The sequence below is a fragment of the Cucumis melo genome, chromosome 2 (assembly GCF_025177605.1).
Source record: "Cucumis melo cultivar AY chromosome 2, USDA_Cmelo_AY_1.0, whole genome shotgun sequence".
In the NCBI taxonomy this organism is placed as follows: Eukaryota; Viridiplantae; Streptophyta; class Magnoliopsida; order Cucurbitales; family Cucurbitaceae; genus Cucumis; species Cucumis melo.
The window spans coordinates 4,232,626-4,376,804 of NC_066858.1; the positions used below are offsets into that span (position 1 = coordinate 4,232,626).

Below are 144,179 nucleotides of genomic sequence, written 5' to 3' on the forward strand. Positions count from 1 at the left end.
GCTGCGTGGGTTATTTGAGGCTGTTCGTTGATCCATTTCTTGAACAACTAGGAAAAAGCACGGTTTATGGTTGGTTCTGGTTCCATGAGTAATAGTTGGATTCGAATTTGTGCTAAAGATTCATCAAGCTCCATTAAGAATGTCATAACATGCTCCGTCTGAAAGTAGTTGGCCAAATCTTTTGTTCCACCACAGGTACATTTTCGATTGGTGCTGGTTAGGTGGCAAGAGACTAATTCATTCCACAGAGTCTTCATTTTTGCAAAGTAGATTGATACATAATCTTGATTTTATGATAGGTTTGAGAGTTCACGACGAATTTGGAAGATTCTTGAGCGATTTTTGCTAGTATCTTTCCGGAAGGTCTAGCCAAATTCACGTGCAAAGTCAAAGAAATTTGTAATAGCAGAAATTTCTTGGGATAGGGAGTTGAGGATTTAAGCCGTAACAACGCCATTGCAAATGATCCAAAAGATGAGCATTTCTCCGATTGGTCGTGGGAGGTCTCCATTGACGAATTTGATTTTGTTCTTTACAATAAGTGCAAGAATCATAGCTCGATTTCATGTTCTGTAATTTGATTCTATGAATGGGTTAGTGAAGAGTACAAGATTGGTACTGTCAGAAGGGTGAATGAAATAGGGATTGGTATATTGGTCAAGAAATATCGAATTTAGAGGGGAAGGGTTGGTGCCGGAGCTGAAGATGAACTCGACGGGATCATGTTGGGGATGTTAGGGGAGGTTGGTGCCAGAGTTGAAGATGAACTCAACGGGATCACGTTAGAGTTCTTCGGTTGAGAGGGAGAGGAAGTTTCTAGTGGAGTTTCGAGAAGGGAAATTAGGTTTTTCAAAGTGGGTAGGGATTAACTTCTGATACCATTTTACACACTAAGGTAAAGGTAAATATAGTCTCTCTCTTATTTTATTATTATTAATGAAAGAAATTTTATATAGGCAATGGATACATAAGAAAAATACAAGTAAGAGATTAAATAGCAGTTATATGGGAGTTAGGTTGCAACTAAAAACATATTTAGTTTATTTTGTTATAAGAGTGTATACTGTGCACTTTCATTGCTTGGATTTGATTTCATTTTCGTCTTTAATTGATGATGGAATTTGACTTGCTCGAGAAAGACGGTGTCTGAAGTATAGACTATTTATATATGTCCTTGCGTGATGTGAAATTAATTGCACATTAATCCGACAGATTTTTAATTGGCTCAATTAGTCTTAGAACCGCTACTTCAGCATCTCTGTTTTTCTGGTTTTGTAATTATTTGTTAGTTGTATGGAAACGGTTCAAGTGTTATCAAATATTTGGATTCGCGGCATTTTAATCGGTTTTTTCTTGATTGTTTTGCAGGAGGCTGCTATGCTATTAATTGTCTTTCTTTCATAGATCTGTAGAGTTTGTAACTACATTCTCTTATAACTACATTGTTTAGGGAAATAAATTAACTAAGGATAGTTGAGATTTTAAGATAACAAGATCTGTTGTGCTCGTGGCCAGATTCATGCGTGTTTTTTAAATTGTAGTATTCCTTCCTAATTATGATATTTGCCTTGATTTTTGGCAGGTGGCTTCAGTGATTGTTGCAAATCTTTTAACAAGCATACAACTCATAGATTTGTTATGCGTTGTAGTGACGAGGGTGTTTCCTTATTTTCTGCATCTTTAACTACTAATTTTAAATATTTTTGTGCTTACGTGACAGATTTAATGCAAGTTATAAGGATGCTGCTATTAATACCTCTCTTGAATCTGATGCTTCCTGCCTGAGGTAACTTTTTCTTATTTCCTTCTATGTTTGTTTCATTCAATTGTCACTCCACTGCACATCTATTTTTGGGATACTATTTACATTATCTTTGTTTGTGTTTTACTACACCTCACTTTATTTTGTATGTTACTCTACTTTATTGGGCTTATCCTTTCCATCACCATATACATGCCATTTCTTGTCTCATACACAAACTGATTAATTCAAGCTAATAGAGATTAATGCAACCACTCTTTAAAACTCAAGGAAATAGTTTTTGGTGTATATAGATCTTTATACTCTTTCCGAACTTTGTTTCTTTTGGTTCAACAATGCAATTTGTATTCTCTTAAAAGGCTTTTGTCTAATGGATTGTATTTTTGAAATGTATTGCTTGCTCTTTAAAATCTAAAATCCCTCAAATAATTTGTCTTTGAATTGAAGAAATTTTTTATAATTAATGGGATGTGTTTGTTTTGTTGTACGTATGATAATGGGAGCTTCTACATCATCGGTTTGGTATAATTTAAGGGAGGCTTATCCGACGAAGGATGTGCATATTATAGATCATGATATAGCATTATCGTTTCAACCCATGTTCATGCTTGGAATCACTATTGGTGTTTTTCTTTCTTTTTCTTTTCCCAACTCCAGACTTATGCATAGTTATATGGGTTCTTTTTTTGGTTGTTTGATTCATAGGGACTTCCTCCATGTCTTTCTTTGAGGGAATTGAGATGTGGAAAGAAGAAACTATTCTCAAGGTTTTCTAATTGATTTTCCTATGTTCTAATAATGTTTGGTTTTGTTTGAAGGTAATAAAATGTGCTCTTTGTTGGTTTTTTTCCTTTTCCCCATAAAGAATTTGTTAAACAATATGAGATTGTTGTGAATTTTCATGGCGAACGTAAGTAAAATGGTTATTTGAAGTCTTTTAATAACAATTTCGACTTTTTAGCTAAAAGGTATATCACCTTGTTTGACAATTCTTTTGGCTCGATTCGGATAGTTTGAATTTTTAGCTAAATAATCAAAATGAATAGGATAAAAGGAAAAGGGAAGATGAAGCTAGCTAAGAAATTGTTAATGTTTTGTATTTATCTTTTTTTTTTTTTTTTTGTGGTTTTGAAGTATTGGTTGATGTTGAGTATGACCCACTGATTCTCAAAGAACAGAAAACAGAACTGGTGGGGATCAAATTTATTGATTCATTGTTTATGCAAATGGAGAATCTGAATAAACTGAATGTTTTTGTTATCTTGACCTTTTTTCTCCAGGAATTAATGTGCTTCAATCTATACGATGGGAAAGGAATCTCCATTTTGTTTGTTGTTTGGATTTCTTTTCTCATACTTCAAGTTGTGAAGGTCTCTTTGCAGGTTTGTATTATTTAAAACTTTAATCAATACCCCATTTGTCATTTGATTATTAACAGTCTTTTTGGGATCATACTAATGTTAGGAGAATAGTCAAATTGCTAAAAGCACTATAATGACAATCTTCATAAAAGACTATTGTTTTTTTATTTGGCATATTGGTTCTTGAACTCTTGACAGGACAAAAAGTACTTGATGTTTTCAATGGTCAAATGCGAAAGGGAATGATCCTCGAATGGGTAAGTCTCTTTTTTTATAGCATCTGCTATTTTAGAATATATGTGAAACTTTTTCAGTAGGCTACTTAATTTAGTATTTTGATGTAGCTTATTCTGATCACTGACCTACAAATAGTACAAAGGAAGCTTTTGAGAAAGTCATTTTCATCAAAACTCTGAAGAATAATGCTTGAACAGAGGGTAGTTACCTTTTCATATATTGGGTTTTAACTGTTTTTTTTTTGTGAAGATGTGCATCCTTAATCGTGTTAGCTTCTCTTATTTAAGTGGTTTATTTTGATATTGCTTGTAGAATGATTGAAGATATCGGGTTGAAAGCGAAGCGATTGTGTAGATAGCTAGGCTGTTGTTGAAGATTGAAGATTGAGTAGACGTTTAGAATTTCTTATTAAAGTCTTGTATTAGGATCTTGTTCATGTACTGTTGTAGAATGTATATATAAATACAATATTAAGATTTCATTTTTTTGTACAAATGTAAAAGACAAATATTATAGTTTTTAAAGTAATATTAATTTTATTAATTTGTTGGAGTGAGAAAAAATATTTATTTACATGGACTCAATTTCGGTTTATAAAAAATGGACAATGATGAAACAATTTAATAAAAATAAAATTGAAAAAACGGGCCCAAAACAAAGCCTTTAATGTCGGTTTAGAAACGACACCAAAGGCATCTTTAGTCTCGGTTTAAAAACGACATAAAAGACATCTTTAATGTCGGTTCGAAACCCACATTAAAGGTCAACCAACATTAAAGTTCTACAATAACACTATCAAAGATGTCGGTTGAAAACCGACATTTAAAGAGGCCTTTAATGTCGGTTATGAATCGACATTAAAGCCTAACTGACATTAAAGACCTTTAATAACGCTCGCAAAGATGTCGGTTGCGAACCGATACTAAAGACCTTTAATGTCAGTTTTAAGCCGACATTAAAGGCCAAATTTCTTGTAGTGAATTCATTAAATTGAAGAATCTTTTGGTTCTTCAGTGGATGTCCATGTTAATTTTGAATAATTATTCTCATCATTATGAATCCTGAATGACCCATTCGATTATGCCAAATTGTAAATATGTCTAGATTCATGAACTCCAAGTTCATTGTTGCATATATTTCAATTACTTTTATATGAATATAATATAATCCAGAAAATAAAACAGACAACCTTTCTAATATATGTTTTTCATTTGAGACAATAAATATAATATAAAGATATTCAATTCCATTCTTTCTATTAGTCTCAATATAATAACCATTGCAAAGTATATTTTTAAAACTCAATAGATTTCTCTTTGATTAACTAGAGAACAATGCATTATCAATTATGAATTTTGTTCCTCTAGGCAAAACAATATTTGCTTTTCCAAACCCTTCAATCAAGTTTGCAGAACCTGATATTGTATTGACTTTTGCTTTTAGCATTGACAGTTTGAAAATTTATTTTTTATTTGTAAGTGTTGTGTGTGTGGTTACACTGTCTGCCAGACATAGATCTTCTTTGTTCATTTCTGAATCACCAAACGTATGAAAATGATTCATATATCTTCATTTAAAATGAAATAATTACAATAAGTAAAACATACTTGTATATTAATAAAAACAAAATATGAACAAAAATAACAAAATAACAATATTATTCTAGATAGTTTCAAAGTCAAAATAAATATTTGTTTCACCAATTGTACTCGATTTTCTGTTCAGAAGTTTCAAAAAAAATCTGCCACATCCAAATTAGTCATTTTGCATGGATCAAATATATTATTATCTTGATAGGCACAATTAGCTTCTACATTTTTCCTTTTTTCTTTTCTAAGGAAGCTTGATATAGGTCAACTAAGTCCTTCGATGTACGACAAACATGTGACTAGTGCCCAGTGTCAGACCACATCGGTAATATATATCTTCATCACCTTTTGAATTCTTATTTTGTGGAGTTTTCCCTTTATGATCATCGTTCCGTGTGGTTCTTTTAAAATTTGGATGATAAGAATGATTGCCACGAAAATAATAATTGTTTCTTCCTCTTCCACGGTCTCTACCTCGACCACGACCATGACCTCGATCACAATTAAAATTTACAACATTTGCTTTATGGAATGGTGTTGTTCTAGTTGGTCGGGATTCGTGATTTTTCATCAACAACTCATTATTTTGTTTGGCAACAAGAAGACATGAGAGATGAGTTCAAAATATTTTGTAAAACCTTTCTCTCGGTATTGCTGCTGCAGAAGCATATTCGAGATATGTAAAGTAGAAAATGTATTTTCCAACATGTCCATATGAATAATTTTTTCTCCACATAACAATTTTGAACTAATTTTGAATAATTCATAATTGTAATAACTTATTGATTTAAAATCTTGTAACCTCAAAATGTATCAAATCATAACGAGTTTGAGGAAGATGAACTAATTTAAATGATCATACTTTTCTTTCAATTTATTACACGACGTATAAGGATCTTTCACAGTTAAATATTTTGACTTTAAATCCTCATGAATGTGATGACGAAGGAAAATCATGGCTTTCGCTTTCTCTTGAGTGGTCGTTGCATTTTCTTCTTTAATTGTATTATGAGATTCATGATGTTTAGATGCATTTCAGCATCAAGAACCCATGACAAATAATGGCTACCATTAATGCGAAGAGCCATAAATTATAGCTTCGTAAGATTTGTCATGGTAATACTATCATAAAATGTTATAATTATATTAAGAATTTTTAAGATTATATTAAATATGCAAAATAATATTTATCTTATTAATTATAACAAGAAGAAAAAAAAACAACATACCGTTAGGATATACCTTTGACGGAGGAGGTGACCGGAGCTCGTATTGATAATGTGTTGTAAAAACGAGGCACAACCAAAATACGAAAAACGAGAAAATATAATACTAAAATAATAATATAATAAAATATAATATATAATATAAATAAAATAAATAAGAAATTTAAGAAATAGGAAAATTAAAAAATGTCAAATTTCTCCACTTTCTCCAATTTCTTTGGATTTCTCTCTAATGTTGGTGTGTCTTACAACTCCACAAAAAACCACTATTTATAGGCAATTTTGTAAGCATGAGGTGGGTTACATGACCACTAAGATTGAGTATTTGATAGACACATGACATGAATGTTGGATGTCTAATGAGTTGACATATGACTATGACAACTAAGTACACTAATGGATAATGTGCATCTTATATATTGTATTAATACTTATAATATAAGATATAATTCGTTTCTCAAGGCGATTTCATTTTTATTCCTAACTCATTTAACCAAACACCCTTATTGGTTTATCTTGGTTTAATGGTTCCTTTACTTCTTAATGATTTTTTCAAGTCTAGTGATAATTGTTTTTTTTTTTACCGTAAATCATATTCGAAATTAAATTGATAGTTGTTTGTTGTCAACATGACATCAAGAAATAACTACAACTAAGTTTTTATTATAAATATTATTAATATATAGATGCCTGTTAGTATGTTCATGAGTGTTCATAGCCACATGTCATCTCCTTAATTATCCAACACTCTTAACAAACATATGTCTCGAAAGACATAATCTCTTAGTGCCCATGTAACCTAATTCATGTTTGTCAAATTACCTATATTTAATAGCATTTGGTGGATTCACTACTGAAAAAAGGGTATTTCTTGTAGTGATTACAAAAACATGCTCATATTGAAGGATTTTCCAAAAAAATGGGAGATAGTGGTCTTTTATTTTGAGAATTTTCTAATATCTAATTTTCTTATTTATTATTTATATTATATATTATTATTTAATATTATATTTCTCGATATTCGTGTTTTAGTTGTGTCTCATTTTTACATTAGTTTTGTGATTTATTAATAAGTAGTATCAAACACATTTGAAATAACTGCTTAAATTACGATCAAAATTCCTAAATAAGATGGACTATGACATACATCACATACCAACCAGTACCCTAATTCTCCTCCCATGAAACTAACCTAGAAAAACTAAAATTTGTAATAAAAGTTATGCATCAAGTGCAATTGGTCGAAACTGGGGATCTGAATTTTAAATCAAATTACAAAGGAAAGTTTGTTATTGATTGATAAATATGAGATAAATGCTACAAAAACTTAGCTCAACAGACATTTGTATGTGTACGAGGATAAATACATTTTTGAAAAAAACTTACTTTGACCTCTGTTGTTAGAATTTCATTAAACTCTGGCTTTCTATATTTTGATGATTGGATTCTAGATTTATTATATTAATTAAATTGATAAATAATAAAGAAATATTGGCAATTTATTAAATAAATCTTTTATGTAAACTTAGAAATATAATTAACACACTTAATTAATTAAACCCAAATTAAAGACTAATTTTGCTCTTTTTCTCCAAAAGTTAAACCTCTCGTCTCCTCCCACTCTCCCCCCTTTATTTATTTTTGAAATTAAAATAATTTTCAACCAATAAGAAGAACAACCTTGAGTATAATAAAAATAAAATAAAATAAAATAGAACTAACATATTAGTGTTTAATATTCATGACAAGGTAAAATAAACTAGAAAAAAGAATAGGTACAACACTTGTTTAAAATAAACACTACGAAATTCTCACAATGAATCATACAACTCAAAAAAAAATAATAATAAATAATTTAGAAGAAGAGAAAACAAACAACACTATAATGAATCACATTATATCCCAAACTTGAGGCATAAAAAAAACTACATGTGGATGAAATTGCATCAAATATATAAGTTGAGAAAGTGAAGTAAAATGACAATGCCTTAAAATGGTGACGATCAAAATCTACAAAACGGTGACTTTTTGAGTTATTCAATAAAACATCATTTACCATATAGCCTTTAATTAAAAATTAAGACTATAGATTATTAAAAATGATTCTCTTATTTGGCATCCTAATGATCCAAAACATAAAAGTCATTTCACCATTCCATTAGAGAGTTAACCTGTCAGCGTCAGAGACCAAAATATGGACTTTTAAAAAGGACTAAAACAAATACTTTTAAAAGTTTAGGGACCAAATAGAATAAGATACAAAGTTTAGAGACGAATATAAGATTTAAACCTTAAAATCAAAATGTCATTTTAGTCCAATATTATAGCAAAATATAGTCGCACACATTTATCTTTTTTTCCTTTTTATTATTTTAAATTGTATCTTTATATGCTTACTTTCTACCTGTCTATAATGTACATTTATGAAATTGTTAATAGATTTTTATACTTAACTTTTGATTCTATCCTTAAAATTTTTTTGAAAATATGTATTTTGTATAAGATTTTGAAATATTGTTATTTATGTTATTTGTTTTTATTATTTTAATGCTGTTTTAAACAAATTGTATTTCTAATAGCTTGTGTATGTTATACAACTGGAAGACAATAATAAAGTTATAAGGAATAAGTTTTTGTTGTGGTTTTACAACGAGTAAAGACTATTTTTTTTTATGGTAGATGGATTAAATCTTTTCGATATCTTAATTATCGTGTTGTTGAGGTATATGTTTCATTTTCATCTTCATTTCAAGAATTTGTAGAATGTATTCAAGGTAAACTTTTTCATTTTTCCAACCTTTCCGTGTCTCATTTGATTGTTTATTGTAATGGCTACAACCATTCCAACCTCATTCGGGTTGTCGAGGATAAGGATGCTTCTTTGCTTCTATTAGTTTTATTGAAATTTCCCAATAATGATTTACTGGTGGTTGTTGACTCTATATTGGTTGGTGCTGTTGGGAGTACAACATATTTGAATAGTGAAGTACCTAGATCTCAACATTCATATCATGATATCGAAATTATTGACTTTGATGCCTTTGAATCGTTGCATGTTGGAATTCCTATTAAAGTAGAACCAATGTTTAGAGCAGATCAATATTAGAAAAAGCTATTTATTTGCTTGTTGTGAACAATAATTTGAACTTACTACTATTAAGTCCAATCGTACTTCATTAGATATTTGTTTGTAAGGATTTGTCATGTCCTTGCTATTTACGTGCTTCCGTATTTAAAAAAAAGTGATATTTCGACAATTCGTAAATTCACAAATACTCACTAGTGTCCCATTGACATTGTTAAATATGATCATAGACAAGCAACATCTTGGATTGTTTCTAATTGTACGAAGTCATTTTTTAAAATGAATGACAAGGCTCCATATCATCCTTTAGACGTTATTAATTAAATAAAGATGCATCATGGAGTGAATGTAAGGTATGACAAGGGTTGGAGAGGGCATAAGATTGCTTTGAATTCTATTAGGGGTACTCTAGAGGCCTCGTATGTCATGTTGTCAGCATTCTCGAATGCGCTAATATGAAACAACCTAGGTATACGCTATCCCAAATACAACATAATTTAAGTATAGTATAATTGAAGTTTTCAAGTATCTCATTTTTAATTTCACTGTTTGCAGAAACATATACTGCTGAAGAAGCAGACGACGAAGGTAGGTTTAAGTATGATTTCATGGCTCTTGTTGTTTCCATTGATGCATGAAATTATTGTTTACCATTAATTTCAGCTAATGGTGCATCAATGAAGAAAAAATACCTATGTACGCTAATTTTTGTCTACATTATTAATGGTAATTCTCAAATTATGCTTCTAGCTTTTGCTGTTGTTGATTCCTAAAACGACCTATCATGATTATGGTTTTTTTCGTAATCTTAAACTTGAATCGAGTTGGGTCGGGTCTTTTTTTTCTTAGATGGCCACTGATAGAGTCTCATTGTTTTAGTAGTAAGTATTCATTTAAGCATCATTAACACAAAAAGAAAAAAGAATACCAACACGTAGTATGTAGTGTTCATTCAAATATGTTTGGAATTTAGAAAAAAAGAACCATACACTAACTATTTTTGCCTCATTTTCAAAGCACGCTAATTCTTTAAGCATCATTATGCTTTGCACTTTACGTCTTGTCAATCCAAAGTCATAAGCTATCAAGATAACTATATTTGGTTGTGCATAGGAATGCTATCAGGATTTTATGAAAAAAATATATTTTGTATTTAGTCTATAAAATTAAGTTTGACAATATTGTATATTAATAATAAATTGATCAATTAATGAATAAATATCATTCAATATATTGATAAAAGATAATTAAGAATCTACAAGAAATTGTGACTCTTCCGAAGCATCCAAACGTCGGGAAAGGATCTCCTGACACATAGACGTCTGTTGGGCGACGAGCCAGAAGAAATGCGGCGAGAGAGGAGGTCCCGACGCAGTAACGAAGTAATGTCGAGAGTTCCTAGTTCCCGAGGAGTAACGACCTCCCAACGCTCTTAAGTACGGGTTTGGGAGTGCCTCTATCCCGACGCCAATTCAAAAGCGTCAGATTGAGTCAAAACTTCCAACACCTTTGTGCATCGGGAAATAATTTTTTTCAATTATTATCTTCAATTTTTTTGTAATATGTGGTACATTTTTTAGTTCTGATCGATTTAAATTCAATAAAAATTTTCAACAAAACAAACACAAAATTAATAACTAAATTGAAATACCAAAGTTTACATTACTAAATTAGAACATATTTCATAAAAAAAAAGTCTTACTTCTCCATTGATGGAATACATTTTGTTTACTATTATCATGTTATATTATCTAGCTAGATCTTTATAGTGTCAGCTAATTAGGAGTTGTGTATTAGTAATTTAATCTAGTCCTTTTCATAGTATTTTATCTAATTTAAAATGCTTCAAACCTTATTAATGGATTATCTAATTAATAAAGTTTTGATTAATTCAAGTGTCTTTTTTGGATGATCAGTAAGATAGATCATTCTCCATTGTTTTCATTGTTAATATTTCTAGAATGATTCTTGAATTATGGATCGTCTCATATTAAATTAAAAAAATTTATTAATGGTTTTTTCATCATGTTTGCGCCATTTTTCCTTTAATGACATGATGATTATTCTTCTCTTGATTTGGAATTAGGTAGCAATATGTGGAATGAGTGTTACCAACTCTTATGTAAATTTGAGCATAGTTTAGATCACAAGTACTTAAGTTTTATAGAAAAACCAATTTTATGCAATATTTATAAGTTGAATCAGTTACCTAATTTGGAATATTGTACAATTTTTTTGTAGCTACAAGATTAGCATATTATAAGTATGGATAAATCATGGATGTGAAATAGTAGATTATCTAGAGAGTTTGAGTTGGGTGTAGAGAACTTCCTCAGATTTGGATTTTCCAATACAAATTATATTTCTATACGTTGCCCTTGTTTAAAGTGTGGAAATTGTCAAAGACATAAAACCAATGATAATAGAGATCCTTTATATTTTAATGACATTGATGAAAGTTATATGATTTGGTTTTGGCATGGTGAAGAACTTTCTAGTTCATCCTTTCATGGAGAATTCTCTAAGTGTATGTATGAAGAGAATGATGCTGGAAATATAAAGGAAATGGTTGAAATTGCTCATGAGCAACATTCAAAGGTTCCAAGTGGTTTTGAGAAATTGCTTAATGATGTTGAGAAGTCGTTATACGAATGATGCAAAAAGTTCACCCAATTGTCTACATTAGTGAAGTTGTATAACTTAAAAGTTAGACATGGATAGAGTAACATTAGTTTCTTAGAGCTACTAAAAGCATTAAAAGACATCTTACCTCCTACTAATGACCTCCCTACATCAATCAATGTATGAAGTAAAGAAAATGTTAAGTACACTAGGAATGGAATATGAAAAGATGCATGCATGCCCTAATGATTGTTGCTTGTATTGAAAGGTATATGTCAATGCAATTATTTGCCCTGAATGCGGTGAGTCTAGGTGGAAATATGGTAAAGATGCAAATAAAAAAAAAAAGAAAATATCTACTAAAATAATGTTGTACTTTCCAAGATTTCAACGGATCTTTAGAAGTGTTGAATGTGCTAATTGCTAAAAACTTAACTTGACATGCTAATGAAAGAGAAATTGACGATAAATTACAACACCGTGCTGACTCTCCAGCCTGAAAGTTAGTCAACACCATGTGGCCAAATTTAGTTATCAACCAAGGAATCTTCATTTAGGTCAACAGATGGAATAAATCTGCATAGTGATATGAGCTCCAAGTACAATTGTTGGCAAGTTGCGTTATCAATATTGATTTCAGGTTCAAAACAATTAGGGGATATAATTAGAACCATTGATTGATAATTTAAAACTTTTATTGAAAAGTGGAGTGCAATGTTACGATGCCTATAATGAGGAGCTATTCAACCTAAGAACAGTTCTATTATGGACGATTAATAATTTTCCAACATATGAAAACCTTTGTGGATATAGTATGAAATGGTATAAGGCATGTCCAATTTATAGAGTAAGTTCTTCTATCTATATATAATCCATTTATTTAACTGAAATTCATGAAACTGAAAGTAATTACATTTCAACATATTGTTTCACTTCACAAGGAAACATTTGATCACAAAACACCGAAGTAGATCAAAAAACCAGAAATGGATTCAAGATGAATGCAACTGAACCTTCATATCTTGGTTAAGAGAAAAGGTATAACATGAAACCAGAAATGGTATCAGAGCCATAGTTGCTCATTTTACTTCTCCCTCTTCTTTCTCTCTTATGGAGTAAACTCCTCTCTAAATCCGGAGGTGGAAGGATGATGTTCTTAGGAAATCTTTAAGGTAATTGTTTTATTTCTTAATTATTAGAATTTTGTTTGAAACATAATAAGATTGGGTATGTCTCCTCGACTTAGTTTATTCAGTGGTCTGAAACATAAATCTTAAAGGAATAAGTTCGTCAGATCTTGATAAAGGAGTGGTGAACCTTCAAGATCAGAATGAATTCTTTTAATATTTAAGATAAAACCATGCGGATATTCAAGTTTGGAGTTGATTGATCGATCGAAAATCTTATTATGATTCAGGCAAAAACCTGTTATCAAGAAAGAAAGTAATACTTTATGGAACCCTAGCTCATCATCTGGAAACTGATGGATTCTATCCCTCTCCCATGATCTCGAAACTTCTCTCTAAGCTTTCTCCTCACTCCCCCAGCATCGTCGACACGACTTCTTCTTCTTCTTCTCCTTCTTCGAAAACCCTAAGATCAAGAGATGATCTTTCAAAGGCCCTAGCCGATAATAATTCAGTCGAAGCCCATCTGGCTCAGGTTGAAAATCGACTCAAAAATTGGTCTTTTCTAAATATAGATCCAAGCCAGGTATACAAGATTAATACCTTCAATTTCTCTCAGCAAGATGCCATCGTCATCACTGAAGAAAACGTAGCACTGCAGGATGAATTCACTGCAATCGATCTTCTTCATGAAGAAACCCTCTTTAAGGTCAAGAACAAATTCAAATACCTCCACATTGGATGTGTTCAAGTCGCGTTAAAACCACTCTTTAGAGAAGGTCTCGACGTACCAGTATACCTTGCTCTAAGAGACAAAAGGCATCTCAGATTTACTCCCTCTCTTCTAGGGATAGTTCAATCTAATTTGGAACAAGGACCAGTCTATTTTAACTGCAAGCCTGGACTTACAGTCTCTCTTCAAGACAAAAATATCATGGACATCTTAAGCCTTGATGTTCATTCGCAAGGACTTGAACCAAAAGACGGATCACTTCCTTTTGCCGTATCCTACCGCATCTATTTTAAACTGATGCATACAAACATTTTTCCTAAAGCCTTAGGCGTCTCTCCCAAAGGCTACACCATGCTCATGGAAGTCAACATGGAAAAATCCTCTATGACTATTCCAATAACTCTCAAATGGGCAGATCTAACAAAAGATCCCATCTGGAAGCTGCAAGGAGAAACAGCCCCTGTCAGAAGAAATAGTACAGAGGCATCAATCACTGAGTTTCCCGACGGAAACGTTGAAGTTAAATTTAATTATGAAGCTTCATACCCCAGAATTAGTGAGATAATGAGCAGCCACCCAAGCACATCTTCAATTGCTAGGTCGGAAAGCTCGTTTCCAGATACCCTTAGGAGATCTGAGTCAATCCGAGCATCAGTGGACTTCTCACGTTCTATACCCACTGTTCATTACGAAAAAGAAGATGGATCACTTTCTCCTACCCAATCTGACATGGAAAGGAGGACTGAGCCAGTATACAATCAGATCGACGTCATCTCCAGCAACGAGGACAATGATCGATTTCAAGAATATTAGAGCAAATACCTTGACATGTGGCTTGCTGCCTCAGCAGAGACAAGGAAACCTTTTCTTCCCATGCCAGACTTTATTGCAGGCATGAAGCAAAAAGAAAAAGCTAGAAATGAAGCTCTGGTCAAAAGACTCGAAGCAGATGGCCAAGTTGCAATGATCAAAAGATCAACGGTTTGGGTCACTGCCAAAGGTAAAGAAATAGCTTATAACTATCCTCTCGAAGAAGAAGCTTATTTCGCTCATCCTATCATCCCTGCCATCAAAATGGTCTCTTCCCCTTACAAGACCATTGATGAAGATAAGGTTCAAAAGGTTGGAGTTCGCGAAATCAAAAACATCCAACATCAACTCAACTATACCAACAAGGCTCTTTCTACACTATCCAAGGCGGTAGAAAGAATAGAAAAGCCAAGTCTTTCGATCAAGAACCCTGAGATTCCTTAAGTGGATCCTAATCAACCAATTTTTTAGCCCAACAGCTTTAATATCGGCCGACTCAAACACGATGCTTCAGACTATCTGGCTGAAATCAACAAACGACTCGCCGCTATTTCCATCAACAAGGACCCAAAAGTCTCTACAGCGCAGATGGAAAGCAATAAAATCTCGACAAACAGAGTTAAGAATCTAAGAGGAATCAACATGATTCAGCTGCAGGATTCTCTAACTCATTCAATTCTTTAAGACGAAGAGATAATGATCGCAATTCTGGCCAAATCGATAGAAGTATAAAATGTCATTAATGTGAAGGTTTTGGTCACTTTCAAGCAGAACGTGTGCCACTTATCTAAAACACAAGAAAAAGGCTCTTGCCACTACTATCTCAGACAATGAATCCTCATTAGATAGTGATTGTGAAATTTTGGGGAGGGCTTTTGTAAGCAGTCTGGCAGAAAATCCCGCAGAAGAACCCACTGAAATAATTAAAAAAAATACACCGAAGACTACGCATTCTGATATAGAAGAAGTGCTAGTCATGTGGGAAGAAGATCAGAAAGTTCTAAATCGACAACAGAACATATAATATGATTCTTACCAAAGACAACTTACAATTGATGGAACAAATCTCAGGGTAAAAAGATGAACTAAAAAAATGCTAAAAAAGAATATGATACTCTTATTAAGTCTGTTAGAATGTTGTCTTCAGGAACCAGTACTCTTGACGAAATTGTGAGCAAGGAAAAAGTAAAGAATGACAAAAATGGCATGGACTACTTAGAAGGAGAATCCTTAAAAATAAAATCCATTGTGTTTGTTCATGCCTCAGAAAAGAGAAATCATGATAGTATCTCGAAAACTATAAAAATTATAAAAAAATCATTCGAAAGAAACAAACAAGCATTTTAAAAGCTGGATCTGTAATCATTGCGGTAAACCTGGACACATCAAGCCTTACTGCTATAAAGTCAACGGTAGAAAGAGATTGAATTCACCTACTCACACCTATGCTAAGAAAGTATGAAAAGAAAAAAGCGAAGAGACTCATTCTAACTGCAATGTAGCTCTCACGACTATCTATACATCAAATGATGAGGATTAATATTTCGACAATGGATGCTCAAGGAACATGATAGGAAACTCCCTACTTTTTTTCAGAATTGAAAGAAAGCTGAACTGAAAAAGTCACATTTGGAGATGGTGCAACAGACAAAGTAATTGGAAAAGGACAGATTAATCATCCAGAAGCACCTTCTCTCAAAGAAGTTAGACTAGTAGACGGCTTATGCAAATCATTTTTTTGTTGTTGAGGAAATTAAGCAATTTTACTATATCATATTTTTTGTTATTTGCCTTCTATACATTGCCTCATATGGACTAAAAAAATTGAAGGATTCTTCCCTCATACATGGAATAGTTGAGAGATCTAAACCAAGTAATAAGAGCCTTGTATGAACAAACTACTCGATCAGTTGGTTTTAGCACCTTAGTGGATTGTTAGCTCTTAGGAAAATTTGATTATGATACTGTTTACATTGTTGTTGAGGAAATTAAGCAATTTTATTATATCATTAAAAAAAACCACCTGACAACCTAACCAATCGAATCCATATTTTACGGGTTGGGTTGGGTTAGGTTGAAAACTTAATTCAAGTTATTCGGTTTGCCAACCCAAACAACCCAAAAAAATGGGTTGGGTTGAGAATGTTTCCTAACCCAACCCAACTCGATTTTACCCCTAGTTGCTTGTATCGAAAGGAATATGCCAATGCAATTATGTGCCTTAAATGTGATGAGTCTAGGTGGAAATAGGATAAAGATGCAAATAAGAAAAAGAAAATCGATCCCTACTAAATAATGTGGTACTTTTCACCAATTCCACGATTTCGACGGATGTTTAGAAGTGTTGAATGTGCTAAAAACTTAACTTAGCCTGCTAATGAAAGAAAAGTTGACGATAAATTACGACACAATGCTGACTCTCCAGCTTGAAAGTTAGTCGACACCATATGGCCAAATTTTAGTTTTGAACCTAAGAATCTTTGTCTAGCATTGTCAGCAGATGGAATAAATCTGCATAGTGATATGAGCTTCAACTATAATTGTTGGCCAGTTGTGATGGTGATTTATAACCTTAGCCCATGGTTGTGTATGAAATGAAAGTTCATGCTGTTATGAATATTGATTTTGTGGGAAAGTGGTGTGCAATGTTACGATGTCTATAATGAGGAACTATTTAACCTAAGAACAATTCTATTATAGACGATTAATGATTTTCCAGCATATGGAAACCTTGTGTAACTCGTTTGTGTCATTTTTTCAATTCTATATATAACAATGTCATAGATGTTACACAAGTAGAGAAGTTGCTAGAAGACATTGTGATTATAGTATGTTTACTAGAGAAGTATTTTCCTCCTTCATTCTTCACGAGAATGGTCCATCTCATTGTACACGATGTTAGAGAAGTAAAACTTTATGGACTCATTTATTTACGATCGGTATATCCGTTTGAAAGGTTGTTATAAAAAAAATACTGTGAGGAATCGGCATCGTCTAGAGGGTTGTGTTGCTGAAGTTTATATATTAGAAGAAGCTGTTGAATTTTGTTCAGAATTTTTATGTGGAGTAGATTCTATTGGAATTGGTTATCAAAAGTTAAGAGACAATTCTGACAATTCGAACTTGGTAGACCATTTTTAAGTGGAGTTACTAACATACCTAAACGAGAGCTTTTACATCAAGCTCATTGATATGTTTTGGCGAATATCATTGATGTGCAACCATATATAGAGTAAGTTCTTCTGTCTATAATACATTTATTTCATTAAAATTCAAGAAATTGAAAGTATTTACATTTCAACATCTTGTTTTACTTCGTAAGGAAACATTTGATCACAATGTAACAACACCGAAGTAGATCAAAAAACCAGAAATGGATTCAAGATGAATGCAACCGAACCTTCATATCTTGGTTAAGAGAAAAGGTGTAACATGAAATTAGTTATTTAACGTTATCCTTTCTCATTTATATAATTGTCCAAGTCATTGTCACTTAGGTTAGAACGGAACTTGCAACGAGAGATGTTGAAGTTTCAGACAACTTGTGGTGGATTGTTCATGGCCCTCATCTAGCTGTTACTACTTACAATAGTTACGCTATTAATGGATGTCACTACCACACAAAGTCGCATGACAAAAACAAAATTGTACAAAAAAGTAGAGTCGATTTAGTTGCAAAAACAATGCAAGTATATAGCTCTAAAGATAAAAATCTTATAAATGGAGAAATGTCCTTTTAAGGTGTGATATAAGAGATTTGGGAACTTAATTATAATACTTTGAAGCTTGTCATTTTTAAATGTGATTGGGTTAAAAATAGTGTTGGTATCAAAACTAACGAGCTTGGGTTTATGTTAGTTGACTTAAATAGAATAGGGTATAAGAACGATCCTTTCATACTAGCAACTGAAGCAAGACGGGTGTTTTTCGTTGAGAATCCAAGTGATAGTCGGTAGTCTATTGTTCTTACTTCATCATAAAGAAATTTCGAGGATCAATACAATGATGTCGAACTTGGAGATATAGTTCTATATTGTCAAGGAATGCTTAAAACTGAGTTAGATATTGAATATAAACTTGATTTAGACGAAAACACTCCAACACATGTACGAGCTGATTGTGAAGGCACATGGGTTCCTAATGAGTAAATGTTTGAGTTGGTTTTTACTTACTAATTTTTATGAATATTTTGCATGTTATACTTAGCTAACTAAATTTTTTTTTCTCAGATTGATTTTTATACAATTGAGCTAGCCATTGATGAGGACTCAGTACTTAGATTGGACAAGGTCAAAGTAGGTTTGGACAGTGAAAATCAGATGAATTGGAACAAGTTGAAGCATCAAAGATCGAGAAAAGGAAAACAAGAGGATTAACATTGATGCATGATGTTACAAGAATTGAGTGTACAAGTGAGAAAACAATAAACAATGAAAATGGAGTATCGATTGGCGAGAATGGACATAAGCTACAATCTTTCATTGGATCTTGTGTGCATCATCATATCCCAATTACACATGCATCTTGAAAGCTAGTGTGATAAATATATAATATATGATAGAGATATGTAATAATCCTTTCTCATTTGGAAATCATGCAAATATTACACATATTATATATTTTGAGTTGCATTATGTTGTGGCTATCCTACAACTATGGTAGCCGATCATGCATATATTGATACTTAGTGTATAAAGGTTCTCATTTGGAAATCAGGCAAATATTACATAGTCATTTTATATTTTGAGTCGTACTATGTTGTGGTTATTCTACAACTATGGTAGCCAATCATGCATATATTGATTATTAGTACATATATGACATTTTTTCTTACGCATTGTTTGGTTTGTCTAGAGAGGATTCGTAGTTGATGGTCAAAGTAAGAAGGTCATTATGAAAATGACTTAAGTTTCATTTCGTCAATTCATGAGTTGGTTCATGACACAATATATTATCCCTTTTGTGGATGAACCGCAACTCTTGATAAATTCACTTTCATTATATTCTCACATAATTGATATACATGTTTAGCATGAGTTTGTCAGATAAAGACTGTCTCCAGAATTTCAGGTATTAACCTTTTGTCTTATAGTAAAATCGATCATAATATAAACTACATTTGTTATTTTAATCTTTTATATAAAATTTTTATAGAAAGTGAGAAGGGAACAATAGGATCGAAGAGGAAAGGAGCAAATATAGTCATAATATGTCAAGAAGAGGTTATGCAAATCTTGTCAATGATATGGTAATTAAGATTATTATAGTATTTTACAGATATTCTTAAATTTAACTATGACGTGGTTAATGATATGCTGAAAAGTGGTCTTTCTGATGAACGGGATTTTAGACGAGTTAATATGTGAAATAAACTCGGTAAAAAAATGGATACATGAACAAAGATATACAAAAAGTTGTCAATCAAATAGTAAGATTTTAAATATTACATTTTCATCAAATCACGTGAATATACTTTTTTTACATATTACTAATCATATTAACTCGTTTTAGGATTAGACTTTGAATAACAATGCATATCCACTCTCCAAGAAAGATGAATCACCTAATGATGCGTTGACTCAAGCTTTGGGTACTAGAGAATATAGTGGCCAAGTACGTGGTGTTAGTGGTTTCATTACACCTATTATTTATTTTTCACAAAGAAAAACCAAGAAAGTCAAAAAAGATGGATACAACTCAATAAATCATTGATAAAAATGAAGTAGTTCGTGAATGCATTCAAGAATTGGAAGAGAAAATTCAAAATATGCCAACATTCAAGTATGGTAGTTGCTTTAAGAATAAAGACTATGAGAAGGTAAAATGCCACCAAATAAACATAATGATCAAATGTTATTCTTGGTGACATTTTACCTTCTCCTAGACTTTATTCTTAGAGCAACTACCGTATTCTCAAGTATCCAAAGCTTAAGTCAACATATCATTATGTGATTCATCTTTCTTAGAGAGTGAGTCTGCATTGTTATTCAAAACCTCATCATCAAAATGAGTTAAATATGATCAGTAATATGTAAAAAAATATATTCATGTGATTTGATGCAAATGTAACATTTAGAATCTTACTATTTGATTGACAACTTTTTGTACATCTTCGTTCATGTATCCTTCTTTTTTCTTTTCTTTTCTGTCCAAACTTTTTTCCACATATTAGCTCGTCTAAAATTCTGTTGGTCGGAAGGACCATTTTTTGCATATCATTAAGCATGCTATAATTAAATTTAAGAATATTTGTAAAATACTATAACATTCTTAATTACCATATCCTCGACAAAATTCCCATAGCCTCTTCTTGACATATTATGACTATATTTGCTCCTCTTTGTTCGATCATGTTGTTCCCTTCTCACTTTTTATACAAATTTTATGTAAAATATATGATTAAAATAACGTGGTTTATATTTGTTAAATAAGAAATTTTGGAACCAATTACAAATTGTCACGTCATTTACTATAATAATTGTATTTGGGATTAACTAAAATTTGGCATGTGTCCCAAATTAAATGTAAGACAAATTGGACAATTCTAATGGTGTCACATGTCTTTTTCATGACAATTGGATCAAATTAATTATTTTGGTTCAATTAAATATTATTTACCTGGTTTAAAATTCAATTGAGCCTAACAATAAGCTTAATTTATCCCAAAATTAAATATGAACCAAATCTGTGTGATTGAGCTCATGGGTATAATCCATGGACCAGACCAGGCTCAAGTCCATAAATGCCCACCAAGGAACTCCATAATAAAGGAGTTCTCTTCATTTGTGGGGGTTGGAAATTTTGACTCCAGAATGTCTAGAGAGAATTCTCCCAAGAGATAGAAGACCCTTCAACTCCTGAAGTCGACCATCCTCAAAGATTGAAGCTCGATCACCCTCGAAGATTGAAGCTCCTTTGAAGATATAAGCTTTCTTCCAAGACTCCAACTTCAAGAACACCCTCGAAGATTAAAGCTCGTTTGAAGATACAAGCTTTCTTCCAAGACTCCAACTTTAAGAATATCACGTGCTTCGCTTCCTCAAATCAAGCATAAGCATCTAGTTGAGAGAGAATCAGAGGATCAAATTCTAAAGATCGAACCATATCGCATCAAATCAACGTAAATACAACATCAACACAAGTTCGTCGAACCACATCGCATCAAATCAACTTAAATACAACATCAACACAAGTTCAACTCCACAAGTCAAATTTCTCCAAAAATCTTGTGTGAACAAATTGGCACGCCTAGTGGGACATCTCTACCTCTCATCTCTCTCTCGTCATCCAAATCTACAAGAAAATAAATTGTATCAAAGAAGGTTGCATCCAAATCTTTTGTTGCAAGCGACGCTTACACAGGACTCATCACCCGCAATCGTTCTAAAGGAATCATTCAGAAGCAGGATCAAGGTCCTGCCATTGCGCAGAGCATTCTTAAGCAATTAATGGAGTCTCTCACAGCTAGGATTGTCGTCAAAGAAAATTCTTTGTATGATAATTCTGATTCTGTCTCTAGTAATTCAAAGAAGGAAGCACACCCTGACGTGAAGTCTATCATGATGGCTAATATAACGGTCGAGGCTGCCATGGCAAAGATGGAGAGGAAAATTAACCTCCTGATGAAGGTTGTAGAGGAACGAGGCCAAGAAATCACATCTTTGAGAGAGCAGATGCAGACTCATGAAACTGCTGAGTCAAGTCAAACTCTTGTTGTCAAAGTTACTGATAAAGGAAAGAATATGGTGCAAGAAAATCAACCACAACAACAATCAATTTTTGTTGCTTCTCTCTAAGTTCAGAAGCTATAGGATATGATCGTGAATTTCATTAGAGCTCAGTATGGACGACCGCCACAAACTTCTTTCACGTACTCTAAGCTGTACACCAAGAGAATCGACAACTTGAGGATGTCGCTTGGGTACCAACCTCCAAAATTTCAGCAATTCGATGGAAAAGGCAACCTAAAGCAGCATATTGCCCACTTCGTTGAAACATGTGAGAATGTAGGATTAAAAGGAGACCAGCTTGTCAGGCAGTTCATTCGAAGCTTGAAAGGAAATGCTTTCGAGTGGTACACCGATCTGGAGCCGAAAGTCATTGAGAGTTGGGAACAGCTAGAAAAAGAGTTCCTCAAATGTTTCTATAGTACTAGACGTACCATGAGCATGAAGAAGCTTACAAACACAAAACAATGAAAATGAGAGCCAGTCATCAACTACATAAACCAATGGAGAGCTCTAAGTCTTGACTGCAAAGATCGACTCAAAGAACTGTCGACTGTAGAAATGTGCACCCAAGGCATGCATTGGGGACTCCTCTACATTCTACAAGGAATAAAGCCACGCACATTTGAAGAGTTAGCAACTTGCGCTCATCATATGGAATTGAGCATCGTTAGCAGAGGAACTAAGGATTTTCCTATTCCTGAAGTAAGAAAAGATAAGAAGGGGATGAAGAAAAGATAAGAAGGAGATGAAGGATGCTGAAAAGATAGTGAAGAGCACTGTGAAGGAGTCTATGGTCGTAAACACGACTCCACTGAAGTTCTCCAAAAGAAAAGAAGGGAGAGTTGAAAAGAAGGATGATGGAAGCAAGAGATGACGCCTGACTTTAAAAGAAAGACAGGAAAAAGTTTACCCATTTCCTGATTCAGATATTGCTGACATGCTAGAGCAACTACTGGAGAAGCAGTTGATCCAGCTGCTAGAATGTAAGCGACCTGAGTAAGCAGTAAAGGCTAATGGTCCCAACTACTACAAGTATCATCAGGTCATTAGTCACCCAGTAGAGAAATGTTTTGTGTTCAAGGAGCTAATTCTAAGGTTAGCTTGTGAGAAAAAGATTGAGCTAGACCTGGAGGAGGTAGCTCAAACAAACCATGTTGTAGTAATGATAATGTCAGATGCTCTTTTGCCAAGATTTATTTTTTAGCAAAGGGAAAGCTTGGTCCAGTTCGGGACCTTCGAGCCTATAGTAGTCCAATTTCATTAGGAAGTTGCACCCGGGAATTCTCAAGAAAAAGAAAGATTAATCGAAGAAGACGATGAAGGGTGGATCATTGTAACCCGTTAAAAGAAAAGAAAGTCGACTTCAACCCAGAAAAGAGTCTCGCTTCTACAGAAATTATAAAAGAAGGAATAAGGCTCGAAAGAATAAGATGAAGACTCGAAAGCCTATGCTTGTGCATGAGGAAGACAAGGATTTCCCTCGACCTTAGCGCTTAGTAACCTTGGCAGACTTCTTTCCAACAAGATTCCTTTGTGATCATCAGGATGAAAACCTAGAAGTTGTTGCATGTCATGCTATTAACGCAACGGAGGAAGAAAGCATCCCGCCAAGATCACTAGAGAAGGAGGAAGTGTTAAAAGACCTATCAAGGTTCAAGTTCGAGTGCTCCAACTGCAAAATATGAGAGTGCTCCTTATTGCATGTCTATAGACTTCTCAAATGAGGATTTACTATTGGGATCGAAAAATTCACAATAAACACTTGTATGTTTTTGGATAGTTTGAGAACAGAGAGTCAATCAGATCCTCATCAATAATGGATTAGCTGTCAACATAATACCGAAGTCGACTATCAGGCAATTAGACATCTTGATGGATGAACTCTCAAATAGTAAACTGATAATTCAAGGTTTCAACCAAGGCAGCCAAAGAGTAACAAGTATGACATGTTTAGAACACATAATTGGTAACCTAAAGGCTAGTGCATTGTTTCATGTTATAGACTCGAGGAGCACTTATAAGTTATTACTCGGTCGTCCTTGCATTCATGAAAATGGAGTAGTAACGTCGACACTACATCAGTGCTTTAAATTTTATCAAGATGGCATAAAGAAGGGTGAGGCCGACTCTAACCCGTTCTCAGAGGCTGAGTCTCACTTTGTAGATGCAAAATTTTATTTGAAGAATGACAATAGCCCAGAAGCCATGCCTGTAGAAATTCCTCTTGTAAACAGAGAAGATAATTTACACAGCTGAAATCACTTGCAAGTAGGTAACCACATGAAAGTACACGAACCTTTAACTCTGGAAAGGGTGAAGCATCCACGAGCACCACAAAAAGTATGATCTTAATGGATGAAAAGACTTCAAACCCATCGATTTTGTGCTATGTCCCTCTTTCTAGACGCAAGAAAGGTAAGTCACAATTTGTAGAGTCCCCACAAGGCTTGAAAGTTGGTGACATTGAAGTTCTAAAAGAAAGCTTCACTACACCACTTACTAAAATAACTAAGCAAGAAATAAAGATAGACCTGACGGAAGCAAGCTTGTCTCAAAGGTGGACGAAAGACGGATTCGACCCCAAGGCTTACAAATTGATGGCGAAAGCAGGTTATGACTTCACAACTCACACCAAGTTTAAAAGCTTGAAAATTCACGAATAACCTGAGCTCTCCTGAATCCCAAATAAGCTGTTACGGGAAGGAGATGTTATACCCGTGTCAAGAAAATGACTCAGATACAAGTCGCCAGAGCCAATTCGTATAACTAGAAAGGAGAAGGAAAAAGTGATTGACAACTATCATATAACTGTAGAGGAGGTTGAGAGTATGGAAGAAAAAAAGATGACAGTCAGAGAACCTCAGCATTTGACTGAATTAGACCGCATGTTGCACGAGCCCCAGTATTTGAAAGACTAAGCATGACAGAGGCATAAAGAAAAGATTACCAGTCAACAGCTAGGCTTAACCAACGATCGATCTTTCAAAGGCTAACTACGACCTTTAAAAAAAGAGAAAGGCACATGTCAAACCTCCATGACTACAAAACCATTAGCCTTTGAAAGGCTAAGCATGGATAAATAGCAAAACGTACAAACACCTCGTGCTCCAATTTTTAATCGTATTAGGGATGGAGGCCCACGTTTCAAGATTTGTTCTTGCGTGTCAGTTTGACATCGAATTAAGCATACATACATCGAGAATTACCATGGTAAGGAGTTTCCTTGTGAGGTAAAGGGAGAGAGAAATTCGTAGCAATGTTCCCTCCCGAATGAAAAGAAAAACTTTTGTTACTCTCAATACAAGTTAAGGTTCCTTGACGGTGAAAAGACATGATGTTATACTAACTAATCCTGAAAAGGAAGACTCGGAACAAAGAGAAGGTGAAACCTCATGTCATCACATCACCATTCTTGAGGAATTAGAGATCGAAACTCCTGAAGAAGACGTGAAAGATGTCCCACAGTCTAGAGGATGGTGGCCAATCTACCGTAGATAAGCTGAAAGAGGTAAACCTTGGTACAATAGAGGAACCACACCCAACTTTCAATAATACATCTCTCTCTAGTGAAGAGGAGAGTAAGTACATGATTTTGCTCACAGAATATTAGAACATTTTTATTTGGTCGTGCAAGGAGAGGCCAAGACTTGATCCAAAAGTAGCAGTCCACCATCTTGCAATTAAACCAGGGTATCGACCAATTAAGCAAGCACAACGACGTTTTCGACCAGAGCTTATTCCCAGATTAAGGTTGAAGTCAACAAGTTGATTCAAGCAGGATTCATTCGCGAAGTCAAATATCCAACATGGATAGCAAACATTGTCTCGGTCAAAAAAAGAATGGGCAGCTTCGCGTTTGTGTAGACTTTTGTAACCTAAATAATGCATGCTCTAAAGATGATTTTTCTTTGCCCACACAGAAATCATTGGTTGTATTTGACAAAATTCTTGGGGTGCCTCGGAGAATATGCAAAGTTTTCGTTGATACCCAAAAACATTAGCAGGTTCGTGAATTTGAATCTTCGACCCAATATAATCAAGTTCCCATAGCAATAATCGTAGTGTAACTGGTGCTCTCTTTGTATTCAGTGTCAACAACGGTAATGGCGGATCAGCTTGGTACATGCTTTTCATCTATCACAAACATAAAATGTCATCCATATGAAATATATTTAAACTAAATCCATCTGTTAAAAACACATTACCTTCTCGTCTAAAGGAGTGACAAAATGACGAGGCCGTAACAACTATGAACCGACTTCTTGGGAAAGCGCAGTCATATCTTCCTTTGTTGGAACAAGGACGAAGCAATTACGATCGACAACCATGTCCACTGATACCTTCACGTTGTCACCGTTAATGTGGTAGTCGAAAGCATTTCCAGCACCGACGACATTATCCTTTGTCCCAATCGCAAGTCGACAAGAAGTTCCATCCTATAATATTCAGTGAAAGAAAATATGAGCATATTAATATATTGCGTCCGAGAAATTGGAAACTATAGGAATCAAATTCATACTGACCTTCACATTTGTCAAAGTCCCAATTAATGCATAAACATCTTTATTCTCGTCACCAACCTTCGCTGCACATAAGTGTTAATTGATCAAATATTTAATAATTAGAAAATAACGTTTGAGTAAAAAAAATAAAAGTAGATGTCTTTTACCTTATCTTAATTTTTTATTGTCAAGTCCTCTATTTCAACTTCTTCTTCTAGAACCTGTTTATTTTCTTCTTCTGTGTCATGATCATTCGCATCATCTGACGTGTCAATGCTTTTAGAAGCCATTTGACTCTTGATCTTGCTCTCGTCAATAGTTTCTCCCTTTGTGGCCACTTTAAGAACCCTCTTATGGTTCATTAATTCCCCTTTCAATTCTAAGATACGAGCAACCATTCTCGCTCACTCTTCATCATAATCTTCTTCTTTATTGACCTTTCATTTCTCTCTTGTATTGTGGAAGTATTTACTCGGTGTGACATATTGATCCACCCCTCTAATCCTTCCTGGTGGATCATTCCCTCCTATGGCTTGCGATAGTATGTCAGAAGTTACATCTTCTGTTGAATGAGTAGCACATTTTGAAACAAATAGGTTGTCCTGTCATGGAAAGGTTATAGTATTTTTAGTAAGTACAAAAAAAAAAACACCCTTACAAGAGGAAAGTACTTTTGATTTTATTGGCCACCTCCTTTGTGTCTATGTTTGGAATCTCTCCATCTTTAGTTGTTTGTGCATTCTCCCATACTAAAGCACGATCAATTAACCCACCACTAGATGCACTTGCTTTCTGAAAAAGGAAAGAACATTATGATTAGTTTTAACGCATTACATGTTGCATTATTCGAACTCATATATACTAATTCCTTGCGTACCGTCTCTTCGGTAAGGTTTGCATAACCTTTTCGCGACATTAGTGGATTATAAGAGAAGATGAGACTGGTGTATGATGACCCTTCGCTACCAAGGCTGCATAATTTTAAAATAATTACACCTCAGCAGCAAGATGATGAGAGTTCAAGAGTTGTGAGTTGATGAATGAAGAAGGGGGAGTGGAATGGAGAAAAACTAAGCCATCTCTTTTGGGATGAAAATATTGTGTGCATACAAACAATTGGATGGATACATGGATGAATAGGGCGGATACATGAATTTGGCATTATTAAAAAAATGGTTTGTTCTCTACACGCAGTGCATGTAACTTGGCATTCGAGAAACACTAGCCAAGTACAAGTACGGTAAATAGGATGGTGGAGGAAATACCTATGCAGTGCCCAGATTCCGAAAAAAATAAAGATTTTGATGTGGAGAATAGTTCACAACATTATTCCCTCTAATGCAGGTTTGTACAAGAAAAAAAATAGCTGGAATAGGTGGTGTGTGTGATGTGGCTGTGAAGAAGAGACTCGAGAACATAGCTTGTTCAAATGTAAATCGGTGAGAAAACTGTGGAGGCTTAAATTTGACTCATATTGTTGCCGATTGGGGGATGGATTCTTTCAGGGAGGTGCGTTGTAGAGTAGTGGAGATGGGAAAGATAAGATGGAGCTGTTTTGTGTTGGGTGCTGGTAAATGTGTTTAAGACCCTCGTCAAAAATAAAAAGCTTGTTTTGAAGAGTAGGTGTTTCAATAGTTCATGTTGAAGCTAGGCTACACGTTGAAGTACACGTTCAAACTTTGTAACATGAGGAAGTAGGCTTTTTTGTGCTTTAATGTGAGAAGAGCTGGCGATGGAAGAGAATTGAGAAATTTTGGAGGAATTTTCTAATCTTGATTAAATAGTTGACTACGTGTTGGATTTCAACTAAAGCATGGTCTGGAAAGTTAATAGACCTACACGTGTAAGGTATAAAGTTGGAGCTGACAACTATGGAGATTTTAAAGAATGACTAATCCAATTTAGGATTAGTATAAATAGGACTTAAGGTTGGAATAAAGGAATGTTACTTTGAATTTCTAAAGAGCTGTTATGCTTAAAAGTCATTAGGCGATAAGGCAAGAAGACTTGGAGTTAGGCGACTAGAGGAAGGAAGGAAACTTAATATGTTTGTCAGTGATTTTCTAAAAGGAATAACGGGCATCTGAAAGTTTTCTTTCTAAGTCTTGTGTTGTTACGTAGTATAACACTTGTTTAATTCTGTTAATGTTTATGAGAAAGCACGATTATTTGAAATAAAGTTCTAAGTTAAGTTTTATGATTATATAAATTGCATGTATGCGAGTAAACCACCATCAGTTTTTATTTCTATGATAAGCTAGCTATTATGTGCACATGATGAGTCAAAGCAACCATGGGGTAGGGAACACATGGCAGTGAGAAGTTGGCCAATGCGTTGAAAGACGTATTGAGTTATCAGCCTAAGCAACGGAAAATAAACTGAAAAATTCTCCTAGGAATGCTGATAATGATGCAGTCATCACATTAGTCTATGCGTGGGAATGATTCACGTTCTAGGAGAAATTAATAAAAAAAGCTAATGTGTGTTTTATGTTTCGATGAAGCGTAAAGGAACATGTTTATAGAAAATGTATTTACGTAATAGTATGCTCAAAAAGGTTTTCTAAAACCTCACTTACTATTGACTTATGGTTTAAGTTTTTCTTTCCCAGATAACAATAAGGCATTAAGGCCAAGTTAAGGAAGTGTAAGGCAAGCAACAAGGCATTAAAATGTTAAGCTAGGCGTTCTTAATTTAGATTCAGAGAAGGCGTTGGAGACCTAAAGCCTTTGTTTTAACTCTTTATTGATAAAGAAAGCTTCTATTTGTACTCTTTGCATGATTAAGTAATTAAACAAGTTTGTTTTGTATCATACGTTGTGATATTTATCACTTAATAGTTAAATGGTTTAAGTTCAAACTAGCCAATGAAGCTGAAGTTCAAGGTTAAGGCTAAGCATTTTGGTGTTCACTTGGAGGCGTCAGAGCTGCTCAAGTTGCGTTCACGTCTCACAACAGGAGGGTCAAGACATATTGCACGTGACATTACAACGGCACGAAATAATAGAAGATTGGAGAAAATTAATCAAGATGTGTGTCATCTGATGGTAGCAACAGTGAGAATATGCATTGATGAATGCAGGCTCCAGGCACCAGCGAGGGAGATGGTGGTGGAGAATGACGCGCGAGGGTGATGCCTATGGTGGGTGATGAGGAGGTGAGAAGTTGGAGGTTGCCAGAGAACGGGGAGTTCAAAGTTAACATAAATGCTTCAATTCTTATTGAATTCAACTATCCACAAGCCAAAAAGACAAGAATCAAAAATCAAAATCCAGACGAGTAAATTGGTCTTTTAACCATTCACCCAACCAAAGTGACAAACATGGTTAAAAATAGATAATAATTTGATTACATCAAAATCAGGAAAGAAAAAAAGGGTCAGAACTGACTAATGAAAAAGAATCAAAACAAATTCAAACGTACAATAATCTTGGCTGGTAAATTAAACCATTCAATAGGGTTCACAATAACCGTCTTTTAATACAAAGAAACATCAATGATCATAAAATACAATTCGTTCAATCTAGTGCAATTACATTTTCGGTAGGGGAACGAGTCGTGTAAACTAAAATATGAACAAAACCAAAATTTGCAGCCATTAAATACTACTAGTGTATTCTACTACCTACCCATTGATTACAACGACTAATGATATAAACAAGCCTCTCAATGCAACATACATGTGCATTCAAGGAATTGACAAAAGGTAATTGTTGGCTTACAATGTTACTAATCTTTGTTTCGGGACGAACGATCCTTCCGATGACCACCAAGAATACGAGAAATCTGCAAACCTCTGCTGAATGCTTGGTTGAAGAGCATACGGGTTTGGAATTCTGAAACAAATGGAAACCAGGCAAGGAATGCAACAGGAGTGAAGAGAAGCAAACCCATGACGATCTCGTAGCCACGAGCTAGTGTCCTTACAGATCCCCAGAATCCAGCTCGCACAACAAGTGGTCTCAATGCTTGAGCAATCTGGAAACAGAAGAGATGGAGGGTGAGATCTAGGCATTCATGCTTAACACTAAGGGGCATTTGGACCTACAACTTGCCTTGCCTTGAGTGGAGTAGATTATTATAGCTCACTCAATATTTGGATATCCTATTATAATAGTTAAAGTTCTCAATTATTACAACTCACACTTTGCTACAATAAAACTATTTGAACATTCTCATTGTCCATTGTTTTTACCATTTTTAACCATCCTCTCTCATCCTTTGCATACTAAAATAGTCGGTATTCCCAAAACATGCTATTATAACCCACACTAGAATAGTTTGCAAAGATTGATTATTATAACCCACAAATGTAATAACCACAAACTATAATAACCTATTCACCCCTCCAAACAAACTATAATAACCAATTACCCTCTAACAGTAATAGGGGAAAATAAAACTGAAATAGAGAGACCAATTGATAAAACTTAAAACCAGGGCTTCAAAAATGAAATTAGGAGGTAAAGACAAAATCAATGTTCTAATGAACTTACCAAAAGCATGCCCCAACCAGTTGGCATGAAAGCAAGAATGCAAACAATGATATCTTGCACCGTCATGTGAGGAAGAGCAATCAAGGTGACGAGAATCGAGACGAATGTTAGGAAAATTAAACCCTTGATCAAACGGAACACAAGCTGGAAATCTGCACTAAACTTCCGCCTTCCAACCGAAACAGTCTGAAAAAAGTAGGAAAACAATATCGAGTTAATGTTGTGAAAGAAAATTGAGAAAAATAGCAAGTTAGTTTATCTGAATTCCCCTTAGAATAGCAAACATTAATTACCATGTAGAATACATGTATATAAGTATAAAGTTTCCTTTTCTTCCATGGTAAGTACATGATTTCACCCTGATAAGTGTAGACAACTATAGTTTTAAAATATTTTTCTTTCTTCCAAAGGCTAAAATGAATTGTAGTCAGACTTTTAAAGATGACTTGAAAAATCAAGCATGGATCAGATATATCATTTGCTCATGTGCGAAACCTTCAGCAACTCACCTTCATTACAAACAATATTAAAAAGATCACCAGCCATGAAATGCCATACACCTGTAATAAAAAAGGAACAATAATTAATGATGATATTCCTAAACTTTTAAATATAAATAAGGTGGATAGAAAATGAAGCAGTTGATTTACCAGGAAACTTTTAGTATTTGTTCGCTGAGTAATACTAAGATGATAGACGAGACCATACTGATATATAAAGAACCTAGAAGCTAGTAATATTTCAGCTACTAAGCCTCGCTTTCCAGAGTGGCGTAAATGCTCTTGTTCTTCCTCCCACCATGACTCCCAACTTTTTTCAGGTGGAACACCAATTCCACCACGATTACTTATCCATTTATTCCAATCTGTCCAATCGTCGACAATCTTTTGCCACTCAAAACCAGAAGGATTGAATAGAAAGGGAGCAAACAACCATGTGCCAACCATAAACCACATAGATACGGTAATCAACACATAAGCGAGTGCGCTTCTATAAGTGTGGCTAAATATCTGATACACAAGAAGTAGAATCATGAGCTCGAGACCTTTGACAAAGTGGCTACGGGAGTAGAGCCTGTAGTTATCGGCAAACTTGGCATGAAACACCACAAATCCACGACCTGTAGGCCTGTATTTGGCACCTCCGTGAAGTAAAGTCCTGCCATAATAGTGGGTCTTTGTCCCAAGAGAGAAAGTAAAAAAGACAGGAGCTAATTGTAATTGCATCAATACGAATTCACTCAATGCAGTGCGGAATCCCCTTTCCAAACCAATCTCCATCAGCATAGGCAAGGCCATCAAGAATCCAATTTGGACAAAAGATTGAGAAGCAAGGGCCACTTGCAGAGGTTTATTGTCTCGAATTGCTGGTTGAGTGCTCAAACCTTTTTCAAGTCCACTAAGAACAAGATAAAGACGACCATAAAGGAACACATATACTGTGAGGACAGTTATCTGCAAGAAGAGACATCATAAAGACGCAGCGGAAAGTGAAGAAAAAGTAGAAATATAACCACATATCAATATGCATCAAAAAATTAATGTACATTTAAGTAGTGCAAAAGGATAAAGAACACGATTCGTACCAGAGTACTAAAATAGAACCCAATAGTTGTAAAATAACAAGATAACATTCGGAAGAAGTCAAATCGATGTCCAAGACGGTATATATCACGACTTAATGTCTGTTCCCCATTCCCATTTGCTATTTTGGCTTCAAACATTGAAATTTGATTAAGACCCACATCTCTCCCTTTTCCAACTTGTATGTACTCATGATGAGTGACATTCCCTTCACGGAGAGTTGAATTGAAACCTGAAATTTTGTAGATGCATTAAAAGCTTGGTAAACTCAAAATCATTCTAAAGAGTTTAAAGAGAAATCATTTCATACCAGCAAATATGTCTTCACTCAAATTGATAACCTTTGAAGCTTTACTGACGCCCCCTCTAGTTAGGTGGAAGAGCCTATCGAACACGTCTGGATGTCCATAGTGGAAACGAACTCTAGACAAACAAAAATACAAAAACAGTTTAAAAAATGTCACAGAACTTGATTTAAGAATGCAATCAAAATTGTCAATATATGGACGACGCAGAGCAAATTCATAAACATCTTTCTAATAGTCATAATCAATACACAACTGAATGAAGACAACCGTATCAGGAAAATCATGAGTCTATACAGCATGAGCAGATTAAAAGTTTTGGCTTCATCAACTTCCAAGTATTACCCTCAGAGGCGCTGCTGTCACAAGGCTAAATTCTTGACTATACTTCAACCGAGTAATAACCATAGTGAGACATGCATCAGGTAGAAAAAAAACAATAGCAAGACAATCCCTCAAGAGTCTTGACTATTGAGTATCATAATTTCCCCCAGATACTACTTGGTTCTATTTTATAAGAACCTTTATATCCGTGACATAGAGAGATAGGTATTATAAGTTGTAGACCGAAACTGTACATAATTTCTAAATGTCAATAAACATCACTACTAGATTCTTTTCAGCTGGCTAGGAACAAAATATATGAGCGATTCAAAATCTGATTGAGATGCAGAAAACTTAAAGCTTTGCAAACTAAATCATAGACCCTCATTTGAAACAGTTCCACGCTCAAGCAGTATATTATCAAACTAAACATACAAAAAAAGAAGAGGATAACTTACTTCAGAGGGTTGGCTAGAAGTCTCTGACCAATGGTAACAAAACTAGTTTCTTGATTAGACATGAACCAAGCAAGCGATGAAACACTGCGTTCAGAAACAAGAACTACAATGAATACAGCACAAACTGGCCTTGAGGAAAACAAATGAAAGTAATGGATCAGGAGAGAGAGAGAGAGAGAGAGAGAGAGAGAGAGAGAGAGAGATTTTGCCTTCCAGTAAATATATGCTCTCGAAGTCCAAGAATAGAGGGGTATCTAACACCCTCATGCTTTTTAAGAAACTCTTGCAGCAAGTTCCTCATCTTCATTGCTTCTTCCATGTAGTTATCCTACAAACAACAATATTTTGGATAAGAAACAGATATATGCAAGAGAACAAAAAAAAAGTCTATGGGCAAGGGGATGAACGGGCCCTCCCAGAGAAGAACTGGCATATAAGGGCCTCCCAATTGTTGAAAATCATAGAAAGACTATAATTACACAAGTGTTTGGTACTCCACCAAGAAGCTGTGTGTTGAACCATATTCCAAAAAGAATCAAAAGAATCGTATTTATCATAAAGATCTCTATTATTTTTCTCATTCCAAATGCTCCACTGAAGAGATCGAGTAACACATCTCCAGAGGATGTTACTCTTTGGACGAATAGCTTTGCTATTGAACCCATCAAGCATCCAACTATCAATCTTGCTAGGGAGACAGAAATTCAGATTGAAAATTCTGACCAGCCTTTCATTGCAAATTCACAGTGCAAAAATAAGTTGTCCAAAGTCTCCTCATTTTTAAAGCAAAGGCAGCACATAGATGGGCTAAGGGAGGCATAATGAAGCTTTCTTTGGAGCTTCATAAGTATTAAGGCTTCCATAAGCTAGGGACCATAAGAAGAATTTAACCTTTTTCCAGACTTTAGTCTTCCAAATAGTGCACACCAGGGGAAAGGCCATAGTGGGAGATCTTTTGGTTACATTATGAAAGGTAGACTTCGTAGTGAAAATTTCAGAAGCGTTGAGCTTCCAATCAACACATTGTAAGAAGAAAATCCATTATATTTAACTGAACTTACCTGATTCATGTCTATTGTTTGCAAGCCCTCACCACGTGTAAATATTATCGCATGGTTCTGATTTTCTGGCTTTCCCTCACCCAAAATAGCAGGACCAGGGAGCTTTATTTGATAAATAATCTGTATGACAATTTTTAGAGCTCAGTTTGTGAATAATATTGAGGAAAAATAAAATAAAAAAATATTTAAGCATGAAACTAGACCACAAGATCAACATCAACAACTATAACCATGCCAAACTGAACCCAAGGATGCAATCACACTTATTTTAACCAAATACCTCATCCAATTGCACATGTTCAGTATCGTTAATAGATTTGGGTGAAGCAGCCTTCACAAGAGATGAATAATATGTCTTCTGGTTTTTCTTAGATTTATCTTTACTAGGCTCTTCCACCTCATCGATGTATGCCACTCGAAGGGATGGGTACCTGCAACAAATATATTTGGCGTTAACTACAATCCATATCAAGAAGTACCCAGGTTGATATTGCCTAAAGGCTATACTTCAAATTTGTCAGACATAAATACACTTGATGCTTCATTCAAAATAGTTGTTCTAAAATAATTTTCATGTGTTTTTATATGGATAATAACGTAAGTGGAGAAAATGGAGACATCTCAAATTTTCAATTTTTTTTTATGGATAACATATGTACCTGTAAACAATTAACTAAATTACATTTAAAACTTTAAAAGAAATTAAGAGTGAATTGAAACTTTAAAATAAATGGATAATGTGTTAGACATAATAAATTCTTTTGTAATTATCGGCCAAAGCATTTGGAAAGCTCTCCTTTGGGTTTTTTTTTCATTTTTCAGTCTTTTTTCCTTCTATTGACTTAATGTGATTCAAGTTTCTTATACCAATAAATGGAAACAAAGACATGAAGTAAAAAAACAAAAAGTTTTGAAATACAAGTAGACTTTTATTTAATGGTTTCTAAAATACAGTTTTTAAAGAAGTTTTATGGAAATAGTCCCACACATACTTTGTCATTAGTTTCAAAATGTCCTGGGCACGAGCGTCACCAGATTGCTTTTGAATCCCATACTGCTGACATGACACCACATAGGTAAATTTCATGTCTGATATTGCCTGACAATGTGCCCATAAGGACCTATCACCCTTAGAATTTTCTTCCGAGTTCAACTCCACCGCCTTGTAACCCTCCATTAGGTCTTCAAAAAGAATAAAATCAAAGTTAGAAGAAAATAAAAGAGAAGCTTAAAACAAATAAACAGCAAACTTTCGAACTTAGATTCAAAAAAAAAAAAAAAGCATTTGAAATGGGTACCTTGATCCTCAGCAGTATCAAGAAAAGCTTGAAGCTCTAAAGCCTTTCGGTAATACATCATTCCTCTTACTAGGCATCAATTAAACACGGTGTTAGATGCAGAACAACATTTCATAAAGAGAGTTAAAATGCAGTGCATCTGACAAAAGGAAGGAGTGAGAACCTGTTTTTGTTAATGTTTGTCCTCTATAGGATGCCCAGAGTCGAAGTTCTTCCTCAAGCTCATTTACTCCTTTTAATTCCTCTTCACCAGAGCATTTTACTCTTTCAAGGAAGTTTTTCCATTCATCTAAAGATATATATAAAAAAATTCATTCAAGGAAACTGAACAGAAATTGAACATGGGAATAACAGCAGAAGTAGCAGTATAAGAACACAAAAAAAAAAAAAAAAACAAAAACAAAAACAAAAAATAAGACCTGGATATATCTTTTGCAGGTAGAAGAGAATTGAGACCCCATCCTCATTTGGCTCTTCTAGATCATGCAATGAAAAGAGAACCTCCTCCGTGTAGTATGGAGTTAGAACACTAAGTTTAACGTCACGGTATCAGCAAACAAATAAGGAGAAAATGAAACAGGCCCCATGAATAAAAAGGAGCAAACTGTCTAACTTAGTAAAGAAAAACTCCCCACCTATACATCAGTAATTGAAAAAGGAAAAAAGAAATATAAAATACTATAAGGGCGAGGAGTATGTGAAAGTAATATTGAAAGAAAACTACAGAATAAGGGAAGGAATATTTCTATTTTTTCCCAATTGAAATGAAAATTGCACTTCACAGTAGCTATAAATTCTAAGAAAAATTGACCACGGTACAAATGCATCATCCTTCACTTAAAGGACAACAGCCCTATTCTGTGGGAAAGGTCATACACAAAGCAGATTAGGGGTGAAAGTTTGCAACACTCAGTATACTAGAACTAGAACCGACACAATGTTGATCATTACTTGGAGAGCTGTAAAACAAAAACTTCTTTTCTAATCAAAATCCATAAATTCATAGATCAAATCAAAGAATATACAAGCATAGCCAAGACCCCAAGAAAAAAAAGAAAAGGGGTAACAAGAAACCCCCTCAAGCTAGGACCAACCAATCAATTGTTGTCCACAAATTGAATTTAACTGCAATTCAGTATTTTAAAGAACTTTTAATTTACAGATTGAAGCTTTAGCACTGTTAGGGTAATTATTTTCTTAGTAGTTCAACGCAGGCACTCTTTGCCCTCTTATGCATTCATTGCACAAGACTTTACTGTTCGAGCTGCACTATATCCCCATCACAAATTGATATAGCCTAAGTAACCACAAGTAGTAATCTTCCAAGAATCAAGATTGTGAATCTTTTATTAGAATGAATAATGTGCTTCATACAAGAGAGGGAGACTCCCTTTATAGAGTTTATCACAAGTGGGGATAAAAAAGAAATTAATCGAGAATGTTAACTAATTACCCATTAACCACTATTCTTTAGTAAAAAGCAAAAGCATAGTTCGCTTTGTACTCTATGCCTGGCTTCATCAATTAACCCCTATTCTTCTTAGACCACAGATGTTCTTAGTTTCCACGAATAGATATTAGCAACCAGAGGAAAGCAAATTCACCGGAAAGTTTGCCCTTTCTAATCTCCTTTTTGGTTGCTCTTTTCAGAACATATTTGAATTGGAAAGCGTTTATAATTACTTTGTATTTTGTTTCGTAGTTTTTTTTCCCCTTTCATTCCCTTCACAAGTTTATATCTTTTAAGCATTAATCTCTTTTCATTTCTTCAACCAAAAGTTACATCTCTAAATAGATTCATAACATTTCAAAAGAACAAAATCAAAGGAATGCAATCAAATAAAGAATAAAATAACAACCAAGGTAACAAATGAATAAGGCTTACGAGAAAGAAAGCATGTTCCGGACTTTAGGTGCAGCAGGCATGTCCATAAACAATGAATTTGAGAAGAAAGAGATACGCCTTCTTGCTTCTAAGTTGGAAGGTACATCCATAGCAGATTCCTTGGTTGTAAGCAATAGATAGAGTCGTTTAATCTGAACATAGAAGTATACCCATTACACTTCATGGCATAAGCTAGTCCACAGAAAATAAACTGTTAAATTTTCTGGTTAACTATGTATATGTGAACCCCTCCCAGCTGCTTTATATTTTTTGTTTAGTTCAATAACACAATGGGTGGGGTGATTTAAACTTCTACCTCATGGTCAATAGCACAAGTTACCCTATGGAGCCTAGGCGCAAGGCACATTATATATAAAGAATATATGTGTGTGTGTATGTATACATATATATCTACAAAATTGAAAGGAGCAACAATGTATAAAATATAAGTATATTTCCAAGGTGGAAATGAGACTTGACTCTAATGTATAAAATATTATAATATTAGTTTTCTACCTAAAAAGCAAAACACAACAGAAACTAGTCAGCATTCAACAACAATCAAAATAAAAGTTCATTCCTAAAGATCAAACACATCATCACTAAATTGATCCTCGTCTTCATTCACTCCTTCGTTGGACTTATAGCCATCGACATCTTCTTCTTCCAAATCAGAGTCATCCAAATTTACTTATTTGGGTGTGGGTTGTGTGGTAGACGAGGATGAACATGAAACATTAGTCTTTGCTCTCAAGGTGCTAGCTCTAGAATAGTAAGTTGGTTCTTTTGCCCCCGCAGCTCTTGAAACATCACCCCACGTTAAAGTATCATCGTCAAATACCGGCTCATCCTCCTCCTCAGAATCATCATCCAATCTTCCAATCAACCATCCGTTACTATCATCAATATCTTTTAAAGAGATGGGGTCAATGATATCTCGAAGGTTGTATCGACATTTTAATGCTCTATTGTATTTGATCGGCCATTTGAAAAGATTCAAGGCCACTTGGTGTTGCTCTATTGTTTACACTAACATACCCTTCATCTTCTTCCTTGATACTGTAATCTTCTACGTCAATGTCCACAATCAAGTTTCTTTGTTCTTTAATCTCCTTTTTCTTGGACATGTACTCTTTAATTTCTTCCTTCACAAGATCTGGACATTTTTTACAAGCTGTGGCATTTCTTATAGCACATGCTTTAACTTGTCGAACTATGGACATATTGCCATTAACATCAAAACGTTTGACCTGACTTCTTATTCTTCTCCCAGTAATTAACACCTAAACTTTTGGACATACCCACATGGCTTTTCAACGTTGATTTTTACCATTTTCTTGTGATGGAATGTTTTTTATAAGAAAAAATTACATTGATGTATGAAAGAAAAAAAAGGCTAAGGCCCAAAACCAAAGCAGTCACAAAAGATGTCATAGTATATTTTTGTATTTTAGGAAATCCATCATCGTAAAAGTACGATGGCAGAGAGGCATGCTTTAAATGCTTCCTTCACTGGGAAAAAGAAAAAGACGCATGAATATTTCATCAAGCACCGACCTTTTCCTTCCATGCTTCTGTCTGGTCAACAGGAAACTTTATGGCTCCAGTGGATGCAAATAGTTGATATTGCTGGTCCAATGAAGTCATTCCTTCATGCCAAGATCCTCCATGGAGTGTTTCAAGCAAACTATTTAAAAGTTTCACGTAAGATACATGATATATGAAAAAAAAATATTAAGAGACTATTTTTCTGAGACATCACAAAATTTAGACACAACACCTGGATATATGATCCTCATTCATGATATCTCTTGTTACATCTTCAAGCATGTCCTGAAATAAAATCACTACAGCATCCTTGTCCTCTTGCTTGTTATCCAACTGAGGTTTGAAGATATTACACAGTTAGATTGCACAGACCTCAATGAATCAAAATGGATAAATAGGGCTAATAGCAAAACATTACCAAATACTTGGTAAGCTTGACAAAGCGATCATAGAGCTTTGGAAGAGCACTCATCTTGAACTCACTTATTAGGGAATCCTCTTCTATGTGTTTGTCCACCTCAGTAAATATATAATCTATAACCCTGGTAAAATTCACATAGTGGGTTAAACATACAATACCAAGAAGGGGGTAGTTACTAATTAGAAACCAGTTAATATCTGCTTGTATAATCGATATGTTTCTTAATAAAATCTCTTAAAATACCGATTGACCCAAAAACTTAAGTTTGTAGATGAAGGTAAATTTAATTATACCATCTAACACTTCCTCTCTCTTATAGCCTTGAAATATGTGAAAGACCCAACAAGTTGAATTCAATATTAATTGTAGAGTAAATAACATTGCAAGAGTTCGAACACAAAACCTCCCTAGACCATCAAGTCTAATTCATCTTAAATCACCAATTGACTCAAAGTACAAACTCGTGGGAGAAGGTAAATTTAATTATATCTCGAACTAAAGACTTACTCTTTCTCACGAGCACCTTGAACTAAATGTTTAATTATCTTCTTAAATGATGCATAACATTCACGAATAGCACTGGACATGTAGCTGTCAGCAGCAATTCGCTTTTTCAGCTCCCGGTCCTTTCCATTGCTATCTTTAGCCATGTCTAATGCTATTGGAATCTAAACAAAAAACAATAAACACTGCTCAGTCATTAACCCACACACATTTTTCCAACAACTAAGGTCCACAAAAAAGATTGACAGCAGCACACGGACCTTACTAGCAAGAAGAAATGGAGGCCACTGCATCAGGCCTAATTCAGTGTCTGCCCAATAAGGAACAAGCAAAAGGTCCATTTCCCTGTGATATTTAATATCTTAAGCCAATGACATGTTCACATAGAAAATTCAAAGAATTGCATAGAATCGCTAGCAAGAGCAAAGGACTGAAGGAAGATAAGGACAACCCAAACCCATTATGGGTTTAATCTTATAAGTTTACCTATTACTTATAAGATCTTCCTCCCTAAAACTGCTGATTATTTTATTCCACAGTTGAGCGAATCTAGCACCCTCTTTCTCTTTGTTAGACGAAATCTGCAGAATAGCCAAAATTTTTAAAAAAAGAAAAATGAGAAAAAGGAAATGGCATGCCAAACCTCAGGACAAAGAAAAGAATTGAAAAACTAGGAAGTTTAAGGCAGAAAAACTGACTACTGAAAAGTTTCGGGAAAGAGTAGCCTTAAGTCCTTTCTTCTTCGGTTCACTCTGTTCCTCTGGAATCAAACAGGCATTAAAAGCTCCTGGCAAAGACTCAAAACGAGACCTGAGCATTCCCAACGTACGAATCTGAAACAGTAAGAACACTTTCCTTAAAGAGTGGAAGGAAAGAACAAACAAAAAGGCATATAGCATTTTCTACTTTACCATTATTCATCCATTTAAGTTTTCAAATTTAGTGGTGATTTAGATTGTAATCATTGTATCCTCTTGCATTGAATTGTTGAAATTTTGAATTTTTTGGTTTTGTTTTCTGTCATGTATTTCAAGCATTGGTCTCATATCATTATTTCAATGGAAGTGTTAAACCCCCAATTCTGCATACCTATAAAAGAAGGGGCAAGAGAGGAAATATACCTGAGGCTGCTTCAGGACAGATAATTTGAGAGGAGAGGAAAGGCTGCGGGACCCACTTGACTGTTATTATAAATAAGGAATGCTTGGGGTTTGAAGCCCTAGGTCTTATTTTGAGTAAAAGCTGCTAGAGGCTTTTTGGGAGAGGATTCCAGCCTTCTCAAAGGAGCTGGTCACTGTTTTATGTGTTTGTCTTAATTTCCATTTGAATTCTTTTTTGCTAGACTTTGCTATCTTGCGGAACATTGATTTTATTGCAATATTTATTGAGCAAAGTACCGTCTCTATTTTTGCTATTGTTGAAATTTTTCTGAGTTTCAGGCCAAGGAATCTTAACAGGAAGAGAGGAGATTCAACTTTACTGAAACACTGTAAGAGAATTAGATAAAACTGCCCTTTCTCCATTTTCTAAAACTAAAATAAAAAAGATAAAAAAAAGTTTTCTAAAAAAAGGAAAAAGAAGACTACGATAAATTCTGAAGTGAAAAAATAAAACAAAAGTAAAGGTATAGAAACTACAAAAAGAACGTAGCATTCAGGCCCTTGCCCAAGAAGTGCAAAGTTTAGAAAACCCAAAGTGAAAAATAAAACAAGAAACTGAAGGTGCAGGAGCAGGAGCACCAAAAAAATACATAGGCTCCCTTTCACCACCTCAGAGGGCTGGTGATGTAAGAAGAATGGGGCGAGTTGAATAATTGGTTAAAGGTCTAGGTTAATTTCCTTTTATACCACTTGTATTAAAACTCTATATTAAGGGGCCTTTCCCTCATGTAAGGAAACAACTTGAATAATATTTATCCTTCAAAATTCGTAGTCAACAACAGCTAGGGTTTTATAAAAAAGGAATTGTTTTGTCAGTATTCTGCACAAAACGACTTCTACAGGTACTGAAGGATTGGTACTCGAAAGGAAAGCCTAAGATTTTGTAGAACTGTGCAGCTAGGGCACAGTTCTGCTGCATTTGAATGGAAAGGGATCACAAAAGGCATTTTAAGACAAAAAATCGTCCTTCGATGTTTTTTGTAAAAGTGTACAAATAATGACATCACGCTGATGGTGGTGGTGCAACAGACAGAAGATTCTTATGCAATAACAATATCTCAATGATCTCTTAACACTGAGGAACTCTTCTTTGTTAGCTTTGTAGGAGCAAGGAGGCAGATCCTTTCCTGCCTTTAGCTGTTACTTCATTTTTGTTTTGATATATGTGCATTCTTGATTTTTATAAGAAAAAGAGGAGAAAAAATATGCAACGCCCCAAAAATTAAGGTATTATTGAACTTAATTATCTTAATTTTGTTTAATTATGTTAAAACTATTGGGTGTTATTTTGAGATATTTGATTAGAATTTATAGTTTTGTGCAATTAGAATTAATAAATATTTGTTTGTAGAATATTTAATTAATTATTAGATTTGGACTGTTGATGTTGTTGAAATTAAATTTAATTGAATAATTTTTTAGTGTTTATTTAATTAGATTGAAGAGTGGAATTTTGTTAGAAATTTGATAATTATATATGGGGTTATATATATATATATAATTATTATGGAAAATAAAAAGATAATTATATTTGTAGAAGTAAAATTATTGGTGGGAAAGATAAATTTTTATTGGGGAAGAGAATAAAGTTGATTGATTGGGAAATAATTAATGAAGGGAGAGATTAGATTTATTTGTTGGAGAAGGAAAATGAACTATGAAATATTAATAATAATAGGATACTATTATTAATAGAGACATTTGCAGAAATAGCAAAAGAATTTATGATAATAGGATTTATGTCACTATATTTTCAAAAGTAGCAAATTTAAAAGTGGATAACCATATGATAACCCTCTAATAGCTCTCTGATAACCGTTTGATATCATTAATTACTTGTCATATTTGTCATATTCGCAATATGCAAAAAAGAGATGTTATAGGCTATTTTTTTCTAAATTTTTTTGTCATCGGATGCAATTTCCCTTATTAATATTATTACGATTTATTTGTTACATAAAGAATTGGGAAGCATGCCAAATTAGAGAAAAATAGAATTTCATCATCTACTTCGTGGAAGCCCTAGCCACTGCACGGAAGGAACCCCAGCCTCGTCATGCCAATCAAAAGTCGTTAGTCCCTTCATGTTTCCAAACCACTTCCTTTGTTGTGCCTAGCCAAACGCGTCCAATCGTCTCTGTTCGTTTCTTACTTACCCAAATGCTTCCTTTACGCCATTGGTCGTCTCCTACCGTCGATGATTGGGTTTTGATATGTCCATGAAATATTTATTTTTGGTCCTACGTAATTTAAATTTTTGATTTAAAGTGGATTATTTTTCTTTGAAGATTGTTGACTAGTTTTTGGAGCAAATTGTGGTATTCTCCCGATAAGGTTGAATTGGTTTCAACTTTGGGTAAGTTTGAAAGCCTAAGTAAATATTTGGAGGATTGGTTGACAAAATTATTAATTCAATTTTGTTTATGTTTGATTGGTCTATTTGGAAAATTCTTAACTATCAACTTAGGGAGTAAATTTTAAGCTAATCTCTTTCGAAAGAGATTCAACTACTAGACCTCAAATGAAAAAGAAACTAAGAGCTTGCATGTATTTTCTTTTATACATTGATGTAGCTAAGATACATAATGTGTTATAATTGATGACCGATATGTTTATGATGCATGATATATTAATCACATGATTAAGGACTTTATTGATATTCATGTTATGTTTATGATGTTGCTACATGCTATGGACTGTGATGTTCTGTTAACTTTGGCCATTAAGGTTGTGTACCTACATGTATGGCGTCCCTCGAGATCACCACTTTCTCGTAGATTTATAATTGGGTGTGTTCAACAGGACCACCAGGACCACCACTCTGTCATGTCATGTTTATGAGTGGTCCAAGGGACCACTCACAACCCGATATCACAGGTGTTTCTTTAGGTTCACCGACAGATGAGAGTGTTCCTACCAGATCACTAGATTGCGTGTGTTCCATCAGACACATAATAATTTTGGGTACCTCCTAACAAAATCCTAATGGGGAGTTAACAAACACCTAACTGGACTAGTAGTGGGTCCCTTGTTGAGTATATATTTATACTCACTCTTTTTTATATTTAATATTTCAAGCAAAGGTAGAGGAAAGTTGGCGAATGACAAGAAGGATCTGTAACTTGCCATTGGAGAATTACGTTGCTTCCACCTTTCAATATTTTGATTTTTAGTATTTTATTAGAATTTATCGGGATTCGTTAATTATTTTTATGTTATCTTCTTTAAAAGTTAGATATGGCCTAAAGAAGGACTATGTTTACTTAGCACTTATTTCTATTTTTCCAAAATATGATTTATGAACGAGTATTTTGAATTCATTTATTTAAGAATTTAGTTTTCTTCTTTTTCTTTTAAAATTCAAAATTTGTTATTTATTTTAATAGTAATCACCTTAGTTTAGTATAAGGAGTTAGGTCGTTACAAAATAAGCCTTAAAAAGCTATACAAACCTCTCCCAAGCGACGAAATGCACCATAAATACCACCAAATAACGTGGAAAATATGGCATACCAAATCTGTGCATCCATAAAGTAAACCTGAAAAAATTCGAGCTCATTAGGGCAGAACACAAATTTAGACAAAGCAAAAAGTGAAAAAGAAAATGTCATGTTGAGATGGACAAAATTCATACAAGAATGATAGGAGCCCAGAGTGCAATGACAACGCCAATATTGTTTTTTGCTGCAGAGAACCAAACAAATATTAGAGCATCAAAGTTGGAAGGGAACAACTCCTTTGCATATATAATTCTGTCACCCACCCCTAGGAAAGAACTCATGCCATTGGAAGACAGTTATTCGAACACTCATGATTGCTTTTGTTGGACCTACTAGAGGCTTTATCTGTCAAGAGAAGCATCAGAATAAGTTAAAACATGTGAAGTCATTGATGTTTGTGCTACAAGGAAGTAACCCAAAAATAACAGATCCAGGTAAAGTTGCAGCATCAAAGAGGGAGCGGTTAACAAAATTCAGGACGTTTAATATACTAATGAGTAATGATTATTGAGCTGACAGTTCATAAGCAACACAAGCAGTACAGGAGAAACACCTCTATATAATAACTGAATGCCAGTTTCGTTGCAATAAGCAGCACCCAGAACAACGTGTACCTAAAAGTTCAGAAAAAGATTGATTAGAGAGAGAAAAATTGTAAATGCAAGAATCATTATTTTAAAAACAATAAATTCTTACTTGACAAGAGAAAATGTACTTTCATGCATTCCTCTGCCAACATAAAGACGAGGCTGCAAATTCAATGAAAATACAATGTGAAACTGATATTGCAGAACAGGAAAATGGAACATAAGAAAGTAGCTATCATTCCACCTGTGACCACCACATCATGAGCATCACAATTCTGTAGTTGGAACTCTCAAGAAACCGACGGATACAAGGGAATAAAAAGAATACACTAGCTAGCATATTCGGAGACAAATAGATAACAATAGCCAAGATAAACAAGGAGGGTGAATTTGAAGTGTTGCCACCAAACCAGCCTTTAATAGTTTGAGCAAACCCAGATGGATTCTCCCAGCTATAAGCATAAGTCACCGGAAGAATTACCACCCAAGCAGCAGCTGAAACCACCTTCAAGATATACCTCAACTTAACATAAAATGACATACTCCGGTGGGCTTTCCAACTAAGAATCACATCAAGGAGAGCTGTACACAATAAAGACACCAAGAAATAAGTAATCTATTGGATGGAAAAGCTCCATATTAGGAATCAATATATATAATAACTAGGAATACACAAAAGAACCACTCCCATGAATCAAAGATCGAACATCAATCCTAGGAGATTGAGTTGCTCAATTCAGCGGTAGTTAATAACATATAACTAGACTAGCTGCTACTATTTCAGGTGCATTGAGGACAATGATTTATTTTCTGCATGGGAAAAAAACTGAAAAAACAAGAAGAAAGAAAGAAAAAGGGTCTATTTTGCAATCCGAGAACCAGAAAATTTAAGATGGAAGCCCTTAAAATCCAAAATTGAAATTGTTAGCAAAATCTAAAGGTTGTTCAAAAATATTCAAATAAGATATTGGCTCCTGCAGTTTTAGGATGTGTTTAGATTTTAAACAAGGTAAAAAGTTTTTTTTAATGAGAAACACAATTTTCGTTGAGAAAGAATGAAATAATACACCGACATACAAAAGACCAAGCCCACAAAAAGGTGTCCTGCTATAAAAAGGGACTCCAACTATACAAAATCCTGTTGGAAACACGGGACTAGTTGAAGTTAATAGCCTCAAGGGTATTTTTGTAATTTTTTGTACCAAGTATTATTTCCTTGTTTGTTAAGGCTTATTGTAGCCTATATATATTCTTACCCCTTGTAATTTTTGGATTTTTTAGAAAATAATAAGAAAGACTTATAGTAGTGGTTTTTTCTCTCTGTACTAGAGCTTTCCACGTATACCTTATCTTTTGTCTTCTTCCTTTCCATGTATACAATACTAAGTTTACTCCTCATGTTTGGTCATGTGTTTTCGTAGGGGTATCGTCTGCACCAAAGAGGTTATAAGTGTTACCATCCTCCTTCTCGAAAGTATTTCGTGTCCATGGATGTCGCCTTCCTTGAGGATAAACCATTATTTCTTGTGAGCCCTCTTCAAGGGGAGAGTGTGAGTGAAGACGCTAACGGGCCCATTCCCTCCATTCCTTTAGCTCCTACTGAGCCCTCCTAGGTCTTCCCAAAACTCAAAGGAGGCATGATTTCGTACTTGTGGTAGTTGACTATTTCAGAAAGATGTCGTAGGAAAACTTCTGATACCTCGTAGGAAAACTTCCAAAAGTTCTTTAAAGATGTCTCACTTTTTACCTCGTAGGAAAACTTCTGATATCGTTTATGTAGCTAATCTATTCTTTAAAGAAATTTTACATTTACACAGAACACCTAAGTCCATAGTTTCCAATCGAGATGTAAAGTTTCTAAGAACTTTTGGAAGACTTTGGAAAAAACTCAACATGACACTCAAATTTAGTACCAGGAGTCATCCACAAACGGATGGGCAAACTAAAGTTACCAATAGAACTCTAGCTAACCTCATAAGGTGCATTAGGGTGGGGATAAATCTAAGCAATGGGACCTCTAGCTCAAGCCGAGTTCGCCTACAATCAATATGAAGAATCGAACAACAAGGAAGTCACCATTTGAAATTGTTTATACTAAATTACCTAAACTAACCGTTGATCTTACTAATATCCCTTCTAATGTTGATCTTAGTTCGGAAGCGGAGAACATAGTGGAAAGAATAGCAATGCTCCATAAGGATGTGACAAATCGAATTGAAAAAATGAACAAAGAATACAAGAAACAAGCCGATAAACATAGAGGATTCAAAGAATTCAAAGAAGGAAATCCAATCATGATAGATCTGAAAGACAGACTCCCGGCTGGAAAATGCAGTAAATTACAGTCAAAGAAGGTAGAACCTTATCAAATAATAAAGTTCATAGACAATGCATACAAGATTGATTTACTGGATCCCATACATATCAATCCTGTCTTCAACGTAGCCGATATCTTTGAATCTTTTCCATCTGACCAGCTAAAAATCTCTACCTAAAACTTTGACGTAGGCAGTAGACTAATTTTTAAAAAAAAACCATTGATCCAAACAAAGAAAGTCAGAAAGTTTACCAACCTTGACAGAGCTTCAATATGGCTGCTGTAATGAAGACACTTAAAACTTTCATGAACACATCAACATTAAAGATTGAACTTGGTTGCCCAGAGCCATTCCAGGCTACAATTATCATTGCCTGAAAGTAAGAAGTTAAAAGTACAAAATAAATAGATTTTTTTTTTTTTTTTGACAACATCCAAGTGTTTAAGCATAAAAGAAAAACACAATCTAACCTGCAAGCAAAGTATGAAAAAGCTCCACATACGATCAAAGCTTCTGAAGACATGCCAATATGACCTTATTTCAACAAAATTAACTTTCCCCACCCATCGATCTTTTGAAGAAGGCTTGTTCTCCTGGATATCACAGTCAAAATAAATTGAGCTCACGAGCTGTAAAACAGTTTCACTATATCATAAAATATCTAAAGCATATATATACACCCCGGCAGAACTCGATTGAAAGAGTAGAAAAATAAAACCATAAATGAAGAACATGCTTCGATTTTTTATCCATGCTATCTGATTTTTAAAACATTATCAAGTACAAACTTCTTGTCTACAATTGACTTTTCCACTGGTTCTCACAATAACTCATCCAAAGCACATTCCAATATCATAAATATTGACAAGTAGAATCATCATTACTTTACATTTGAATACAAACAAAATTACAGTAGAAAGTCCCAACGGGAATTACACAGCATGCTTCCTACTATATCAGCATGTAGATTAGAATGAAAAGCTCTGTAATGGATAACGTAAAACCATATATGTTAGGGGTGAGCATGATAGACCAAAAAACCGAGTCGACAAAATTGGCAACGGTCGGACAGCATCAGTTTGGAGAAAAAATCCAAATCGATTTTAAAAAAGATTAAAGAATCAACCGACAGTCAGTTTACACTGCTCGATGGTTGAGTCGATTTGAACATTTACTTAACCGGCAACAATCGGCTCAAGGGCAGTTTGGTAAAAGAATCGACTCCAACAGACCTACTACACACCCCTATATGTGATTCCAACTACATGGAAACTACAATAATACAATTTATTTAATTCAGTGAGAGAAAAAGAATCTAGTCGATATAATTTCCATAAAAGCTTGCAGCAACTATTTACCAGAGTGTAGCAGCAAACAAGAAAAACATTTGATACATCAAAGGAAATTTCAGTTTAAAAGGGAAATAACTCACCCCACTTCTGTCTGCATGGATTTGATCATGAGGAAGGCAAAAGAAGTCTGCATCTGCACGCATTGGCCACCCTAGACGGAAACAATCAACTGACCTACAGTTATAGAATAATATCATACAGCCTAATTATAAAAAATGTGTCATCCGATTACTTGAGCCTTGAAACAGATACCACAAGAAACGTTACCAGAAATATTCATTTAAATCATCATAATTCCTCCATTGCGAGTGTTTTGATTTCCCTTGTTTGCTCCTTGCAGCTTCCTAGCAAGTCGAAAAACAACAATATTATCAAATAGGAAAAGCCCTTGCTAATATGTCAATTAGAACAAGCATAAAAATAAATAAACATAAATTAATGGCACAAAACCTTTGCAATCACTTCATAAATGGGAGTCACAACTTTACGCAAGAAAGCTTCATTTTCACCACCGTAGGCTGGTTTGACATTCTCTCCTGTCATAGGGCTGATATTCCCAGCTAGCATGCCATATAATTCAAATGCCATCTTCAAGAAACAACCGGTTAATTTCACAACAAAGAGGCTAGATGAACAAACATTGTTAATCGTTTATGATGGTATATAATCTCCAACACCAAACAACTTTTAGTAAAGAAAAGTAATATACAACTTTTAGTGTGTGATTTGCTAAAAGTTCACAACCAAGCATTTGATATTGAATATCGTCCTAATAACTCAATTTACGTGTATTCCAAATTCCACTTCTTCCAACAGGCTTCTAGAAGAAGCCAAACATCCAATGTGTTGACCATTCCTCTGAATGGTTGGCATCTAAGAGTTCTGTTAAAAACTCATTGATGCTTAACCGGAAAAAATAGTTTGAGTCCTGATCAAGAATATCAATGACTTTTATTCACTATTCAGTAACTTCGAACGAAACAGTAAAGAAAAACTAGCGTTCATAGACCAGCACTAAGCACAAATTCTAAGGATCAGGTATGAACCAAATTTGGACTCAACAGCAAATAGCAACTTTGTACTAAATCATTTCAAAACCGAAAACTAAAAATCTATAGCCTCCATATCCCCATAAATGTAGTACAAAGGATATTGAATGGAATTATAGAATAAATATGAAAATAATATTTGTCATAAAAAATAAAAATAAGAATAATCATCAAAAAGTTCCTCAAATTCAGTTCAAGAATTTGGTGAAAGCTCTTTGAGTTTACCAAGAATAACTTGGGACTGATCCCTAATAATTAAGCTCCAAAAATATAAAAACGTTTAATAAAATGACAATAATTTAGCAACCTATCCAGTTTTCTAGATATGTTAAGAGGCGAATGCATCAAAATATCAATCCCCACAACATCAATAAGAGATCTTCCACTGGAAAAGTAAAAGAATGGAGTACTTAGGCATACATGATGGTATATATAACAGAGACACTCGGGCATGAATCTCAAATTTGCTGCTTCTCCCCAAATTAGAAGATATAAAGCCATGTACAGAAGTTTCCTCTGTTGCACTTCCTGCTGTATGGTGGGTAACCTGAAGTGTCAGAAGCCTAAAGATATGAGATGATGTACCACCAATTTCTTAGTATAGTTTGATGCAGTAGGAATATGATATTATGAGCAAATCCTTAATTTAGGAGTAGGATTAGTTTCTTTTATTTATTAGGATTAGAATTAGTTTCTTTTATTAATAAGAATTAGGATTAGTTTATTTTATTAATTAGGATTAGGATTAGGATTTGATGTATACAAATAGAGTACTTCTCTTCTTGTATTGACAACTTTTAAACATTAATAAAATTCTCTTGTTTGGTATGCATCAAATTGGTATCAAAGCAGCCATCTGGGCCAACATTGATTGTCACCAGTGGAAGATCGGAAACTCTTTGTGATGTTGATCACAAGAGGGAGCTTTGTGAGTTGCAGCAAAGAAAAAAGATCACAGTTGGTATGGGCAAGAAAGTTAAATTTCCTCCCAAAAGCAGTATTGGAATTCTGATTCAAGTGATTTAGAAGAAGAATTCCAACATAATAATTTGAAATTTGATTATAGTAATTCTAGCAATTTCGACGAAGACCCTCATGCAATTTGGAGCAGAATAACAAGGATGTACAGATTAAATACAACAATGGATGATGAACCTTTACCAACAAGGAGAGGAAAACAGAGGAGATGAACGAAGAAGACCTACCCAAATAGCACTGAGTAGAAGTTTTAGAGAAAAAATCAGAGGCAGTTGGAACTCACAGGAGAGGGATTACATAATTTTTCGAACTTCAAGATTTCAAGAACCAACCCAAGAAGTTCAAGATTCGGAATTATTTTCATTCAAAAGAGAAAGCGATAAACAATTTGAGCAGGAAGGGGGTATTTTCATCAATATTATGACCAAGTCCAAGAAGAAAGACAAGTAGATAAAATCCACATACCTTCCTTCAGTGGCAATTCGGACTTAGAAATTTTCCTCCATATGATAAAGAATGTTGAGAACTTTTTCAATTGTATGAACATATTGGAAGACAAAAAAGTAAAATTAATTGTCTTCAAGTTGAAATCAAGGGCGTTGGTTTGGTGGAATCAAATTCAGTTGAATAGCAAGTTGATGAGCAAAAGACCAACAAGAAATGGGCTACGAATGCTACAGATGATGAAAATTAGATTCTTACCACCAGATTATGAACAAATTCTTTAGCAACAAACTCAGAAAAATATGTGAAAGAATCAGACTGTGGTTGACTTTACTGAGAGAATAGAAAAAAGGCTACAAAAATAGAGGAAAACTGCATGGGAAAAACCTTTCAACGATTATCCACAAAGAAATACTGAGGCTAGAAAGCAATCTCAATTTGACTGCGCTTCAAGGACAAAAAATGAAGATGAGTAAATAAGATAAAATGTGCAAGGAAGGGCTCACTTTAGAAGAAGAAATAATTAAAGAAACGGGAAATTAAGCTATTTTCAAAATGGAGAGGGTGCAACCTAATTGGGAGGAAAAATTGAGAAACCCACGCAAAATTACATTTGGGTACTTAGGCGAAATTGTTGACAAGGCAAAGGTGACAGAGAATAAACACCCGACGAAAAAGGAAGAAGAAAATTGCTTGGTGACGAAGGAAATAATTGGAAGACAGCTGACATCCCGTTCACAATTGTTCACAAAACAGAGGAAGATGAAGCAACAATGCGAGATGAACGACTTCGTGAAACTTGTTCCCAAATTTTCCTTTCTGACCTGACCCAAAAGGCACATTCCCAGACCCAGTTCCATAATTATTTTCACAATTCATCTATCCATTTTCCTTCTCTTGACCCAACCCAGTTGACCCAATCTATTCCAAACAAGACTTTTCCGGTCTTCTCAGCCCATGACCCTCACATTTTTACCCAAAATCATCTCCAAACCCAACTCAATTTTGAAGACCATCTAATATTAATTAATACAATCTGTCATCTGGCTCATATCAAAACCTAGTGAAGAAATAAAAATCCAACCACAATTGGACTATCATCACACTTGCAAAGTGGACTTTTATCCATTTTATGAGAAATCCACCTATTCTTTGACAACAGAGTTCTTTTTTACCACATTAGTTTTAGGATTGATTAGCGGGAATCATAGAATTGGGATATTATTGATGTTGGATATTCCAAGAAGCCTCCCATTTGACTAGCTTGCTTTTTTATTTTTACATTCATTTTCGATTTAAAACTTGAGACAACTTTTTTTTGGGAGGGATAGAATGATGTAGTAGGAATAAGATATTGTGATCAAATTCTTAATCTATTAGGATTAGGATTAGTGTTAGTATCTTTTATTTATTAGGATTAGAATTAGTTTCTTTTATTAATAAGGATTGGGATTAGTTTCTTTTATTAATTAGGATTAAAATTAGTTTGCTATAAGTAGAGTATAATGACAAATTTTAAACATTAATAAAATCGCATTTGGTATACATCATAGTTATTAACTTAAGAAAGGTGACAAGAAGTAACAACATTAAGTATCTACAAATCAGAATTTAGAAATACAATTCAAAGATCCAAATAATTTCTTAACACAAAAAGTAAGAACATACCAAAGACTACTTTTACGATCCAAATACTTGCACCATTTTTTGTAGTTCTTGAAAAGCTTCTTCATTACTTCAGTCACAGCACGTTCATCCAGCTATATAAGAATAAAGAAAAACATATAAGAGATGAAAGAATCTAATTTGACATTAACAATTACTTTCTTTACATTCACCTTCCATGACACAAACTTCCTTTTTGAAAGGACACAACGCTTTTCACTAGTAAAAAGAGCAAAAGCTCGTTTTATGATATCACATGAAACAAAAATTAAACTGAATAAATAAATATAATCCCAGATAAGCATATAATTCCTTGACATTAACCACTATGAAACTACACAATCTGCTTTCCATCATGGAGAAGCAATTTGGAAACTAACCTTGTGTTAGTTTACTTGCAGCATAAAGTTCTCATATAAACAAACTCAAGAATACTAAGTTTCCTTTATCTTTTTATTGATTTGAAAAGGAAGTCAAAAGACCTATTTATACAAAGGAGAAGGCTGGGCAGTTATAACAAACCTTAACAGAAAATAAAACTAACTAATAGCAACAAAACTAACTAGTGGTTGGTTGGAATCAAGAACTTCATCAAAAGATTAAACTAACTGCTAACTAATCGATAATCAACAATTAGTTATAACTCCTACATCAAGTTTATTGTGTGGGTATTTCATAACACAACTGGTGTATTCCAAATTGCCTCTCCACCATGGTAAGCAGACTCTAGGGCATCACTACCACAAAGCTTCTATTTGGTCTCTGAAAAAAAAAATATTCTCCTCTTTTGTCTACTTTTGGGAGAGCTCACTTTTTCATAATCCCATTAAAGAATGGCCTATTGAACACAAAGAGGTTTGAGTTTTCTTCCTTTTGTCAGTCACCGAGGAGAGGAATAGCCAAGTTTGGTCTTGTGGGCTTTCTCTGTGCATTTTGCTTTACATGTCTTATTCAATTCTTCTGCCTTCCTTCACTTTACTAAGCTTTAGAAGATTAGCATCCCAAACAACCACAGGTTCTTTCTTTCTCATTTGGTCGCACTTGGGAGACAACATGGTTGAAAGCTGCTGTCATCTTAAGGCAAGTCACCTTTCTAAGCAAGAGACTAAAGGTAGTTCACATCTTCCCTGAAGGAATGCTTTTGCCATTCAGTAGAGCCACGTTTTTTATGATGTCCACTCCAACTATGGAAGAACTGTTCCAGGAGGAAGATTTATTAAGGATGAACCGTTGGTTTCTCTCGAACCATATTTCTGCTAAGATTGCCAGTACTGCATTAGTCCATTTGTCCATAAGTGGCCCAATAAGAAGCTATTGACATTATTTTTACATTCTTTATCGAAGGACCAGCTGAGGTCAAAGATATGAAAAAGCTTGTTCCAGCACTTAGAAGCATACTCACAATCGAATAAAATATGCTGACAGTCTTCTTGAGATTTGAGATAAAAAGAAAAAATATGAGGTGATAGATAATGGGTGGGTAGTTTCCTTTGCAATACTAAGGAGCAGTTTAAGCAGCCAAAAATCATAACCCATATAGTTATATTCACCTACATAGGGCTTTTGGATTTCTAAAGGCACTTAACCAAGAGGGGATCAAATGGGGACGCAGGAGCTAAATGTTTTGAAAGTGACTTTACTGAAAATTCCCCATGATGTCCAAAGACCAGCTTCTTTTATCCTCCATATTGGTTGGTCTTCTTGCATCTAAGGATTCAAGCAGAATTTGAAAATCAGAAATTTTTTTCCTCTGTAAGCAGACGTCTAAAAATAATGGACCAAGAGGAGGAGGAGTCCCAATAATCTGCAACCGATCCTTTAGGAAGTAGGGCTATACTGTAAAGGCGCGGGAATCTGATCCGCAAAGCAATGCTGTCTATCCATGAATCCAACCAGAAAAGGATTCTGTCTCCCTTTCCCACCTTAAAAACTGCCAATGTTTCCACTTTACGCCACTGCCTAGAGATGCTTATCCAAGGGCTTCTTAAACTTGAGGATTCTTTGTCGCTTGTGTGCCAAATGAAGGTGTCACTACCGTGAATGCTTTGAACTACCTTGGACCAAAGGGACTTTGGCTCATCCAAGAATCTCCATCCCCACTCTGCTAGGAGAGCCATGTTCCTAATTTTCAGCTTGTCCACACCAAGTCCTCCATCACCTTGGCTTTTGGTTACTACGTCCCATTTCACTAGATGGTTTAACTTGCTGCTTAATTGCCTTCCCAAAAAAAAAAAATTCCTCATGATTCTTTCAATGGAGTTAATAACTTTATCTGGCATCAGAAAGGTAGACATGAAATAGGCGAGGAGGATGGAAAGAACCGATGAGCAGAGTGCAAGTCTTCCCCCTCTTGATAAATCGAAACATTTCCATTTTATCTAACTTTCTTGTACTCTATCCAGAACAGGCTGCCAAAAGTGAACACTCTTTGGATATCCTCCCAAAGGAAGACCAAGGTACATGAAGGGCAATTTTTCTAATGTACAATTTAACATGGATGCCACAAAGGAAACCTTGCTGTCCATTATATTAATTCCACAAATGGCTGACTTCTCCCTATTTATCTTTTGAACGGAGCACCATTCAAAAAAATCAAGCATCTTTTGTAAGTTTTTAAGCATAATCATCAAACTTACAAAAGATTAAGGTAATTTGCAAGGGAACGTGAACTTTATCCTTTCCAACTTTGAACCCTTCATATAAACCTTTCATGTGGGGACTTGTGATAAGACTACTAAGCACTTCACTAATCAGCAAGAAAAGGAAAGGACAAAACGGATGTAATGCCTTGAGTTTAGGAGGGGCATAAATGAACCGATATCACATCTGAATGAGAGGGATCCTGACAACATGTAAGGTTAAGAAAGACTTAAAAGAATTAATAACTTACCACCTATACCAACAAGGTGCACCTTCTTTTTCGGTGGCTCAATCTTAGGAACTCCAAAGTTAAGCATGTTTAGCTTGGAACAATTATATGTTGGGTGACCTCTTGAGAATTTTCCTAGGATGCATGTGAATGAAGACAAACCATGCTGAAAAGACTCGTGTTGGTTTGTGGAGACGACTTTCACTCTAATAAGCCTTTTAAGTCAAGTAATGATGATGTTGCTAGGTCACAGAGAATGTCGAGGATCCGTATTCCAAAGAATCCTAGACCAAGGGTGTTACAATAGATCCCCTTGCCTTAAACCTCTAGAGGCATGGATTCTCCCTCTAAGCCTTCTGTTTATGAAAACTGAATACATTGGGTTTTTAACACAGCCCATAACCCAATTTAACCATTTATGGTCAAAAAAAATTTGGTGCATTACCTTTTCCAATCCACAATCAACCCTGTCAAAAACCTTTTCTAGGTCCACTTTGATGATCCATCCTTGCTTTTTTGTTGGTCTATATTCCTCCACAATTTCATTTGCAATAAGGATAGGATCCAGAATTTGTTGGCCTTCCAAAAAGGCACTTCAAGAGGGAGCTATTATACTAGGCATAAACAATTTTCATCTCTCAGCAAGCACTTTTGCAATCAGCTTATACAACAAGGTTGTAAGGCTTATGGGACGGAAATCTCTTACCTTGATTGCATCTTCCTTTTCTTTTATCAAACAAATGATGTTCTCCTTGATACATGCGTTTAGCCTCCCATTCTCGTAGAACTCGATGAAAAGACTGGAGAAATTATCCTTGATCATGTCCCATAATTTGATAAAAAATTCAACTGTGAAACCACCCGACCCAGATGCTCTATTCTTTCCCATTGATTTTAGAGCTTTTATAATTTCCAGCATGCTGAACTTTGCAGTGACCTCTTTGTTCTGCTCCCTTGAGACTACAGGCCAATCAATAGTGGAGGAGAAAAAACCTGTGTGGCCAGCTTTCGCGTATAGATTACTGTAGAAGTCAAGGATTAAATGTTCAATTTTCGAGAAAGAGGTAGTGGGGATCCTTGCTTATTAACTAGTTTGGGGATCAAGCTTCCTTTTTTTTTTTCTTTTGCAACTAGGAAGCAATGGAAAAACTCGTATTTTCGTCCCCTAATTTCAGCCAATTCAATTTGCTTTTCTGAATTAAGTCCCTTTTCTCCCTTCTATATAAGGTTAGCAGATCAGGTTTCAAGGAGAGTAAGAAAAGGTGATTCCCATTGGATGACTCCAGTTGATCTAATTTACCTTCTTTCTGTTCAGTGGCTGTTAATAGGGTTTTTCCTTAGCTGTCTGTTTCTTTAAAGTATCTGAATGCCAATGCTTTGAGCTGTCCCTTGATGCTCCGGAGTTTGTTTGATAATACAAAACCCATCCAGCCCGGTTGAGAGTTCAAGGATAGAGAATTTTCAATCATTTGACAGACTGCTTGTCTAACAGCCAACTGTTACAGAAACGAAAGGGGGAAGGCCCCCATTTGAAAGCCCGTGCTTCTAGTAACATTGGATATTGGTCTGATGAAATCCGTACTAGCCGGTTGACTCTTGTGTTTGCAAAAGCCTCATCCCATTCGAAAGAGACTAGATATCTGTCCAAGAATAATTTTGAAGCTGATCTACCTTCTCTTGACCAAAGTAAATTTCCCATTCATTAAAGGAATTTTAATAAGTTTTGACTCATCGATGAATTTTTTGAATTTTCTCATGCCTCGTGTTGATCTGACCTCAGGAAATCACCCTGCAACTGATCTAGTCGTATTAAAATCCCCTCCCAAACACCAAGCGTCTGTGCAGTACCCTATAACTGAAATAAGTTCTGGCCAGATGTACTTCCTTCCTCTATAATCTGTTGGACCGTATACATTAGTTACCCAACAATGTTTTGCAAAATGTGCTAAATTTTACAGATAAAGAATATCCTCCCTTCAACACATCCATCACAGACAGTTTACTTTCACCCCACATAATTAATAAACTCCTGATTTTCCATGGGCTTCAAGAAAACTCCACCCAATTCCTTTTGCAGTAATAAACCATCTTAGTTGATTAGTAGAGACTTGAAGACTTCTGCGAAAATCAACATCTTCATTATTGAAAATCCCTCGCTCGAACCAGATACAGTAGAATGACTCAACAATTTTACAGCTTTTCATTTCCATGTGGCTGCCAGTGGGAGGAGGTTGCCGGAAGGATAAAGCAGTCAAGAAGAGGAAGGGAAGGAGAAGAGGAGAGGGGAGAGGGGAGAGAGAGCCTACCTTAACTCACTCACTACTACAGTTAGTTTTTTAATAAGAGAAACCTAACAAAAGTAAACTAATCCTAATCCTAAGCCTAATCCCAATTAATAAAAGAAACTTAATCCTAATCCTAAATAATAAAATAAACTAATTCTAATCCTAATAAACCAAATAAACTAATCATAATCCTAATAAATTAAGGATTTGACCATAATACCCTATTCCTACTACATAATAGGGCTTAATCTGTCGGACACACTTCCATGCACGATGTGTTTCTTTTACTGATCTTTATAACATCCAGTTGGAGGGAGGAAGGAAATTTTATAGAGAACTTAGGGTTCTCAAGAAAGCGTACTGAGTACACAACCACCATTCATTCTTGGAGCCTTTTCTTGGAAATTCAATCTTGGTGGCTTCAGTTTGAGGGATTAACCTGCCTTTTTGGCATGGCATCCAGTGTCAGCATTGCTTCGTTTCTTCTTTAAAAAGCCAAATTTCTTGAAGGAAAAAAGGAAAAGAATGACAAAATAGTTTTACCACTGCAAATCTTCAAATATATGCCCGTCCACACACATGCATCCTTTTTTTATAAAGCCAAAACATCTACTCTAAATATTTGAAGAATTTTAATCTAAGGAAACATGCAAACACTTTCTGTTGAACTCTATATTTGCAATAAATTACTGACCTTGGGCTGTTGATCAGACTTTGGAAATTGCCGAATGTGTACATTTGCAAGTAATAGAATAAGGTGTTCCCTTTGATTTGCCACATTGCCTTCCTGCATTCAAGTTAACACTAATCAAAATGTATGGCTCAAGGTGTTACAATATGCAACTCAATCAGATTTCAGTTTAATTATTGCATCAAAAAGGAACACCACAAGAGTCACGAAAATCCCAGATGCAACATCAAATACAGAAGAAAAAAATCAGCTCATTCTGTTACCTGAAACCCAAACATTGCTTGGAGCCAATCCAAGATATCTTCACCATCTTTCCGCTTGTGATCAGTTGGCCAAAGAAGGCCCCTAGTGTTACGAAGGGCAATAACTGCAGCTTGGATCTGCAGTGATTTTTCAGAAATATTTAATCAGAAAACGATTTCAGTATATCATAAAACCATTAGAAGATAATAAAGAAAACTGATACCAAACCTCATGATATCTCATAATCGTCTGATTTGCACTATCAGGATCAAGAGGAAGAATATTGTAGGGGAGAAAGATCTGTGTTTTCTGTGCAACTTTGTCTTGAGCTTCCAGAATCTATTAAACAAATGAAAAAAAGGATTTCAATTATATCAGCCGCAGGAGATACCGGAAGATGGTGACTGAAATGCAGGTATAGACTTAGAGTATACGAAAATCGCTGTCCGACAAGTTCCAAGTTCGCCTCTATCCCAATAAATTTTAGATTATCTCAGGATGGGGAAAAACATCCAATAAGATTTTCATAAGAACCAACAAAATGTCAGTAGACAATAATTCTCAGTTTCACCTCACGATCGACTTCAATGGACTGGGTCATGTTAACAGCCTTCAAAACTTCAAAGAGCACATTAGCAGTTTGATAAGCCTTGGTAAGCTGAGCACTGAACATACAGAAAAGAAAAGGTTAATTATCCATAAGAACAATGTAAAGACACCAATAGCTACTAATCCCTACATCTCTGATACTATGCTTTTTTTAACGGAGACAAGCCTCTTTATTTGTTATTAATAAAAGAGACTTACGCTCAAAGTACAAGAGTGCTATACTAATAGCAAAAGAAAAGAGAAAAAATCAATCTACAGCTACAACAAAAGCTAAAAGACAAATTCCAAACATAAGAGATCAAGCTAAACAGAACCATAACCGTAGATATCAAAATACAAAGCATAATGAAAAATTTCTCTCATAAAGAATCCATTCAAAACTAAAAACTTGCAAGAAGATGCAACCGGCTGCTTCGAAGCTGCCTTGCCATAATATTCCAGAATCCAGAGGAAGTTGCCTTGCGTTGCCTCGAAGCGCCTTGCTATTGTCCTTGGTCTTCCACTATTTCAGCAACGACATGAAGGCTTTACTTGCCACCCACATGATGGGAAATCCAAGAAAGACTGAAGTTGGACCACCATCGAGGAGGAATACATTAAACGGCTGAGGAATCAAATTAGAATTCCACGTCAGCAACTATTGATTTTAAATGATCCGGTACTCCACAAGATTGGGGACAAGAACAGTTGTAGAAGGCAATTTGGAAGATCTTGGCTCTTCCTCACATTGAATCAGGACATTGAGATCTGTTTCTGAAGGCTCAAAATGTTTTTGATTTTCAAGCTTAGTTGACCTATCCAAATACTCCAATTTCACACTACTAACGCTGAAAGGGGAGTTGAAAGAAGGCCCATCCCTTCTTGTTGAATTAATTGAGAGGGATTTTGCTCGGAGAGCCCTTCAGAAATTTTACCTAGGAGTTAGGTAAAGAGAACTCAAAGTACTTAAACCGAGTAGAGTGAGGATGATGAGAAATTGACTTAGAAGAACGGGTTGGGACTTGAATTTGGGTGCAACTAAACTTCCAATAAATTTGGATTAGCCTCTAAAAACAGCTTGGAGCTGCTAGAATAAGCTGATGAAAGAGAATGGGCATAATTTCCTCAAGCAAATTGGGTACTGATCTTCAAAAATTTGGGCTTTCAAGGATCTTTTGCCAAAATCTTCTTTGATTTTTTCTTTGGGATGAAGTACTTCAAAAAAAACCATGATACTATATGTTCACTTTGTATCTTTGCATCTTGATCTTTGTATCTTGAGCAATTATCTCTTTCATTGTATCCATGAAAAGTTTGTTTCTATTTCAAAAACAATATCCACCAAATTTATACAGTAATCAGAGAATTTTTCACCAAAACAAAACATAGTATAAGGATTTATAAAATAGATTGATTATCATGTGAGAATCGTGTGACCTTATTTATGTGTATATATAGTTTTGAAGAGATTTTATTATTATCAATGAGAATATACAGAGTGTTTTCTCTCTCTTCTTTTCACTGGTTGTTAAAAGGTGTCGGAGCAAAATTTTTTAAGTGATGAGTTCTTCCTTTGTTCCTGTTTCCCATCCAACTGAAATGCAATCGAATTCTCTCAATCTATAATTGAACCCTTATCCTCTTTTTTCTTTTCTTTTCTTTTTTTTTTTTTTTTTTTTTGAAAGGAACACGAGACTCTTTTATTAACGATAGTAAAGAGACAAAAGCTCAAAGTACAAGAGAATTATACAGTGAGCAAAAGAATCTAGGGATCAGTAAATGCACCCAAAAATCTCAACTAGGTTGACACCCCCTTGGCATCCTCATCATATCCATACAAACTAGTAAATACTTGCAAACTGAGGCCAAACAAACAGCCTCTACAGCATAAATAAGAATGTGTGAAAATCCAAGGAAACAAAATATCCAAACTGTCTAGTAACACAAATAAGTGAGAAAATCCAAGGAAACAAAATATCCAAACTGTATAGTAACACAAATAAGTGAAATAGGAGACCAATTATCCCTAAAACCTGGTTAGTTTGCTAATATGAAGGCTCTCCAATTCAAATTTAGCTCAGAAATGTTGTACATATCAAACTCCTTAGATAGAATGCACCAAGGGGAAGCTTTTCTATGTTCAACTTCCAAAAAATCTATCCAACCAAGAGATTTGTTTTGGAAAATCCTTTGGTTTCTTTCAAACCATAAATCCGCCAATAATGCTTTAACTGCATTCCACCATAATATCTAAGAGGTCTTATTAAAATAAGGACATCCTAGAAACGGTCTATACAATTTTCTAGACTCCTTATCAAACAACCATGACATGTTAATAATGAAGAACAATTTTTCCCAACATTTGGTTGAATATGAGCAAAGGAAAAAAAGATGAGACGGATCTTCTCCATGCAGAAGACAAAATGGACAGATTGAAGGGGAAAGGCAACTAGTTGGCAATTTTCATTGCAAAACTATAGACACGTTCAATTGACCAAACATCAAAATCCAAACCAAAATCTTCACCCTTTTTGGGCTTTTAGTCTTCCATAAAGTTGTGTGCAACACATTATCCAAAGGAGAAGATGGGGATTATCTTCTTCATCATTCCTTTGCTCCAACTTATGTTCTTGTTTCTCAACTTCTCCTCAACACAAGTAATTATGTTCCTTGGAGTCGTGCTATATTTATCTGGTAAGAACAAAGATGGATTCATAAAAGGAATGATTTGCTGATCAACATTCTCAATGTTAGCATCTTGTCTTGAAGAATGTCCGAATTTTCTTTCAACAATCTTCAAGACAAGATGTTTGGAGATGTGCAAATGTCTAAACATCTTGTCTTGCAGAATGTTCTCTTTATTCCCACATTCCAATACAATCTTATACCAGTCAGCTGCTTACTAAAGAATAAGGATATTGAACTCAAATTTTCTGATATTGTTGTGCGATACTGGACAAGGAAAGTTCGAAGATGATTGGCAAGGCTATTTGAAATAATGGATTCTATCATTATCAAGCATAACTTTATGCTATGCTAATGTTGCTGTTACAGTTAGTCCTTCTGTTTGCCATTCTCACTCAGGCCATCCTTCATCAAAGTTTTTACATTTTTTATAAGATACACTATTTTTACCTAATGTTTCTGAAAAAGATTGCCACTCTTGCTAAACAAAAACGTTTAAGCATTCCTTTTGATAATCATGTGGCTTCTAATCCTTTTGATCTTGTTCATCGTGACACTTGGTGACCTTTTAAGGTACCATCTTATAATGGATTTGGACTTTTCTTGACTATTGTTGATGACTGTTCTTGTTTCACTTGGGTCTTTCTTAGGCACCATAAATTTGATGCTCTTGATATGGTACCTTGTTTCTTTCGAATGATCGAAACTGAGTATTCAAAGAAAATAAAAGTGCTTAGTTCTGACAATGCTCCTGAACTAAAATTTGTTGATTTCTTTGCTGAGATGGTACTCTTCATCAGTTTTCATGTGTTGAAAAACCTCAACAAAACTCAGTAGTTGAATGAAAACATTAACATCTTTCGAATGTGGGTCGAACCTTATATTCTCAGTCTAGAGTCCCGATCAATTTTGGGGAGATTGTGTTTTGACCACAGCATACATAATTAATCGAATTCCTATGAATTTGTTAGATAATCATGCTCCTCATACTGTGTTATCTCAAGAAGCTGTTGACTATACATCCTTTAGAGTTTTGGGGTGCTTATGTTATGCTTCCACAGTATCTGCTAACAGGTCTAAATTCAATCTTCGTGCTTTTCCATCTGTTTTTCTTAGTCATTTGCTCCACCAGGCATAAAAGCCTGCAAACTATATGATATCATTCACAAATGGATTTTTGTTTCCAGAAATGTGCATTTTTCATGAAGACATATTCCCTTTTTACAACCTTAAGGGGCATGATGATGTTAATCCAGATGATATTTTTACTGATTTTGTACTGCCTTACCCTGTTTCTGATTTTGGTGTTGATATGCCTCATTTACATAATACTTTCTCAAACAATTGATGCTCTTCATTCTGATTTACATGTTCCATATCCTGAGCATGGAGTTAATCCCCACAACAGCCTTGAAAGGGAAATTGATGAGCACAAGATCGATGATAACATGGAGAATGTTGAGAACATGGCTGCCTATAGTTCTGATATTCGTACCACTGTTGCACATAAGAATCCAAGACAAGAAGCTGCTGATGACAATAATTCAACATCTGGAACACAAATGTAAGAACCTACTAAGGTCTACAAGACCCATCAGCTACCTTTCTTGAAGGATGATCACTGCCATTTAATTTGTCAAGCACAATTGGTCTTGAAACAACAAACTCGTCCTATAAGCAAATATTTGTTCTATGAGAAGTTGTCGGCTTCACATTAGAACTTCATACCAATGCCAACCGATCGATGAACACCCTTTAGTAATAATAAAAAAATCACTCTAAACATGACCAAAATTGTATGCAATCCCAAACATTGCCTACAAAATTTCCTTTTTCTCTTCAAACCTTTATTTCTTTGCATTCAAACTTCTCATGCAGGAGATAATCAAGATGGTCAAAATCCAATAGTTAACTACAATATCGCAAGCTGCCAAAAAAAAAACATACCGATCAGCTTTATCAGCAGCACTCTGCAAAGCCTGGATGTACTTTTTATAATAATGTTGATAGAAGCTCTGCATTTCACGTGCATCACTTTTCTTTACTCTTCCCATTAAGGTTGGATCATTTTCCTGAAGTCAGATAATAATAAAATAAATGGACAAATTGAATTAGCAATTGAAAAAGAAATAGCAACAATATTTCACGAGAGTGTGTGTGTGTGTGTGTGTGAACAGCAACATTATATGAACCGCAACACGTAAAAAGTAACTACACGCAAAAAGAAACATATAGAAATCTTTACAAATAAATAAAAACAGGCATGTAGAATCGAACTACTCATAGGAAGTTTAAAAGGAAGAAAAAATCAAAAGAAGGGCGAGCTGACCCTTTCAAGCCGTTGAAGTAGAGCGGTCTTAAATTGCCGAACACCACGCCCACTTGAAGTTGGATCTAACCTATGGGCTTTCTCAAATGCATAGAACCGACCTAAAATTAACAAAATACAAAGATTAAAAATATAACCCAAAAACTTTGAGATTCAAGAAAAGACGATAAATAAATAGATAATTAATAATAAGTATCTCATCTCACAAATGCAGGAAAAAGAGAGGCCAATGACAGGAAACAATCACACAAAAAAAATAAAGCAGTGATTGATACCACTACAAGTACACATATTAGTTCAGAAACATTTCCTATTAATAGAGTTGCAGGAAGATATAGATCTAGTTCCAAACATTGTGAATAATGCATCCTGTCCACCAACAAAATATAAAATAGTCAACATCGTACGCAGACATTTTCTTTTGTTGAGAGAGAGAGATTTATTCTTTTTCTTTTTTAACTTTTTTTATCCTTTTTTATAAGAGATGTTTTTGTTTTTGTTTTTTAAAAGGGAAACGTAATTTTCATTGAAATAATGAAAAGAGACAAAATTCTCAAAGTAAAAAGTACAAAGAAATTAGTACAGAGTACATGAGAACATGATAGTAAGAATTACACAAAAAGAAAAAGAGCGAGAAAATAATGGCCACAAACCGAAGGAATTACAACAAACATTTCCTACTAAACAAAAGTAAGAATTATTGTCCAACCGAAAAAATTGAACTATTTTCATTTCCGTCCATATAGAAAACAAAAATATCACCCTAAACTCAATTTTTTAAAAGAAACAACAATCTTCATTGAGAAAATATGAAAGAATACACAATCCCTCAAAAATTCTACCCACAAAAGAAGGGAGTTGTACCAAAGAAAAGGCTCAACTATAGAATTTGTATAGTAGTTACAAAAAAATCTTTGAAATCAAAGTCCAGAGGAAAACATGGCATCTGACAAAGGACCAAACATCACTAGGATCCATCCCTAGCCCTCTAAAACGCTATTATTCCACTCCCCCCAAAGAACCCAAAAAATAATATACACCCCCATAAGCCACAGAAAACAACTCTCTCTCGCGAAAGGGTAAACGGAAGAGAAACTCCCCGATTATAATGCTACTATCCCCATATGGAGCAAGCAAGAAACTGAATGTATGACATAACATCATACGAATTTCATAAACTCACAACTCCAGATGATATGATCAAAGTCTTCCTTCCTCTTTCAACAAAAGATAAAACAAAATGGCCAAGTAGCAAAAGCAATTTCCTAAGCCAAAATCCAATGTGTTTGCGCGACTACGTAGCATTTGCCAAGTAAAAACCTATACTTTTCTCATAATCTAAATCCTTCAAGGAACAGAGGAAACCGACTCACCAATGGGAGAAGGATCAATCAAACAACAATGAAAAAAATATCCCCATGCTTAATCGTCCATACATTTGATATGAGACACTGATGCTTAGAAAGTTTCAATGCATATATCGAGTATCAAGGGTACAAATGTGAATGTTAACATCCATATCGAGCAAAGATGTCACTGACTTCTTAAAAACGATCTATTCTAGTCCCAAAATGAACAGAAGTCTAAGTCAGCCACCCTAAACCGGAATAGTATCATTGTCTAGAACCAGTTAGATTACTCGAAATACACTAAATTGAACCAAAAAGCAGTAAGCAGGTTTAGCTGCCCGCAATATGAAGCAATTCATTGAATTGCAGTCAAGTCAAAACTTCATAGTTTCAATTAGTAAAGCTCGCAAGCAAAAGTCATGGGCCATCAACAGTTTCTCACTTTCTATTGTGGAGATTTGCATTTCCAAATTGGGTGGGGGGAAAGAAACCCAGAATCACAATTTAATTGCATGAAGGTGACACAAGCACAAGGTAAAAATACATAGTAAACTTTTTTATGCAGCCCCCGCAGTCTAAGGTGGCACAGGGCTAGTATGGACTGGATAGAACAAACCAGCACTTAACTGGAACCGGTGTCCAAAAGCAAAACAACAATTGGACAGTGATGGAGTTTGAAATATCGACATAAGTACTGAAGCGCTTATGTTCAACATACTGGTTCATCTTAAAATTCTGCATACACTAAAATATATACTATTAACAGTGCAGCATTGTTTCAAACTTACAGAGATATGCCACTCTGGGATTGCTCGACTCGACCTCATTCGCCACACGCAGGATTGGCGCAATCTCCTTCAGCGACGACGGTACAACTTCACTGTCGAACACCGACTCACCAAGATTCCCCGTCGTCTGTGTCCTCGTGATCCTCCTCTGCAATGGAGGAGGCTGGTCGGGCCCCACTCTCGACGACATTGTGTCCCTTCAAACTCTCAAACTCCAAATCTCTCTGTTCCCCTCACAAAAGTGCAAAGAACAGCCTCAGTAACACAGCAAAAACAAGAAAACCCTAACAAAAGTAGCACATTTTAAAACAACAAACAGTAAAAAGAAAAGAAATAGCAACCAAGCAGAAAAAACATACCACAAAAACTTAAAACAAAACCAATCTACGCAAGATTTCAATAACTACCTGGTGAATGTGACAACTTAAACACAATATTCAAGCATCTAGAACACAAAAACAGAAAAGGGGTATCAGACAAATTAACACATTTCAAAAATATATAAAATGTAGATGAGATTAAAAGGCATGGATATGAATAAATCAATCACCTGCGGTAATGAAGATTGCAGAAGAAGGGCAAACCCTAAACAGAGAGAGAGAGAGAGAGAGAGAGAAAGGGAGCTGCAAGTTTAAGCTACTTGAGAGAAAAGGAAGGAAAAACAAAAGCGAAGAGGAAGATGGAGCCAAGAAAAATAGCAACTTTTATTTTGTTGGGGTGTCAGTAGCTCTCTGCTGCTACTACATACTTGAGAGGGAAAGAATTACTGCTTTTGTGGGGCCCAATTTTTATTCTTTTAAGATGCTTTTTCTCAAAAGGGTAGATTTTGTTTGACGTAATTACGACTGTGCCACTCGTGCGTTTCGTGCCTCTAAATTTTTAGGTAAATTTACGTATTTATAGGTGGTTTTAAAATTTTAAAAAGTAACGTTATAAAAATACTATTTTCGGTTTGATGTAATTTTAACTTTATTCAATTTTAGTTTTATATTTTTAAATCTTTACCTTTTTTCTTTTTTGTTTATGTATTTTCGAAAAAAAGTCTTACATCCTTTGAGTAGAAATTAGGAGTAAGAGTTTGAAAGGATATTTTATCCTAAACTACAAACATAAGGTAAGCTTTGGTTGACGGAAAAAAAAAAATCTTACATGTTTAGTTTGTTTGTTGTTATTTTTAAAAAATGGTTATTTATTAATATTCTTGTTCTAAATTTTGATAGTCGGTGAAAGTTATTATTAAAAGATTATTTCAAAGGTTAAACTTCTATAATTATTCATAAATATAGCAAAATATTATCAATTTATTTGTAATAGATGATTTCTATTTATGTCTATCATGATGCAAATAAACATAAATATTAGATAGTATTCTATCACAATCCAATGTAGATAGACTATAATATTTTGTAAATATTTTAGTTCATTTTATCATATTTGGAAATAACTCTTATTGTTATTATCAATTTATTTTTTAAACAAAATCTAATTCGATAAAACAAATGTAACATTTATTAAAAATATAAAGATTAAAGCTTGGCAAACTATTGTACAATGATATGAAATCTTAGTATACATAAAACATGTATTTTAACCTAAAGATTATATTTTATATATTTTTTCTTTATTAATAATACTTTAAACAATTTATTTATACGAACATAGGCATAAATTATCTCGCATAATATCTGTACTGTTAACCTCGATATCATATTTTAAAATGATCATTTAGACCATTGAAATATTCATTTTTCTTTTTCATTTTATATATATATTAAGTCACGTCATACAAGTAAAGATGTATTTCGAATTGATCTTAATCTCGAATATTAAGAGAGGCTTCATTCTAAAAAGAAACAATGATCAAAATGAGCTTAGTTTGATCAACATAATGTTTATACTATTAATCCCATCTAAGGACTAAAGATTCGATTTTTTCTGATTCATGCATTAATTCTATCCTTACACAAGAAGGGAAAAGTTAGTCATGTTATTTGTTCTCTCTTGCAATAAAATTGTAGCTTTTCAATAAAGCTATTGTTTTGGATAATAATGTGAATATTATTTTTGGCCTTTCAATGAAAATCAAGTTGTTTTGCCTGATTTATGTACTTCACCGACTTTATAATACCACATTCATGAACATGAACCGTGTAGATGTAAAATTCAAAACAAATTTTAATTCTCATGTTAATGTGTTAGAAAATTCAAAGTACAAATTTCTTAATGGTTAAGAATATAGGTCGAGTAATTTGTTGATAATAGACGTATAGTCACAATATAAAATTTTTATTTGTTTAACGAGTGTTCTATAATTTTCATAACGAACATTTTGATTATCATTTATTTTTGTATTATAAGATGCCTTTTGTATCAAAATATTTTCGTAGCATATAGGGTGAGTTACTCTTACTTGGACGACAAATTTAATGTAATAATGGAAGGACAACCACAGAGGTTTTCATGCTTTCTTAAAACACGAGTTATCTAAATTCTAATGTTAAAAACATTCTCATTTACTTTTTAAATGACCATCGTCTTTTTGTTTTATCATATTACTTTTCTTTTTCTACATAGATATTTTCAAATATATCAAAATAAATTAAAATATTTACAAAATATAGTAAATTTTTATATTTTAAATGATAGAAATTTATTCCGTTTATTAGCCAATCGTTAATAGAATATAAAATTTTGTTATATTTTATAAAAATTTTAAATACTTTTATCATTTATAATAATTTTTATTAAAATAATATATCTTTATCACAGTCTTCTCTCTAAACATCTTAGTTGCTTTTATTTTCTTTAGCAACATGCTCATATTCACATTTAAATAATATCTATCTTATAAAATTTTAAATTATTAAATATTGTTTTGTAAAAAACTTATAAAAATAATATAAATTGTATTTAAAAATAAACTATAATTAATAAATAAAAAGTTAAAATTTTCAAGAAAAATTATATTAAATGACAAAATTTATGAGAATATTTGTAAATATAGTAAAATATAGTAATTTGTTGGATAGATCACCATAGATCAGATGGTAGTCTATCTTAATATGTCGTAAATAAACCGTGAAATTTTTAAAAATATTTTAGTTTATTTTAGTATATCAAGAAAATAATTATAAATTAATAAATAATGATAAAAATATGCTTTCAAAATGATATATATTGAGGAAATTTTCAAATATAAACTCTACAAAACAAACTCAATCATCAAACTAATCCTCCTATAGTTATCTAACAAAGATTTCGTACAAATCAAACGTGACAATAACATTAGGTGCAATTTCGTAAAATCATTACAAGGAAACAGAAGACTTAACAAAGAGGGCAAAGGAGAGGGGATGTTGTAATAAGCAGAAAACAAGAAGGGCAATCCGGTCAGAAGAATTCAAATTTCAAAAAGGTCGCGGTGTAAGAAAAAGAAATGGAAGGGCTTGGGAATCGGTGATGGAAAAAGCAAACGCAGCCGTTCTTAATCCACTGATTGGACAATCATACCCTCAAGGCCAACACGAATAATCAAGAAGCAAAGGGTAAAATCGTAAAGTCACCTAAACGGATCACCATTTGAGAAATCCAGATTTTATTCTCTCTTTTTCTAATCTAAGGAGGGGCAGTAATTTTGGAAAGAAAACTAGGGGTCAATATAGGATTTAAAAATTTGATCCTTCCACCCTTAAAACATTCCTTCTCATTCCTATCCTTTTCAAATATATCAAAACAAATTAAAATATAGTAAAATTGACATCTATAAATTTTTGTTAAATTCGTACTTTTAAATAAATTTTCTTTTAGTTTACATACTTTCAACTTTTAAATATTTTAGTCTTTATATTATCCTAATATTCACGTTGTTTAAAAATCAAAATGATGATTTTTCTAAAATAGAAACACTAAATACACGTTTTGAAAACATAAGACTAAAAATAAACTAACTTTGAAAAATATAAAGACGAAAATAAAAATTTGAACCATTCATTAACCAAAACCAAAAAAAGAACGAAATAGTAAGATCTAAAGGAAATATAAGGAGGGAAGTAGTATTTAAATAATGTATATGTTTATGGGGATGAGGGAATCTTGATGGTGTCGGTTTGATTTGTCTTTGCTTTTTATTCACTTTATGCGTTTATTTTTTTCCTCCCTTTTTTAGGTTACTTTTTGGATGGAGAGAGTGTGGGGACAATGTGCCTTCGCATTCGTTGCCTAATCCAATCTCTCTACATCTTCTTTCCTTCTTTATTTCTTCCTCCAAAACCTTGCTCATTATCCTACACATATTCCTCACGATAATTTAGCATTATATGTATAGATTGTGGGGTTGATTTTTTTTATTACATTTCTGTAATTTTGTGAATTTCTGTTTCAATTTTGTAAACTAATACATTTTTAAACCTAAAAACTAAAATTTCTGTCTTAAAAGCTAAAATTTTGAGGTCGATTTTAATTTAGTCTTGGAATTTTAACCTATTTTATTGACTATATAATTTCTACTAGGTTTGTGTGTGAGTGATTATTAGTTAATTTAAAACAATTATGAGGTTATATTTAAGTTTAATGACCAAAATGAACCTAAAGAAGAGTAATTTACATGGTCTTCCATTTTGTACATAAGAGATTTGAACCGCATATTTCACCATTGTTGTTATAAAAAAAATAGATTTCTTTTTATTAAAAACAAAACAAAATAAATATCTCATATTATTTTATAAAATACGGCAGATAAAGTTCATTTGTAAACTTAACTTCTGTAATTTATATAACATTCAATTTTAGGGTGAAAGATTCGATTCGATTCAATTTTACATCATACAATTATTATACTAAAAAAAATTCATTTAATAATAAGTAGATATTGACATATAAAACGATACTCTATCTAATTTTCTATTTACATTTGTTATTCAAAATATATGTTGGTGGAATCATTTTATTTTATTTGCCCCAACCTATGTATGATGGAGCAAAAGATTTTATAGATGAATATTCGTTTTTTTTCCGACTTGGAGATATTGGGAATAAAGGTATAAGTTGTTATTAATCAATATAGTATTATGTATTAAAAAAAGAAAGTGGATGTAACAAACAATACAAACGACAAACACAATGTTACGATGATTGACGAACATAATAGCTTGATATCAAACCAACAACAACAAATACAGTGAAACACATAAATTGATAATCCAATTCGGTACAATATCACTTACATGTGAAGGACTATTTGCTTAGTAGTAAGAAACTTCAATCAATAAAGAGTTTAGCAGTTGGAATCACTACAAAAAGTTGGAGGTCTGTCGACGCCGAAAAAAGCATAAAAGAAAGTGATGTCGTAAGAAGAACCTTTTTGCGATGTCATGAAGAAAGCGTCGACTATGGATCTCTGACTACGTCGCACAAATAACATCGACAAAGGGTGAGGCTTTTACGACACTGCACGAGGAGACGTCGGGAAAACGTTTGGTACGCCATGCATATATGCGTCGACGTTGCCCCAATTATTATTGACGTTGCATGCAAGGCATCGTGAGATGTCGACCTTTTGTCGATGTTGCTTTTGACTACATCGGCAAATGTTGAACATTTAAAATTTTTTGATAATCATATCACAACGCGAAATTGCATGTCGTCATGAAAGATGGAACCTCTATCGACATGGAGTAGGTAACGTTGCGAGTGTGTGAAGTTTTGATTGCTCTTGACAAAATTTTCACGATGCCATAAGTGACTGCGCCGCGAGTTGGGGTTCCTATGTCGACGTGAGGTAGGTAACGTTGTGAGATGCATGGCATTTTGACTACTTTTGACTGGGTTCTCACGATGCCATAAGTGACTGCATCACGAGTTAGGAATTCTATGCCGACATGGGGTAGGTAACATCGTGAGGTGTGTGCGTCTTGACTGCTTTTGAAAGGATTCTCACAATTCCATAAGTGACTGTGTTGTAAGTTGGAGATCCTATGTCGACGTCATAAGTGAAACATCAGTAGTTCCTCTATGAAAACCAATTTCACGTTCTGTAATTCACATAACTAAGAAGGAGAAGGTCGAGAGAGAGTTGAGAGAGGCCGATAAGGAGAGCAATCGTCGCCATCCACTCCATTCCGTTCGTCGTCATCTGCCACCATCACTCTTCATTCTGGTAAGTGGTTTTACTTTTGTTTTAGTATTTAGATTTCAAATTAGTTTTAGGCTTTAGATTTTAAATTAGTTTTAGGTTTTAGATCTTGATTTAGTCGTAGGTTTTAGTATTGCATTCAAATTTAGTGTTTTTAGGATATAAGATTGAAGTTGAAATTGAAGTTGCCAATACCACATTCTACCAGCCATGTATTAAGATTTTAATTAAAGTGATAGCCACATCATAATACTAATATGATTGCATGTTAGGTGAATAACAAAAAAGTTACTGATTGTAAAGAAGAAAAATTACCTTTGCAGTGGGATGTACTTTTGCTAATGGATGAATGTATATTATATGTATGTGTTGATATCAAATTTGTTGTGCATTTCAAAATTATAATCTACTATATTGAAGTAGCGAAAAAAGAAAAGGAACAGTACAATAAGTCTATAAAGGAGCTTACGTGCAATGGAGGAGCTCAAAGAAAATCAAATAGTAGCTGTCAGGAGTTCAGCATGGACTGTAGCTAGTATAATTATAGAGACAGAGGCAAAATGTGCAAAGAGGAAAGTTGAACATTATTACGAGCTGCGTCGAGAAAAATACAAGCTTGCTTTAAACAAAAACAACTCTTACTCTGGTGATTCAGAAAATTGATTCAAAAGGACAGGAATAGAAAATGACAATATCGAGAACCGAACGAGTAAGTCATTAGACACGTATTAGGTAAATATGATTGATTGTTAAAAAAGTTATCAATCATGTTTACTTAATATGCAAGTGAGAAACTTTCTATGACCTACTGTTTTGTTATTGATCTTATTATTTACTGCTTATCTCTTCCTAATCAATTTTCTTGAACTACTAGAGTAAGGGTTGTTTCTTCCTATTCAATATGCAAGTGGGAAACTTTCTATGGCTTATTGTTATGTTATCGACCTTATTATTTACTACTCATCTCTTCCTAATCAATTTTTTGAAATCACCAGAGTAAGGGTTGTTTCTATTTGAAGCAACCTTGTAATAATGTTCAACTTCCCTTTTTGTATATTTTGCCAATGTCCTTATGATCATACTAGCTACAATCATGTTGAAGCAATGTGCAAAAGTTGAGAAACTGGTATGGACGTTTAGAACTATGTTTTAAATTTTCATTTTTATTTTTTATTATTCATGTAATTTCTAAACTTACGAACATGTACTTTTTAATATTTGAATTAATATTCATATAAATTCGATTTGGTATTTTTAATTTTATGTTAATTATAATTCAATTTGGAATTTTAATAATTTTTTGTTAATTACGTTAACCGTGTTTTTAGAATGAATTTAAATCAAATAACACTGCTGACGTCGCGTACTTGACGACATCGGTAGTAAGGTATTTGCGACGCCATTAACAAATGTCGATAGTTCTCCACTACCGACGTGTTGACCATGTTGGCGAACAGTGCATCCACAGTAACACTTTGTCGACGTCGTCTCGTTCGCGCATTGGGAATGCCTTTCACGACTCTTTTCTCACGACGTTCTTACCGACGTCTGTTTCTGCGTCGACATAGCCTTTTCCGATATAGATCTGACATTTGCCGACGCATCTCTACGTCGGCAGAACCTCTTCTTCTTGTAGTGAGTGAAGTACTTATCTAAAAAACTCCATCTCCAATGTATCACGTACAATTTACTCTTTAGCTTTAACTTAAGTTTGAGATCCTCTAATTTCCAATTTCTATATAAGATACCTACGATGCAACATATTTAGGTTCCTCTAAGTGTGAGATCACCTCCATAAGCTAGTGTTTTCCAAACTTTGATTGAGCTTCCTCTATTACAACACTAAAATCTCATCCCAAGCTCTCACGTACTTCATAATTGATTTGCTACTCTCATAACAAGTCAAACAAACCTCATTGGTGACTGGACTAAACTCACGATCAAGAAAGACAAAATAAAATTAAATATGAGAATATGACAAACTATATTAAGTATAAAATATATACGCAGTGATATAAAACAGTTTACATCTAAATATAGATGCATATAACCCATAATATTTGTACATGTTTCATATATACTAAACAAGTTTATGGAAGAAACAAAAATAGCAATGAATCAAACTGTCAAATAAAAACATTATTATTTAATATGACAAAAAAAAGTGTGCTTATGATCTCCCGAGGTTCATATTTATGCGTCCGAAGTTCTATCATTTTTTAAAAAATATATTTCATTATTACTTTTTATTTTTGTAATTTAAAATTTTGAACGAAAGAATAAAACAATTATAAAACTAATGAGGAATTCCCCACCTCACCCCATCACAAAACATTTCAAAAGATGCTGGAAAAATGAACTTTTTTTTTTCTTCTTTAACAAGGTAGGAACGCATTAGAAAAGTAATGAAAAAGATACAAAAATAATGTTCCATGGAAATAAACTCCCAAAGGAAGCAAAATAAGAAAAGGAACTATAAGTCCTAATTGTTTAGATGGGGAAGTTTGTACCATCCTTAGGAGTTCTCATTGATTCTTGAACGATTGCTTTCAGGCCAAGCCGATATTTCTCCCAGCACAAGGGCAGAAAACATATGGTGTAAATATTACAATGGAAGAACTTTCTCACTAAAAAAAGTTTTGGAGGTTAAGAATACAACCTCAAATTCCAATTGCTTAATGGCAGATAGTCAAAGAACCTCCCCTCTTCTCAAAAAAAAAAAAAAAAAAAAAAAAGAAAAAAGAAAAAAGAAAAGAAAAGAAAAAAAAGGAAAATTACGCACACATTCAGTAGAATGGCGATATGAAGGTGCGATTTTAAGTAATAAAGGGTGAGACCTTTTTACTCTCATTGTTCTCCTAATTGTTTTTGGGTTGCTTCTGAAACAAGTAGAGAAACGAAAATCATGATTAAGATCAACAATGCATTCTAACTATTGTGAAATAGCAAGGAAAAATTATTATAAACATCTATTATAAAGCAGAACTACTGGGACCAGAATGAAAGTAGTGCATATTATTTTTTAAAAGGAAACCAAAAATTCGTAATGTGATGAATTACACACAAAAAAGGTAAGGACCCACCCAAGTCAAAGCCAAAAAGATCAAGGGATGTATAATAAAACTCGTTAGGAGCACCCAAGAGGAGACCATAGATAAAAAACACAGTGATGTTTCAAAATTATTTACAACTAAAGAAAGGAAAATCATAAGATATTGCGTGAAAAAATTAAGACATTAAAAATCACCCTTCACAAAACACGGATACAAGGGAAGACAGCACTACAATAATTCATGCATCCAAAATATACCATCTACACTAACCTCAAGAGCTCACCAACTGCAAGTAAGGAACCATGAATCCTGTGAACAGGAGCATTTTTACCCAACCAACCCATCTTGTGTGCCAAACATTCTATAGTACCTATCAGATGAAAGCCAGACATGCAGTTTAGTGACCATACAAAAAAAAAAAAAAGCAAGACAAGCAATTCCAGGCAAAAAAGTCATATTCGAAAGGCTTGAAGATCAAAGATGTTTGGTTCAAGGTGGAGAATTGAAATATCAAGCGACTTCAATGTCTATTTTTCTTATCTCTTAACAAACTTACAAATCTGTAACTTAAAAATATATTTTAGATACATTATTTTAGTAGAGAGGAAAAACCTTATCTGTGCATTTCTTTAAAAAAGAATCCTCAAATGAATGTAGATGTTTTTGTTGAGCCATGTAGCTTTCCGAGTTCTTTTTCTTCCCTTTGCTATGCTAATCTTGCAGGTATGAAATTTACATTGCATCAACAAACACCATTAGAGATACTTCTCAAAACTTGGGAGAACAGTGAAAGAAAAAGATATGTGAAGAAGACGGAGAGAAAAGACCAAGGCCCGAGTGAAAATCCATCAAAACAAAAACATCTAGGGTGCAAGCGAGTTGGATATAGGTAAATAAACCCATCCATCACCAGACACTCTTCAACTTAGGGCCGTTTAACCCGTTGTTGTGTCTTAGATTCGTGATTTGTGAACTTTTAAAAATTTATAAAGGGTAAGCACTTCTAAAAATTCTTTGTAAGGTGCTCCATAAAGTTCACTTTGCCAATTGCAGAAAAAAGTAATGCAATATAAAGTTGACAACATTTCAAATTAAGTAAATAAAATGTTTTAGTATGGGGATCTAAGTTAATTAAGCCTTGCATAAAAAGTATTAGTTTGTCATAGTCATAATCTCAAATACAAGTTAGGGGTGTTTGGGGCATCGACAAAGTTGGGTTTATATGAATTGAAATAAAAACTCTAACTTACACTATGAGAAAATGGAACATTCCTGACGCCAAAAAGGACGTCAGCATAAAGAACGTCGGGAATAAGGGCTTTCCCGACGCCATCAACACCGCGTCGGGAAAACACTCTTTCCCGACGCATCAAGAAGGCGTCGACAAGTATTTGTCGGGAAAAGGGTAAATTAATTTTAAAAAACGAACTATTCCCGACGCCGTGCACAGTGGGTCGTGAACGGCGTCGGGAATAGGGGTTTTTCCGACGCATTATGGAGCGTCGGTAAAACCATTTAATGAGCATCAGGAATGCCCCTTTTCCTGACGCCTTTTGGGGGATTTCCCGACGCCGCGACACTGTGTCGGAAAATCCCCTTTTTAATCCTAGTTCTGTATTTTACAGAACCGAAATCGAGAGGGAAAAAGAGAGGAGAAGCCAAGAGGGGAAAAGAGAGATCCGTCGCCCTTTGGCCGCTGTTCCACCGCCGTCTGCCACTTTAGGTAAATGGAAAATTAAAATTTATTTAGTTTAGATTTATGTTTTAGCGTTTTTTTTAGGAAAATTATTTTAGGATTTTCTTTTGGAATATATTTTTGTTTGTTAAATGTATTTTTGTATAGAATGTGTGTAATTTGTGGTTGAATTGAAATTTGAATGGTTTAGCGTTTAGGGTTATTTAGAAAATTGAATTGAGGGGGGAGTTTATAGATAAATGAAAATTGAATGGGGGTTGAATTGGGGGAGGGTGTTTATTGTTAAATTGAAAATTGAATTGGGAGGGGGGAGATTTATACTTAAATTGAAAATTAAATTGGGGGAGGGGGGTTTAAGTTAAATTGAAAATTGAAATTGAAGCGGGGTTAATGGTTAAATTGAATTGGGGGAGGGGGAGATTTATATTTTATTTTGAATTTGTTTATGTTTGGGATGGCTATCCTGCAGTTATGATAGCATTTTTGTTTTGAATTTGCTTGTTTTAAGGGGTGGTAGTAGGATAACTTTTGTTGTTAATAATTAGGTTGTGTTGGCTATCCTTGGTTGGGGACCCAAGTCGAAGGTCCGCAGAACGGTGAGTGCAAGCAGTTCGTCAACGTCTTATTCGCAGTCCACAGAAAAAGAGATTGAATTACAAGCTAAACTTCATGAAGCTTTGGAACGGATTGAAGTACAAGATAGAAATCACCAAGCATTAGCTTCACAAGTGAAAAGTATGAAAAAGATGATAGAATAACTAACTCGTGCACAACAGGGACCACCACATGATCCCTAGCTCTACGCTACGTATATGTCTCTATTATTCTTAAGTTTTTGCAATATATGATTATGTACTAAACTTAGTTATTTTTATACCATTTTTAGGACCAAAGGTGTAGAATGACGCGCATACGCACCTCGTTGGGAAACTTTTTCTTAATATTTATGTTTTTTCTATTTTGAAAACTATATTTTGTTGTAGTGAACTTATTCGTATTATTAATTTTAATTCTATTTTTTTAATTTGTGTTTGTATATTTCTTAATTTAATTTAATTTGTTTTAATTTAATCCAGAACGTCGGGAAAATTTTTTGAGCAATCCTAACATCATTGTGAATGTTTGAGCAAAATATTATAAGAAAAAAAGTAGAAATAAAATATTTAAAATATATATATAAAAAGAAATTCTCAACGTAAAGAAACGTCGGAAAAAAAACGTTAGAAAAGAGGTTTTCCCGACGTCGAAATACGCGTCAGTATAGTCTGTGTCGGGAATGAGGTATTCTCGATGCAGCCTATGCCGACGCATATTTCAACGTCGGGAAAGCCTCTCCCGACGCCTTTCTCCCGACGTTCTTTTCGACGCCATTTGGTACGTCGGGATATCCTTTTCCGACGTACTTTTTATTTGCGTCGACGTTTTTTGATGTAGGGAGTACCCCGTCTCTTGTAGTGTTAATATTTGCCCTACCACCTTGTGAAATTGGAGTAAAATAACTCAACTCTGCCTTCAGACCAAAAAAATCAATTTGAACAAAAAAAAAATCAAATGAAAGAAAAAATCACATCAGCTTACAACAAGTCCATCCAAGAGCACATGATATTTTAGTAATGCTAAAAACTAAAATGTCGTAGTTATGTGGAAGAATGCGTACCTATTAGTGGGGAAAAAGGCAATGTGGAAAAATAAGTAGGCTTCGATCTTAGGGCAAACATTACAGAAGTTGGATGCAACACCTTCGTTCATTCTAGTGACGATGACGGTAACGGAAGAGACGAGGCAGGCGACGAGGACGGAAGTGGCGTGGTGTCTCGAGCGGCAATATGGTGTATTTTCCTGCAGGGCGGTGTTCTCCTTCACAACTTATTCTCTCAAAAAATTCTTTTCGTTTTCAAATGTGTGAAATACATATTAGAGGGTTTTTAAAGGGAAACTCCAGACGCATCCTAATAGGCATCGAGAGTTCTCCATAAATCCTAACACCGCCAATATAAAGCATCAAAAGTTCTCTTATGTCTTTTCACATGTACATGCACAACATTAGGAGATGCTAACTAACAACTGACGCATGTTTCTTGCGTCGAAAAATGTGGTATCTTTCGATGCTCGAACGGAAGCGTCGGTAGATATGGTACCTCCCTACGCCTGTTCTCCTGACAACTTAAATCTATGTCGAGAGAGCCTAAATTTCTTATATTGAAATATCTCCTATTCTTATCTTAGTTGACTTGGAGTTAATGCTTGGATCTTTATTTTTTATTAGTAGTGCATAAAATATCATATAAAAAAAACTTTAATTACTTGTCTTTTTCTTTTTAGTTTTTACTCATGAACACTTGAATTATTGGATTGCTAAAGATTAGAAGAACGAAGAGGATCATTATTCGTTGTCAATGGCATAGGATGAGTTGTCCACTACCGTTGTTTAGATTTGTCATCGTTACTACAGTGAGCATCATCCTCTGCCATTGGTTGATTTGTTGTCTGCTGTCATGAGATACTGCCAAACGAATCACCCAAACGTAAGTTATTATTCAATTATTTTTAAGCTCTATCTAGAGAGTTTCTTCATATTCTTGGATATTTTCTTTATTCGTTAGGTCTCTTGAAACTTTGATTAATGTTGGACTTGTGCCTTGTGATTTTAAATGGTTAAACAAGTTTTAGTTCGGAAGTTGTTAGGTATTGATTGGAATTGAGTTCTATAATAGTTGAATTAAAGATTTCCGATGTTTGAATCATTTTTTACATCTTCACGGATAAATGTTGTCAATTTATTATGGTTTAAACTTACACCTCATGATTGCGATGATTAAGCTTGTTGCTATCAAGAAGCTGTTGAATATTAGTTATTCAATAGTTGAATTCAAGGATATCTATTGCTTTAGATTATTTAACTTTTATACCGTCAAATGATATTAAACAAATTGGTTAGACTTATGACTCAATAGTTATGCAAAAAGAAGATAAACATCTTAGTCTTACCAAGTCTTTGTTAGTTGGACATTAGATATGTACTAAAGAACATTTTGGTAATCCAATAAACAATAGACACATACAAATCTGAGAGAAATAAAAGAATTTTGGAGAGTGAAATACATTCAACTCATCTCTAAAGGCATAAACTCATTGACTTTTTGAGTATTGAGTTCCGTCTATCACTATTATTGTTGTTTTATTTTGTCTAATTTGCTAGGGCTTAAAAAATCAATGACTTCACCACCTTCCACAAATAACGGTTCTCGAAGTCCAAATGTAAGTACCAACTCCAATTGTAAGCCCAATTTCAAGTCCAAACCCACATTCAACATCTCCACCTTCAACCCCAATTTCAGCTCCAAATCAACTCATTCATTCATTAATTCTCAAACATAAACTTCTCAAATTAAGAGAAAAAAAAAAAAAAAAACAAAATGATTATTGTTTTGCACGTAACAAAATTTCAATAAAAAAAGAAAAATTCTCATAAACATAGCAAATCGGTCCATGTAAAAAGCGGCTATTTTTTAAATATTACAGCTTTGTTTTTTCATTTCATGTCTTTCTTTATCTATACTGAGATAACCAAATCTAGATGATGTATAAACAGATAAATGATCGTGTAAAAAAAACTTAAAAAATAGTTTATCAAAATCTAGACGTAAACAAATCTAAAGGATAGTTGAAAAAAATTGTTTAGCTTCATACCAAATCTTGAAAAAAAAAACCAAATCCAATAGATCATATAACTAAATTAAAGAATGATATAACCAAATTAAACATAAAATCGGAAAAATAAATAGTTTAGACTTGACTCCAAATCTAAATTTATATCATCATATATCAAACAATAACAAAATCGATCGTGTAGTAAATAACGTGCATTGAGAACGACATTTTTTATATTTTTTATTATGGACATGTGGACTTTTTTATATTCGAAATTGTTAATATTTTGTTGATTTGTTATATATTTTCGAAAGATGTAATAGAAAAACCCCGTAATTCATATTTACTCAATGGAGAAATTAAAAAAATAGAACATAATGAAAATAAAATCTGAGTATAAAAACCCTTTTTAGTATCCATTGTTTATTTAAAACTCATTCCTTTTATACCTTTTTACCGGTTATAATAAGAAAGAAAGCCTGAGGTTTTAGGGTTTCCAATTTCATTATAGAGAACCTCTGTCGTCGGCAACCTAGGTGGTCGGAGCATGGAGATCGAAAATCAGCATCCGTTCCAGATTGACCTTGGTCATCTAATGGCATTCAATCCTCACCATCAGTTTCCTTCAATTCCCCCCTCCAGGTTACTTCTTCTTCGTATTTGGACTCCTGATCATTCTTGGCAACTTGCTATTCTCTCCCTTTTTTTTGAACTTCATTCCTTAGTAGGAAGATGAAAAACAGTTGTTTGTAGCGATTTTTCTTTTCTGAATTTCTCATGTTCTGTCTGTCTCAATGAGGTTGAAGAGCACTTGTGTGGTGTAGTTTGGCTTTGGGATGTAATACTATGCACACTCCCTTGTAGTGTTTTTCTGAACTTTGGTGATGAAGATGGCCCGGGTGTCTGAGTTTTTCCATCTATGGTTGGCATAGACTCTGGGCAGATGACCGTGAATAAACCCTAAACCCTTATACCCATGTCTGCATTGGCAACTTCCAAATGTTTCATCCTTGTCAATCCAATTAGAAATATCTAACTTTTGATTCTTAGCTTTCGTGTGTGTTTGGTTTAGCTTTTGAAGTCTTTTTTCTTAAATAAGTCATTTTGGAAACAATTGGATTGTTCTACAGCACTCAAGTAGCTGATTTTTCAGAATTTAATTGAAATAGGTTTTATCTGAAGAGTTCAAATGAAAACAAATTTTTGGAAAACCGCTTTTTTTTTTTTTTTTTTTCTTTCTCTAGTCTATCCAAAGATGGCACTTCATCTGTTTGAGGCTTTTTCAAATGTTTAACTTTAGGGTATCTAATTTCTTGTTTTGTTTCAAGAGGATCTCTATTATCTTTGCTTATTTTAGTTATTTATTTTTTTAATTTGATTACTAGGGAGGAACTAATCAGTGAATGCCTGCAAAAGGGAACAGAGTTAGTTCAATCTATTGCCAATGATCTTTTCAACCTGCCTTCAACTGAAGACAGAGACGGCCCCCTTGTGAGGTTGCCTCCACCTACTACGAGATTGCCGAGAGAGAAACCCGTAAGACCTCATGCGACTCTATTGTCTCATTTACTTCTCTTTCAATCTATATGATTTCTTTACTTGGTAACAACTGTCGTTGATTGTACTCTATCCGTAAACAGTGGCTGCAAATATTAATTCTATAGTTTCTGGCTGAGGCGATCTTTTCTTTTTCTTTTCCAGCTTCCAAAGCCGAAACCTCCTACAAAATGGGAACTTTTTGCCCAAAAAAAAGGTCAGTTGTTTGGTATGCAGCCTATGCTAGGGTATTTTTGACAGAGCAATAGGACTTTTCCTTTCCTACGGAAAAAAGGGAAAAAAACAACTGAAAGAAGAAATAGCATTACTAACTTAGTTACTTTGATAACTATCTATTTTTTGTTTATAAATATTGTTTCAAAAATAATTTTGCAGGCATAAAAAAACGTAAAAAAGATAAGAGAGTGTATGATGAACAGACGCATACATGGAAACGTCGCCATGGTTATGATCGTGCAAATGACGAGGATAACATTCCCATAATTGAGGCCAAGATGACTGATGGTAGGGTTTTTTATTATTATTTTTTTTGATAACTATTATTATTTTTTAAAATTTTATAATTAATAGTTCCACTGGTTATCCTAGTTTTGATTTTTCTTTGGTTTCCTTTTGCTTTTTTCCTTTTGCAAAATTGCACTCAGTTGGAACATTCAGATAACAAACTGATTATTCTATTTCATACTGGCTGCACTTTATGCCTATGACACATTAAAAGTGCCTACGTGGCTGTCATGTATCACGTTTGATTTGTCTTGCAGAGTCTGGGGAGGATCCATTTGCTGCAAGGCGAGCTGATAAGAAAAAACGAGTTGAAAAGCAAGAAAAGAATCGATTACAAAATCTGAAGCAAGCTGCAAAAGTTGGCGCTCTACCTAGGTTTACCTCTTATGACAGTTTTTTTCCAAACCTCAGTTTATAATTCACGAGTTTGATTGAAATTTTGTGGCTTGATCAATGTTTTGGCCAACTATTAGAGTTGAGACACTGTCCATGTTTTTCTCATGTTTTGCATTATGGTGTTCATCTTCATTCATATCTTCCTTTCCTCTTCATACAATCTATTCTTGATGGTCTCAAATTCACTGTTTCAGCCACATCCAACTAGCTGCCACCGCTTTGCCTATAACGGGAACTCAGGCTGCACCTAAGAAAATCACTAAAGATGAACTTGGAAATGTAGCTGGAATGGCAGCAACTTCAACAGCCAGTGGTGGAAAATTTGACAAGAAGTTTGCAGGAGAAAAACCTGCGAAACATCAAGGAAAATATCGCAAGGTTAATAGAATAAGCCTGTTGACATTCATTTATGCTATGGACTACGATTACTTCATGGCTTGTTTGGATTAACTTTCTAATTGTTTATAAATCTTTTTTGGATTCATAAACACTTGTATAAATTCTTAAAAAGTCAATTGAAACACGCTCTTATATTTCTCGTAAAATGTTGTGATTCATTTTTTGTGTTTGCATATAGTTTCTGCCTGTTGTGGAGGGAACAGGGATAGGGTCTCGAGAAAGAGAGCAAACTGAGAAAGTTCTTAGCAGATTAATTTCCAAGAATTCACATGAGATTCTCAACGTTAATAAGGTTTGACTGCTGAACTACATATCTCTACTTGTTAAAAATGATATATAGATGCTTATATTTTAGGGTTTCATGCAATGCAACTCCTATGGTTTTGAATCTATCGATCTTTTGTACTGGGATGGCATGATATCGAGCATAAAATCATACCTCTTTTTGTTACTTCGTCTTAATTGGAATAAGTAAATGCCATGCTACTTTTTTTTAATCTTTGATAAATTTTTTATATTATATTATTTATTTACATGGTTGCAAATGGATCTTGTGATAACTATTCATGTATGATTTATCCTGCAAGCATCAACGATTAGTCTTATCAGACTAGAGAAGAAGGGATTTTCTAATCACTTCAAATTGTTTAGTTTTTTGGAATCATTTTTATTTTATTTTTTAGTAGGAATGAAGATTTGAATCTCTAGATTCTCTACATGTCGTTTACCATTGAGCTGTGCATTTTGGCGTTTTTGGAATTACTTATCTCTAAGCTTATTTTGGTCCTATTTTCAGACTGTCAACATGTTCAATTATTTGTTTGTTCATCTATTTTCATGCGAGTACCAACAATTAAGACGGCTTTTCTAATCTTATTAAATTCTAAGCCTTTTTGGAGTTATTTGATTTCACTAATTCCTTTTAGTACAGTAAAGCGAGAGAATGGAGATTTGGATCTCCAACATTCAAGTGAAAGATTCAAATGCTTTGACTTCGTGGAATTATCTATCTCTAAGCTTATTTTGGATTTCTCATCTTTATTTTCAGGCTGTCAACATGTATAACGTTAAAAAAGAAAAGAAACAAAGAAACCAACAAGGAAAATCTTCATCGTCGTCGAGCAAGTTGAAGGCAAATAAGAAACTTCAGAAGAAGCCTTTGAAGAAAGGATCTTCAAAGCAAGGAAAGGCAAAATGATCAGATTACATTCTGGTTTAAGTTTTGAATGGATTATGTACCATCATTATCATCATTATTTAGTATTAGTAGTGAAGGAATGTGAGTTATTTAAAAATTTTCTTTTTCCCCAACTCATCTCTCCCATGTGATAAAAAGCAATTTTGTAAAAGTTCATTTCAGTTGTGAATTTTCTCAAAGCTAATTTAGATCCATTTTGCCCTTTTCAGTTCTTTTTTCATCTTCAGTTTCTATATATACATACATACACATCGGCCTAGAATATATATATATATATATATATATATATATGAAACTATTTAATTTTCAATACTTATTCTCAGCGTAGTGTAACTTAATAGTTATCTTTCCAACCCACGTTCAAATCTTATTATGTAGTTTATTTATTTATATTTTTCTTTCGGTCCTTTATCAATATAGTTTGATTAATCATTGTTAATTGTTTATTCTTAAAATTTTATTTTGAAGTTCATATAGTTTTCGAGGAGGATCGTTTGGTGGACTTTTTGTATAAAAAATGATTTGAATTTGCTTTGAACATTATAATGTTTGTTTGTGTAGTCTTTTTTCATGTAATCTATCGTGGTCTATAAAAAATAATATGGTATTTTGATATATTTATAAATATTTTAGAACATTTTGCTATATTTAAAAACAATTAATTAAACTTGACTTTTCCATAATGTGATTAAATTGAATGGTTAAATAAAATTCCTAAAACAGGATTATTATAAATGAAAAGCAAACTCAAAGAGACTAGCATGTCATAAATCAATTAGGGGTGTTTGGTAATTTCAGTAATTTGAGAGAGTTGAGTTGGTGGTTAAAAAATCATGTTTGGTTCACCAATAATTAAAGATATTTTTCACCTTGTTAATCACATCAAGTTGCTTTTCTTCCTAAAATACTCTCATTTTCACTTCGTTGTCTATGTCAACTCTCTCCAATTACTCTTCTATAATTATTACCAGCTCAACTCAATTTAACTAATTGTTTCAATTACTTCCTATAACTGTTACCAATTCAACTCAATTTTTATTGCTAACTGAACGTCTCGTTAAAAATAAATAAAAAGAAAAAAAGGAAAACTATACATATTATTTAACAAAAAACTAAACATCACTAAAATAATTTATACCATAAACATAAACAATTATAACATTAGAATATAATAACTCACTCATTATCCCAAATGGCCATTGAAAAAATATTTACACGTTTTTAACTCTAAAATTAATAAACGATCAATTTATTTACAAAATTTCACAACTCTATTTACCAAAATAGCATTCAACATATTTACTTAACTACCATCAAATTAAATTAAAGACTTTTAATATTTTATCATTTTCAACATTTAGGGTTTAGACTTTTAATATTTTATCATTTTCTACAAAGGGATATTTCAAATATAGCATTAAAAATCAAAATATTTAAAAAATATAACAGAATTTCAGACCTATCATTGATAGACAGACATATTGATAGATATTGGTAGAAGTTTATTAAACTCTATCATTGATAGAATTTGTTATATTTTGTAAGTAGCAAAATTGAAACAATGATATAGCCAAATTTAAAATTTTGTAAATTTTGCTATTACAAGATATAACAAAATTTTAGACTTATCAATGACAGATATTAAATTGGTAGAAGTCTATATCATCATCTATCATGAATAAAGTTAAAAAAATTTCTATATTTTATAGATATTTAAGTTCATTTAATTATATTTGAAAATTAAAAAAAAACACAGCCAAAAAGAATTATAAAATGGGGCGGGCGGCAGTTGAAACGGTTGAAGAGTGAAGCTTTGAAACTGGCAAGAGACAGCTCAAATGCTGACATAACAAAACACAGAGATAAGCAAAATAAAAAATCCTTCATTTCATTGACGAGGTCCTCTTTCAAACAAACATCTCTCTCCTTCGTCGGCTTTCTCTTGTCACTCTTCCCATTCCATTGTTTCCTTTGTTGCCCAGTGTTAATCCCTTCTTCTTCTTCTCTTTCCTCTCTTTGGACCTTTCTCTGTTCTGCAGTCTTTTATATGGCGATCTTTTATCTTCTACCATGCCCATTATTCTATCCTCGTCATTTCCGAAGCTTTCCCCACTTCCCGTTTTCCAGATTGGAACCCCATTTGGAGTTTCAAGCTATTACAGGAGAATCGGCTTATTTTTCGTGTTTGGGTTTTTATGCCCTCTAGTTGTTCGATGAAATTCCCACTCTAAGGCACACCCAGGCGGTGAGTGTTTCTTCTGCACTTTTTGGTTCCGACCATGTTTGGGAAATCGCTTTGGAATATTTGTGTGCTCATTTTTGGTTCTACTCTTTTAAACATGAATCACATGATTTAAATACAATCAAAATTGATTTTGAACGAGTAAAGGTATGTTTCAAAGTGATATTAAAAATGACAAAAGTGGTTTCAATCGAAATAACTCGAAAGTGTGTCCATGAATGTCTGATTTTCGCAACTCGTATCCAAATTTTGAATCTATAACTGATCTGATCTTTTTCTCTCGCTTGATCAGTTGTCATTAGAAGCAGACACTCCATCCTTAGGACGCATCATTTTAGGTGAGTTTTCATGCGTTGTCTCCTTCAGTCATTTTCTATTGAGTGCATTTACTGTGGCATATTGGAGACGATACTTGCTTGGTCAATCATGTTCTACAAAAAGTTCAAGAAGAAGTGGTTTACGTGGGAAATGGAAATTCGTCTCTGATGTATGAGTGCTTGCTCTTCCTCTGCTTGTTCTCTTTGTTTTCATTGATATATGCATATTCATTCTACATGATGTCTACTTTTCGTAAAATCTAACTTAATGTTTTCCGTTAACACAGAGGATTAACTAATTTTCAGGGCAAGGGGCGTTGTTTTGTAAGATTTTCTAAATTTGATTATTACATGAAAATTTTCGCTAAAAACAAATTTAATACTTTTGAGACTAAATGTGTTTCTTTTTTCTTAAATACTTTTTTAAATTTCATAAACGCGTAAAATATTGTGAGAAGCTTCTCAGTAAATTTTTGAAGAATGATGTTTGGAGTGTAGGAGTATGATTTCTTATAATCCTTGGTTGAGCTACCAGGAGCTTGAGACATTTTCACAATCATTTATGTAGATTAATAATTTAAAATTTTATACGAATAATAGATTTTGAAGATTATGTTTCCCTTCATCTTTTGTTAAATTTTTATTTTTTGTCTGTTCATGACCCTATGATTATTTTGCAGCGTGGAACAAAAAATTCTCAAATCTTCTAAGGAAGAAGAAAAATGTTACATCCTAAATTTTTGAATAAATATAAAATTTAATTTCTGAAAATTTAGGAGATAAATTAGGGAGAGAACTTCGATTTTAACTCTTACATTATTCTTTTAATTTAAGACGTATTGAGAGTCTTTTTTGTGTTCTACTTTAAGAAAAAGAAATCAATTACTACTGGTAAAACGAGAATCATAAATCCTTTCAGTTGTGTTCATGTTCAATGACCATAGAACATTTATTATGCTAGAAGTGAATTTAGCTTGCATGAGCTTTGTCCAAAAATATATCCCTCTCTTCAGCCCAATTGACCGAGCATTTAAAATAAAGTTTCTGAGGACCTCTTTTAACTTACAAAATGATTTACTGCAGAGGAAATTATTTAGAGTCAATGGCTTCATCTCTGGAGGAGCTTCTTGCCGAAGAAGGTTTCAGAGGAAGAAGACCGATAAGGAAGTCTAAAGGACCATTCAATTCACACACCACAAGCACATCTAACAATGATTCCCAAGACAAAAGAAACTTGGATTCTGATCTGGGCGGTCAAGTTAGAACCACTATGAAGCCTTCTCTACTCCGGCATAGCTCTGATGGAGATTTTCATTCAAGAGGTATAATGAAAAGTTTGACAGAAGGAGGCACTTTTACATACAGAGAAAAGAGAGATAAAAAGTCAAGTAAACAATACGTGGAGGGATTTGATGGGAAAAGACATGTTAATGTAACAGAACAAAAGCCATGCCTTACAAATTTAGCCAAGGATAAAACACAAAGAAGACATAGATATATTTCTGAGGACGAAAATGAGAACTTCAAGGGCATATATTCTAATAAAGTGCATGTCCGGCATGGTGTAAAAAGTGTAGCCAAAGAAAAAGAGCTATATAAAGAGAGGTGGTCAGGTAAGAACATAGATGTGGAAAAAAGGCAGAGAAACAGTTTGAAGAAAAATTTATTTGGGCGTATAAATTTTCATCATTGCAATGAAACAGCTGTTTATTTGCCAGAGAGGTCTTATGATAAAAGTAAAACCAATGCCAGTACAAGAAATTGGAAAAACTTTGAAGATGATCACAGCCAAACACACGACAATTTTGAAGATGATCACAGTCAAACACATGACACTTTTGAAGATGATCGCAGTCAAACACATGACACTTTTGAAGATGATCGCAGTCAAACACATGACACTTTTGAAGATGATCGCAGTCAAACACATGACACTTTTGAAGATGATCACAGTCAAACACAGGACACTTTTGTAGATTTAGTTTCTCTTCCTGCTTTAGATGAAGTTGCTGTCCAAGCTGTGGTTTCTATCATTAATGGTCATCTTAAATATTTTCTCAAAGACAAGGATTTCCGCTTGATGCTTCGGCAAAATACTTTCAATCCACTGAATTTCATTGGAGTTGAAGAATGCAACAGTTCCAAGGTTGTTGCTACTCTTGAACAAGCAATTGACGTGGTTGAAAAAGCTGCTGAAGGATTTTCAACTGAAAAGAACTTAAAGAAAGCATTATTGCAGCTGAGTATGATAGCAGGACTGAATACAAATGCTTTAAAGGATGGCTTTACATTTGGGATATCTAATTCAAAGTTATCTGCTTGTGCGCATCTCTACCTCGGTATAATATTCAAGATACAAAATAAAAAACGCAGTTCAGCCAAGCATATTTTACAAGTATTTTGCAATCTGACTTTTCAGGCACGAATTGTGTTGTTTCCAAAACTATGGGACGATCTATTTCTTCCACATCTATTGCATATAAAATCATGGTATGACTATGAAGCTGATTCATTAGTCAATGCTCCAAAACAGTCTAGAAAGCAGAAACTTCTTGATAAAGTGTATAATGAAACCCTGGATTCTGGTACTTGTAAATATGCAGTTTACTACAAGGATTGGCTCACTGGAATTGAAGCTCCGGAACCCTCCATCGTGGTCCCAGCTGTATCTTTTGAGGGAGTTGATCAGGAAAGCCCTGTTAATAATTCTACTGCAACGACTCTTTGCAATGATTTTGTCTCACCTAATCTGATGGTCAGTAAAAAACTATATGATGCTATGTTTGCCACCTCAAAGAATCAGGCAGCTCCACATACTGAAATTGAATGGGAATTAGAGAACCTCGACAACTGTGTCAGAAGCTCTAATAGTTCAAATGTTTCAAAACATACACAAATATACTACTCTGACACAACTAAAGACTTGGATCAAGATACTGATGCGGATTCTATGGGAAGCACAACAGAGAATACATCCTCTTCCGTAAGTCTTTTCTCCATTTCTTTTCCTTTCATATCAATGTCTTATATTGTTATAAATATTCTTTCTTAACCCTAGTAGTTGTGTTGATACCTTGAAGAGCTTTCAGAAAGATTATAAGCTGTAATGAAAATTTCTCATTTTTTTTCCAAAAAAAATATAAGTTGTTTTGGACTTCAGTATTATCAAGAAATTTCTGCAATGATCACAACCATATTTTACAATTTCTATTTTGTTTTGTTTGTTTTTCTTTTTTGTCGATAGTGGCATTTGTATAGTGCATGTAAACCTTGGTAGTTCAAGTCTACAAGAGGATAATTTTTCAGGTTTTAGCTACTGAACTTTATGACATGGAAGGTGTCATCATTGGTCTTGTTTCTTCATCAAATAAATTGCATAGGTGTATGTATTGACATAGAAAATCTCTCTTAATCTCTTTCTGCTGTAATGGGACTGCTTGGTTCACTCTCTGGAAAAAGAACGGGTTTATAACCTATGCTAGTAATTCTCAATTGCCATTCTTCAGTCCATCTGTTTCTCTACAACTAGACCATGATTAAATGCTTAACAATTTTCTGCAGGAAAATTGTAAAGCACAAGAATGGAAGACGTACAATATCAATGCTCTATCAGAAATGGACGGTAGTGATGAATTCTGCAGTTCTACGACATGGAAAAATAATGAAATTGATTTTGAAGTGCTGCATGCTCAGTCAAATACAGATGGAAACAGCTATAGTCGACAAAAGCTTGCACAACCCAGCCATGAAGTAAGATACTCACACACTTTGGAAGATCTTGGATTATTTGATCCTTCAAATTTCAGTCATGCATCATCATCTTCTCTTGTAAATATGATGACATTCTTCACAATTTCTTTTTACTTCAAAGATTTATTTTTTATTTTAGATTTTTTAATTGTATTTTTTAATCTTTTATTCAATGTTCTGCAGCCTATCAAGGTTAATCCCTCTTTAAGAGGTAAGTTAAGAAGTCTTAGGTACGTTTATAACCTGCCCTTGGTTTATTTTGCTATATTAATGTACTTATTATTATTTTTTTTTTCCTGTTACAGAGCCAAATGATAGTTATGAGTCCTCTGATGAAATATCCTCTGTCTTCAGCCTTCCTAAGGACTTCATATGCCCTTTAACTGGACAGTTATATCAAGATCCTGTGACTCTGGAGACTGGTCAAAGTTTTGAGAAGACGGCTATCAAGGCATGGCTTGATCAAGGACACAGAACTTGTCCTGTGACTGGAAAGAAATTGGAAACTTTAGCCATACCTCTTACGAATTTTATTTTGCAACGTGTCATTAAAAATTGGAATTCCAATCGTCGGAGGAATTTCCTGGCCTTCCTTTCTCAGAGAGTGCACAGTTCAGAAAAATCTATGACTAATAACAAGAGTGAAACGACAATATTTATATTAGATCAGTTTCTAACTGCTGGTGGCAAGGTGGAAGCAATGGAGAATGCCAATTATCTTATTGCTAATGGATACTTGCGGTTTCTTATTCAACTGTTTGAATCAGGAAATCTGGAAGAGAAGACACGTGTTTTGGCACTCTTATCTCGTTGTATTCAAGCAGATGAACAGTGCAGAAATCAGATAGCTGATGAAATTAGCATAAGCTCTCTTGTCAATCTACTTCACAGCAAGCAGGTTAAGTCATTAGAAAGTGTTGTGCAGCTTCTGACCAAATTAATTTTCCTTAAGAGGTATTTTAATGCTTACCAACTTACTTGACTTAATTTAAGCTGGCAATGCTTTATAGTTATTCCTTTTACTTCTTAATACATTCACTGGCAGTATTAACAAGAAATCATGAAGTCTCTTCCCTGACTCTTTTGATGACTTTTCTATCGACTTGTATAATGATAAACCCTCAATTATATAAGTTATTTAAAAAGAAACAAGGAAAAAGGTCACTAAGGAAGAAGCACTTAAAGTTGCTTTAAGGATGGGACAGTCTGGTAAGGCGTTGAAATCATGATGTGGAGGGAAATGGCAAAATCTATAAGAGGAGAGAGCAACTGCCTAAGGTTGGAAATAATGTTTTAAGGTCGAGTTAGTAGCTCTAGGGAAAGGCTCTTGAAATTTTTTTTCCAAGTGTGTTTACTGATATCAATGGGAAAGGAAACTTGATTTCTTTCGAGTGATATAAAGTATATGAATGGGAATGGTAGATAAATCACTTGAAATTGGTTGTGGGGGGCAAAACATGTCTCTTGGGATGGTCTACTCTTACCTGAGTTAAGTTGTTGAAGGAAAAGTTTCTGGAAGGACTAGCGATTAATGTTATCCTTTTCATTGCTGCAGGAGAAAAGATGTAACTTTATTTTTAAGCCGTTTGCTGAAAGAAGATTCAGAGGACACATTGCAGGCTATCCTTGTATACCTCCGAAGTTCTCCACCTGTGCAAAGGCCACTTGTTGCTGTACTTCTGTTACACTTTAACCTAGTGGTAAGTTTCTTGAATTTAGACTAGAAAGCACTTACCGATGCAAACTTTATTTATTGCAATGAATAATAATTGGTGTTGTTTTAATTCCTAATGTGTATCAAGAAGTATATGATTGTTAACTTCTGTCAAAGTTATTCTTAACTATGTTTCATAAATGTCCATTCCAGCGTTCTTTCCAGATCTAAGCCTCCCTGCACATTAAACTATATATTTATGTATGGATATCATCCATGCAATTAAATTAATGAGATTTATTGGTATTGTAGGTGGAATCTCTGCAGCAAAGTATGTATATGGAAGAAGCTCTTGATGCCATTATCAAAGCCCTTGACGCTAGCCTAACTAATCAGAAGATCCGAGAAAGCTGCTGTGAAGCAATTTTAATTTTGGGTGGGCACTTTCCTTTGCGTGAGACGTTTGGGAGTATGACACTAAAAGAAGTAGGATTTATTAACTTTTGTGAAGTGGATTCTATAGATTATAAAGAAGAGAATCCTGAAATGAACAACAAAAAGTTAGTGGTAAGTTTAACTCCTCTTTGATGACCATTTGGATTTTGGTTTTTAAAAATTAAGCTTGTAAACACTACTTCCACTCGTTAGTTCCTTTATTTTGTTATCCACTTCCTACTAATATTTTAAGGCTTGAAAACACAGAAAGCAGTTTCCAAAACTAGTTTTACTTGGGCTTCTTGAGGAAAGGTGAAAAATTATTGAAAAAATTGTAAGGAAACAAGAATAAATTTACAAATACAGAAAACTAAAAATGAAATTGTTATCAAATGGGCCTAAATTATTCTCTTCCCCCCCCCAAAAAAAAAAAAAAGAAAAGAAAGAAAAGACAAAATGATATTCATGGACATACTTATAGATCCATGTGGTGAACATTACTACGGGAGGGCCCATCACATTAGGGATCGCACTATTTTTTTTTGTTTCGGCATGGAGTTCCTTTTCAAAGCATTTTTGCCGTTCCTTTCTGGTATAAGCTGGGGGATTACTTATTTTATTCTATTGCCTCTTGTATTTTGTCTTGTTTTCTCAGTCTCACTCAAGATCGAAATATTGTTTCTATCCCCCACAAAGTTGTTAGTTGAGTCTACTGTTTACTATTAAAAAAGAAGTGTATGGATGTGAACAAATGTTAATAGTCATTATTTTGATTTCATCATCTGTGGATATAGTTTTTTACACAATGAATCATGCTAATGGTTTTAGTTTTCATGATTAGTGAGTAGAAAAATGAACTATATTATGAACAAATAATATTGGGCATTATACTAACATTAGCATGAAATAGTGAGATATGGGTAATGCTCTGTTAGTACAAAAGGTGTTAAGCATGGCATTATTCTTTCGGTACCTCTTAATTTTTCTACTCATCATTCTAATTCTACACTGGTTCCTCTCAACTGATGGATATATACTTGTCTTGTTCTTAAATCTCAACTTTTTAAAGTTTCTAAGTCAAAGAAGAAGGAGCTTTAGATCACATTTAGAATGTTATTCCCCCTTTTATTGTTTAATATCTAAAACCTTTTTCGATTATTTTATGTTTGATATGTAGACCTATTGGAATGAACTCCATGGGTCATTTAAAGTGTGTGTCTTTTATATCAATGAAACACTATGTTTCCCATCAAATAAGTAGAAAGGAGATGATAACATGCACTTGGGGGAGGTGGAGCAACAGAATTGAAACTTTGCTATTGTAGTCGGTTTTGTTCACATTCTTTAGTGACCAATTAAATGTTGGTATTTTTCAGTCTGTGCATTCTCCTTAAATTGTCTGAAGTGATTCTCTGAACATGGAACAAGAGAAGTGAGAACTTCCTAAAATTATTATTATTTTTTTTTATAATTTCTGAATTGTTACAAGTTGATTTCCCGCCCTATTCTTGCTATTTTATCAAACACTATATGCAAGAATTATTTAGCCTATATACTAACTACTTATCTGGTGTTTTGTTTCAAACTATAGGAAGATGAAAAACAGGCAATTGAAGAATGGCGGAGGAAGTTGACTTTATCCTTGATGAAAAGTGTGAAGCAACCATTTTTTGAGATCATTTCGAAGTGTTTGGCTATTGGAAGCCTTGATTTAGTGGGGGTGGGGCTATCCACTTTGACATGGTTGAGTTTTTCCCTTCCTCGCCTTCCTGCTCCAAAATTTCATCCCCTAACCTTATCAGATCTTATCAGTCTGCTTAAAGCTTGCTTGCAAAATAGTATGCTAGTTGAACATAAGATTCTTGCTTCAACTTGTCTGCTCAATCTCAGCAAAATTGCAGGTCTCTCTCTTCTTTTCACTCTCTCTCTCTCTCTCTCGTTTGTTTGAAAGGGGCTATTCTAGTTATTCAATATGTGCTCGTTACATATCATGAGGCAGATTTCTGTTTAAAAATTCTGTATTCTTGTAGTTTGATAGCTATAATACGAATTCCGGGATTTCTTTGGGGCATTTTGTATAGTTTTGTCCTTATAGTATTTCTTTACAAGAAGTCGGGCCTCATACAGTTTTATAGTTTTTGAATATTGTTTCATAGCATGTAACGACCCTGTCTTTGTAGATATTACTGAGTGCACGCACACTCATGTCAAATAAACCCTTCATGAAAAAGCATATAGACATTTAAACAAACTACATGTGGATTCAAGTTGCATATGGTCTACACGTAGGTGCTTTAAATACGGTCAAACAAGGATGGTCTCAATCAATTTATTAAAAATTCCCCAATGTTTTTGCTAATCTGCTCAATCCAGAATGGGAGCAGACTTACGTAAAATAACTTCAATCTTACAAGTTAGAACAGTCGTTTATCCCATAGAGAAAAAGGTAACTATAATCTGATCACCCAACTTTGAGGGACAATAAAATAGTTGATTAGTGAATCGAAAATTATAGTTCGGTGGGGGAAGAGAGAGAGTGAACCACGAGATCACTATTGTCATTGTAAACTGATAGATCTCGTAAGAAATTATGTTTCTCTCGTTTGACCTTCCTTTAAACTCGATTAGGTCTTTTTGATTGAGAAAAAATCTACTTATAATTAAGCAGAAAGATGACTAATCTCTAGGATTTTATTTTTGTATCGGCACCTTCCATTGAATTAGGAAAATTACCCTTTACTTATTTATGGTGCTGGAAGTTGCGAACCTATAATATCCTTATATGATGCAGAATGCAGGTTAATTGTGATTGCTATCCGCAAAGAGATTGAAGATCCTCTTAGAAGCATTGCTGAAATCTCACAATCTGCTAAGCACCTTTATGCCATTATTACTAGAAGGGAAAACATTTGAACAGAAGAAAAGAAGATAAAGAATGAAGAATTCCGAATCACCTTCATAGTTTACAATTTTATAGTTGATTTGATTACTAACCTTTCTTTGTTATGATTATTATAGATGTTATCACTCTGAAACACTGCACATCTTTTCTGAGGTTTGATATGAGAAGGTGGAAAAGAGATAGCCAAATGAGCCTTGTGAAAGATAATGCTAGAAATTAAAAGGAAAATTATCAGAAAGAACACTAAAAAATTTTCACTTTCCATAAATAGTATCCTTTTTGGCCAATTGATTTGTAGCAAATGAAAAAAATGAAGATTTCTCTCAATGCCTGTTCAATCTCGTCTCGGCTAGAATTCTACCGTGGAAACAAAAAAGGTCGTTAAATCTTTGTTTTAGTCTCAGGATAAATCTTGGTCAAGATGTGCCGAGACGTGCCATAAAGAACAATGGGCCAAAAAGGTGTTATTTATGAAAGATAAAAAAATTTGAGTGTTAAGAATAGTGTCTTTACAAATTTGTACAAGATGATTTTGATTTTTTCTTTTAAATTATAAGCGATCGTAAATTTGTGGACATATCATCTTTGCTCACTTATATTTATCAATGGAAAATGTTTAGACTAATATTACTTTATTATTATTATTTATTCTATTTATTCCTTTAACTTTTAAAAAGTTTTACTTTTAGTGATTTCAATTTAGTCGATTGATTTCACAACGTTATCCTTTGAGGGTTGAGTTTTGTTTCAATTTGGTTGAATCACTAAATATTAACTTTCAATTTGGAAGGTAGTCTATTGATTAATTTAAAATGTTCAATTATTCTAAATTAACTAATACATTAACAATAAGTACTAAAAATAAGTATTTAATGAAAAATTAAAATTAAAAATACAAATCTTAAAATCTAAGGGTGCGTTTGGGGGAAGGGTTGATTTAAGGAAATGTTAGACCCTTGTTTGGAGGAAGAGTTTAGAAATGTAGTTTTATGATAATATGTGTTTGGGGGAAGAGTTAGGTGGGTAGAGTTAATGAGGATTTTATGATAAGATGTGTTTGGGGGAAGAGTTAGGTGAGAAAGGTTAATGGAGATTTTATGATAAGATGTGTTTGAGGGAAAGGTTAGGTGAGAAGAGTTAATGAGGATTTTATGATAAGATGTGTTTGGGGGAAGGGTTAGGTGAGTAAGTTTATGTGAAATTTATGATAAAATTTATTTGGGGAAAGTGTTATATGGGTTGGGTTAATAATTTTTTGTATGTAATATAATATATTTTAAATGAGATTGTAAATATGATAACAAAAAAAAAAAAATCTTATTGCATACTTTTTTACAAAAGCGTCGAACCCGTCTTATTGCAAATAATTTATTGTATGTGTAATGTTATTAAATTAGTAAAGACAGTTGTCCAATTTGAAATTAATTTCTGAACATATTGCGAAAAATTTATTAAAATTCATTTTTTAGAAAGACAAATTAATTATTTCCTATTTGTAATTGGCGATAGCGATGTCCCCTTATTTTGAACATATATAATTACCTATTATAACGCCGGAGTGAAATTGTGACACTTTCGTTAATTTTAAATAAACACTACGAAGGAAAAAAATAGTCGTCTACAATAGCAAAAGCATAAACAGTCGATATCATACAGAAAAAAAGTAAACAAATAAGAAGCAACCCAGGTCGGTACAAACATGAACTATCTCGTGATGTCTCGTAGGAGGACTTTAAAAAATCCCTCCCTCTCATCCTCAGGCACGAGCGCGAAACCCTGAAGGTCGTCCATACGAGACAGAAGATGCCTTTGCAATAGCGCCCTATCCAAACTCGTTAATTCCGGCATCTCACGCAATATGCAGAAGAATTCCGTGCGCACATGGTTGTCATTTGCAAGGGCGCGTGTAGGCCACTCTGCAATCATCCTGAGTTGCTCGTTTGTTTGGTTGAGCGCCATATGTATGCCTTCAACATCCACCTCTCGCTGACTTCCCCTCTTCCTCTTGGATCCACTCGATCCGGTCCTACCCTCTGAAGCGCGAGAAGGTCGTGATGCACGTACATTGTCCTGCGAGAGGTCAATCCCCTGGCTATACTCGGGCGGGAACTCCTCGTTTCCATCCCCCATATCAAATCCGTCATATCCACCAGGCTCGTTAGATCCCACGTCGGCGAATGTCTCAGCGAACCGTATCACCTCAAAACACTTCCAACGTTGATCATTGCAGTTGTTTGTCACTGGAACATGTCGCTTTATCAACTCCTCGTATAGTCGGACGACAACCAATAGTACAAGGTTAAAATGTCGCGATACTGTCTCACCGAACCGTACAAATTTCCTTTGAATGACGCGGTTCTTCACGTCATGGGCAAGGACGTGCAAGAACATTGCTACCATTTCTTCAATGTCGACAATCTCGGTGGACGAAAGACCAGATACAGTCCGAAGTAAATGACATAGAATTGCGAATGTTCGCCTGTCCATTTGCGTGCTTTGGCGACACACAAGATCTAACTCGTGTATCATGCGAAAGTATGCAAGCTGCCTTATTCTATGGCGTGTATCGGACGGTGTATATGTGATACGCCTATTGTCGTTCATTAGTAGCTCCAATGTTAGTAAGATCTGACGTTGGGCCAGTGTGAATGCAGTTAGGACGCCAAGAAGTGTTTGTTGGTCCATTACAAACTATGTAAAGTTTCCTAAAAATATGTACTAAGTGAATTAGTACAATATCCATATACATCGTTAAAAATCCGTAATTAAAGCTTATTACGCACTTATTAATACCCTAAAATTAGTAATTTGCTAAACTCCCCCTATTCAATTTGTTTATTAGAACTTCATTCACTCACCTATACTTCATGCCTAATTAGTTCTTTAATTTTACCTACGAAACTTAATCATAACTATTTTTTTCATGTATAAAAACTATATAGTAACAAATGGAAGAAGTAAGGACAAAGACAATATTAATTGGTATAATATTATTTGTTTTATAAAGTCTATCAAATTTTAATAATATTTTGTTACATTTTCATTTTTTTTAAAAATGGTTATATACTCTCATTATTGGTTCGTTTTGGACTTTCTATCTCATTAATATCAATTTTGCTTAAATTAGGTTTACGGTTTTCTTTTTGACAAAATGATTGGTAGACTTGACGGGAAAAAATAAAGAAAGAAAAGAGAAATAATGTCTTAAAAAATAACAAAAAACTATTGTATTTAAATCCTCTCCAATTTATGAACGTCTTTTTAAAATACTTCGTTTGTGTAACGTAAAAGAAATAACTTGTAGAATTGCTTTATTTGTCTTACTTACAACGATTGTTAAAACTTTGAAAACTTTTTTCATAAAAAAATTGTGAACTTATAAAAATTTGTATGTTAATTTTGTTAGGTTATTTACTTTATTTCTCTTAGTTATAAACATTGGTATGAAATCGGGTTCAAAGGGCGTTTGTTGAATGTGAAAGTTTAATTTCAACAAATATTGAAAACATACAATGGAAAGAAAAATAATATTATTGAATGTATATAAGTGAAATGTCCATCAAAATAAATTATTACAAAACAAATAGTCATAAGCCATCAAAATACATATATACATAATTTATAATGTATTGAAATGAAAAATTATAACATGGAAGTTTAATGTACATATGCGTAACCTATAATACCTAAGTGTGGGATAATGAGGAACGTTTTGAAAAAAAAAAGAACAAGTTAGTATAGAAGTGAGGCCGAAAACAATACACGTTTTTCAAATGTAACCTAATTGAAAAAAAAAAGAAACGGAAGAAGTGCATACCTTGTATTGAGAACCATTGACCCGATATTGAAACCATAAAAAAAACATTGAAAACAAAAAATAAAATTTGAAAACAAATGTTAAGCTGCCTCAAAGTATAGAAATCGATTCAATAACTTGAACCAGATTTCATCGTGGTTCAAACATCAATTAAGAGGAATAAAAAACAAACAACAAATGCAGAAACACATGTAAAAAAATAGGCAGAAAGTAGGTGATAAACATGACACCAACATACGTGAAAAAACTGTCCATAACATACAACATAGTGGACATACAAAAGAGGGCAGAAACAGTGAGAGAACAATGCAGAAACTGAGAGAGAAGAAGGCATACAAACATAGGCATACAAACCGTGAGAGAAGAAGACATAGAAACATAGTGGACATACAAAAGAAGAAGAATATGAAGGAAAGAGCCATTTACCTACGAAAGAAGAAGAAGAATATGAAGGACAAAGCCAAGCAATGAGAAATGGAAATGGTAAATCATAAGTAGAAAACAAGATTTATATAGAGAGAATATAGGGATTAAATATGGAAATAAATGACCCAACCAAGAAAAGGCAGAGGAATCTCTGCAAAAGTAGGTTAGAAGATAAGTTAAACAACAGTTAAAAGTAGATTTACCAAGCTATTCTGCAACCAAGTACACATGAAAAGATAAAGACAAACCATTGAATAGACAAAACAAAAATGAATAGATTTTTCCAAAATCTTAATATATATGGAATGAAGGACAGAAACAAATTGAAGGGCAAGAAAGTAAACCAAATTAAATCGACACAATGAAAACCTAACCAACAAGTAAACCAAAGTAAACTGAAAAGTAAGCAAATAACACATAATGCTGCAAACAAAATTTTGTACAACATAAAGGAAGAAGACAGAATGCAACATATATTGGCAAGAAGACAGAATGCAATCCGAACATATTGGCAAGAAGACATAATGCAATCTCAACATACATAACAACATAGCCAAATTAAATCAGAAGAGATATTCCTAATCAGGCTACGTACACATATGGAAAACAAAAATGGTAAGAAAATAGGTTTGTGTAAAAAGCTTAAACTCATCATCGACTACAAAATTGGATTGAAAAAAGAGTCCAATACCTCCCTACCAAGCTCGATCGACAACTATTGGTAGACAAGGGATGAAGTTTCTATCTTATCAGATTAGGAATAACGAAATGGTAAGCCAAACACCTAGCCGCAACAATGGAACCTCGAGCGACAAGAACTTTACAATTAGGATCATCTTCAACAAAATGAATTTGGAAGCAAAACAATAACCGAAAGGTTATCGTGTTTGGAGCCAATACCGTGGAAGGGTCGGCTTCAACAAACACGACGAATCCTTTCGAGAGTGAGAGAGACGGATGAGAGAGATGTAGATAGAGATTCAGCTACACGAATCATCCCCAATCGGCTAAACCCTAACCCTAAAATCCATTTGCAGGAACACGGATTGAGGAAGAATAGAGAACCAATTAAGGAGAAAAAAATGATTCAACGATTCAACCGAATAGAGAAAACACACAACGAAACAGACGGATTGAATGAACACGCAACCATTTTTGCATGGAGACGGATTGAGGGAGAACACACAACGAAACAACGATTCAACCATTTCTTGAGGAAGAACATAGAAGCAAATAGAGAGAGCACACTGAAAGAGGGAGAGCATACCGAAAGAGGGAGAACACACCGAAAGAGGGCGATTTGAGGAGATTTGATGAGGGAGAATTACGAAGGAAGGGGAAAAGGGTTTCGTACGAACACGGATTGAGGGGGAAAGGGTTTCGAACGAACACGGATTGAGAAAAAATGGTAAACACGGATTGAAGGTGAAGAGGCATGGAGGGTTTCGACCGTTTGCGGGAGATTGAATCCGTGTTAAGGAAACCCAAACTAGGATTTCCTTAATACTGGGCCCAAACGGGGGTTAGGGTGGGGCTAATCCAAGCCCACAGTGCCAACCCTAACCCCAAACAGCCCCTAAGTATCAAAATTGAAACAAAACTCAAATGTTAAAGATGATTGTAACATTATTAAAATTTTGAAACCAAATTCAAAGTTTAAGGACTAAAAATATAATATTTTTAAATTTAACTATTAAATAGAAACTAGATTAGAAACAAAAATTGGCATGCAATTATCATTTTAAATTTGAGTGTAGATTTTGTCCATTGGTGGACGACTAATATCAGATATTTGTATATGGAACTTTGTGTTCTTTTTTAACTTCAATTGCAAGAATAAACAATCAAATTATCAATTTTTGAAGTAACAACAATTGATGACTTATTTACTCACTTATATATAAATAAATGACATGCAGTATGCTCTAAGAATTTTTTCTTTTTCGTACTACTAGTGAATTAGTATTCTATTTACATACAAATCCATAAGAAAGTAAAATAATATTCACAACTAACAATACTAATCTATTACATAACTGACCATAATTTAGAATTGCTAAAAATAAAAATAAATAGATAAATAAAAGTTGAGATGAAAGCTTCAACAAAACTTTACAAATGCTTTCTTTTTCCCTTAGAACTATTCATAGAATTGGAAGTTTTTTTTCCACTTGCAGAACTATTTATGGAACTGCATGTGGCTTCTCTTTTATTCTTAAAAACCATCATGAGACTTGATCTTTGCTTACTATTCTCGCTCTCACTACAATAAGATGGTGAGTAGACCGCCATATGGTTACTCGGTGAAGAATGATATCTGTGGTTTTGAAAATCACTTCCTCTGTTTCCATTGGAATTGTCTTGCCATCCCATACTTTCATATTTTGATTTCTCATACCCCTTTACAAAAACATTAGAAAATTAGAATATCAGAACTTTGCAATGGAGTTTTAAACTAAGTTGATATGGTAAATTTTTATACTTACATTATATACTTTTCTGGCTCCATCATTGAGGTCATCGTCAATTGAAATATCATGCGGGTTCATTTTTACTTGATGATTTTAAGATGAAGATGGCGTTTAAGGTTTTGATTATTCCTAAATTGTGCAAATACTTAAAGTACTAAAGCAAGACAATAGAGGCCAATATGGATATAGCTCAATGGATATAGCTTCATGAATAAGGCGTCGGGAATAACCTTCTCCCGATGTATCCTTTTCCGACACCACTGATGCGTTGGTAATATGTAATTCCTGACATCATCATTTCTTAGGTCACCTGTGATCCAGAATTCCTTTTATATGTATTTTTTTCGTAAAATAAACTATAATGAATCAAGTCTCTATTTTGTGAAATATTCACTTTTGGATTAAACTAAAAGAAATTCAAAATAAATTAGTAAATAATGAAATGTTGATAATTTAGATAATACAAAGAAATTCACAAAAATATAGTAGCGTTCATAATACAAAAATGTTCACAATACAAAAAAGCGCAAAGAAAGTCGTACGTCTCATAATGAGCCTTGTACGCCATTCTACACTGCGGATCCTACAATGATACAAAAGTGGCTAAGTTTAACTGTATACTATAATTGCAAAAACTTAAGAATAATGGAAACATATATACGTACTGCAAAGCTAGGGTCATGTGGTGGTCCTTGTTGTGCTCGAGTCATGTCTTGTATCAGCTTCCGCATTTGTACCACTTCTAAAGCTAACGCTTGGTGATTTCTATCTTGCTCTTCAATTCGTTCTAAAGCTTTATCAAGCTTAGCTTGTAATTGAATCTCTCTTTCTGTGGACTGCATACATGACGTCGAGGAACTGCTCGCACTCGTCGTCTTGCGGGCCTTCAGCTTGGGTCCCTAACCAAGGTCTTTTGAGTAGTCCGATCGTCTACCCAACACGTGATCATATATCTCATCTCCAGAGAGTAGCTGACTACCCTCTAGGGTAGATTGGGACTGGAGTTCCAGCATTGATTCTACAACAAATTTAAAAACTAAGTAAGTAAAAAATGTATTATCAAAGAGGACAATTAATAAGGGCATAAGTGTTGCTTCGATAACTTACATGCGCATTCTCTGCGACCTGCAACACGAATGTCCTGGTTCGAACGTGTGTTCTCTGGAACAACTCCACACGATCGATCAGCTTCCCTTTTTGCTCAGCGAGCTCGTGTTGTCATTGTAGAAACAACTTTGATCCGCTGCTATGATTATAAGACTGCTTCTGTCTAGCAGCCTTGTTCGTCCGTGATTGCTCTTGCATAAAAACATAATTATATTGTTTATTTCTTATACATAATAAAAGTTGAAATCATAATTAATCATGACAAATGGTTCAATTGTTCAGCTGGAATGCACGACTCATGTAGTGGTCGTAGAGGAAATGTCAATCTTCATCACGTCCCACCAATAGGTTTGGTGGTTGGCATGAGCCTTCTCGAGGTTGCTGTACTTTTTGAATTGTCTATGACAGTCGTCCTGAAACTCTTTAAAGGTGCTGAACATATGATGCTCAATGAACCTATTCATTGCTTGATCATTAAAATCAAGCACAAAAAATCGCTACACATTACAAAAATAACACATTAGGTTGGTAACTTAAATATGTTTCAAATGGAATCATAAATGTGCAAAGTGGACTTAATTACCTGGAAGTCAGCCTTGATGACCTCAATGTATTTTCTATCAATGTCCGCCCACTTAAGGCAGCGGACGGAAAATGTCTTTTGCACACACACGTCTATCGCTTGGCTGAAGCGAATGACATGTGGGGAAATAGGCTTCTCCGCACCAAGGGCGATCATCATCGGAATGCGCCCATTGGCTGCAACGTAGCCATCCAACTCTAATAGTCGAGACTGTGCACGTCTTCTAGGAGTCGGAGTCGCAGGTGGTTGAGAAGACGACCCTGCTCAATAAATTATAAGAACATATAATGTTAGAGAAAAAACATGAAATAATCATAAGTTAAAGTGTATACCATTATTAAACTCACCCGAGTTGTCACCCATCGATGACGACCCTCTCGTAAGGTTATCTGAATCATCTGCAAACTCGAGAAACATAGCATCCGTCTCGAAGAAATTATTGCGTGGGTATGACGACGACATAATGCTTGTGGACATAGAAAACAAACATTCAACAAGCAAATACGAACACAAAACTAGAATCAAAATATATAAACTACATAAATATGTAGGTATGTGGTTTGTCACTATAATTCGTTGTTGTCGCTTGCATGTGACAAGTGTTTATGCACATCGTCGATGAAGTCGTCAGTGACATGACGTACAACCAGTCTTTCAACGATTGTGGGATCAACATCAATGCTACACAGAGTATCATCCTCAATGTGGTCATCCTCTCAATGACTCACAACAATTTCTACTATATTAAGGTGCTCATTCTCAACATTGTCCACTTCTGACACATCCCATATACACTCATTCTGAATGACTTGCATAACTTTCCAATTTCTACCATTTTTTGGGTCATTTAGGTAAAAACTTGATGTGCTTGAGTCATAAGAGTTATAGGTTCCTCAATGTACAAAAAATGAGACATGTTGAAAGATTTGTACCCTAGTTCAACATCTGTTTTTTGACTTTTGTTTACGTTCGTGTCATACCACCGACACTTAAATAGCCATACATTTCTTTTTGACGGATATTCAACATGCAACACTTCATCCAGAACACCGTAGAAATTATTGTCGCCATTTCCACTTGCATCGGTTTCACCAATGAACATCAGTCCACTGCTTTGTGTAGTGCGTTGGGAATCAAGTTCAGACGTGTGAAATCTCAGCTCACCTACGATGCATCCATTGTAACAACGAACATCAAATGATGGTCCCATCGCAAGTGAGAAGAAATAGTGAGATGGATTTTCTAACTCACGTAGTTCTAACACCTGAAATTAATGCGACAATGATTATAAACATCTCACGTGCTTAAATACTTTAGTGCATACATGTCACACTAAAGCTTGATATATATCTGTGCTTGAAACCATTCAGGGAATGCTCATTCATATCTTTTATATAAATCCATAGCATTTTGAGCATGTCGACGTATTAGCTTCAAATGTTTCCTGACGGAGATGAGGATGAGTTTAATTTATGTAAAGAACAATGTATAACAAATACTGATCAACAACTATACCTAAGAATTACGAAGATAAGGAATGCTTACTTGCGATACTCTGATATTTCTTTTACATTGTTCAGTATGTACGAATGGAAGAGGCATTTCTCTTCCTGTGATATAGTACGAACACTTGACGCACTTAAAGGTCGTACTTTCTGCTTGAAAATTTCAAAGTCACTAATTACCTCATCCTCTACAATGGTATCATCATTTCACTCATCTCTTGTGAATCGAGTCTCTATACCACTTAGGTAATGCAAACAAAAGGTGCTCGATTCATTCATCACATACGCTTTTGCAATTGACCCCTCAGGACGTGCTTTGTTTCTAACATACTGTTTTAAAGTGCGTAGACTTCTTTCAATGGAATACTGAAATGGAGGAATTTTTCTTGAGGTAAGTCGTTATCAAAATGATGGGTTGTTATGGATGTAAGTATGCAAAACAAGAATTTATTCCTAGTCTAAAATAAAAGAATACAAGAATAGAGAAAGACTAGATGAAATATGAGGGTTAGGGATTACCTCAATTACCTTTCAAAGTTATCTTTTTAACCCTTCTTACCTTTGTGGAAATTGAGAGTAGTATGGGGAAGAAGGGTGTCGAACCCTAGAGAGCACTTAGGATTCAAAACTTCAAAATTTACAAACAAGGTCGATTAGTAGCTTCAGGATCTAAAAGAAAATTAGAAACCCAAAAAAAGGGGAATTCTTGAACTATAGTAAAGAACAAGCATTAAGGGATGATTAGTGACAACAAGTAATTCAAGTAAAGTTTTTCTTTCAAGTTTAGTAGAGAGACTTTTTCTTGGGCAATTACCATGTTTCTTATCATTGAAAAAGAAAGAAGATCAATTAATCTTTTCTTGAATATGCAAAAATGGAATTTTTACAAAAAGAAAGTAACCAAATCTCTATTAAAACATGATCAATCTCAACAACCAAAGCATGTTCAAATTGAGGCAAAATTCATCATATTCAAGATTTGCTAAGGAGGGGATACCCTTAGCAAAATTAATGCCCACTTCAAACTTGTTATGCAAGAATCAATTAGTAGAAAATTAAAGACAATCTCATCAATTAATTCATCATAACGAACCATTGCAAATCAAAGTTTAAGTTCAGCACTTTAAGAGTTTGTAAAGAAAGTTCAATAAAAAATTGATGGAAAAAACTTATTTATTTTATTGAAATTTCAAAAGAAATTGCAAAGGGAAAAAAGCAATCAAATAAAAAATTGAAAAGATATAGAAAAGAATTTAATTCTCAAAGAAAACATGGTAATTTAATCCGAGAAAAAGTCTCAAAAGATTACCTTAGTCCATGAAGATTGATGAAATTCTTGAAGAGTTGTTGAGGAAAGAATCCATTTCTTTGACAAAAGTAACCTTTTATTGATAAAGTTTCAAGAATTTTGGTACAAGAATTGAATGAGAAAGAGGATTTTTTTTTTTACATTCGAATTTCTTCCTTTTTTTTCTGGTAAAAAAAAGTGAGGGATTTTATAGAAGAGAAAATGGGAGAAAAAAATGGAACTAGGTTAAAAACTAACATTTTGCAGTTAATTTTGGGGAAGATGATGAACTGGGTCACCGAATGGTCTTGGGTCAGGTCTTGGGTTGCCAAATGGAAGAGAAAAATAGAAAAAGGAAACGCGGCTGCTGAGATTCAAACTCACGACATGGGAGAGGCACACGCGGACGAGGGCTCGACACGTGGCGGACTAGGCGCGGGTTGCGAATTGGTTCGTGGATCGGGTTGTTGGATCGGGTTTTCGGGTCGTGCGTAAAAATGAAAGGAAAAATAGGGGCGCGCCTGGGGTTTGAACACATGACTTTGAGGTGGACGCGTGGCGTGATCTGGTGATGCCACGTGGTGCGATCTGGTTCATCCGATCTTTTCCAATTTTTCAGTTTTTCCCTTGAACTTGTTTTTGATCGTTCTTCTTCCTTATAACTTCGATTTAAGTGATTTCAGTGGTGTTGGATTTGTATCGGGGTGAAGTTTCATATTCTGCATAAAAATGACTTTTTAGTGAGTAAATGAATAAAGGTTAGAAAAAATTAGTCTAATAATGTTAGGTCTAAAATAGCCATAACAAAATACCCCCAAATTAAGACTTGTTCGTCTCGAGCAAAAAAATTAAAAATGTGCTAACATTCAGTCATTCATTATGCAAAGGATTCACACATTATTTTGCAAGAATTAAACTCAAACAATCATGCAAAATTTTTGATGATGTTTTCAAACAAATATGCAAAGGATGTTACTCATGCCTTAACAATTCAACAAAGTAATTTTTTATTATCAATTAAATATTCAAGAGAAGCACGTAGTTAATTTGAGGTTGATTTTTAATAAGGTTCATTTATTGAAATCATGTTTAGATAAAACATCTAAGTTTTGCTATTTCGACTCACTAGACATGATTCGAAAGAATTAAAAAAATGTTCTAGGCTTGTTTTCCCTCTACTCTGAAGCGAGAAGGATCCTTCCTTAAACGTGGCCCTCGGTCAAAACATTGAAATTAGCTAGAAAATTCTAAGATAGAATTGTATGGGTTTTACTAAGGCAAAAGATAGGCTTTTTCCGTAGGGATTCGTACCTCACTAACATCGAGTAATCCTAACTGATCACGGAAAAAATCCTAACGTTCGACTTAATCGTACTTTTTTTTATTCTATTTTTGGTAGCAAGCTTTTTACTTAGCTTTGGCTTGGCTAACTCTAATCTTGGATTTAATCTATTAGGTTCAATGATTGACCGTTCTTTAAAGGTTAGAACAAGCGAATTTAAGCATTGTATCCTTTTCTAAAGACTTCTAGGTTCGTCATGACTCGATAAAGGGGTTTATTTTTTTTATTTTTTATTTTTTTAATTCATGAGTCAAAGAGATGAAAAGTTTAAAAATCAACCTCAATTTCATAAATGGTTCTTTATCCTATTTAAAATCAAAACAAAAATTGCTAAGAGAGGTGTATCATAGGCAATCATCATAAGAAACTTTGCAAAAAAGTTAACATCCATGCATTTTCTTTTGCAAGCATTCATTCAAGCAAACAACATTCATTTCATTCATGCATTCAGAATAATACTAAAAAAATTTTTTGGTCAATTTTAATCTACCCAAGTCATGTAAATGCTTAAAAGAAGAAAAAAATTAGCCACCTAGTTTAACTAGTACCCACCCCCAACTTAAAAACTCTTTGTCCTCAAAGCATATTTATGTAAAAAATGTATGAAAATACTGAGGAATAGAAAACTCCCATGGATTGGAGAACTTTGATTTTAAAGCTTGCTTCAAAGTGAAGTGGTTGCTTCCTTTTATGATTCTTTGATTTCTTCAAGTGAAATTGCCCTACATATTAAAAAAGGTAATTTCTCTCAATTTTATTCAATGCAAAAGTAATCTAGGAAAAACTAAAAAGACGAAAATTAAAGAAAAGTAAAGACGGAAAGCAATAAAATCTTGACACCTGGTTGCTTCTAGGAAGCTCAATTTTTTTTAAGGTTGGTTGCTCGACCGTGCTTTGGCTATATGTGTAGAGGGGGAGAGAAAATGTTTCTATAGAACATTGTTGTACAAATTGCCCTTCATGGAATATTTTCAGTCTATGCCCATTCACTTTGAAAAATTTTTCCTGTGTCAAGACTTTTTATGGAAACTACACCAAAAGTAGAGAAATCAATCACAACAAAAGAACCAAGTCATTTAGATTTTAACTTTCCGGGCATGAGTTTAATAGAAGAATTATATAAAAGAATTTTTTACCCTATTTCAAATTCTTTTCTTAGGATTTTTTTATCATGCAAAAGTTTAGTCTTTTCTTTGTAAATCCTAGAATTTTCATATGCTTCTAATCTCAATTATTCTAATTCTAGCAAATCTAGGAATCTTTTCTCACCGGCTTCTAAGAGAGATAAATTGCATTGTCTAATTGCCCAATATGCTTTATGTTCTATTTCTACAGGGAGATGACAAGGCTTACCGTACACAAGCTTGAACGAAGATGTACCGATTGGAGTTTTATAGGCCGTTCGGTATGCCCAAAGTGCATCATTGAGGCGGAGGCTCCAATCCTTCCTTTTTGTGTTGACAATTTTCTCTAGGATATTTTTTATCTCTCGATTAGAAGTTTCAGCTTGTCCGTTCGTTTGATGATGGAATGGTGTGAAAATATGGTGTTGAACACCATATTTTCTCATCAAGGCTTCAACGGTCCGATTGCAAAAGTGTGTTCCTTGATCGCTAATGATTGCCCTTGGGATGCCAAATCTCGAAAATATGTTAGAAACTAGAAATCTTGAGACCAAGGAAGAATCATTAGTCCTAATGGAGATTGCTTCAACCCACTTTGATACATAATCAACGGCTAATAAAATGTAAAGATATCCAAAAGAAGAAGGAAAGGGACCCATAAAATCCATGCCCTAAATATAAAAAACTTCACAAGTAATAACGGGGTGAAGGAGCATTTCATTTCTCGTAGATAGAGATCCGGTTCTTTGATAGTTTGCACATGATTTACAAAATGAAAAAGAATATGCAAATAATGTTTTCCAAAAGAATCCACTATCTAAAATTTTCCTAGCCGTTCTTTTGGGACTAAAGTGACCTCCGCATGCATGATCATGACAAAATGATAAAATTGATTCATATTCATGCTTGGGAACACATTTCCTAATGCTTTAGTCAGAACAATATTTCCAAAGACATGATGGTTCCCATAAATTGTTTTTAGCATCACTACGTAATTTGGCTTTTTGTGAAAAAGAAAAGTCTGAAGGAAAGTTACCCGTGACTAAGTAGTTTACAAAATCGGCGTACCATGGTGCTTGAAGATTTGTTTGAAAGAGATGTTCATCAGGGAAGTCTTCTCGAATTGGCATACTTTCTTGCTTTTGTACAATTCGACTAAGATGGTCGGCTACAGAATTGTTGGCTCTTTTTCTATCATTGATGGTTAGGTTGAATTCTTGAAAAATTAAAACCCATCGAACAAGCCTTGGTTTTGATTCTTTTTTTGATACAAGGTACCTAACCGCTACATGATCAATGTAAACAATTACTAGGGAGCCAATAATGTAGCTTCTAAACTTATCTAAAGCAAAAACAATAGCAAGAAATTCTTTTTTAGTTGTGGTGTAGTTAGATTGCGCTTGTTTAAGGGTCCTAGATGCATAGTATATAGCATGCAAATTTTTATCTATCTTTTGTCCTAAAAAAACTCCTAATGCTAAGTTGCTTGCATCACACATTATTTCGAAAGGTAAATTCCAATTAGTAGATTGAAGGATAGGGGTAGAGACTAACCTTTGTTTGAGATCATCAAATGTCTTCTTACAGTTGTCATCGATCAGAAATGGTACATCTTTTTGCAAGAGATTAGTTAGAGGCAAAGCAATTTTAGAAAAATCTTTTATAAACCGTATAAAAGCCGGCACTACCAAGGAAGGATCTAACATCTTTTAAACATGTTGGATATGGCAATTTTTGTATAACGTCAATTTTTGCTTTATCTACCTTTATTCCTTTTTAAGACACTAAGTGTCCTAAAACTATACCATGAGACACCATGAAATGACACTTTTCATGATTCAAGACAAGGTTAGTTTCTATGCATCTATTTAGAATTAATTCTAGACTGGCTAAACATGCATCAAAACTATCACCATAAACTGTGAAATCATCCATGAAAACTTCAATGCATTTTTCAATAAAGTCGAAAAAATATGCTCATCATGCAACGTTGGAATGTGCCCAGTGCATTACAAAGACCAAATGACATACGCCTAAATGCATAAGTTCCATAATCACAAGTAAAAGTTGTTTTCTTTTGGTCTTCACATGCTATAGCCCATGAAGATTGATGAAATTCTTGAAGAGTTGTCGAGGAAAGAATCCATTTCTTTGACAAAAGTAATCTTTTATTGATAAACTTTTAAGAATTTTGGTACAAGAATTGAATGAGAAAGATGATTTTTTTTTTACATTCGAATTTCTTCATTTTTTTTTTCTGGTAGAAAAAATATGAGGGATTTTATAGAAGAGAAAATGGGAGAAAAAAATGGATCTAGGTTAAAAACTGACATTTTGTAGTTATTTTTGGAAAGATGATGAACTAAGTCACGAATGGGCTTTGGTCGGGTCTTGGGTTGCCCAATTGAAGAGAAAAATAAAAAAGGAAACGCGGTTGCTGAGATTCGAACTCACGACAGGGGAGAGGCGCGCACGGACAAGGGCTCAACACGTGGCAGACTAGGCGCGGGTCGCGAACCAGTTCGTGGATCGAGTTTTCGGGTCGTGCTAAAAAATGAAAGGAAAGATTAGGGCATGCCTGGGATTTGAACACGCGACTTTGAGGCGGACGCGTGGCATGATCTGATGATGCCACATGGTGTGATCTGATTCATCCGATCTTTTCCAATTTTTTGGTTTTGCCCTTGAACTTGTTTTTGACCGTTCTTCTTCGTTATAAGTCCGATTTAAGTGATTTCAGTGGTGTTGGACTCGTATCGGGGTGAAGTTTCATATTCTGCATAAAAATGACTTTTTAGTAAGGAAATGGATAAAGGTTAGAAAAAATTAGTCTAATAATGTTAGGTCCAAAATAACCCTAACAAATACATCCAACTGTAAGAAACCAGACTAGTAGTCTTCATTTCATATGGTAAGTGAATGGCTACGTGTACCATAACGCTAAAGAAGGTAGGTAGAAATATTCTTTCTAACTTACAAAGTATAGTTATGATGTCTGCTTGCAATCTGTCCAAATCATTTACTTTTATCGTTCTGACGCACAAGTCATGAAAAAATTACATAATTCGGTAATGACATTCTACACATTTTTCAGTAAGAATGCTTGAATGCCATTAGGTAGCAGCTGATGTAATAATGCGTTTTGAGTCTTGATATTTTTCCCTCTTTCATGAACACATGACAATATATTGGAAACAAATCCATTGGGAACTTAACTAATTTCAAGAACTTGCAAAACTCAACTCGTCCACTGCTAGTCAACGTGCAGCTCGTGTGTGGCTTGACCAATCAGTTACTAATTCTATAAGGTGTAAATCCTTTCTTATCTTCAGTTCTTGTAGACCTAATCGAGCATTCGTTGTATCCTTGGTTTTTCCTTTGATGTTTAGTAACGTACCAACCAAATTGTGACGTAAGAGTAGTCTCGACCAGTAAGAAAATTCGAAAAAAATACTGCTTTTCGTCCAATTAAGAGCTCTCTTTCTTTTCTTATCCTTTATTGAAGGATGTTTACTTATAACTGGAAAGTCCAACTGATCTAGCTGTTCTAAGATTTCCTACCAATTCATCACCACAGGAAGAGTCCTATGCTCTATCTTTCCATCGTGGAGCCTACTTCTACCGCACACGTGGTTTTCTGGAAGATAACGTCTCTATCCCATGAAAGATATTCTACCTCACATCTTGAACGACGATCTACGACCCATGGATATAGAACATGCATGATACCCCTTTGTACTCCACCCTGATAGGTCAACATATGTCAGAAAGTCATTAATCATCCACAACAAGGCTGCATGTAGCTAAAAAAACTGACCTGTAAGAGGGTCATACGTACGCACCCCGAAATTCCATAACTCTTTCAGTTCCTCTATCAATGGTTGGAGATACACATCGATTTTCCTATCAGGAGATCTAGGACCAGGTATGCGTAGTGATATGAAAAAATTTGTCTCTTTCATGCATTTCAAGGTGACAAATTGTAAGGAAGTAACACAATAGACCACATACTGTACGATGTACTCATTTGACCAAATGGGTTAAACCCATCTAAAGCCAAGCCCAAACGCACGTTCTGTGGATCATAAGCAAAATCAGGAAATTCAAAATCAAAGTGCTTCCATCCCTTCACATCAGCTGGATGTCTCAACACAACATCTGTTTCAACACGTTTATCCCTTTGTCATCTCATGTCACGAGACCCTTCCTGCAATAGATACAAACGTTGTAATCTCGGTACCAAAGGAAAGTGGCACAATACCTTATGTGGAATTTTTTTTCCTATATTATGATTAACCTTGTACCGAGTCTCGTCACATGTAGGACAATGTTGCAAATTAGCAAACTCTTTCTAATATAATACACAGTCATACTTGCACACGTGAATGGTCTCGTATCCCAAGCCAGGTCACAAAGTTTTTGTTTTGCTTCATAAAATGAACTAGGGATAGTACTACTACACATTGAAAATGCTACTCTTAAAAGTTCTAACAACATGTCGAACGACTTGTTACTCCAACCATTTAGAACCTTTACAAGCATCAACTTAACAAAAAAATTCAATGACAAAAATTCATAACAACCGGGGTACAACACACTACGTGCTTCATTCAATATGTCCTGAAATATGTTTGTTCTATCTTCATTTATATCTACCCCAATATTCCTCGATATTTCATCTTCCAAGTGACGTTTCTCTGTTTTCTTTTCCTGTTCAATTGAGGCTTGTAAATCATTCAGTATACCAAACATATCATCTTGTTCATTAAACTGCCTACTACTAGTTCTTTCATCAAAAGGGTTACTACTAGTTCATTCCTCAAAGTTTTCTGTATCTCTAAAGCTTAATGACTCTTCATGATACACTCATTCTGTGTAGTAGGAAGATATTCTAATAGTTAGTAGATGTCGTTCTACACACTCAAGTGAGTTTCAATTTAAATTCATACATCTCTTGCATGGATACCTTATTCGTCTGTAGGCATCAACGTGAAACTTGAAAAATTCTAAAAATTGGGCCACTCCCTCTCTATACTTAAGTCAAAACTTATTCGTAAGTTTCATCCAACTATTGTCCATCGTTTAAGCCCTTAAAACATAAATAGGTTTGATTAGAAATATATATCTCTCATCTCACATCCTAAACTTACTCTTCTAAATATACAATCTCTCAAATTGTTTACTAAAACTAACTTTAAACTACAGAAGCTATCATAACTGCAGGATAGCCAACACAACTTAATTATTAACAACAAAATACTTTAATATTCGCATCCTACCCACCTCTTCCAACAACGCTACCTTACAAGCTATCCTAGTACCACCTCCTTCAAACCTTCACAAATACAAACAAATTCAAAACAAAAAAGGTTACCATAACTGCTGGATAACCATCCCAAATCAATAACATAAAGTTATTCAACACAAATAGGCTACCATAACTGCAGGATAACCAAAACAAATATTAACACATATTACAGACTTTTTAACACAAACAAATTCCATTGCCCCCCTCAAATTTTCAATTCAAACCCTCCACCCTCTTCAAAATTTCTATTCAACCTCCCATTCAAAATTTCAATTCAACCCTCCCCCATTTCAAATTTTCAATTCATCCCCCCACTTCAAATTTTCAATTCATTCTGGACCCATTTCAAATTTTAAATTCAACCCTAAACCCCCCTTCAAAATTTAAATTCAACCCCCTTCAAATTATCAATTCATCCTTTAGCTACTTCAAAATTTAAATTCAACCAACCCCTTACTTTAAATTTTCCATTCAACCTCCCTCAAAATTTCAATTCAGCCACTCACTTCAAATTTTAATTCAAGACACATTCAAAATTTTCATTTCACAAATAAAAATTTATTCCTAAACAAAATCCTAAAACAACTTTTTTTAGAAAAAACCTAAACTATCTAAATAAACCTAAAAATTAAGGATTTTAAAACTTACCTTAATGTACGACGGAGATAGACGATGGGAGAGGTAAACGACAGTGAGGGAACATAAGGAATTCGACGGTGAGGGCTTCTTTTCTTCTTCGATTGCTAGCTCTTTTTTTTTTCAGAGAACTAAAACATCAAATTTAAAAGAGAACTCCCGACGTAGCACAAAAACGTCGGAAGATCCTCTTTCTTCTGATGCCATTCTCGAAGCACCAAAATAGCATCGAAAGAGCGCTTTACTCTTGATGCATTCCTCAATGCGATGTAGCATGCATCAGGAATATATGTCTGATAAAATTAATATTATCTAATTTTCGACAGTTCAATCCCGATGCATACATGCCGCGTCAGAATAACATGTTAATCTGACGTCGTTCCCGACGTCTATGTCACAGCATTGAAAAAAGTGTTTCTTCCGACGTGTGAAAGTGTGCGTCAGGATATTGTGTCATTCCCTATGAATTTGCTATCGATGCCTTTCTTATGTCGGGAGAACCCCGATCTCTTGTAGTGTGTCAGTGAAAGCTGCATTTTGCATGCAACCGTCAGTTTATCCTCATAGCCCTAACTCGCAAGCCTTCATAAACCTTTGGAAAACAAAATATCCCAAAAAATGCAAAGTCTTTCTTTGGACTTTGATCAATGATGGTCTGTTAACCAATGATAAAATCCATAGGAGGCTGAAATCTTTGTGTCTGAATCTAAAGTGGTGTGTAACGTGTAGAAAAGATAGTGAGGCAGGTAGCCACATTTTTCTCTTCTATCAAACAACATCTTATCTATGACATATGACTAACAACATTCTAAGGAGAAATGAAAGCTTTGACAGTCTCAGCTACTTCATATCCTTCATTATCAACCAGAGAACAAGGACAAAAAAAAGGTATCATCTCCTTCAACATTATGGTGACTCTCATTTAGTCCATTTGGTTGGAAAGAAATAGAAGAATTTTCAAGAGATCAACGACAAAGTCAGATACCATCTGGGACTCTATCTTTAACCAATCAGCTATTTGGCTTTCCAAAGATAAGACTTTAAAGAATTACTCCTCTTTTTTAATAGCTTTAAATTTACATGCTCTCTTTAGCTCTTAAGTGGCTTACCTTACGCTTTCTTTTTGCTTTGTATAAACTCCACGTGCCTCTACTTTCTATGAATATATTTTGGACTTGGTGTAGATTCTTAGAGTTTCCCAGGCTCTTTGCTGAGGTAGCTCTAAAGATCTTCACCCCTTTCTTTCTTTGAAATCCCAATCGGCTACAAATCCTCTCTCTTTAGTGACCGATCATTTAAGGCAAATCATGTTGGAATTGGAATCATTTTTTCATAAAAGAAAAAATTCCCTTCCATGGTTCTACTTCAAATCCCATGTTAAAAGAAGAAGAAGAAAATAGAGAGAGGAGAAACATTATTTGTAATACGGGAATGCGTTGGTATTGTTTGGTTAAAACTTGGTAACGTGTAAACTTATATAGAGTGCCATGAGAATCAAATCTCATACTTTCTCTTCAAAATGGAAGATTTTGCTCCAAATTGGTTGAAATCTTAACCTATTTTCAAGATTTCAAGTTTTATTATTTTAAAAAAGGACAAGTTTGTTGGAGACAATTTTTTCTCTAACTCATGTTTTTTTTATGTTTTTCTCACAAATAACTTCCATCTAGATAGCTTTTTATTTGTCGCAAACTTTTCAATTTTTAAGTTTGGGACAATTTAAGTAGCAAATTTTGCTAAACATTTAAATTAGGAGACTATGCGGAAAAAAAAAACCTTAGACTTAAATTTATATTTTGATGAGTTGACAATGTTCCAATTTTATCAATTTTAAGTCTCAATTCTCAAAGTAAATTACAAATAATAATTTCATTAAATTTATTGTTTGGCCATATTCCGAGCAATTTAAATTAAAAAAAAATTAAATTCAAAATTATTTGCAAAATTGACATTTGGTGAAATTCACCAAACTCCAGATAACATTTTAATAAAACCAATGTTCAAATGCATAGTGTGATTAATTTGACATTTTAAGTGGAGCCAAAGTTTAGAACAAATCACCTATATTTTTGGTTTTAGCTTATCGTTTTTTAGATTCACTCGCTCATATACATGCACGAATCTCGAAAAGGGACATTTATTGAACAAGAAATTTTGGCCAATTAAATCGCACAACGTCATCATAGCAAAATTGTGATGATTATAATTTGGTTGAATTTGGGGAGACAATTTTTCTTATATCCAACCCAATTTAAACCCCTAACGAAAATATGGGTCGAAGAAATAATAGGCCCAAACCCACCAAGCAAATGGGCCAAAGCCCACGCAAAGCCCACAGAGATTCTCTATGGATAGTGACTTTGTAATTCATTTTGGGATCTTTGGTTCAAGAAAGAATTGAATCTCTAAATAATTGAAACTTTGAATAATTGAAGATTCAAACTTTAAAAAGCTCTCAAGACGTGCAAGTTTTTATCAATCTCGAGAACATCATTTACCAAAAGATAGAAGACTTTGAAAATTAAACCTTCCTTGAATTTTAGAAGATTGAAGCTCAAATAGACTTGTAACCACGACTTCCTAAATATCAAATATCAAAAAGTTCTAAGTCTTAATTTGTACTTGAGAGAAAGCTTCAAAGGATTAAATGTTAGAGATTGTATCCACTATATTATATCAATCAATATACAAAGTTCAATTCCACGAATTACATTTCTCCAGAAATCTCGTGTGAACAGTTTCATTTAAATAATAATGTATGTTTTAAATACATAAATACATTCATTTAAATAATAATGTATGTACACAAGAATACATACATACATACACATACATACATACTTACATACATATATAATATAAATACATATGCATATACGTATCTAATATCTATACGTACGTACATCTACATGCGTACATGCATATTATATATATATATATATATATATATATATATATATATATATATATATATATATATATATACACACACACACACACACACATACACACACATACATGCTGATTTAGAACATCTTCTTTCTTGATATTTCTTTAAAGTTTTTTAACATTTTTTTAGATAATTCTTGAATACCTTGAATTATCATTCTTGTATTTTAGATTAATTATTCTTAGTTAATTCCTGTAATTTGAGTTAGTTCTAAAATAAAATAACTCAATCCTAAAAAGTTAGTTCTAAAATAACTAACTTCAACAACTTTACTGCATCAAAAGAAGAAGAGGAAATAAAAGGGAGAGAATGTGAAGGAATGATCAACGCTCTTAGGTTTAACACATGACTATTTTTTTTCATCTTCATTTTGAGTGTTTTTAATGATGCCATCACTCGAATCATATCTTGAGTATGTTTTTCTTATATTTTTAGAAATATCTCATATTCTTTTTCTTTTTCAGTAGTAGATCATTTTTGGTTGAATTATTTCGTGATAGTAGGCTTATTATAAAGACAAGTATGCATTTGGGGTGTATATATGGGATATATATGTTATATATGGGATATATATATATAGGGGTGGTTGCATGGATAATAAATTAACACTACAAGATAAGGAACCTATTATGATAGTTGATTCCATCCCAAATTGAAAGGAGGGAAAAAATGTCATAAAATATATAAAAAAAAACGTATTTTTTGCAGAAAAAAAACGAGCTTTTTGGATTTCACTAATACATGATAGTTATTTGTTATCTTAATATGTAAATGCATTAAAAAATTATTAAAATATTTTTTATTTCAAATTTATTAAAATAAACTTATTTAAAATAAAGAAAGAAAGTGCAAAACTCTCAATTTTCTGTCACGCAAAAATCCTTTATCCCCTTTTCTTCTTTAAACGCGAAAACCATTTCCATGTGAACATCTCTATCGCCGTCCCCTCTTGTTGAACGCCGTCGGCCGCTACTACCCCTAACTTCTCTGTCTTCGAACGCTACCGTGAACGTTCGAATGCGGCTGCATGTCCTCGTTTGCGTCTCCTCTCCCTGAACGCGGTTGCTATCCTTCGAACGTCGCTGCTACAATCGAAAGCCGCCGCTCCCTTAAACCCTTTGCATTTTCACCACTTCTTCTTTTATCTTTTTATTATTATTCTGATTGAGATTTTCGAACATCACCCATGCCTCCTTTTCTATTCATTTCTTTACATTCTGATTATGATGATGTTTTGATATTCTTTGATTGCCTTCAAGGAAAACCATTGACATTTCTTATGCATTTTTTTTTCTAAAATGGAGCCCATGTCTCCTGCTTTTTGAAATTGCATTAATAGCAAAATTAAGGGTTCAACCCAAAACTAATAATGCCCCTGATTCATATTTTGGCACAATATTTCCTTATTCGATTCTCAATATACACAGTACTATTCGGTTCTCAATCTTTCTTCTTCTTCTTTCTTTCTATTTCGATATGCAGAGATTCTTTGTTTTTCTTTCTCTTTTGTGCAACGGCGGGTTTTCGTAAAGGTTTCAGTAAGGGTTTTTTTCTCATAATTTTTTGAAACTATTTCTTTGTTTTTTCTCTTTTGTGCAATAGTAAGTTTTGGTAATGATTTTTTTATCTTCTTTCTCTTATATTTTCAAAACAGTGAGTTTCTTTATTCTTCTTTCTCTTATTTTTTTTGAAATGTATACTTCCTATTTTGAAATCGGTAAAGATTTCTTCTTGTGGTGTTTCAGATGTCCTACTGCCTAGTTGCTTTTCTCTGTTGCATAGTGTATCGAATGTACATCTAAAGGTAGGCTATTTTTTTTTCTTACACAATTTATTTTAGGTTATATTTGGTTTTCTTAAGTAATTTCTTGGTTATAGATTCAAACATTTGTTAATTGCTTGATTATTTTAGGTTTCAGACGTTGATTACATATTCAGACATTTAGGGTTCCTTGATTACATATTTAGTTCAACAACATGAGGTAACTTCCTCGCTTCTTTGAATGTTGATTTATCTTTACATGGTGATTTATATGATATATGTCTGATAAAGATAATCTATTTATGACATACATGTTATGTTTAATTACTTTGATATGTCCGATAACCTATGATAACCGTCTCGTATATTTAATAACTATGATAACCATATGATATATATCTGATAAAGATAATTTGTTTGTGACATATATGTTATGTTAAATTGCTGTGATATCTGGCTGATAACCTATGATAATTGTCTGATATAGATAACTAACTTGAGGTAACTTCCTCTTTTCTTCGCATCTTATTTACAGTACTATTGTTTGTGATAGTCATCTTATATGTTTAATCACTATGATAACCATATGACATATGTTTGACATAGATAACTTGTTTGTGACATATCTGTTATGTTTAATTGCGTTGATATCTATCTGATAACCTATGCTAATCGTCTGATATATGTCTTATATAACTAATAGATATTTGATAGTTGTTTGATATCTGCCAAATAGTTGTTGGTAAATCTGATACATGAATGTTGTTAAAAAAAATAGGAAAATCATTAAAGAAGAAATTAAAAATAAGAAAAGACAATATATATATATAAGAAAGGTGAATCTTCATCCAAAAAACATCAAAATGGTGGATGAAAGTGAAGTAAGTATATAGCCCATTATTAACTTACAATTTACTTGATTTGATTCCCTATTAATAAACTTATTGTAAATGTATTCTAACATGACACACCATCCTATTCTATCAAAGTTCATTATTATTCTAGGATAGACATTATAGAAAAAGTAGTGAAGACTTTAACACCAAGACAAGTAGAAATGTTTTAAAAAGGCACATTCGGGTTCTTTTTCGATTATCATATGAGACATTTTCAAGGACAATTATTAGTTCATCACATTGGGAGTGGAGTGTTAAAGATAGTACAAATGAGCAACTACTGTTTTTCTTAGAAGGATTTAAAGTAAAGTTTACAACGAGAGAAATTAGCATGATTACAGGGCTTTATTGTAGCCCATTTTCGAAGTCGTTAGAATTGTCAAACAAGCCACAAAAACCACGATTGTTAAGGAATTGAAAATTTAAAAATATCAGTTTGATCAAGAGAAACGAAATTGAAGCTTATCTCACAATTCCTACACATGACGATAAGGAAATTGTGAAATTAGCAGAGTTTTACATCTTAGATAGTTTCCTTAATAGCAAACAGATGCATAACATCATAGATTGGAAAGATGTCGAATTGATAGAAGATGATGAGGCATTGCATAGTTTTTTTTTTGGGGTAAACTAGTATTTAATTTGATCATATAGTTTTTCAAAAGAGCTGCACAATCTAAAGGTGCACAGTGCACATTACAAGGTTTCCCACAAGCCTTGTTAGTGTGTTACGGTGGTGCATGGGATGAGGGACGGAGAAAATATGAAGGAGGCATGTTAAAAGGCATTTTTGTCAGTAAATAAATAACATACAAAAATCTACAGGATGAATTATATGATCTTGCAGAAGTTGACCCTATAGAGTTCAACATAAAGATAAGATGCATATATGAGAACTTGATGAAAACTTTTTGAATAGGTTCGATATTAGTCCAACAATACAACATAAGTGTTCTAAAAAGAGTACAAAAGAAGTTCAGAGCATTCTTACCCAATGGGTCTTACCCAAAACGACTCAAACTCTAGGTTGGTTGGTGATAAATTTATCTTTAAACCTACAAAATCATATCATTAGGTAGTGGATAATGCAAAACAGAGGTCGATTGAAAGTGGGTTAGAGATGAAACTCACCGAAATAAGAGAAAACGCTCTGAAAGGTGATCAGATTTATTCAACCTCACAAACGGAGGAGTGACGAATTGGACCAAAGGAGCGACGAACGGCACCAGCGTATCTTCAATTCTCACTAGAGTAAAGCGGGAAATTTCAAAAGTTTTGGAAGGGAAGAACCCAAATCGTTGATTTTTATTTTTTATTTTAGGTGGTGTTGTTTTACGTGGAAGAGAAGAGAAAGGGAAATTTAATGAAGGGTGTTTTTGGTAATTCCCCATCTTTTATCATATGATTACTATCTTTTAATAATGATTAATTTTCTTAGTTGTCCCTTTTAGCATATGTTTTAATAATACATGATAACTATATGATGTCTATCTGATTACTTTTTTCAACTTCCCGATGAAGAAGAAAAATATGAAGGAAATGAACATGTTGGATGTTCACTTGATGAAGTACATAAGGTAATTGGAGTAACTAGATTCCGTTTTTAATTGAGGTGATTACCATTTGATGTCAATCTGATTGACATTTGAAAAAAATAACTTTTTATCTTAATAACTACTTCACCTTAACTAAATTAAAATGATTTCAAAAATAAATTTTGGTGTAAGTTAAGTTCATAATTATTCAATGAAACTCTAATATTGTATAAGACAATAAATACTAAGATGTTAGAATTAAATGAATTTTTAAATAACATTAGTCATTAATCCATGAAAATTGCATTTTAAGGGATCGTGTTTCTCTCTTGACCTTTCTTTATAATTTAAATGATGCTGGGGGAGGACCAATTAGAGGGCTCTTTATATAGATACCATCTATCAACATGTTTTAATTAGAAAATTATCTTTTAATTAGTTTAGTAACATTATTTTACATAATTAAATAATAGGCTTACAAGATAAAATAATAGATAATGCACATCATGTATTTCTAACAATCAAGTCATGGGTTCAAATCTTATGTATTGCAATTATTTTTATAAAATAATTTTTATTTCAAATATCAATAATTTTGTTTCCCAAATATCAAATTTATTCCTAAATTGCATAAAATATATTTTATTCCAAACATGATTAATTTTATTTTCCCAAATATCAAATATCATTCCAAATTTCAATTATTTTATTCTTCTAAAAAATAGTTTTTATTTCAAATATCAATAATTTTCTTTTCCCAAATATCAATTTTCTTCTTAAATTGTCACAAAATATATTTTATTTCAAACATCATTAATTTTCTTTTCCCCAAATATCAAATGCCTTTTCAAATTTCAATAATTTTATTTCTCCAAATGTCAATTTTATCGACAAATTTCCATAATGTCATAAAAGGGAAGATAACTAAGATAAAACCTAACTTATTTTCTAGAAACCGTAATTTGTTATCTAACAAATATTTAGAAAAAATGCAACAAAGTCGGTGATCTATACTTTCACTCTCTCAACAATATTCCATGAAAAAGGTATTATTCTTTTTTTTTTCTTTTTTTGATGTAATTTTTACATTTACATTACTTATGTATATATTTATTTAATTTAATTTCAGAATTAAAGCTACAAGATAATTTTTTTCCGTTTATCGTTAGAATATACGTACCATATCAATTCGTCAGTAAGTTCAGATTCTTCTTAATATTTTTAGTTTTAATACTTTTTCAATCTATGTGATAAATCATAATACTTATATAGTTTAATACTAATTTTGTAGAGTTAACATATCAATATGGAGAGAGATTATATAGTGCCCCCTCTATACAAAATTTCTAGATCCATCACGGTGCACATGGATCATGTTAATGATAATATTAAATTTAAAATAAATCTAACATTCTCCTACTTGGCCCATTTAACATTTCAGAATTTTAAATTGAACATGCTTTAAATAAATAAGTTATATGTGAATTAATTTGTGAGAGTTAGAAAAAGATGTGAGTTAAAAATGTTAGAGTTAATTTAGTAAGAGTTTCACATTAGTTAAATGTAGGATTTAAATTGCTGTATTTAATTATAGTATAAGTTATGCTCAAGACAGTCCTATAAATTCTGAAATGTTGTAATCTAGATCATCCAAGTGTGAGTAGAATACACACAAAAAGTCTTCCAATAAGTTTTTATTTCTTTTCAAATATTCTATTTGGTGATTATTTATTTGGGGTGTTCATCACATGCTTCCAATAAAGTGGTATCAGAGCTTGAGTTTGAAGTCTAAAAAATATTGTTTTTACAAATGGAAAACAACAATTTAGTTTGCTTCCAAGTACCTTGACTTACGAAAGAAAATTATAGCAGTTGGTGTATTCGAATGAAAGCTTTACTTGATTCACAAGATGTATGAGACATTGTTCATAATGGCTATGAAGAACTAGAAAGTGATGCAGCTTTGAGTCAAGCTCAACGAGAAGCTTTACAAAATACAAGGAGAAAAGATCAAAGGCCCTCACTATCATTCATCAAGTCATTGATGATTCCAATTTTAAGAAAATTTCTGGAGCAACTACTGCACATTAAGCATGACAAATTTTGGAGAATACGTATAAAGGAGTAGATCGAGTCAAGAAGGGTCACCTTCAAAAATTGAGAGGTGATTATGAATCGCTGCATATGAAGGAATCTGAATCAATTTCGGATTATACTTCAAAATTTCCAGCAGTAGTGAATGAAATGAAAAGATATGGTAAGACAATAAGTGATGAGCATGTAGTAGAAAAGATACTTCGTTCTTTAGATGAAAAATTTAATTTCATCGTTGTAGCTATTGAAGAATCAAAGTATTTGAGTATAATGTTCAATGATCAACTTATGGGTCCTTTACAAGCCTATAAAGAGAAGCTTCTTAAGAAGAACAAACAGATGACTGAGCAACTTTTTCAGTCAAAGGTAAATTAAAAGACAAGGAAGACAACCTAGAAAAAGACAATTGAGGTCGAGGACGTGGTGACAATCGTGGACGTGGTGATTTAAGAGATCGAGGTCGAGAAAACTACGTTCAAAGAAAATTTGATGAGAGTAATTCAAAGGCAAAGTCATAAAGAGGTCGTGGAAGACAACATTATTCGATGTCAAGTGGAGAAAGATCAAATAATGATTGGAGGTATGAGTCGTATGACAAAAGACAATTTGAACGTTATAATTGTCATAAATTCTGCCATTGTTTTTGGAAATGCAGAAATAGAGGTGAAGGGAAATGTAAATTATGCTAAGAAAGATGAAGAAAGCAGTGATTCATCATTGCTTATAGCATGCAAAGGTGCAGAAACATGTGAAAATAGTGCATGACATCTTGATATTGGTGCAAGCAATCACATGTGTGGAAGTAAATCAATGTTCATGGAGCTTGATGAATTTGTTGGTGGCGATATCGTATTTGGTGATGCCACAAAATTTTAGTGAAAGGAAAAGGTAAAATTTTAATCAATTTGAAGAATGGGAAGCATGAGTTTATCTCTAATGTTTATTATGTGTCTGACATAAAGAGCAATATTTTGAGTTTGGGACAACTCTTAGAGAAAGGCTATAATATTTTGATGAAGCATTATAATCTTTTGATAAGAGATAATCATAACAATATGATTGCTAAAGTGCAACTGACGAAAAATAGAATGCTTATATTAAACATTCGAACTGATGTTGCTAAATGTTTAAAGTCATGCTTGAAAGATCCAAATTGGATTTGGCACTTGAGATTTGGGCATTTGAACTTTGATGGCTTGAGACTATTAGCTAGGAAGAACATGGTGAAAGGGTTGCCATATGTCAAACATCCAGATCAATTTTGTGAAGGTTGTCATTATGGAAACAATCAAGGAAGAATTTTCCACAAGAATCATCTTCAAGAGCAAGGAGACCACTTGAGTTAGTTCACATTGATCTTTGTGGATCGATCAAACCAAGTTCTTTCAGTAAGAATAATTATTTCTTATTATTTATTGATGATTTCAGTCGAAAAACTTGAGTTTACTTTGTCAACGAGAAATCAGAAGTATTTGACATGTTTAAGAGATTTAAAGTCCCTGTTGAAAAAGAAAGTGGTCATCACATAAAAGCTTTGAGATCAGATAGGGGGCAAACAATCAAGGAAGAATTTTCCATAAGAATCATCTTCGAGAGCAAGGAGACCACTTGAATTAGTTTACATTGATCTTTGTGGATCGATCAAACCAAGTTCTTTTGGTAAGAATAGTTATTTCTTATTATTTATTGATGATTTCAGTCGAAAAACTTGAGTTTACTTTTTCAAAGAGGAATTAAAAGCATTTGGCATGTTCAAGAGATTTAAATCCCTTGTTGAAAAAGAAAGTGGTCATTGCACAAAAGCTTTGAGATCAAACAGGGTAGCTGAATTCACTTCAAATGAATTCAAAACATTTTGCTCAGAAAATGGAATTCGTTGACCTATGATAGTTCCATTTACTCCTCAATAAAATGTTGTTGTTGAGAGAAAAAACCAAATAATACTTAACATGGCTTGAAGCATGTTGAAGATTAAGAAGATGCCAAAAGAATTTTTGGAATAAGGTGTTGAGTGTGCAGTGTACTTGTCAAATCGTTCCCTTACTAGAAGCTTATGGAATAAAACTCCTCAACAAGCATGGATAGGAAAAAAAACCATTCATTGCTCATTTGAGAGTATTTGGATGTATGACTTATGCACATATACCTGATCAAAAGCGTAGTAAGCTTGATGATAAAAGTGAGAAATATGTTTTTGTTGGCTATGATGCAAGCTCAAAAGGTTACAAGCTTTACAATCCTGTTACAAAGAAGACAATGATAAGCAGAGATGTTGTGTTTGACGAAGAATCATCGTGAAATTGGAATGAAAAACTAGAAGACTACAAATTTTTGCTTTTTCTCGATGATCATGATGAGCCTAGTGACATTGCTTCTTCATCAACACCATTAACATCGTCAATCACTCCACAACATAACACACCCTCATAATCTACAAGTTCAAGTGAAGGGCCTTGTGACATGAGAAGTTTACAAGACATATATGATGAAACTGAAGAGTTAAGTCAAAGTTTTAATAACCTTACTCTTTTTTGTCTATTCAGTGACAGTGGGCCTTTGAATTTTGAAGAAGCTTCGCAAAATGACAAATTGAAGATTGCTATGGATGAAGAGATAAAAGCCATAAAAAAGAGTGATATATGAGAACTTTTTACTCTTCCAAATGGAAAGAAAGCAGTAGGTGTCAAATGGGTATTCAAGATAAAAAGAAATGAAAAGGGAGAAGTGGAGAGAGACAAAGCAAGATTAGTTGCAAAAAGATATTCTCAAAGAAAAGGCATTGATTACGATGAAGTTTTGCTCTTGTTGCTCGTTTAGAAACCATAAGATTGTTAATTGCGCTTGCTGCTAAAAATAATTGGAAGATCTTTCAGATGGATGTCAAATTAGCATTTTTGAATGGATATTTAAAAGAAGAAGTTTACTTAGAACAACCTCTTGGTAGTTCTGTGAAAGGTCAAGAGGATAAAGTTTTAAAATTAAAGAAGACATTATATGGATTGAAACAAGCACCAAGAATGTGGAATAACATAATTAACAAATATTTCCTTGATAATGGGTATTTGAGGTGTCCTTATGAACATTCTCTTTATCTTAAGTCTAATGGTCATGGAGATATTTTGGTGGTTTGTTTATACGTGGATGACTTAATTTTTACTAAAAATTGTGCAAGTATGTTTGAAGATCTCAAGAAGACGCTGACTCAAGAATTTGAAATCACAGATATAAGATTGATGTCATATTATCTTGGCATTGAGGTGAAGCAGTCAGAGGAAGATATTTTCATCTCTCAAGAACGATATACTAAAGAAATTCTAGAGAAGTTCAATATGATCAATTCTAGGCTTGTCACAACTTCGATTGAAACTGAGATCAAACTGTCCAAATATGAAGACAGAGATGATGTTGATCCTTCATATTTCAAAAATTTGGTTGGGAGTTTGAGATATTTGACTTGCACACGATTAAATATTCTTTTTTGGATTGGTGGGTCAATTTATGGAATCTCCTACAACTACTCATTTGAAAGTGGCAAAGAGAAGGCTTCGTTACCTCAAAGGTATGCTTGCTATAGGTTATTTTATTCTTTATCTAAAGAATTCAAGCTTGAAGGCTATTATGATAGTGACTGGACTAGAGTTACTAACGATCTAAAGAGCACTAGTGGATATGTTTTCTTCTCTGGTATTACTGCATTTACTTGAAGTTCTAAGAAGCAACCTATTGTGACATTATCCACTTGTGAGGCAGAATACATTGTTGCAGCTTCATGTCTTTGTCATGCTGTTTGGTTAAGAAGTTTGTTAAAGATAGTTGGAATTTTGCAGGATGATCCAACTATGATCCATGTAGACAATAAGTCAGCAATTGCTTTAGCAAAGAATCCTGTGTTCCATGATCATAGTAAACACATTGATACAAGATCTCACTTCATCAGAGATTGCATTTCAAGAAAGGAGGTTCAAGATGAATATGTGAAGACTGAAGATCAAATTGCAGACATCTTCACGAAGTCACTCAAAGTTAATGAGTTTAGCAAGTTAAGAACTTTGCTTGGAGTTTTTTAGAAAACATGTTTAAGGGAGGATGTTGAAAATTAAACATGTTTTAAATAAATAAGTTATATGCGAATTAATTTATGAGAGTTAGAAAAGTATGTGAGTTAAAAATGTTAGAGTTAATTTAGTAAGAGTTTCACATTAGTTAATTGTAGGACTTAAATTGTTGTATTTAATTATAGTATGAGTTAGGCTCATGACAATCCTATAAATAGAATTGAAATGTTGTAATCTAAATCATCCAAGTGTGAGTAGAATACACACAAAAAATATTCCAATAAGTTTTTATTTATTCTCAAATATTCTAATTGGTGATTATTTATTTGTGGTGTTTATCACATGCTTCCAACACACCTCACAAGCAGAACCTACACATTTCTTTTCTAAGCAAAGTATTGTTTATTTCATCAAGAAATTTAACAAACAAAAGACGTGCAAATATCTCTTCCCACTTCAAATCCAAATTTACATCCCAACATCTCATTCTCCAACTAAAACATCTATGTATTGGAACCAAGCTAGAAAAAAGAAGCATGGTTAGAACCATTACAATCTATACACATATCAGATTAAAATTCCCTACCCACCCAAAAAAAATCTTCTCTAACTCTCCAGGATCTTCTGAAAATTATTCCCTAATAATAAAAAATATACCATTGAAAGAATCAGATCTTCTCTTAGATGGGAGACTTTCACCCACTTTTCATTTACACAAATTAGTACAGGCTTTGCTCAGGTATCTACACCTAAACTCTTGGAAATGTAATTTATCCGGGAACTAAATCCTATCCTTTTAAATCTATATGGACCAAATTTGTAATTTGACATAAAAATTTATATAATTATTATTTTGTATTATTATATAAAAAATACACTACATAATATATATTATATTAGAAAAATGATTTGAGTTTATAACACGACATATTGTATTTCTAAATGTTTTGACATGTATTTAATATAGTTCTCATTTTTAAATGTAAAAAATTGTTTTCAAATTTTGTATTTTTTTTATCACAGAATCCAAAAACATTTTTCAAAAATATAATTTTGATGGTCTGCCAAACACATATCTTTAGTGAATTTCAAAATATAAAACAAGTTATGGATTCTTTACAGAATAGACCCTAAAAGTTTTTATAGACCAAGTTGATTTTTAAGTAGAGTCATTTTTTTTCTATTTTCAAAATCATAATAATAATAAATATGGTAAAGTAAAGTCCTTTAGAGGAAAAAAATCTATTTTCTTCTCTCATTTTTTTTATTAGTTGGTTGGCAACAATTTTAAGTCAATCATATAAGTGGATGTTTAAAAATTGGGGTCTTTTTAAATATATAATAAAAAGGAAAATACTTACACCATATATAAAAGTTTTGACAAAGGAAAAAGCCCACCCAAAAAGCCTAATCCCACAATATGAAATATCAAAAATACCCCCGTCATACAATTTTTGTGAATCTCAACCCATGATTAATTGGCCACACACGAATCATCTTCTTCTTCATCAGGACACATCGATGGCATCCATCTCCATAAAACAATTCTTCTTCATCAAACACAAAAAGAAATCTCCATTTATTTGTCTATCTCAACTATTGTCGTTTCAATTCTTCTTCTTCTTCCACTCCTTGATTGCTTCTTCTACTTCTAGTGTTTTGGTTGTTGCTTTTATTGCCTACATAAAATTATGAATCACTCTATTTTCTTTTCATTTCATCAACTCTCCCATTCAATCCTACTTACTAAAACCTTTTTTTTACAAAGATAGTAAGCAAAGGGAAAGGAAAGAAAGCACTAAAAGTTGAATCTTCAAACGCAAAAGGAAAGAAAACAATGAAAGATGGATCTTCAAAATGAAAAGAAATAAAGCATGAAGAGAAAGTGAAGATAAACTATTTATAGAAACTAAAAGTATTGTCCAATAGAATATGGGATGATAAACAGTGATAGACATCTTAGGTAGGGGTGTTCAAAATAAAGTTGAAAGTCGAACCGAATGTTTAATCGAATCGAAAACGAATGCATGTGGTTCGATTCGATTTCTATTTACAATAAACCGCTTTTTATGCAGTTCGATTCGATTTAAGATGTTAAAATCAATTCTTAAACCAAACCAAACCACTTCCTCTAGGCTCTAGCGATGACAGACACTTCCTCTAGCGACTGAGACGCTTCCTCCAGCGGCGCTTCTTTCCGATGACGCTAGTTGAACTTGACGCCCACACGTTAGTTGTACGACAGACGCAACTAAAAGACTTCTTTTCAAGGTTGACCCATATGCTGCTGACTTACGACTGATATTAAAATTGATAAGAATCTATTTTTTTGATTTTATGATCAATAATGCTGAGGTATATATTGATAAATGCTATTTGCTGAGAAAGATATTGATCAAAATTATTTGTTGTGTTGGTGTAACACCTGCTGAGGTATATATTGATCGAAATTATTTTTACCTTATTATCTTTATTCAGAATAAGTTGGTGTAGAGTAGCAGACCATTGATAAATGCTAGGTAGTTGACGTAAACAATAGTTTATGCTAGTCACAGACCGTTGATAAACGCTAGATAGCAAACACAACTCTTGTATTGTTTGCTCATTATCATTTTCATGCTAATTAAAGACTTTTTTTTATCCCTATTATAGGCACTAAGCAGAATGCTGATAAGTTTGACCAATAATGATGGTAACACTAAATCGGACACAGCAGCAAAAGCAACAACTTTTCTAGTATGAACAAAAATGATGTCGTTGTTGAGGTTATCATGCCACTACCAGAACTCCAACCATCTTAAAAGAGGAGGAAAAATACGTCTTGTTAGAAAAATGCTAAAAATTATCAACCTGGATAACTGTTGTGCCGTGACGAACCACTGCCCTGAAAGCAAGTTCGACTGATCGTGGTGCTAATCGTTATGCCAGTTGCTCTCCAAAGTTAGCTTCCCAGTACTAACGTCTCATCAGAACAGGGAATAGAAACAAAAGCTTATGTAAATACTCAGAACGTAGAGAAGATGAGGGGAGGAATTCAAAGAAGTGATTTTGTTTGGTGTGTGAAAAATGGAAGGAGTTCTGTCCAATTTATAGAGAGGCTATGAAGTCACTACGTGGAGGAGATTGATTGTCGCCAAGGAGAGGATGCGAGCGAAGATCGTAAAAATATGGTAAAGAATAAACGTCGAACGAACACGTTGCACGTCGAACATTGAATAAAGCGAATGCATACCACGTTGAACAAGGAAGTCGAGCTGCCTTGACTGTGTAAATAAATTACACGTGTCCCTATAGTTGCCAAAAATAAAAGGTATAGGAAATAAAATTATATTTCTTTTTTCGTGCAAACGGATGGCGGCGGCGACGCGCGTGTGGGATAGGGTTATACTATCACCACTTACTTAGTTTGTAGTCCCCAAGAATTCTTTGAGATTATATATCCTCTTCCTACTTCAAGGTTTATCAATTACTTTGCTATTTGGGCCAAAGCCCATAAGTCATTTCCAACAATCCCCCACAAATGACTGTGGCAGCAAAGTTATTGGGTAGGTGAAGAAGAATGAGATTTTTTATGAGCATAGAAGAGATATAAGCTTAGACACCAATAGCCGAAGATTTGAATTGATGCGTAGTGAAGTAAGGCAACAACCTTGTTTAGAGGGAGTGAATTACATCTTGAACTCCTTGTAACATTTAGTTGAGACCCTTACGACACGTTTTATCTCTAATTAAAGCTTTTGTTTCTGCAATGTAAAATTGTGGCTTTATGGCCATGCACATAGACCAAACCTCGGGTCGACGTGAGAGCTTTAGAAAGAGACCTTTAAACTCTTTCATAGAAGGCGGCCTTATCTTCACTGTCACGTTGTATGCTCCATCAAGTTTGCCAAGTCAAACCACTCAAAAAGAGCTATGGAGACTTTAATATTATCCATACCAACTATGGACCCAGAAAAGGTTTTGGATCATCCATCTAGTCCATTTAAGGATTGCCCATACAATGGGCTATGAACCATCAAGTCTATCACAAAAAACCACCCAATAAGAGGCTATGGACCATCAAGTCTATCGCAATAGACCACCCAATTATCAAGTGCTATGGATCTCCGAAGGGCTTTAAGCCCATGTTCATAGAGGAATCTAGAACCACTTTCCTTGTTAGTCCTTTAGTTAAAGGATCAGCCAAGTTCTTCTCAGATCGAACAAATTTCAAGAAAATGGTGTCTTCCTTTAGCAGTTGTTTTATGACTGCATGCCTAAGACGTATATGTCTGCTTTTACCATTATAAACACTATTCTTGGCAGTGCATATCGGAGCTTGCGAATCACACTGTATGGACACAGGTACAGATGTCCCTCACAATGGTACATCTTCTAGTAGATTTTTCATCCACTCAGCCCCTGTCTTGCTAACTCTAATGCTACAAACTCGGATTCCATCGTGGATCTAGCTATACAAGTCTGTTTTGCAGACTTCCAAGATATTGCTCCACCTCCGAGCAAAAATGCATACCCACTAGTGGAGTTAACCTCATCATTATATGTGACCCAGTTTGCATCACAATATCCTTCTAATACGACAAAAAATTTGTTGAAGTAAAAACAGTAATTTATCGTCCCTTTAAGATATCTCAATAGATGGTGTAAAGCATGCTAGTGGTATCTATCAGGATTATGTGTATATCTACTCAATCTACTGACAGCATATGCAATATCAGGTTTAGTATAATTCATTAAATACATCACACTACCTATGATCTTTGCATATTCAGGTTGAGACGCACTATCTTCTTTATTCTTCTTAAGATGTTTACTTGCGTCAAAGGGAGTTCTTACTGGAGAAACATCAAAGGAATCAAATTTCTTTAGTATTTTCTCCATGTTGTGAGATTGACATAGGGACAAACAAGTTTTATTTTTCCTGATTTTAACACCAAGGATTACGTCTGCTTCTCCTAGGTCTTTCATTTCAAAGTGTGATGAGAGAAATAACTTAGTATCAATTATCAACTCCATGTTTGTTCCAAAAATTAACATGTCATCAACATATAGACATATTAATATACAATCAGCTCCAAACACCTTTGAATAAACACAGTGTCTGAGGAATTTACCTTAAATCCATTGTTTATCAAAGTATTATTAAACTTTTCATACCACTACTTGAGAGCTTGCTTGAGACCATATAGGGATTTTCTCAGTTTACACACTTTGTTTTCTTGGCCAGGAATTTTAAAACCTTCTGGTTGTGTCATATAAATTTCTTCTTCTAAGTCACCATTTAGAAAGGCAACTTTTACATCCATTTGGTGAATAAGAAGGCTATGTATGGCTGCTAATGGAATCAAGACCCTAATTGTGGTTATCTTAGTTACAGGGGAATATGTGTCAAAGTAATCAATGCCTTGTTTCTGGGTATACCCTACTACCACTAATCTAGCCTTGTATCTTTCTATTGATCCATTTGGTTTTGTTTTTCTTTTGAATCTCCACTTACACCTAATTGGCTTATTTCTCATAGGAAGGTCTACTAAGTCCAATTTTTGATTCATGACCAGTGAATCCAATTCACTTTTAATGGCCTTTTTCCACATACTTGACTCTACAGAGTTTAGCGCTTCGTGGTAAGTTTTAGGATCCTCATCTATTAAAAACAAGTTTGTGAAGTTACAGTCAATTTCATCGCGCCTTTCCACTATAAAGGTGCTTAGGAAATCTGGACCGAAACATTTCTCAATTCTCTGTCTTTTACTTCTCCTAAGTTCTAATTCACATCTTAAGTTCGAAGTATTAACAGTTACAGAAACAGGTGTTTCACTAACGATTGAGGGGTTTTCAGGATCATGCATTCTTTTAGATAGGCCAGGAACAGACAACGATTGTTTTAACGAAAATACATGCTCAAAGAATTCTGCATCTCTAGATTCGTTTATAGTTTTATCATTTAAACACATAAACTTATATGCAGCACTATTTTGAGCATACCCGATAAATATACAGTCAAAGGTTTTAGATCCTACCGTAGATTTCTTCAATGTAGGAAATGGTACCTTTGCCAAGCATTCCCTGACCTTTAAGTAGAAAATATTTGGTGCATGTCCTTTCCAGAGTTCGTAGGGAGTTTTGTCTAGCCTTTTGTGGATTAACCTATCAAGAACAAAACACGCAGACAACACAGCTTCCCCACACATATTATCAGATAGACCGGAGCTTAATAACATGACATTCATCATTTCTTTACTAGTTCTATTTTTTCATTCTGCTATGCCATTTTGTTGTGGTGAATAAGGAGCAGTAAATTCATGGATAATACTGTTTGACTCTCAAAAGTCCTTAAAAGTTTTATCAGAATACTCACCACCTCTATCTGATCTTAATCTTTTTATCTTTTTTCCTAACTGATTTTCAGATTCTGCTTTGAATTTTAAAAACATACTACCAGCTTCATCTTTTGTTTTTATTAAGTATATCTTAGTAAATTTAAAGTAATCGTCAACAAAAGATACATAGTAGTTTTTACCACCTTTACTAGTAGTGTTTTTAAAATCGGCTAGATTTGAGTGAATTAATTCTAATAGATCAGTACTTCTAGATTCAACTGGTTTGAAAGGTTTCTTATGAAATTTACTTTCTACACAAATAGGGAATTTACCAGTTTCATGCGACTCAGAAGTATTAATAAGTCTCAAGTTCTTAAGCTTCCTAATTGATGCAAAGTTCACATGTCCTAGTCTACCATGCCATAAGTTAACATATCCAATCACGTAGGCAGAAATAGAAGCATTCGCATTCACGGAAATTGTGTTTAGTACAAACAAACCATTAGACAGATACCCCTTACCGAAAAATTCTCCATTTTTGGTGAGGACAACCTTGTCACCTTCCAGCATAATTTTAAGCCCTGCCCGATTCAACAGGCTCCCAGACACTAGGTTCCTACGTAGGGAAAGGACATATAGAACATTACTAAGCGATAAAGTTTTGCCAGAAGTTAACTTTAAAATAACCTTCCCTTTTTCGATCACTTCTGTAGTGGTTGAGTTTCCCATGAACACGCATTCTCCATCGACAGTATCTTCGTAGTCATGGAGAAGTTCTCAGTTGGTGCAGAAGTGTCTCGAGACTTCAGTATCGAGAATCCAGTCCGTTTTATTTTCTATCAGATTGGCCTACACTATGGCTGCTATGATCTCATTGTCTTGTTTTGCTAGATTGGCTTGAGGTGTTGGTTTCTGACTTGGTCTCCCTTTCCTTTGGTTACATTGGTATGATTTGTGTCCTTCCTTTTCGCATACATAACAGACTAGCTTTTTCTTCTTAATTTGTCCCTCAGGAGCCTTGAACTGTCTATTCTTTGAGTTTTTCCCCTTACATCCTTTTTCCTGCTTGGTTTTGTCTCTGTTTACAAAAGAAGATTCGACTAGGTTAGCGTTAACTGAATTTAAATTTTTGGAGGCTAACTTATCTTTCAGTCTATTGGCTTCTTCCGTGCGCATGTGACTAATGAGTTCTTGAAGTTTCAAATCCTTTTTCTTGTGCTTGAGTTGATTACGGTAGTCATTCCATGACGGAGGAAACTTCTCCAGTAGGACATTTGCTTGAAGTATTTCGCACATCTTCATACCTTCAAATAGGATGTTTGCCACTAGGTTCTCGTACTCATGCATTTGTTCCACAACTGGCTTGTCGTCAGTCATTTGGAGCTGCAGTCATTTTCCAACGACATATTTCTTTCGTCCAGCATCATCTCCTCCATACCATGATTCCAGGGTGCTCCAAATGTCTTTGACAGATTTTTGAGCTACGAACAGGTCGAACATCGGGTTTGACATGTAGTTTAACAGATGACCACGAACGGTCTTGTTATCCTTTGCATATTTTTCAAGATCGATCACTTGGTCCTTCTTTACTTGGTCAGCAGCAGTAGTAGAAGGCCCTGTAGATGACTCTAGATCAGAAGATGTTGGAGTGGTAGCTAGGGGATCAGAAGACGGAAGATCTGTGGTGAGGACATAATCAACTTCTAGTTGCTAAAAAAGATCAACAACTTTTAGAACCAACGACGGTAGTTCGTTCCATCAAGTGGCTCAAGTTTGGACAGGTCAAGTAGAATTTTGTTGAAGGTCTTGATCGACATACTTGCTTTCAGATTGTTAGAAAAATGCTAAAACTATCTACCTGGATAATTGCTGTGCCATGACGAACCACTGCTCTAGGCTGACCAAGGTGCTAATTGTTATGCCGGTTGCTCCCCAAGGTTAACACAACTTTCCAGTACTAACGTGCACTCATCAGAACAGGGAATAGAAACAAAAGCTTATGTAAATGCTCAGAACGTAGAGAAGATGAGAGAAGGAGAGGAGGAATTCGAAGAAGTGATTTTGTTTGGTGTGTGAAAAATGGAAGGACTTCTGTCCAATTTATAGAGAGGCTATGAAGTCATTACGTGGAGGAGATTGATTGTCGCCAAGGAGAGGATGGGAGCGAAGATCGTAAAAATATGGTAGAGAATAAACATCAAACGAACACGTTGCACGTCTAACTTTGAATAAAGCGAATGCGCTCCACGTTGAAATTGGTCAATGAATTACACGTGTCCCTATAGTTGCCAAAAATAAAAGGTATAGGAAATGAAGTTACATTCCTTTTTGCGCGCAAGCGCGGTTGTCCGAGCCTGCCCATCTGGACGGCGACGGCGATGCGCGTCTGGGATAGGGTTATACTATCACCACTTACTTAGTTTGTAATCCCCAAGAATTCTTTGAGATTATATATCCTCTTCCTACTTTGAGGTTTATCAATGTGGGACAATTTTTGTTACTTTGGTATTTGGGTCAAAGCCCATAAGTCATTTCCAACACGTCTATGGTTTGTGATCATTTTACTAAATTCTTTGAATATTAGTGATGATGATCCACATGCTAAATGCAATTATTGCGATGCGGTGTATGCATGCCATCCAAGAATGAATGGAAATTCAACTATGAGAACACATCTTGAATATTACTATAAAAAAATTCTTATCAATTTAAAGGCAATAAAATAGATACGACTCTAACAAAATTAGTATTTTAGAATAAAGACAATGATGGAGGCGGTATAAAAGTTAATTATAAGATATTTACCATTTAGAATGCTCGAAGACTAATTGTCAAGATGATCATAATTAACGAATTGTCCTTTAGATTTGTGGAGAATGAAGGGTTTAGGAGGTTTGTGGAAGAGACTTTGATGTTAGTAGAACCAAAATTTGTTATTCCTTCTCGAACTACAATTGCTAGAGATATTTTAGGAATATATGCTAACTTGGGAAAACAGTTAGAGATATTTTTGTGAATGAAGAATATAGAGTCTCACTTACGACTGATACTTGGACATCGATTGAAAATGTTAATTATATGGTTTTAACTACACACTTTGTTTTTAGAAATTGGAAGTTCGTAAGAGAATAATTAATTTCTCTCAGATTGAAGATCATAAAGGGAAGGAAAAAAATTGAAAAATGTTTGAAACATCGGGGTATTGATAGGGTTTTGACCTTAACCGTTGATAATGTTTCATCAAATGATACAACTATTGCTTATCTAAAGAAATGTTTCAAACATGTGTTTGTGTTAGATGGAGATTTTGTGCATGTTAGGTGTTGTGCACATATATTGAATTTAATTGTGTGTGATGGTTTGAAAGATGTGAATGATACATGGATTCGAATTCGAAATGTCATTAGGTTTGTTAGATCTTCTCCTGCTAGACTTGATAAATTTAAGAAGTGCATTGAGGAGGAGAACGTATCTTGCAAGAGTATGTTGTGCCTTGATGTTCAAATTAGATGAAATTTCACATACTTGATGCTTGATGCAGCTGAAAAGTTTGAAAAGGCATTGGAGAGATTAGAAGACTACGATATGGTCCATATGAATGATGAGTGTAAACCAACTTCTAGTGATTGGGAAATTGCAAGAATATTTACCAAATTTTTTTATGTTTTCTATGAAATAACTATTAGGCTTTCAGGGTCTCTTTATGTTACTTCCAACACTATCTTCCATGAGATTACTATTGTTCAGAGTTGCATAAAAAATATGCAAGTGTAGGTGGTCTTGATAATAAGTTATTGCATGACATGACTTTGAAAATCCAAGAGAAGCGCGATAAGTATTGGGGGAAGACCGCGAACAAATTTCTTTTTGTATGTTGCTTTTGTTTTGGATCCATGTTACAAGATGAAATCTCTAATGTAATCTTTGACTTAATTATTTGACATGCAAAAGAAGTGGGAAATAAGGTGGAGTTTATTTTGAGAAGATTGTTTGGTGAATATTCTTTTAAACGATCATAGACATGAATCATCTTCAAGCTGGATTACATCATCTCAACTTCAAGTGTTTAAGGATTGTACAAGTGTGAGTCAACCTTCGGTTTGTAGTATAAGTAATAGTAGTAGTAGCTCTTCCACTACATCTAGAATTACTTCTTCCACTACCTCTAGAAATTCTTCTTCCGCTTCAGACATTTTTCGTATCTATATTTAAGTGTGGATACAAATGTTGATATTTACTTATTGGAGCATCGTATTCCAGGTGAGGCGAACTTTGATATCTTAGAGTGATGGAAAGAAATTCTTCAAGATATAAGGTTCTTAGTCAAATCGCTATAGATATTTTAGAAATTTCAGTATCTACAGTTGCTTTTGAGTCTACATTTAGTATTGGTGGTAGAGTGATTGATTCATTTCGTTCCACGTTAGCTCCAACCACAGTTGAGGCACTTGTATGGGCACAAATTTGGCTACGTTCAAAAGCAATTATATTGAATCTGTTGATCTTAAAAAAATACTAGGAGGACATTGCAATGGTTGAAGAAGGTTCGTATATGTAGAGCATTCTTTCTAACTAATTTGTATACTTCAAAATTCAAATATACTGATTACATCATTACTATGTTAATAATATGACTTTTTTTAGACTTCAAAGCGGGTATAGAGGCAAAAATTAAGGAGAAGAACGAGAAGGAGAAGAACGAGAAGAATAATAACGTAAAGGAAAAGTTGTCTTAATGAAGTTTGTATGACTGTAGGACTTTTATTTATGTTAGGTGAACTTTGAAACTTCTATATTTGTAACTTTGTAGGAATTAATTTAATCCATGTTTGAAACTTTGTAGAGCTTTTATTTAATTATGTTTATGCATAAGCGGTTCGGTTTTGATTCAATTTTATTTATGCATAAGTGGTTCGGTTTCCATTTGGTTTGACACAAATGATTGGTTCGGTTCGGTTTCAAATGAGATTTTTTTTCATTTTTACGGTTCGTTACTATTTTAGCTTCAAACCGAATCGAACCGAATTGCAAACACCTCTAATCTCAGGTATACACAGTGATAACACTCCATCATTGTCTATATCTGAGGTAGATAGTGATAGAATGCTATCTCTGTCTATCTAGATAGATAGTGATATCATTGCCTTATTTTTTAGAATGAAAAATATGTCCTTATTTGTTTGTTGATACATTAATAATATGTCCTTACTGTTTGAAATTGTGTGTTGATTGTTTGATGGTTTGCTTGTTTTGTTCAATTGTACTATTTTCACTGATTTTTCTACGATGAGGGAGAGATAAACAGAGATAGAGCACTATACTATCTATCTAAGATAGATAGTGATAGTGGGTTTGTCACAATAATTGTGTTATTCAAATTCAAGTTTTTAACATATTGCTATAACTTCTATCATGCTGATGCTATTATAATACTGTTTATTATATTGCTTTTGGCTTCTAATATATTGTGTTATTACTATCACCATGACATGCTAGTAGCTTTTAGTTTCTAACATATTATCAAATATATTTTTTCAACAGGTTAAACAAAGAACATGAAATTATTATGGAAAATGAAAACAAGAACTTAAGTGAAACAATTCTTACTATTTACTATAGTGAACTTGACATCAGTTACTATTTATTATAGTGTAGATACTTTGATTTTGATAAGAAAGAAAATTAGGTGAAACAATTCTTTCTTTTAAGTCCTAGATGAACCTTTTGAAAAGGATACTTTGATCTCTCCATATTAAAATGGCTAAAATACCCAACTAATTTCTAAACTATTTGATAAGAAAACAATGCTATACAAAGAAGCTTAATGTCTTAGCATTCAACTTCAATAACCATAAAGCAGAATTTTAGTCGAAAGAAGTTTGTTTAGTAATTGGATTAAAAGGCCTCAAATTCCCTCAATTACATTAGGAGAAAGAAAAGAGTACAGTCTTAAAATACCTTTTTTGCTCATGATGATTTCATAATTAGGAGAGATATAAAGAGAACTTTCAAAGCACTAAGCAATGAAGACTCTTTGAAAGTGAAATTATCAAATCTTTACATCCTAGAAGCCTTTTTAATCCCCAAGCAACAACACAACCATATCAATTTCCAACATCTTGACATTTTGGATGATGAACAAGTCTTCAAAGACTATCCATGGGAAAGATTGTTTTACATTCTAACTTATAAATTCTTCAAGAAAGCATCATATACAAAAAAGGATGTTGTCGATGTTCAAGAATTTCTATTAGCATTAGTCTATTGGGCTTTTGAGACAATCCCAAAACTTTCAAATTTAGATGTTGGATTTGGAAGGAAACTTGGAATTGAAATAATCACATGAAAGTGTTTGGAATTGAGTAATTCGAGGAATTTGAATGAGGGCATTTTCAAAACCAAAGATGTGAGTAAATTGAAAACCTTTTCTATCTCTGTTTTCTTTGTCTATGCCAGATAAGACAAAGGTAGAAATTTATCATTGTTTTTCAACATTGGTGGTAGTTATTTCTCTAATAATTTAACATTTCTTTATTTGTACTTTTGTATGATACCACTAGATTCAACCGAAGAAGAATCTCAATCAATTTTGAAATATTTCATAGAAAAATTGAGCCGCATAAGAAGAAAGAGATCAAAATTGCTAGAGAAACTTGATCGTACCTAGATTGAATTTAACTTCCCAAAAAAGCTTGGAACCAAGGTTTATGATTCAATTGCATCACCTTTTAACATCTTTACTATGTGTTCTTTTGGCCTCAAGCTTTTTGATAACTTATATTAACTTCAAGTTTTGTATGAGTCTTATGGATAATATCTCTAGGAATAGATTGACCAATTGACATGAACTTAAAATCATCTATTAAACATCTTTCAATAATTGAAGAAGAAGCTTGTATGTGACAACTCTAAGTTGTGTTCAATGAAAAGTTATGATCTAAAATATATTTTGTAGCATCCACAGCTCACACTGTTCTTATAACGAGATGCCCTAACATACAACCTTTTTGAAGAAGAAGAAAAGCACTTTAAAAGGACTTGTTTACTTTTAAATACAGTTTTTTCCTTCAAAGTGTTGCAAAAAGAGATTTCTCTTATAACTTCATCTTTTGAAGAAGAAGAACAATGATCACCTACACTATTAATAGCAGTAGAATACCCTTCCAAAGAATTAATACTTACAAAAGCAACTAGTGGATGTCTATTAGTTGCATCTTTAGCGAAAATCAAATACCAAGAAACATCTTTATCCTTTTTTTATTGGCACCACAGTTTGAATACTATTTTTACCAGAATCTAATAAAACTAATAGTTCTACCAACCTATCCATTTAAATCTAATTCATTCAAGTTTATTTGGCATTTACCAAAATTTCAGCAACCGTATAATTCTTGTAGACACAATATTCATTTCGCTAACCTCTATAAATAAAAAACTATAGGAAAAGACATTACATTACGTAAAATGAAAAAAAATATTATACAAGAAACTCATAATGAAATTAACTATTTACTAGTGCAAAATGAGA

At 33.9% G+C, this 144,179-nt stretch overlaps 3 protein-coding genes and 2 long non-coding RNA genes across 13 annotated transcripts; 2 read left to right on the forward strand and 3 right to left on the reverse strand.

Annotated features, from left to right (window-relative positions):
• Window positions 1-26,277: 26,277 nt before the first annotated feature.
• Window positions 26,278-27,755, reverse strand: LOC127148149 (uncharacterized). The gene is made up of 5 exons (XR_007818904.1): window positions 27,662-27,755; window positions 27,475-27,576; window positions 26,952-27,386; window positions 26,806-26,867; window positions 26,278-26,718 (listed from the first exon to the last, which is right to left on the reverse strand). It is a non-coding gene; the product is annotated as an uncharacterized LOC127148149 (long non-coding RNA).
• A 2,449-nt stretch (window positions 27,756-30,204) lies between these two features.
• On the reverse strand, window positions 30,205-68,257 carry LOC103492490 (callose synthase 3). Of its 6 annotated transcripts, none has more exons than XM_008452886.3 (44): window positions 68,099-68,257; window positions 67,956-67,993; window positions 67,549-67,772; window positions 65,412-65,512; window positions 65,030-65,154; window positions 60,381-60,474; window positions 60,038-60,148; window positions 59,830-59,946; window positions 59,570-59,662; window positions 53,725-53,816; window positions 51,055-51,181; window positions 50,036-50,173; window positions 49,853-49,929; window positions 49,666-49,759; window positions 48,704-48,826; window positions 48,489-48,606; window positions 46,160-46,497; window positions 46,025-46,077; window positions 45,882-45,942; window positions 45,592-45,673; window positions 45,463-45,512; window positions 45,281-45,367; window positions 41,367-41,501; window positions 41,155-41,249; window positions 40,929-41,013; window positions 40,672-40,832; window positions 40,162-40,285; window positions 39,976-40,076; window positions 39,753-39,882; window positions 38,196-38,347; window positions 36,730-36,839; window positions 36,474-36,599; window positions 36,311-36,379; window positions 36,005-36,194; window positions 35,293-35,443; window positions 35,013-35,132; window positions 34,161-34,279; window positions 33,952-34,035; window positions 33,175-33,287; window positions 32,867-33,096; window positions 31,932-32,735; window positions 31,791-31,841; window positions 31,282-31,467; window positions 30,205-30,763 (listed from the first exon to the last, which is right to left on the reverse strand). In XM_008452886.3, the coding sequence occupies exons 3-44, from the start codon at window positions 67,736-67,738 to the stop codon at window positions 30,515-30,517; spliced, it is 5,856 nt and encodes a 1,951-aa protein (XP_008451108.1). In that variant the 5' UTR covers window positions 67,739-67,772; window positions 67,956-67,993; window positions 68,099-68,257; the 3' UTR covers window positions 30,205-30,514. The 6 variants fall into 6 exon arrangements, with proteins under 6 accessions (XP_008451108.1, XP_008451110.1, XP_050937416.1 ...); XM_008452888.3 differs by having other exon boundaries at window positions 67,549-67,780; XM_051081459.1 differs by having other exon boundaries at window positions 67,549-67,832.
• Window positions 68,258-76,167: 7,910 nt separating this feature from the next.
• On the reverse strand, window positions 76,168-77,681 carry LOC127148162 (uncharacterized). The gene is made up of 3 exons (XR_007818919.1): window positions 77,344-77,681; window positions 77,002-77,101; window positions 76,168-76,557 (listed from the first exon to the last, which is right to left on the reverse strand). It is a non-coding gene; the product is annotated as an uncharacterized LOC127148162 (long non-coding RNA).
• Window positions 77,682-82,503: 4,822 nt separating this feature from the next.
• On the forward strand, window positions 82,504-86,344 carry LOC103492493 (ribosome biogenesis regulatory protein homolog). The gene is made up of 8 exons (XM_051080743.1): window positions 82,504-82,720; window positions 83,464-83,614; window positions 83,780-83,831; window positions 84,011-84,139; window positions 84,397-84,514; window positions 84,730-84,913; window positions 85,113-85,226; window positions 85,983-86,344. The coding sequence occupies exons 1-8, from the start codon at window positions 82,626-82,628 to the stop codon at window positions 86,130-86,132; spliced, it is 993 nt and encodes a 330-aa protein (XP_050936700.1). The 5' UTR covers window positions 82,504-82,625; the 3' UTR covers window positions 86,133-86,344.
• Window positions 86,345-87,947: 1,603 nt separating this feature from the next.
• LOC103492492 (putative E3 ubiquitin-protein ligase LIN) lies at window positions 87,948-97,719 on the forward strand. 4 transcript variants are annotated; one of them, XM_008452891.3, is made up of 10 exons: window positions 87,948-88,377; window positions 88,667-88,712; window positions 89,775-91,674; window positions 92,253-92,519; window positions 92,625-92,652; window positions 92,747-93,395; window positions 93,997-94,141; window positions 94,408-94,662; window positions 96,122-96,431; window positions 97,322-97,719. In XM_008452891.3, exons 3-10 carry the CDS (start codon window positions 89,794-89,796, stop codon window positions 97,441-97,443), a joined length of 3,657 nt encoding a protein of 1,218 aa, XP_008451113.2. In that variant the 5' UTR covers window positions 87,948-88,377; window positions 88,667-88,712; window positions 89,775-89,793; the 3' UTR covers window positions 97,444-97,719. The 4 variants fall into 4 exon arrangements, with proteins under 4 accessions (XP_008451113.2, XP_008451115.2, XP_050936698.1 ...); XM_008452893.3 differs by having other exon boundaries at window positions 92,253-92,441; XM_051080741.1 differs by having other exon boundaries at window positions 97,329-97,565.
• Window positions 97,720-144,179: the final 46,460 nt, after the last annotated feature.

Excerpts from the sequence above, each read along its gene's own strand:
- LOC103492490 (XM_008452890.3), bottom strand. The coding sequence starts at position 67,738 with ATGTCGTCGAGAGTGGGGCCCGACCAGCCTCCTCCATTGCAGAGGAGG. Across the intron at positions 39,883-39,975 it reads AATGAGGATCATATATCCAG|TTTGCTTGAAACACTCCATG; the intron begins GTGTTGTGTCTA and ends ACTTTTAAATAG. Across the intron at positions 33,288-33,951 it reads CTTCTAGCCAACCCTCTGAA|AGTTCGTTTCCACTATGGAC; the intron begins GTAAGTTATCCT and ends TTGTTTGTCTAG.
- LOC103492493 (XM_051080743.1), top strand. The coding sequence starts at position 82,626 with ATGGAGATCGAAAATCAGCATCCGTTCCAGATTGACCTTGGTCATCTA. Across the intron at positions 83,615-83,779 it reads GATTGCCGAGAGAGAAACCC|CTTCCAAAGCCGAAACCTCC; the intron begins GTAAGACCTCAT and ends TTTCTTTTCCAG. Across the intron at positions 84,140-84,396 it reads TGAGGCCAAGATGACTGATG|AGTCTGGGGAGGATCCATTT; the intron begins GTAGGGTTTTTT and ends TTTGTCTTGCAG.
- LOC103492492 (XM_008452891.3), top strand. The coding sequence starts at position 89,794 with ATGGCTTCATCTCTGGAGGAGCTTCTTGCCGAAGAAGGTTTCAGAGGA. Across the intron at positions 91,675-92,252 it reads CAGAGAATACATCCTCTTCC|GAAAATTGTAAAGCACAAGA; the intron begins GTAAGTCTTTTC and ends AATTTTCTGCAG. Across the intron at positions 92,653-92,746 it reads GGTTAATCCCTCTTTAAGAG|AGCCAAATGATAGTTATGAG; the intron begins GTAAGTTAAGAA and ends TTCCTGTTACAG.